The sequence below is a fragment of the Dendropsophus ebraccatus genome, chromosome 6 (assembly GCF_027789765.1).
Source record: "Dendropsophus ebraccatus isolate aDenEbr1 chromosome 6, aDenEbr1.pat, whole genome shotgun sequence".
NCBI classification, from domain to species: domain Eukaryota; kingdom Metazoa; phylum Chordata; class Amphibia; order Anura; family Hylidae; genus Dendropsophus; species Dendropsophus ebraccatus.
The window spans coordinates 117,097,582-117,241,760 of record NC_091459.1 but is presented as its reverse complement, the minus strand read 5'-3'; the positions used below and the strand labels follow the sequence as shown (position 1 = coordinate 117,241,760).

The window sequence follows — 144,179 nt, the reverse complement described above, 5'->3', positions numbered from 1 at the left end:
TCCCTGCTCGGTGCCTTCCACGTTTATGGTATACTGTGGGGAGCAAGGACACTTGCTCCCCAAAGTATTCCATAAACGTATTCAATCAATAAAGCATAGTGTACTGTAACCCCATCTAACACTCCATTAAATACAGCTTTATAGACAATACAGTTCCATAGGCTGTTACATATAGTGCGCCCCCTGCTAGACACTCCATAGGAATTACACCTGATTCGTGACGTCACGGTTTTTGAGAGAATTTAAAGACTCCTTGATCTACTAAATTAAGGGAAATAGCAGTATATGTGCATTTCCCATAATTAATGTACATTAGGAATTTGTCTAACTTTCCATAAGTAATAACATATTAAAAAATACTTTGGTCCGGACTTCTCCTTTAAAGAAGTTGTCACTTTCTTTACCCAGACAAATGTAGACCAGGGACCCCACTAACTAGGTGACATTTATAATACTGGTGTCTTCTCTTCATTAACTTTTTGCATTTTATATAGAAGAATACAAACAAAACAAGCTAAAATGGACAGGATACAGAAGAGTGGTATATTCTACACAGTTGGCAATATGGCGAAGAAAGTATTTAAAGGGTTAAATACTGAACGATGAGGGGCTCAGAAGAACGCACAGGAACAACATCGCAACAAGGCAAAATAAAAAGGATTCGGAGGCAAACCGAATTATGAGAAGAGGAAGAAGATATTGGAGTTAGTAAACTGAAGATTATATTGGAATATCTAGGAATATCTAGGTTATGAGGTTATGGTGGTGGTTCTTTCTGATTATGTCTTCCATGGTTGGCATATCCAGCATATTGGCGTATTTTAAGCAAAAGAGGACACTGCAACCCTAAGAGGTTTGGGAATTGTGTTTATTCCTATTTGTAGTAGATATAGCAGCAGAAAAGATAGTGTCTCCCTGCTACACATGTAAGGGGAAATTAATCAAGGGCTTTGCGCCATTTTTAGGTGAATAATTGGATTTTTGTAAACACAATGGCAAACAGCTCACCACAATGGCAAGATGTAGACCCACTACAGACATGAAAATAGTTAAAAGCAGCCCTCCCAACTGCTAAAAAAAAAAAACCTTCCCACAAAAATAATGAGGCTTTTGGTTACCAACCACCGCATCACGATAAGGTAGCCTCATGCTTGGGGCGGACCCTACACTGTACTATGGCCTCTCCATGGCGTACAAGATCCGTCTTACACCTGGATGGGATGGGTGGAGTGCACGACCAAGGAGAGGCAGTACTCCCCCATCTGGAGCACAAAAAAAAAAATACAAATTTGGTCAGCTCTCCTAGAACACCATTCACACTAGGCAGGAGCGCGTTGCTATGGCTGAAATTGTAAACACAAAAACACAGAACCAGATCTGTAGAATAAGTGCAGTGTAGGATATAGTCGTGTTGGTTGAGTTGTGCTGAGTAATACAAGAGGTAGTGTAGCTGAGAGGAGGATGCCGTGAGAGTCTCAACCCATGTAGTATTGTGCTCTGCCAGGATGTTGGAGGATGAGGTAGAATACTTGAAGAAGAATAAGAAGAACACCTGTCATTGATCTTTGACTTCAGTCTTTACACCACTTTATGCTCACTAGACTCGGCTGAACCTTCTTAATGGATGACACAGGCCCAAGACCTTGTTACCTGGAAAGAGCAGAATGCTGAGGGTTCCCTGCTGACACCCGCACTGCGAGATGGAGTTCATAAGCTACTGCAACTTTGCTCCACCCGGATCAGTTCCTGGCTCTGTAACTCTGTTATGGATACTGTCCTGCTCTGTGACTCCTCTTTGTCCACGGCGTGAGTTGAGGTTGTCTCTGGCTAGTCCTCTACTGAGGGGAGTTTAACAGTGCATAGTGCTTTGAAATGTTACAGGTAAAGAAGTTGGTGACAGTGTGCTGTCTTGCGTCCTTCCCATGTGGGGTACTGACTAAGAATGACTTATAGGTACGGGGACCTGGCAGAGGGCCAGGGCCCAAACAGGATCACTGTGGAAAGCTATCTGGCTTGTGCCCTTCCTCCACAACGTACAGAGCTAAAGACGTTCCTATGCTCCTCCTCCATCCATGTGACTAACCTCCTCTCTAGCGTGTGCGCTACGAGTGGGTGAAAGAGTGCAACAGGAGAAAAGAGAAGGGAGATGATAGGAGAGAATAAAGCAAAAATCCTACAGGTCTACAGATTCTGGTGACACATAAAAACAATAACCCTTTGCGATCCTTCAGCTGTGCAGCTTCCATATACACATACACAATACAGCGACATCTAGTGGCTAACTTTTAGTACTACTTTCATCATAATGATGATACAACACAGACAAGTACAGACTTTTGTGAAGGGTGTATGTAACTGTAACACCCCTAGTGGGACACCACATGTGACTTTTTAAAAAGTTGCAAAACAAGGCAGGCCTACGTCTGGGCAGTACCAGGTGAATATACTTGAATTTTTGTGACTTTTTGTGACTTTTTCTGCAACTTTTTTTTTACTTAGATGCCTTCTAGTGATGAGCAAATACTGTTCGATCGAATAGATATTTGATCGAATAGTAAGGTATTCGATAGTATTGAATATTATATTCAATATATAGAATATAGAAATATTCTATAAGCGTTCAAATACCCCTTCCCTTTTCCTGAGGTGTCATTGTGGACTTGGTGAACCTCCACGTGGTCGAATAGATGTTTTTCAATAATCAAATATTTGTTCCCATAGATTTTAATGGGATCGAATATTCGATCGAACGTTCGAATATCTGTGAGATATTTGTACGAATATCGAATATTCTAATATTACATTATTTGCTCATCACTAATGCCTTCACTATGGCAGTGCTACAGTCACAATATATTGGAATAAAATGTACACCAATCTTCACTAGAAGAGACACACAAATTAGACTTCTTAGTAAATGTACCCCATTGACTTTACTGACAAAATTGAACACATTTTCTAATGACCCAAGTCTTATCATGGGTAAGAGCATTCCCTCTGGAAATCAGGAATTGAATAGAAAGGAAAGAGTGGGTGGTGAAGTAGTGACCATCAACCAAATATGTTTAGTGACGGTAACAGGATCTATGAGAAAGTTGGTAATTTTTTCCATTTATTATATGCTCTATAAGTTGACTATAGGAAAACATGACGTAGATGAGTTTCTCAATAATATTTGGCTGGGTCAGGCGGTGCCAAGCCACCATAGGATTTGCCCAAGGGAATCCAATGGTGTTTCCTGTTCCAGAGTCAATAACAGATGATTGTAGGCACTTTAATACAGATATATGGAACCTCACAGGTAAGATCATAAACAATTTTGAGAGGAGCTACAGTTTTATCATCTCAATTCAGACAAAGAGGAAAATAGGGGAAAGTACACATTTGATCTAGTGGCAAAGATTTCTGAAGAGAGGGCTACATTCTTTGAGTACATGGTAGAATATCATGAAGTCAACTTTACCCTCTAGATTTTTTTTAAAGAGAAACTAACAATAGGTTAGAAGCATCTGATTTTCTTACCTTCACCCTCAATGATGTTTTCAGCAGGAAATCTTTACTTTATTCACTATGCAAATTAGGCAGTTTGGTGCACTGGGGCAGGACTACCACCCTCAGTGCACATTTTTGTGTATGCTAAAAAAAACGGAAGTGTTTTGATCTGTTTTTGATCTTTAAAAACATAAAATACATAATAAAAGCCAATGGAAAATTGAATCAAATTGGATGCACACAAATCCATCAGTTTTTTTCAACCGTTTTTACATAAAACGGATGAAAAAGAAAAACGGATTGCAAAAAAGTGTGAACCTAGCCTAAAGGCCCCATTCCACGGAACGATTATCGGCCGTATTCGACTGATATCGGCCGTTACAACTGATAATCGTCCCTTGAAATAGAAGGCAACGATCAGCCGACATCATTCATGTCGACTGATCGTTGCAGTTGTTTGTTTTTCAACACAGCGATCAGATGAAGCGCGCATGCGCACGAAATGGCCGTCATATCTAGTTTGTCTATGTGAAGTGGTCTGGCATCTGCCGAATAGCAATATGTACCACTGAAGCCTGTAACTCTATGTCGAAATAAAGATACATTGCAACTTTCCGGTGAGTGCCCTCAGCTTATAATTCATTTGCTGTCTATACTACACGACTATTGTGAGGTGCACCTCTGATATATGCATTTGTGGTCCCGAGTGCAGTATAGTCCGATAAGACACAACATCATAGACTGGTGTACGGAGCAGTGCCAGTGATTTTCTAAAGACTGTGTTATACTGTTCTCTCCTGTTACTTGTACCAGTTGTTCCTATTCATGTGAGCCGGGTTGTATCCAGAGCCAGAGGGTCGTCTTCCAGGGACCTGGCCGCTGGCCAGTGCCTACACCTGAGCTGCTATACCTCACATTTCCTGAGTTCCTGTAGCATGGATTGCTAAAACATCACAGGTGTGACTGCCACAAAGGAATCCAGTCTGTCCACACTGAGAGGGTCATTAAGTCTTCAGTCAAGTCCTACGTTACCCAGAGTTTCTTAAGTCCAGCCAGGGGCTGTTTTGTATGTGTGACTGTGATGAACATGTGTATTAAAGGAATATTCCCATTTCAGCTTGTTATCCCCTAAAAAAATTGAACAATGGAATTCCAAGAAAGGTGCAGTGTGTGGCAGTATTATATTTAGGAGGTACAATATTTGGTGATATTTACAGGGACCAGTGTGTGGCAGCATTACGTTTAGTAGGCATGGGGGGGGGGGGGGGGGGGCTCTGAATTGATCTTTTCCCCTAGAGCAGAAAAAGCTGGCTACACCTTTGTCACAGGAGTTGGTTGGACAGGATTAAGACAACATCACATGTGTCCATACACCATGTCCAGTACTTTGACTTGGTGCCATAATTGGACTGAAATGCGAAAACGCATCAAACCTGTAAACAGATATGAGGGAACATTTATTGCATTGTGTAAGGGGTGGGGGGGACATCATATTGAAATTTTGCCCCGGACACAGGAAAAGTCAAAGCCTTTTACTTGCCGGATAGACTGGTCAAAAGTTTTAGGTGTTCAGGCTGTGACCGATCAGGAGAAGGGGCTGGGATGTTTGAGTGCAAAACATTCACTTCCGACTCCATGTTGCGTGATACTTAAAATGATATAAAGATTATACTTACCTTTTCTCCCTGGTGTCTTGCAGCCTTTCCGTGCTCAGTGTGGACGCTTCTGCCCCAGTCTCTACAGTGACAGGCTGCTCAGCCAATCACTGGCCGAGACGAGACACCAACACACCACAGCCAGTGATTGGCTAAGCAGCCTGTCACTAAAATGACTGGGACAGAAGTATCAGTGGGTAAAGGCTGGAAGACACTAGAAGAGAATAGGGGAGAATAGGTAAGTATAATCTTTATTTTACACTGTCCTCCGCAATGCGGTAGCCGTCGCATGATTTTTAGGCAGGTTTAAATATTGATCTTTTCATTGGCTGACCATTGTCTTTATCGCGCAAAACGTTAACCTGTCGAATAATCTTGATACATCAGATTATCGCTCCTTGTAATAGGGGCCTAAGTCCTGTAACTTACCTGTAACCCTGTGCCATACGATACTACTATCCTAAACTGCCCTGGACTATTCCACCCACTTGCCTTGTAGGCAGCCCAGTAGCTATCGCAGTGTCCTAACGTAGCAAAGATAAAAAGCCACAAATGTTTAATATACAGGCTTCCCTACCAGGGGCCACATTTGCCTTACTACTAACATATTTGTATCTGTTCCTATCGTTCTGTTTTCTGCGGTGCTATTTTTACATTGTGATTTGCATTATTCCAAGAGATTAAAAGATCTCTCCCTATACCAGCTGTAACCTGTATCACCTTCCATCATAGCAGATCACTGGTACCCTAAACTGTTAACCTGTGACATGGAGATTGAAGGTGTTTATATATTACACTTAAGTCTTTTGGTTACAACAGAAATTTCCTTCATAGTAGGAGTAATAATACACGTGTACATCATAGCTGTCAATGTTATCGAGTGGAGGAGAGAAAGAGCCATGTCCATGTCTGACCAAGTCATCATCTCCATCATGGTTACAAGGATGATATTACAATCCGTTATCCAGTCGATACTATTTAGGGAATTATTCTGTGCAATGTGCCCTACTATCTATCGATTGTTTTTCCGAATTGTCTTCTTCTCCACCATGTATTCCTCCTTCTGGTTGTCCTCTCTACTCTGTGTTGTCTTCTATCTGAAGATCTCCAACTCTCACGGTGTCGTCTTTTTATGGATGAAGAGAATTGTATCACAGAGGATCTTGCACTTTATCATCGCTTCTCTTCTAGTTTCCATTGGTCAAACCTCAGCGATCTATTCTGTCCAGTATGGCACAAGGACGCTTTTTCTGAACTCAACACAAACATCTCAACCAATCACTGATGCAATATATGCTCTGTTCTATATTAATATGTTTAGCCCGTTGCTTATACTTATGTTCTCATCGCTGTTTCTTATCGCCTCTCTGTCCCTTCACATCAGACACATGAGATGTAACGGGACAGTGACCAGCTCTCTGGACGCCTATTATAGGATTATTAAATACACGACTGGTTCTATATTTACCTCTGTATTATCTGTCATTATCACTGTACTGGCAGATAAGTACTATGACATGTTCGGTTTTCTATTGCTTTCTTTCCCTTGGACTTTCTTTGGAACATTACATTCAATTTTACTGATCTACCCAACTCCCAAGCTGAAGAGTCCATTGTTCAGGATCCTTCAGTACTTATCAAACTGCTGGAGGAAGAGAGAAGAATTAAGAGACTTAATGATGACTGTAACTACCTGATTTGTAGATGGTGTCTCTAAGCTGTAGATATAATCCTTCATTTAACAGGATATTTTTGGTGTATATTCAGCTATGTTCTTGCCTAAATAGCACAATATACTAGTAGTCAGAGCTTCTCTAGTAAAGATATTTGAGTTGCATGCACACTAAGGAATCCGTGCGTATGAGCCACCGTGGTTTCCGTTGCTTGCTCCCGCTCTTGCCCGCGTGCATCTTCTCCTGTGCCATACACTCCATTCTATAGCTGGGCGGATTCTGCCATCCGCCGAAAGAATTGACTTGTCAATTCTTTCGTCTGACAGCAGAATTCGTCTGTGCATAAAATGGAGTCTATGGCACAATCTAAGGGGGAGATTTATCAAACTAGTGTAAATTAGAATTGGCTCAGTTGCCCCTAGCAACCAATCAGATTCCACCTTTCATTCCTCACAGATTCTTTAAAAAATGAAAAGTAGAATCTGATTGGTTTCTAGGGGCAACTGAGCCAGTTTTACTTCACTCCATGTTTGATAAATCTCCCCCTAAGTGTTCAGACCATGAGTGATCAAGAGAATGAGCTGAGAGAAGTCAGTGTGTAGGGCATTCACTCCCGACTATTTGTCATGTGACATAGACGGACTTTTAGGGGGAGATTTATCAAACATGGACTAAAGTGAAACTGGCTCAGTTGCCCCTAGCAACCAATCAGATTACACCTTTCATTGTGCAAAGCGTCTGTGAGGGATGAAAGGTGGAATCTGATTGGTTGCTAGGGGCAACTGAGACAGTTTCACTTTACACCATGTTTGATAAATCTCCCCCTTCATGTCTATAGGGTCCGTCTACGACCGAGGAGAGGAGGAGTGTCAGCGTGGCCATCTCCTCGCTCATTCTACTAATCAGTCAGGGTTTGAACACTCTGACCCTGAACTGATAAAAAAAAATTGTTAACATGTCTCTCTGACATGTGCAAAAGTTTTTTTTTTTTTTTTTTTTTTTTAACTCTGGACTCTTGCCCTGGACTATTCCATTCAAACCACAAATGTTTCATATACAGGCTCCTCTACCAGGGGACAAATTTACCTTACACCTGACTTATTTGTATCTTTTCCTATCCTTCTGTTTTCCATGGTGCTGTTTTTGCATTACGATTTGCATTACTCCAAGAAAATACAAGATCCCTCTTGATACCAGTCATAACCTGTATTATATTTCACCAGTGCAGACCACTGATATCCCTTAAAGGAGGATAACCTGCAACATGAAGATTGAATTTCTTTATATGCTTTTATACAGTCTTTTTAGTATAACAGAAATTTCCTTCATAGTAGGGGTAATAATACACGTGTACATCATAGCTGTCAATGTTATCGAGTGGAGGAGAGGAAGAGCCATGACCACGGCTGACCAAGTCATCATCTCCATCATGGTATCGAGGATGATGTTACAATCTGTTATCCAGCTTAAAATATTCTTGGAATCATTCTGTATAATGTGCCCTGCTATACATCACTTTGTCATCAGTATAATTTACGTCTCCTTCATGTACTCCTCCTTCTGGTTGTCCTCTCTGCTCTGTGTTGTCTTCTATCTGAAGATCTCCAACTCTCACGGTGTCATCTTTTTATGGATGAGGAGAAATGTATCACAGAGAATCTTGTACTTTATTGTTGCTTCTTTTCTGCTTTCTATTAGCATAGCCGCTGTGATTTTTTCAGTCCAGTTTGCTGTGCGTTTCAATTTTGTTTTCCTGAACTCAACACAAATAACGGGGCCAGATCCAATGTATGCTGTGTTCATTGTTAACATGTGTGTCCCATTGCTTATATATTTGTTGCCATCGCTGTTTCTTATCACCTCTCTGTACCTTCACATTAGACACATGAGACGTAACAGGACAGTGACCAGCTCTCTGGATCCCTATTATAGGATTATTAAGTATACAGCTGGTTCTATTGTTACCTTTGTATTAGGTGTCATCATCCAGGTATTGGGTGATTTATACTATTACATGTTTGGTCCTGTATTATTTAATTTTCCTTGGACCTTCTTTGGAACATTACATTCAATGTTACTGATCTACGCAACACCCAAGCTGAAGACTCCATTGTCCAGGATCCTTAGGTCTTTATCCAACTGCTGGAGGAAGAGAGAAGAGTCTAGAGACTTTGTGATGACTGTCACTACCTGATTTGTAGATGGTTTTTGTAAGACTTGGGTGGAATCTTTCTTTTATGTTGGTTTGCTGTGTATTTTCGTCCATGTCCTTGTCTGAATAGCACAATATACTAGCAGTCAGGGCTTTTCTTATAAGTCAGCAGCTGAATGCAATAATAGGTGACAACCACCTAGCGTGTGTTATAGAGAAGTTGTCACTTTTCCTAGACAGATGAATCAAAGTTCCTGGACCCAATGTAAAATTCATACCAAGGCCCCTACCTACCAGGTCATATTTATACTGGTGTTCTCTTATATGCAAATGGAACTATGGTTTGGGACTAATGTTTAGCAGACTTGCCAAACTGTTGAGGTTCTACAACACCCTCCAAACCCCAACACTTGGCATTTGACTTCCGGTGGCTGGAGAAGTTGGAGAAGTAGGGAGTCCTGGAAAACATGGCATCCACATTCTCCAGCCACTGGGAGAACGCTGCCGAACCCTAAGAGTTCAGCAAGTCCACTCAACACTATTCAGGAGCAACTCCTACCCCTTCACCCTCCATAGCTACGCTGATTTTGATGATTACATGTAGAATATTTGTCATTGTAGATTGTACAGATGGAATTTTAATAACTATATAGATGATTATTGTACAGCTGATTATATTAAATGATTTTACGTCACTTCTCTCATTTATTTCATACACCCCAAAATGCAAAAGTCCCACAGCAACATCAGAGAAAGAGAAAATAGTCATAGCTCAACAAAATGAAAAAATTGGATGCACCCCCAAAGCCAAAAAAGGTTCCTTTTACATGGCCCAATATGAGGCGATGCAGGGACGCTAATGAGTGCCAGTCAGTGAGATTGGGGCTCCTTTGTAGTGTCTTTATAAGGCACAATAAATTGCGTGGGTAATACAGTGATTGCTTATGCGGACATTAACATTTGTTCTTATGGGTCGTATGTCTCCTGTTTACACAGGGAGCTGTGCGGCTGATAAAACAATGGATTTAACCACCACACAAAAGATGTGATCAGCCTCGATTTTCTGTTCCTCAGCTGATAACACCTTTACATGGGCCGATTATCAGCCAAATTAACATTTCTAGGAACGATCGTTGCTGATTATCGACCCGTGTAAAAGGGTTTTTACCCTCATCCTCGAAGGTGCTGGCTGGGATTAGAGAGGACTACATCTGTCCATAGGCAGTGTCATGTACTGTGACTTGGCGCCATTGCACTTATTTGGCCTAAAATGCAATATTTTACCCAATCCATAGACCAATTTATTATCTCATAGTAAGATTATGTTTATTGCCCATAGCAACCAATCACAGCTCCTCACATTGCTCTGTTAAAATTAAAGCTGTAGTTGTTTGCTATAGGAACAAAGACAGTATTTTTATGAAACAATAAGTCTTACAGGAAGTCAATAAGTTTACATGAATCTCAAAATAGCCCCAATAAAAAAGTAAAATTTGTCCCACAAAAAACAAGCCCTCAGATAGTGTGTTCTGGATTTCGCAAAGCCAAACTTACTGTAAGTTTGCTCATTCATAATCATAACCCATAGAAAACAGACTACATTTTCTAATAAAACCTCTTAAAGTCAAATTCTTCAGTTTACCTGCTATCCGTAGTGACCAAATCTCCTTACTCGCAAGTGTATTAAGCTGCATCTACCATATGTTTAAGTTGTTTTACGAAATCCTAGAGTCTGAATTCATTCCCTGCATTATATAACTGAAATAGGCTCATTGGCAAGGGGGAACAAATGTTTCATATACAGGCTCCTCTACCAGGGGCCACATTTACCTTACACCTGACTTATTTGTATCTTTTCCTATCCTTCTGTTTTCCATGGTGCTGTTTTTGCATTATGATTTGCATTATTCCAAGAAAATACAAGATCTCTCTTGATACCAGACATAACGTGTATTATATTTCACCAGTGCAGATCACTTACTGTATATCCCTTAAAGGAGGATAACCTGCAACATGGAGATTGAATTTCTTTATATGCTTTTATACAGTCTTTTTAGTATAACAGAAATTTCCTTCATAGTAGGAGTGGTGGTACATGTGTACATCATAGCTGTCAATGTTATCGAGTGGAGGAGAGGAAGAGCCATGTCCACGTCTGACCAAGTCATCATCTCCATCATGATAACGAGGATGATGTTACAATCTTTTATCCAGCTTAAAATATTCTGGGAATCATTCTGTATAATGTGCCCTTCTATATATAACTTTATCATCAGTATAATTTACGTCTCCTTCATGTACTCCTCCTTCTGGTTGTCCTCTCTGCTCTGTGTTGTCTTCTATCTGAAGATCTCCAACTCTCACGGTGTCATCTTTTTATGGATGAGGAGAAATGTATCACAGAGAATCTTGTACTTTATTGTTGCTTCTTTTCTGCTTTCTATTGGCATAGCCCCGGTGATCTTTTCAGTCCATTTTGCTGCGCATTTCAATTTTGTTTTCCTGAACTCAACACAAATAACAGGGCCAGATCCAATGTATGCTGTGTTCATTGTTAACATTTTTGGGCCGTTGCTTATATATTTGTTGCCATCGCTGTTTCTTATCACCTCTCTGTACCTTCACATCAGACACATGAGACGTAACAGGACAGTGACCAGCTCTCTGGATCCCTATTATAGGATTATTAAGTACACGGCTGGTTCTATTGTTACCTGTGTATTATGTGTAATCATCCAGGTATTGGGTGATTTTTACTATTACAAGTTCGGTTTTGTATCATTTAATTTTCCTTGGACCTTCTTTGGAACATTACATTCAATGTTACTGATCTACGCAACACCCAAGCTGAAGACTCCATTGTCCAGGATCCTTAGGTCTTTATCCAACTGCTGGAGGAAGAGAGAGGAGTCTAGAGACTTTGTGATGACTGTCACTACCTGATTTGTAGATGGTTTTTGTAAGACTTGGGTGGAATCTTTCTTTTATGGTTTGCTGTGCATTTACATCCATGTTCTGAATAGCACAATATACTAGTAGTCAGGGCTTTTCTAATATAGATGGCTATACATGTTGCCTGAGTCAGAAGCTGAATGCAATAATAGGTGACCACCACCTAGTGTGTGTTATATTCATACCAAGGTCTCTACCTACCAGGGCACATTTATACTGGTGTCCTCTTATATGCAAATGGAACCATGGTTTAGGAGTAGTGTTGAGCAGACTTGCCAAACCCGAATGCTCGGCATTTGACTTCTGGCGGCTGGAGAAGTTGGATGCTACCATAGGGAGTCTTGGAAAACATGGCATCCACATTCTCCAGCCACTGAGAGTCAAATGCTAAGCGTTCAGGTTTGTAGAGCGCTGCCAAACCTTAAAAGTTCGGCAAGTCCACTCAAAACTATTCAGGAGCAACTTCTACCCCTTCACCCCCCCCCCCCCCCATAGCTACGCTGATTTTGATAATTACATGTAGAATATTTGTCATAGTAGATTGTACAGATGGAATTTTAATAACTATATAGATGATTATTGTACAGCTGATTATATTAAATGATTTTACATCACTATGAAAATAGTCATAGCTCAACAAAATGAAACAATTGGCTGCACCCCCAAAGCCAAAATAAGGGTCCTTTTACGTGGTCCAATATGAGGCCATACAAGGACATAACCGAGTGCCGATGTTAGGCAGGGGACAGGAAGACAAAGACAGGTGAAGCCCTGAAGCTGGCACCCGCCCCGCTGTCTCTGCCTATTTGCCTCACCTGCCCTAAGCGGCAGCGGATAACTGGTTGGCAGTCCCTCGGCTTGCTGAGTGAAACAAAAGACAATACACGACAGACAAAACACAAAGAGAAGTCAGAAGTCCAAGTCAAATACCAAATGGGCAGCACAGTACAAAATCGTATCCAAAGGGGTAGTCAAAGGTCAAAAGCTGAAGTCAAGTAACCAGATTATAAATGCAGGAAAAACACTGGGTCAAGATACACTAGTAAACTAGGCACTATCGCAGCCAAGGACTGGGAAACAGGGGAAGGTACTTATGGAACCTGGAGTGCAAGCCCCAGACGTCATTGGGGCTGAGGCTCAAGGTCCTGCTTAGATATCGACAGCTGAGTGGTGTGTCAGCTGTCAGTCAACAATCAGTGAACACACTACACCGTATGCTGATTGGCCAGGGCAGTGAAACCCTGGCCACTGCTACAACAAGGAATAGCAAAGCAGAGTAGAGCAAAACATGAGAAGCAGTCTGGCTTCTATGGACGCCGTCGTCGCGCCCCTAGCAACCGGCCTGAGCGGTTGTTATGTACGCTTTGGCCCCATGCATCAACCGCCAGGAACCGAACACACGGCCCGAGTCCTAATAGCCAGTCAGTGAGATTTGGGGCTCCTTTGTAGTGTCGTTATAAGGCACAATTAATTGCGCAGGTGATACAGTGATTGCTTACGTGGACATTAACATTTATTGTTATGGGCCGCATGTCTCCTGTTTACACAGAGAGATTTATATGACAGATTTTTGGTTCGTTAAGGGCCCTATTCCACCGGACGATTATCATTCGCATAATCGTTAACGATTAACAATCTCAAACGACCGCTAGTGCGAAAGACCTGAGAACGTTCACTCTTTTCCATGAAACGATAATCTTTACTTATGATCGTATTTGCGATCGTTTCTTCTTCGCTATTTCTTCGCTATTGCGTTCGTATCTACTGTGAACGACCAAACGACATCTTATTCAATGCGAACAATATGCGAACGTTTTGCGAACGAGCAACGATAAAAATAGGTCCAGGTCTTATAAAGCAATCAACGATTTCTCGTTCGGACGTTAATCGTAAAACTGCATTTCAACCGATTATCGTTTAGATTCGAACGATTGAATGATAATCGTCCGGTGGAATAGGGCCCTTACACAGAAAGATTTATCTAACAGATTTTTGAAGCCAAAGTCAGCAATGGATTTAAAAAGAGGAGAAATCTCAGTCTTTTCTTTATGACCTGATCCTGATTATGACCTGTTTATAGTCTGTTCCTGTCTTTGGCTTCAATGATCTGTCAGATAAATCTCTCTGTGTAAACACTCCCTTACACAGGCCGTTTATCAGCTAAATGAACATTTCTATGAACGCTCTTTGACGATATTCGTCTTTTGTAAAAGGGTCTTTAGCCGCAACCTTTAAGGTGCCAGCTGGGATTAAGAGAGAATCACATCTGTCTATAGGCAGTGGCCTATACTGTGACTTGGTGCCATTGCACTTAATAGGTCTAAAATGCAATATCTTACCCAATCCATAGAACAATTCATCATCTTATAGTAAGATTATCTTTCTTGCCCATAGCAACCAATCACAGCTCTTCACTTTGCCTTGTTAAAATGAAAGCTGTAAATTGGTCGCTATGGGAACAAAGACAATATTATTATAAAACAATAAGTCTTACATGAAATCAATAAGTTCACATGAATCCCAAAATGGCCCTAATAAAAAGTAACATTTGTCCCACAAAAAACAAGCCCTCATATAAAGTGTTCTGGAGCTCGTGAAGCCAAACTTACTGTAAGTTTGCTCATCTCTAATCGTAACCCATAGAAAACAGACTACCTTTTTTCTAATGAAACCTGAAGTCATTTTTCTAATGAAACCTAAAGTCAAATTCTTCCGTTTACCTGCTATCAGCAGTTACCAAATCTCCTTATTCTCAAGTGTATGAAGCCGTATCTAGCTTGTGTTTAGTAAAGTTTAAAGTTGTTTCACAGAATCCTAGAGTCTGAAGTCATCAGAAACAGCTTGTTGGAAAGGGGACTGAGGTACACAGAGGACTCTCCACCCTGCCATGTGACAGAGTGCGCTCTACTGCACCCAGATAGCTCTGCACTGCACCACTTGTTGCAGCCCCTCGTACTCACCACAACAGGGAGCTGGGTGGGCAGCAGTCAGACACTTAGCCATAAATAAACATATAATATACCGTAGCGGGCGTAATTGTCCGTTTTATTAAAATATAACAACACCATTGCGAACGGTGAACGACGTAGACAAAAAGAGTGCACGGTTTACCGATTTTGTTACATTATATATAAATTTTTTTTATAAAAAGTGATCAAAACATCTGATCTTCACAAATATGGTATTAATAAAAACTAGAGATCATGGCGGAAAAAATGACAGCCCATACAGCCCCATAGGTGAAAAAAATAAAACGCACAATAGGCCCATTTTATTAATATTTAATTGCCAAAAAAATGGATTTAATAAAAAAAAATATATATAACATTAGAGAATCTGTGTAAACCTGCATATGGTTGTGTTCGAACTGACCTATAGAATAATGGTATCATGTCGTTTTTACCATATAGTGCATTATGTAGACACAGGAACCCCCCAAACGTTACCATATTGCATTCTTTCTTACGATTTCACCTATTTATATCTTCATAAATAATATATTTGGGATTCCGTCATACATTTTATGGTAAAATGAAAGACACCATTACAAAGTACAACTATTCCTGTAACAAACAAGCCATTACATAGCCTTGTAGATAGAAAACTGAAAGTGCTAGAGCTCTTAGAAGGGGAGGAGGGAAAAACGAAAGCGCAAACGTCAAAATTTGTGCGGTCCACTGGGTCATTTTGGGCCTGGTCCTCAAAGGGTTAAGGTACAGGGCCCCTATGAAGCCATTCCGGGGGCCCCATACCTAACCCTGTGCTAGGTTCACCTTTTGCTCTCTGAATTCTTCTCTCCGCTTCTTCTGCTGTATATTTTTCTTTGTGCACCTGCAGTATTTCATCCTATCACACAGACTTGTGTTGGCCTCAGAATTTGCAAACTGTTCGTTTCCACCTGATCTTGTGACTTGGAGAGAGGTTTCCTCTGCAGACAAAGGGCCTTGTGTAGCGAGGGACGGAGCTCCGCCGTTTTCTGAGAAGATGTATTTTCCTACATAAGGCATAGTGCATGAGTGAGCACATGGCGTCTGCTGGCAGGACCTTACCCGACCACCTCAAAGTTACCAACACACCCGACCCGCCTCGCTCCTCTAGTCCATGGACAGGACTGTGGTCTACCCAAGTGGCCGGCCAAGCCAAACAGCTGCCTCTCAGATCCAGCTCTGGAAGAACTTTCTATTTTTTTCTGCCCATTAAACTGAAAAACACGGATTAGGTAGATGTTTATTTGTGGAGGCTGAGGGAACGTTCTGCTAGCGGAGAGCTCCTATGTACTATGGGTGTGCCCCCCCCTTAAGAAAGACTTAACCAAGCCACATAGTGAAGACATCTCTCAGAGGACTCTTACTAATAGCTGTCTGGAAAGCAGTGACAACAAACATGGTCACTATTTCAGCTCTTATAAAAGTTGTCACGCTGCTTTCCTAATACCCTGAGTTACTGGGAGTACTTAACATTTTGCTGCGCAGATAGAGAATAAACATATATGGTATGGTGGTGATAATCAGGCACTGTATACAGTACGGTGGTGGTGATCAGGCACTATATACTGTGTTGTGATGGTGATCAGGCACTGTATACTGTATGGTGGTGGTGATCAGGCAGTATATACTGTGTTGTGATGGTGATCAGGCACTGTATACTGTATGGTGGTGATAATCAGGCACTGTATACGGTACGGTGGTGGTGATCAGGCACTATATACTGTGTTGTGATGGTGATCAGGCACTGTATACTGTATGGTGGTGGTTATCAGGCACTGTATACTGAATGGTGGTGGTTATCACGCACTGTATACTGTATGGTGGTGGTTATCATTCACTGTATACTGTACGGTGGTGGTGATCAGGCCCCTATATACTATGTTGTGATGGTGATCAGGCATTGTAATAGTTGCCATTCGAAATTTCTCTGGGTGTGGGCTGCATTATACAGACCCCAGTATCAGACCCCCAGGATAATACAGATTTTAGTTTCAAGCCCCTGCATATTATATCTGCCAGTATAATACATACCGTATGATAAGACATCAGAGTAATACAGACTCCAGAATAAAAGCCTGCTGGCAACCTAATCACATATCTTCCATATACTGCTCCCATGCCCCCCATCTCCCATATACTGCTTCCATACCTCCCATCTCCCATTAAGTGCTCCTATGTCTCCCATCTCCTGTATACTGCTCCTATGCCTCCCATCTCCCATATACTGCTCTCATGTCCACTTATACTGCCCCCATGCCTCCCATCTTCTATATACTGCTCCCATGCATGCCCCCCATATCCCATATACTTCCCTGTCCCCCATCTCCCGCCCTCATGCCCCCATCTCCTATATCCTGCTCCCATGTCCCCCATGTCCCTTATACTGCTCCCGTGCCCCCATCTCCCATATACTGCTCCCATGCCCCCCATCTTCTATACACTCCTCATTTCCATTGCAAACCGCCCAAGGGTGTAAAAGTATGCTGCCATTAGGAACATGTTTCACTGGTAACCTTCTGCCTTGCTATTATTTGCTTCTCTATGATTTATACTTTAAAATAGAGTTATTAAGCAGAACATAGGCACCAAGTGCCTCATTGGACTTTTGTCCCAGTTTCCCCACTAATTCCTGTAATGATCTTATTTGACAGCTTTTGACACTTTTGCGCGTTTTCATATCGTCCACAATTCCTTATACTTGTCCCCTAAGTTACCCTATACTACAATGAATAATGAATATTACAGCCCAAATCACCATGGCTCAAAATACTATATATTAGAGCCTATCCCCATGACCACAGGAGATAATAACACGGGTGTTACCTGTCTTACAACTCTCGCAAAACCCTGTGCTTTAAAGTGTTAGTGGTGGCGAAGTATTGCTTAAGTTTTGCCACTAGATCGCTAGTATGTATACTGTATGCCTAAGTATTGCAAAGCTGGGTGTCTAAAGGGTTATTTGTCCTGTGATCTGTGACCAATGAGAGCTCTTTTTCTCTTCTGCCTATCTCTATCCTTCTCTTTTCCTTGCACTCTCTTCTCACCCGTTCACAGCACACGTTACAAGATGCTGTAGGAAGTTGTCACATGGGGAGAGGAAGTGTAGCCACACCTTAGGGAGTCTTACCTTGGATTCTGTAGAGGAAGGACGCAGACTAGAACGCTCGCTACAGTGGTCAAGCTGGGCCCTGGCCTATGCCAGGTCCCCTGTTACGGGACTCCCGCAGTCAGTCCAGTGTAGTGTAGTCTGAGGTGTGGTGGTGGACTCACGCACATGGGACCAGAGAGAACTCTTTTCTTAAAGGAGCACTTCTACACACTATGCAGTGCTGAATGCACACTTAGAGAGGACAAGTCAGGGATCATGCCAGCCCACACTGAGAACCAGTCTAACAGTGCAGGACAATATCCTGAAGAAGGAGGAACTGATCCGGATAGAAGCCTACGTACTCTATCTCGCAGCACGGGTGTCTTCAGAAAATTCTGACCACTCTGCTCATCGCAGGTAACAAGGTCGGGGGCTTGTGTCACCCTCTAGGACATGTCGCCCGACACTGGTGGGCAATAGGTGGTGCGAAGACCAAAAGAGTCAAAACACGGGCACAAGTATTCTCTCTACTCTCAAATATTCTACTTACTCTACTTCTCAAATTTCAGCAGAGCACAGTTCTACTTTGGGTTGGGACTCTCTCGACATCCTCTTCTCTACTCCTATGAACTACTTCTACCTCTCAGCACTCAACTCAGTCAGCACGACTGAGATCCTGTGTCCACACTCTAAAGTGACTTATCAAGCTGAACTCATTGTGTATCACTGTATCAAGTACTTTGGCAGTAAAGAGTTTATTTACTTTAAAAGGACTCTGTGATTCTTATCCAAGCACCTACACAGCCATTGCATCTTCCTTGGGTCATCTTCCTTTCTGTGGGTGGCGGTACCAATAGTCCGGTTGGGTCACAACTCCACTCCGGACCACCGTGATAAGTACCCAAGGCACATATTTAATGGGGTTATCCGGGATTTAAAAACAAACAAACATGACCGCTTTCCTCCAAAAACAGTAGTTAGGCAGTGTGGGGTTATGCAGCTTAGTTCCATTTGTTAGTTCCATTAATTCCAATTGTTATACCACACACAACCTGAGAACATGGGTGGCGCTTTTGTTTTTGCAAGAAACTAGCTGTTTTTTCAAATCCTGTATAACCCCTTTAACCCCTTAACGACATTGGGCGTAAATTTACGCCCCCGCAGAGTGGACTTTAACGCAAACGGGTGTAAATTTACGCCCGATGTTTCCCCAATCGCTGTGTGTTCACACACAGCGATCGGGGAAGATGGCCTGCTATAATGTATAGCAGGCCATCTCTGCTCGTCGGCACCTCCCCCTCCCATGCCGGCGATCACTGCTATAGGCTGATCAATTCAGATCAGCCGATAGCAGCTAAATTCAGCTTTCCGGGTCATCGGTGACCCGGAAAGCAATGGCAATTGTTGCTGTCTGAGACAGCACCAATCGCCATTAGTGTGCTACAGAAAGATGGCGCCGGTGCCACCCCTACGATGGCCGTGATAGGCCGGCCCATCACGGCGATCAAATAGTTAAAAAAACTGTGTTCCCATGTTCTGCACCCCTCAGGTGCACTATACTCACCTGATCCTGGCGTCTGGAACGAAGATCGGCGGTCCGCGCGTCCTCTTCTCTGCGTCGGCTCACTTCCGGGTTCCGTCGGGTCTTCATCGTCTAACTTCAAAAATCTTTGGAAATCTTGGGCTCTTCGGGCTTCGGCAGCTTCGCTATACTGCCCCCTAGCGGCTGATCAGTGTATATTATACACTGATCAGTGGCTTTTTTTCTTTTTATGTGCCCCAACGCCGCCGAGTGCTGATCAGCATCGCACGTAAGTGCGCCGCTGATCAGCAACTCCTCCTTTTTGGCGTAGGGGCGTTTTTCCCCCTTATATCCTACCGCCACTGTCTGCTGATAAGTACCGCGCATAAGTGCGGCATTTATCAGCAACTCCTTTCTTGGCGTAGGTATATTTTTTCTTACTGTCAAAAAAAACATAAAAAACACTACATTACACCACACTACATGAAATAAAGTTTTACACTACACTACATTACACATTTACAGACCCCATATACTAATCCCCGTATAAAGATGGCCCCCAGGGTGTTTTCGGTGGCGGAGGTATTCGCTATTATTGCCTCTGACACCGAAACAGCCAATGATCCTTTTTTCCTCTATTCATCCTCCTCCTCCTCATCATCATCCAGTGACGTGTCTGGGGGTAGCGTAGCGTACGCTGCCCCCCAGACATATCTTTTCTGCCAGTAACTTCCCAATAAGAGATCACGGTGTGGCGTGAAATTTTGAAAACTTTGTGAGAGTACCTCAGGGTACACTTACAGATTTAGGGTACGTGCACACTGCGGAATGGCGAAGGATAACCCTTTGTGCATTCCGCAGCTGGCACCCACCGGCGGACTGATGGAGGCGCGCATCTCCACCCGTGTCATAGACTCCATTCTATACACCGGCAGATTCCGTTGTCCGTCCAAAGAATGAACACGTTCATTCTTTGGACAGAGGGCGGAATCCGCTCGTGCATAGAATGGAGTGTGACACGAGCGGAGAGGCGTGCCCGCATCAGTCCGCCGGCAAGTGCCAGCTGCGGAATGCACAAAGGGTTATCCTTCGCCATTCCGAAGTGGGCACTTACCCTTAGAGTGTATGAAGGAAGGGACACCCGAATCCAGCCCCCAGATGCCCCCCATCCTCCGAGTTAGTGGGAAGATCGTTTGGGAACTGATCTCCCCACTGCTGGATAAAGGTTACCACCTGTACGGGGATAACTTTTATACCAGCACCCCCTCTTCCGGTCCCTCGCTGCCTGAGCTACTGTAGCTTGCGGCACGATCCGAAAATATCAGAAGCAGTAATAAAGCCCTAATATTTAGCAGCCATGGAGCGGACCCAGCGCTTCTGGATATGAAGGACCCCGTATCCTACAGGGACAACATTTTCCAGGTGACGTCCCACACACTGGAAAGCTGGAGACCCCAGAAGTGCAGAGTGTGGCGTAACAGGGGGATCAGGAAGGACACCATTTTCCAGTGTGACACCTGTCCTGATCACCCCGGCCTCTGCATACTGGATCGCTCCAAGGCGTACCACACGTCATTGGAGTTCTACATTTTCTAAATTCTGTTCCTTATTCCTATTTCAGGGGTCACGTTGATCCAGGGATTATTCTGATCGCCATTTTGGAGTTAGGAAGGAATTTTTTCCCTGTGATGAGGCTACTGTCGTCTGTGGAGGGTTTTTTGCCTTCCTCTGGATCAACACAGGTTGAATTTGATGGACTCCTCTCCTTTTCAACCTTATAAACTAATAATTGGCCCCAAATACCCCCAAATAAATTAAAACTGCCCCTTTTCCCCAACTAAATAGGCATGGCCGCAATTCCCATGAGAGACTTGCCATGATGCAATTACAAAGCCTCTGTGCGGCCAGGACAGTAGAATCTCCCCCCCCCCTCAAGTGACCCTATTCTGGAAACTACACCCCATAAGGAATCTAACGAGGGGGGCAGTGGGGATATGGCCCCCTGGTGATGGGCACATTTGTGCCGTGAAAATAAAAAGAAAGGTATTTTTTATTTTCACAGAACATGTTCTACATATGTGTCTGTCACCAGTGGGGTCCATATGCTCACTGCACCCCTTGTTAGATTCCTTGAGGGGTGTAGTTTCCAGAATGGGGTCACTTGTGGGGGGGGGGTTCTACTGTCCTGGCAGCACAGGAGCTTTGTAATAGCGACATGGCCTTCATTCTTTATTCCAGCCTCTAAATGGCACTTTTGGTGGCTTGCCCTGTGCCCATATGGCACATTATGTCGACATGTGGGGTACTTTCGTACTCAGGGGAAATTACCGGTCACGTTTTGCTTTGATTTTCTTTTTAACGACTTGTGGAAATAGAAAAAATCAAGGTTAGACCAACATTAAAATCAATATATTAGGGGTGTACACCTTTAAAACTTTACTTTTATTAAGCCTTTCTAAAAAAAAAAAACACAAAAGAACCCCACATACAAAACACAAGTCCAATTAGATCCGTAATAACACCAGTCCACTCATCAGCTCAATCTACACAGTCCCAGCCGGAATATATGAAAATAAAACCGGTTGTGTCTCACCAGTCTGTCGTCCTGTGGTCTTGCTGGTATCTCCTCTGTAGACAGTGCTGTTAACAGGTTGTGACCAATCGGGAGTTAATTTTATCGCTGATACGCCCTTTATGTGTATGCGTATTGGTCACTACCCCTTCTCGCACAGGAAACGGTCGGGGCACTAGCCCTAAAAAGGGCGACCCCTGCCCCGGTCTATCCCTTTGTACAGTCCCTGTTATACCCTTTATTTACTCCCAACGTGTCACGTTTCCTCTGGGTACCCAAATTCATCAGGGGAAAACATAAACTAGGGTATCAAGCACTAATGTAAGTTCAAAAGTCAAATCAAATACATAAGAAGTACATAAATATATTACAATAGTCCCTATGACATGCACAGTGGTGCTATACTGTCTTATTGCCTACATGGCCTGGCCTCACATAACGTGTCTAGTGCTCTGTGGCTGCTATCATGAAGTGCAAATGCATCTGACATCAGAGTCTCGGCCCTCCTGTGCAAATGGCAAACTAAAGTGTCTGGTGCAGTGGCATCTACAGACCTCGGTACATTTTTTACACTATAATATTGGTTTAGCCTTGAATTTTTCATTTTCACAAGGGGTTAAAAGAGAAAAAAACACACAAAATGTGTAGAGCAATTTCCGAAGGTAAGAAGCGTCATTGGGATTTTGGAGGCTGGATTTGGCCAGAATGGATGATGAACGCCATGTCGCATTTACAGAGCTGTCCTGCTGCCAAGACAGTGAAAAAAAAACACAAGTGACAACATTCTGGAAACTACACCCCTCAAGGAATCTAACAAGGGGTGCAGTGAGGATATGGACCCCTTTATGACGGGCAGATTTGTGCCGTGAAAGTGAAAAAATGAAATATTTTCCTTTCATATCACATTGTTCCACATTTGTGCCTGCCACCAGTGGGGTTCATATGCTCACTGCACCCCTTGTTAGATTCCTTAAGGGGTGTAGTTTCCAGAATGGGGTCACTTGGGGAGGAGGGGGGGAGTTCCAGTGTTTTGGCAGCACGAGGGCTCTGTAAATGCGACATGACCCTTGAAATTCCAGTGAAATCCAGCTTCCAAAGGTCAATTGGCGCTCCTTCTCTTTGGAGGCTTGTCCTGCGCCTGCTTGGCACTTCATGTCCACATGTGGGGTATTTCTGTACTCGGGAGAAACTGCGCAACACGTTTAGTGTTTTTTTTTCTTTATCCCCTTGTAAAAATGAAATATTGAAGGCTAGAACAGCGTTTTAGTGTAAAAAATAAAATTCTTCCTTTTTCACACCACATTGTTCTGAAAATCTGTGAAGCACAATTCTAGATTGTCTGTATCCCCCCCAGGTTGCCCGTAACCACTGCAGGTTGCGCATAACCACCCCAGGTTGCCCGTAATCATGCCAGATTACATGTAACCCCCCAGATTGAACATAACCACCGCAGGTTGCCTCTGACCACCGCACCTTGCCTCAGACCACCGCACGTCGCCTATGACCACCGCACGTCGCCTATGACCACCGCACCTTGCCTCTGACCACCGCACGTTGCCTCTGACCACTGCACCTTGCCTCTAACCACCCCAAATTGCCAGTGACCCCCTCCAGATTGCCCGTAACCACGCCAGATTACAGGTACCCACCTCAGATTACCTATTAGCATTTCAGTTTATCCGTAACCACAGCAGGTTGCCTGTAACCACCCCAGATTGTCTGTAACCACCCCAGATTGTCAGTTACCACCCCAGATTGTCCGATACCACCCCAGATTGTCTGTTACCACCCCAGATTGTCTGTTACCACCCCAGATTGTCCGTTACCACCCCAGATTGTCCGCCGTAACCACCCCAGATTGTCCGTAACCACCCCACATTGCCTCTAACCACAGCAGGCTGCCTGTAACCACACCAGATTGTCTGTAACCACAGCAGGTTGTCCGTATCCACCCCACGTTGCCCGTAACAACCCCAGGTTGCCTCTAACCACCCCAGGTTGCCTCTAACCACCCCAGGTTGCCGTAACCACAGCAGGTTGCCCGTGACCACCTCATGTTGACCGTATCCACCCCAGATTACCCGTAACCACCCCAGATTACCCGTAACCACCTCAGACTGCCCGTAACCACCTCTAGATTACCCGGAACCACCCCAGACTGTCCGTAACCACCCCACATTACCTGTAATCAAATTTTTTTATTTTATTTTAGTAACTGCACTATTCTAATAACTATTACTAGCTGCGGTTTTGCTCCAGCAAATTGGCGCTCCTTCCCTTCTGAGCCCTGCTGTGTGCCCATACAGTGGTTTATGCCCACATATGGGGTACCGTTGTACTCAGGAGAACCTGCGTTACAGATTTTGGGGTACATTTTTTCTCCTGTTCCTTGTGAAATTTAGAAATTTCAAACTAAACCAACATATTATTGGAAAAATTTAAGTTTTTCATTTTTACTGGCCAATTTTGAATACTTTCCTCTAATACCTGTGGGGCCAAAATGCTCATCCTACCCCAAGATGAATTCTTTGAGGGGTGTACTTTCCGAAATGGGGTAACTTTTGGGGGGGTTCTATTCTGTAGACATTACAGGGGCTCTGCAAACGCACCTGGTGCTCAGAAACTTCTTCATAAAAATCTGCACAGAAAATGCTAATTGACGCTCCTTCCCTTCTGAGCCCTGCTGTGTGCCCATACAGTGGTTTATGCCCACATATGGGGTACCATTGTACTCAGGAGAACCTGCATTACAGATTTTGGGGTACATTTTTTCTCCTGTTCCTTGTGAAATTTAGAAATTTCAAACTAAACCAACATATTATTGGAAAAATTTAAGTTTTTCATTTTTACTGGCCAATTTTGAATACTTTCCTCTAATACCTGTGGGGCCAAAATGCTCATCCTACCCCAAGATGAATTCTTTGAGGGGTGTACTTTCCGAAATGGGGTAACTTTTGGGGGGGTTCTATTCTGTAGACATTACAGGGGCTCTGCAAACGCACCTGGTGCTCAGAAACTTCTTCATAAAAATCTGCACAGAAAATGCTAATTGACGCTCCTTCCCTTCTGAGCCCGGCTGTGTGCCCATGCAGTGGTTTATACCAACATATGCGGTACCCTTCTACTCAGGAGAACCTGTGTTACAGATTTTCGGGTGAATTTTCTCTCCTGTTCCTCGTGAAATTGAGAAATTTCAAACTAAAGGAACATATTTTTGGAAAAATTCGAGTTTTTCATTTTTACTGTCTACTTTTGAATACTTTCCTCTAATACCTGTGGGGTCAAAATGCTCACCACACCCCAAAATGAATTCTTTGAGGGGTGCACTTTCCAAAATGGGGTGACTTATGGCGAGATTTTACTCCGCTGGCACTACAGGGGCACTGCAAACACACCTGGCGCTCAGAAACTTCTTCAGCAAAATCTGCATTGAAAAAGCTAATTGGCGCTCCTTCCCTTCTGAGCCCGGCTGTGTGCCCATACAGTGGTTTATGCCCACATATGAGGTACCTTTTTACTCAGGAGAACCTACGTTACAAATTTTGGGGTACTTTTTTTCTCTTTTTCCTCGTGAAATTGAGAAATGTCAAACTAAACGAACCTATTATTAGAAAAATTCGAGTTTTTCATTTCTACTGTCTAATTTTGAATACTTTCCTCTAATACCTGTGGGGTCAAAATGCTCATCCTACCCCAAGCTGAATTCTTTGAGGGGTGTACTTTCCAAAATGGGGTGACTTATGGGGGTTTTTCTCTCTGCTGACACTACAGGGGCTCTGCAAATGCACCTGGCGCTCGGAAACTTCTTCAGCAAAATCTGCAATGGAAAAGCTAATTGGCGCTCCCTTTCTTCTAAGGCCCGCTGTGTGCCCATACAGTGGTTTACGCCCACATATGGGGTACCGTAGTACTCAAGAGAAACTGCGTTACAAATTTTGGGGTGCTTTTTCTCTCATGTTCCTTTTGAAAATGAGAAACTTTAATCTAAACGTATATATTATTGGAAAATTTAAATTTTTCATTTTTTTACGGCCTAATGGTGAATACTTTCCTCCAGTCCCTGTAGGGTTAAAATGCTCATTATACCCCTAGATTAATTCTTTAAGGTGTCTAGTTTCCAAAATGGGGTCACTTATGGAGGTTTCCAGTATACAAACCTCCTAAATCAACTTAAAAAAAGAACTGGTCCCTAAAAAAATCAGTTTTGGAAACTTTCACGAAAATGTGGTAATTTGCTGATAAATTTCTAAGCCCCGTAACACCCTAAAAAAGTAAAATATGTTTATGAAATGAAGCCAGAATAAAGAGGACATATCGGTAATGTGACTTAGTAACTAATTTATGTGATACGACTTTCTTTTTTAGAAGCAGAGAATTTCAAAGTTCATAAAATGCAAATGTTTTAAATTTTTCATATTTTGATGTTTTTCACAAAAAACACACAAAGTAGTGACCAAATTTTGCCACTAACATAAAGTGCCATATGTGACGAAAAAACTATCTCAGAATCACTAGCATACGTTAAAGCATCACTGAGCTATAAGAGTATAAAGTGAGACAGGTCAGATTTTGAAAAATGAGCCTGGTCTTTTAGGTGCAAATAGGCTTGGTCTTGAAGGGGTTAATAGGTCACATAAAGATTAAAAAAATGATGAAATAATATAGTGCAGTAAAATGTTCTCAGCTACTGATCCATTGTCCGGAGACTCCCACACTCTGCCACACATGGATCTTCATGCAGCCAAGACTTTGGGTTATTCTTGGACCAGGGCCTCTTTGTATACTGGTTTTGAAAGAACTCTGGACCTCCAGGCTCCAGATTAATGATGGTTCACTTTATCCTTATTATGTCTTCCCTTTATCCCTCATTGTTGCTTATCTTGCAGAAACAGCAATAAGTAGTTATTGCCAGCATATACTTACAGATGCCTTTGTGGTCACCAGTAAGAGGAGATAAGTACCGATCTCCGCACTACAACTACTACTTACTGCTGGGTACAACTACTACTTACTGCTGGGTACAACTACTACTTACATCTCATTCTCACAGCCTAGGCCCCACTAGTATTTCCTTTTGCACTGAACACTATAATTACAGCTCTGGTCACTTCTCTTTTGTTTATGGGTGGTCATCAACCTCCGAGCATATCATAAGAATACCACAGAGACTTCCTACATATATGCTATAGGATATAGCCATGGAATTTGTGATCTGTGTCTTAACCAAAGTGCCTATTATGAATTTTCCATTTCCTTTTATAGTAACCACTGACTTTGCATTTAGTAAAATATGAATCACTGATTCATTCTGAAGATATAAGAATATAACTAGTGGCGTCCGCAGCTATATGCGTCTCCCTCCCTGCCCTGATGTTTGCCATTGTTTCATATGATCAATCTTCAATAAACAAAACATGATTTTTCGGCGAGTGCTGTCTCTGCGTCTATTTCCTAGGCTTGTGCTTTATCATTTTTGTTATTCCTTGTGTGATGAGCACCCCATGTATATTGTACCCGGTCAAAGACATTTACCAGACTTGTTACTGGAATCTCCTGCCTATTCATAACACTTAGTAACATGCTGGCATTCGCCTAACTATGGACTTATAACTACTATAATACTGCCCCCTATATACAAGAATATAACTACTATAATACTGCTCCCTATATACAAGAATATAACTACTATAATACTGCCCCCTATATACAGAAATATAACTACTATAATACTGCTCCCTATATACAAGAATATAATTACTATAATACTGCTCCTATATACAAGAATATAACTACTATAATACTGCCCCCTATATAAAAGAATATAACTACTATAATACTGTTCCCTATACACAGGAATATAACAACTATAATACTGCTCCTATATACAAGAATATAACTACTATAATATTGCTCTTATATACCAGAATATAACTACTATAATACTGCTCCTATATACAAGAATATAACTACTATAATACTGCCCCCTATATACAAAAATATAACTACCATAATACTGGTCCTATATACAAGAATATAACTACTATAATATACGACATGGAGAGAAGGGAGCGACTGCACATCCCACCTATGGCTGATACTAATGCCGCTAAGCCTATTTTGAAAACCATCGCCAGGATGTCGATATATAATTTGATCAAACTATATTGCCCCGTGTACCACGTGCAGGTCCCCTGGTTCACACGGGTCCCTACGCTAACTCCACATTGTGTCAGTCAGCGACCGCCAACCCCGCAAAGAGTGCACATGCAGGGAAGGAAGGCCATGGAATGGCCCTGCAACAACAATGTCACAGGACCAAACCCAAGATGCCCCACCAAAACCCAGTCGGCACCACCGGCGGGGAAGGCTGCCCCCAAACAACACAAGTATGAATATGGTATTGCACTCACCACTGCTGCTGCGTGTCCTATAACTACTATAATACTGCTCCCTATACACAGGAATATAACTACTATAATACTGCTCCTATATACAAGAATAAAACTACTATAATACTGCTCCTATATACAAGAATATAACTACTATAATACTGCTCCTATATACAAGAATATAACTACTATAATACACGAACCGGAGAGAATGAAACCGCTGCACATCCCATCTACGGCTGACACTAATGCCGCTAGGCCTATATTAAAAATCAACACCAGAGTGTCTGTATATGAATTGATCAAGCCATATTGCCCCGTGTACCACCGCGCAGGTCCTCTGGTCCACACGGGTCCCTACGCTAACTCCACACCGTGTCGGTCAGCGACCGCCAACCCCGCAAAGCGTGCACGTGCAGGGAAGGGAGGCCATGGAACAGCCCTGCAACCCCAATGTCACAGGACCAGACCCAAAAAGCCCCACCAGAACCCAGCCAGCACCACCGGCGGGAAAGGCTGCCCCCAAACGACACAAGTATGGATATGGTATTGCACTTACCATTGCTGCTCTCACAGAATGGGGAAGACATAGGGTCCAGACATGTGAGCACAGGCATATCCTGCTAATTTTGGTCATGTGGGTCTTATAAAGGAGTGCGAGCTGTTCATATGGCTTGATCAATTCATATACAGACACTCTGGTGTATATTTTTAATATAGGCCTAGCGGCATTAGTATCAGCCATAGATGGGATGTGCAGCCGTTCTATTCTCTTCAGTTCGTGTTTCACAGTTCTCCCTCTCTAAACAGCTCGCACTCCTTTATAAGACCCACATGAATAAAATTAGTAGGAGATGCCTGTGCTCACATGTCTGGACCTTATGTCTTCCCCATTCTGTGAGAGCAGCAATGGTAAGTGTAATACCATATCCATACTTGTGTCGTTTGGGGGCAGCCTTCCCCGCCGGTGGTGCTGGCTGGGTTCTGGTGGGGCTTTTTGGGTCTGGTCCTGTGACATTGGGGTTGCAGGGCCGTTCCATGGCCTCCCTTCTCTGCATGTGCACGCTTTGCGGGGTTGGCGGTCGCTGACCGACACGGTGTGGAGTTAGCGTAGGGACCCGTGTGGACCAGAGGACCTGCACGGTGGTACACGGGGCAATATGGCTTGATCAATTCATATACAGACACTTTGGTGTTGATTTTTAATATAGGCCTAGCGGCATTAGTATCAGCCATAGATGGGATGTGCAGCCGTTCCATTCTCTCCAGTTCGTATAACTACTATAATACTGCTCCTATATACAAGAATCTAACTACTATAATACTGTTCCCTATATACAAGAATCTAACTACTATAATACTGCTCCTATATACAAGAATCGAACTACTATAATACTGCTCCTATATACAAGAATCTAACTACTATAATACTGCTCCCTATATACAAGAATCTAACTACTATAATACTGCTCCTATATACAAGAATCTAACTACTATAATACTGCTCCTATATACAAGAATATAACTACTATAATACTGCCTCCTATATACAAGAACATAACTACTATAATACTGATCCTATATACAAGAATATAACTACTATAATACTGATCCTATATACAAGAATATAACTACTATAATACTGCTTCCATATACAAGAATATAACTACTATAATACTGATCCTATATACAAGAATATAACTACTATAAGGCTGGGTTCACACTACGTATATTTCAGTCAGTTTTGTGGTCCTCATATTCTGGGCTGTATTAACGGCTGCTGCTGCCCTAGGCACTAAACCTGAAGACGCCCCATCTTCACGCACCTATTGGCGATACCAGACCTGACCAATACCACCATACCCCCCTGGAAAAGACACCAAATTTACTGGAAAGTCTGAACGGGAGGAAGGAAACTAAAAAAATAAAAACAAAAAAATTCGTTTTTTCTGTCCCCCTGCTCCCTGGTGCTGCCCCCCTGCTAGGTGCTGCCCTAGGCACCACGGGTGCCTAGTGGTAAATACGGCCCTGCTCATATTGCAACCAAAACCAGGAGTGGATTAAAAACACAGAAAGGCTCTGTTTACACAGTGTTAAAATTGAGTGGATGGCCGCCATTTAATGGCAAATATGTGCTGTTATTTTAGAACAACGGCTGTTATATTGAAATAATGGCCGTTATTTACTGTTATATGGCGGCCATCCACTCAATTTCACCATTGTGTGAACAGATCCTTTCTGTGTTTTTAATCCACTCCTGGTTTTGGTTGCAATATGAGGACCACGATACTGACTGAAATATACGTAGTGTGAACCCAGCCTTATACTGCTCCCTATACACAGGAATAAAACTACTATAATATATTACAATACTTTCAGTGGGAAAAAAAATAGAATCTTGAGCACGTCTTTGGTGACTTGTATGGTGTTTATATAGTGAGGGTGTTAATATTTTTACAGGAACCAGTATTAGCATACTCTCTTCACTTATTTAGACTATTTTTCGCCTCCTTCCTCTCACTCAGCCGTCCGTCTCATGTGACTTACATTTTTATTAAGCCCATAAATAATAAAATAAAGGATGGAGAGGAAAAGGTGGGAGGAGGAATCTGCTTACAGATCACAATCAGGCTTCTTGGAGAGAACTGCAGCCCAAACATTTCTTAAAACTCCTTATACTCTCATATTTGGTGGAACTTTTCAAGGGTCTCTGACTCCCTATTCAGTCTCCAGCAGTTAAACATATCGTTGTCATTTCCCTTATTTTGACAAGTTATAACTAATAAAAATTAAAACTTGCTAGAATTTTTAGAGGAATTTTTTGGATTTTAGTAGAATGCGTTATACTGTATTTTGTCGCCCATCACTTCTCACTGTCTATAGACTTCTCAGTAATATATACCTCTGTGGTCTTTCTACCTTGTCCATAAAACCTGTTTTCTTCTCAAAGTTTTTCTAAACATCTGGGTAAAGCGATCAGCTGTAAATGTTTGATCCTGTGACCTTTCCATGTTCTCAAACCAAACTGAGTCTAATAAGAAACATGTGTCTGCGGGGCCGAGCCAAGGCCTCCCCAGCAAACCGTGATGAGGCCACCAAGCCGATCCTCGTGTCCAGAACAGGAGCAACCAGCAGAGATGTCTTGTCACATGGACTGGATTAGGAGGAGATCATCCTGCCAGGACACTGTGCACTCGGTTATATACAGGTCTTTTTATTTGCAGTTGCAATATATTCATATAGAGCAGCTTTATGATGATATCACAATGTGCTGTCTCACAGAATGGCAGGACAAGGCCCAGTGTTGGACCATTCATCTGCTCTAGGTCCCTCGTTGGGACTTGCAGAATCTTAGCAGAATAGTACCGTGAAGGAAAGGGGCCCTAGAGGAACATTATACCCAAACCATAAACGTATCATGGAGTATAAAGGTTGTAGAGAACTACGAGTTCTACGAGGAGAGGAATACTAAAAGAAAAGGGACAGAAAATCAGGACTATGGTGAAAAAAGGGCCAAATGGAACAAGGTCCTAGAGGAGAAGAACCATACAAGAACAGTACAAGAGATATGCAACCATACAATAAAAGTTCTAGAGATATGGAACCATACAATAAAAGTTCTAGAGATATGGAACCATACAATAAAAGTTCTAGAGATATGGAACCATACAATAAAAGTTCTAGAGATATGCAACCATACAATAAAAGTTCTAGAGATATGGAACCATACAATAAAAGTTCTAGAGATATGGAACCATACAAGAGCAGTACTAGAGATATGGAACAATACAAGAACAGTACAAGAGATATGCAACCATACAATAAAAGTACTAGAGATATGGAACCATACAAGAACAGTACTACAGATATGCAATCATACAAGAACAGTACAAGAGATATGCAACTATACACGTACAGTACTAGAGCTATGGAACCATACACGTACAGTACTAGAGCTATGGAACCATACACGTACAGTACTAGAGCTATGGAACCATACACGAACAGTACTAGAGCTATGGAACCATACAAGAGCAGTACTGGAGATATGGAACCATAAAAGAGCAGTACTGGAGATATGGAACCATAGAAGAACAGTACTAGAGCTATGGAACCATACAAGAGAAGTACTAGAGAAATGGAACCATACAAGAGCAGTACTGGAGATATGGAACCATACAAGAACAGTACTGGAAATATGGAACCATACAAGAACAGTACTGGAGATATGGAACCATAAAAGAGCAGTACTAGAGATATGGAACCATAGAAGAACAGTACTAGAGCTATGGAACCATACAAGAGAAGTACTAGAGAAATGGAACCATACAAGAGCAGTACTGGAGATATGGAACCATACAAGAAGAGTACTGGAAATATGGAACCATACAAGAACAGTACTGGAAATATGGAACCATACAAGAACAGTACTAGAGAAATGGAACCATACAAGAGCAGTACTAGATATGGAACTGTATAGACAGTAAAAGAAGCTTGTAGGAAAAATTTACAGAAAACAGTGGGGAATGGGCTGAATTGAATGTAAGTCTATGTTCATGACCATTTTTTGCGCCTTTATTACCCATAAACAGATGTCTTTGGCGCCAAAATGTAGGCAGTCCAGAAAGACGATTGTCATTTTTATGTAGTGGGAACATATCCTAAAGGAGCAAGTCTCTAGAGCAGGTGGATACAACCATGCTACCCACAATGCCTACTGTATGTATGCTCAACCAACTGGACATGTATGTGCTACCCTGAGTCCTGATAGTTTAGAAATAAGAATAGCTGCATTATCCAATGAAGAGAACTCAGCAGCATCACAGTATGGTCTATATGTGGCTGACACTACTGGTATATCTAGCTATAATAGAGGGGGCTGTGGCAGACGCTACTGGGAGCCTGGCATTGTTATGGGGGGCACGGGAGCCTGGCATCGTTATGGGGGCACCGGGAGCCTGGCATTGTTATGGGGGCACCGGGAGCCTGGCATTGTTATGGGGGCACCGGAAGCCTGGCATTGTTATCCATGTCCTTGAGGGACTAGAAGCCAGAGGAAATTATTCTTGAGTAACAGAAAATAATAGAAAGTAGCAACCAGATGAGGAAATGTAATGTAGATGACCAGTAGCTTATAGAAAGAAGGATCCTAGAGCAAGTTTGGATTTGTATTATGATTTACACCAGTGAGCGGGCATAAATCATGATAAATCTGACATTGGAACAGGGCACATCTCCTTCACACCTTGTTGTGCCCCCAAGCCCCCGCCCATCAGGCGAGTGAGGGGTACGGGAGGGGTACGCCACAAAAAAAGGGGGAAATATGCCCCTTTTCTGTGGCATATGCCAGGGACACATCTTGATAAATCTCCCCCAATATGTTGGTTGGCATTATTAGAGGAGACTATGTAACATTCACTACTGGGGGATATTGTGTGGCGGCCACTGTTGTGCGCATGCTCTGCATTGCTAACATTATTGGGGTTTACTGTGACTATACAGGGACAGTGACATGACTCATTGGTTAGTTGGAAGGGTGTAACTTATAAGATGCAGGAATGACTATAATGTAATTTCAGGAGTAACCAATCAGATGGCAGCATTACATATACTGATACAGTGCAGCCCTGGGTGTATACAGGTTACCAGAAGGGCAGAGAAAGGGGCAAAGGAACAAAATATTTGTGATGGGAGAAGCTGCACAAACATTTGGTTAGATGTCAGATGTTATATTTACAAGAATAAAACAAATATTTATAAAAGAAATGAGCATGGAATACTCCGGATCACTGCCCAGCCTGAACCGCAGGATCCGTGCTGAGGATTGGGATGTGTCCTGCTGAGCAAACACACTGCAGCCAGTGAGCGGGATCTGACATCCCATATCCAGTGTAACATGGACCAGGGCTGGATGGGACAATCACTACAATAATAAAAAGTACAAACAATGTAGTAGATGTTACCTGCAGTCCTATGTAACACCACAGATAACACAGTGATAACTCTCTTAATACAGACAAGGTAGTCAATGTGACCTGCAGTCCTATGTAACATCACATTAGAGCACTGTGTTGCACTATTACTTTGTCATTTGTTTCACATTTTCCACCGCTTCTCAGATCCCCTCCCTTTCCTATAGGGAATGTACAGTATGAGTTGATTAACATTCCTCTGGGCTTAGGCTATGTTATAATATATTATATAATGTTCCAGGATGTAATTTGGATGGGGGCGAAGATGTAGAGACAGAACCCACCCAGCTAAACTCTGTGCCCTCCAGAGAAATCTCAGAGTCAGGTCGGCTGAATGTGTCATCATCTCCACTACATCAGATGGAAAAGAACTGCAGCCCCAAATCCAAAGTAAATCTGGTTGTAGGGTCTGGTAAATGAGTCTGTCAGCCATTGCTTGTCACTGTCAGAGAACTCTGCTACATATAGGGATCGTCGTAAGAAAAGACCCCAATTGTACAATGTGATAGATCCGGCACATAAGACTTTCTATCCTGGACCGATCCTTGTATTATACTCCAGAGCTGCACTCACTATTCTGCTGGTGGGGTCACTGTATACATATATTAAAGTACTTATCCTGTACTGATACTGTGTTACATCCTGTATTAGGCTATGTTCAACGTACAAGACCGGCCGTTCCGTGACCGGTCTCTGAAAAGATCATCCCGGATGGTACTGCAGTACCGGCCGGATGATCTTTGCAGCTGCAGAGTTCTGATGCGGGCGCATCCGTGCGCGCCCGCATCAGAACTCTACACTGCATACAATGAATAGCGGCTGCAGAAAACTGACATGTCAGTTCCATAGGATTAGGATTCCATAGGCAGCAATTGCACGTATATTTTCGTATAAATGGTTTTACGAAAATATACGTTGTGTGAACATAGCCTTATACATCATTGCTGCAATCATTATTCTGCTGCTGGGGTCACTTTATATATACAGTACATTACACACAAAGCACTGAGGGTGAAGGCCTTTTTAGTCTAATCCATATGCTAATGAGGGTGTTTGGTGCACTGGGGGTGGGGCTACCAATCCGCCCCAGCTGGCCCATCCGTTATAGTGAATATCCATATAGCATTTTGCAGTGATGAGTACCAATGCGGCATCACTGCAGAATGTTGGATGAATATTCATTAGAAGGGGTGGGCCAGCCGGGGCAGATTGGTGCACCAGACTGCCTCACTAGCAGATGAATTACACTTAAAGGGAGAGATTTATCAAACATGGTGTAAAGTGAAACTGGCTCAGTTGCCCCTAGCAACCAATCAGATTCCACCTTTTATTTTCCAAAGAGTCTGTGAGGAATGAAAGGTGGAATCTGATTGGTTGCTAGGGGCAACTGAGCCAGTTTCACTTTACACCATGTTTGATAAATCTCCCCCAAAGTTCCTGAAAACTGCGCTGAGGATGAAGGTAAGAAACTTACCCTCATCCTCAGTGCCCCATGTGCTATAGGGAGATATTAGCAGGTTATATTTTTCTTGTCTGCCGATAGTTTCCCTTTAAACAAATAAGTGGTGATCACAGCTCACACATGGGAGGTTCAAGACATTGGGGGACACTGATCAAGAATAAGACAGAAATAAGTCCTTCCTCCACACCATGGGTATACTTGGCGCAGGTGCGAGGGTAATAAACCATGGAGAAGATGATGTCCGGTAAAAGATAATTTATTCAACCCAATGTGTTTCAAAACGGATCTGGCTTCTTTTTCAAGAGTCACATAACAAAGCTCAGACACAACATATAAAGCACAGAAACAACCTATGATGCCAATACGCTGGGCGGGAACGATAGCAACCACACACATTAACACTATAAAGCCCAGTGTTAAAAAGCCCAATCACAAAAACACATAAAAATATGTCAAAGCATATAAAAACTTGTATGCTAAACAGAAAATTACACACAAAAAAAAATGAATAGGTATAAATACAATAAAATAGGGCACAATAAATTATATCCTAGTATTTTCTAAAACCTCATTCAGGCCACCTGGGGACAGTGTAGAAAGCCTGAAGATCCAATAGGATTCTCGGTTAACCAACTGTTTAAACCTATTGGGCTTATCGACATCAATGTGTTCAAAAACTTTAAGTTTTAGGCTATGTTCACACTACGTATATGTCCGGCCGCGGCCGGACATATACGTGTGAAACTCCAGCCGGGGATTTGCGTAAGTTGCGGCCGGCTACGTACGGTCCTCGAACTTACGCCCGTAGTCTACTTACACTTCCCGAGCGCCGTACGTAGCGATCTGACAGCGGTCTTTTACTTGGAAATCTTCGGCTAGCCCCGGACACCCCACAGAACCTTTTGGATCGGCAAATCAAAGTGCAAAAAAGAAGAAATCACCACTCCGTACGGGGCCGCATGTTACGCTACGGGCGTAAGTTACAGCATTTCCGTCCTGAAACAATGGTCTGGTTAATTTTTTACGGCGCCGCATACGATCCGGGCGTAAGTTCTTACGCAGTGTGAACTGTGCAGCCGTAGATCGTATACTTTCCATTGTACGCAAACTACGAAAATCTCTGGCCGCTTATTCACGGAACGCGCTGCGGCCGGAAACTTACATAGTGTGAACATAGCCTTAAACTGCTAGGATGTGATTGGTGATACTGGGAATAGTGTCTGGACACACTGTGTAACAAGAGCGATTTCTTGATGTTAGCCCTGTGTTTGTTCATACGGGACCGCACCGGCATACGGGATCTATAGACATCTACTAATGTTGAAGATGTATTGCCCACAAATATAATTTGCTTATGTAGTTTACTGGGGGCAAGCTGACTACGCCGAGTTCTGGTTCTGGTTCTGGTTCTAAATGATAGACGGATGTTTTGGAAGAACTGATTTTAGTATAGGATCACTCAATATAATTCCCCAGTGTTTTTTTCAAAACATTCTTTATTTTTTGGGCTCCACAATTATATTCTGTGATAAATGACAACCAATAGTACTATTTTTCTTTATTGTTCCCATTTATCATGTTTATGATTCTAATGGAGCCGTGTCATAGAGGGGCGGGGGTTTCCCTGCCCTGGGGGTGGGTCGGCCCGCCTGATGGTACATTCACTTTAAGGCTATGTTCACACTACATAAGTTCCGCAGTAATCATGCCGTTGTTGCCAATTTGTCGGGATCCCTAGCGGCGCCACAAAAAAATGACGTCAGTTTTCTGCAGCCACTATTCACTGAATAGCGCACACAATGGAGCATTGAATTGGGATGCGCCTGCATCGCAATTCATCAAGAGTGAAGATCACCCGGCCGTTACTGCAGATCTTTTCTGACACCGGCTGTTCTGTGACCCGGCTGGGTCACAGAACGGCCCGTGTCTTACAGCATGTGAACATGGCCTAAAACGTATTCCTATTTCAACTGCCTCTTGAGGGGAACTCATTATAAAAGCTCCGCCCCTCTCTAGGAGGCAGTTGGTGTTGAGCTAATATGACCCATCTCCAGCAGACCTGCCATTTCTAACATCAAAAATATAAAAAAATTTATTAACCAATTTTTATTACTTTAAGATACATTCTCTGCCCAACCTTAGGGAAACCTCCAACCAGTATACTGCATATATACACTCAGGTGAACAGCTTGGAATTCTCCAGAAACTGTGGGCTGAGCTATAAATACAGTTGAACAGGCGCACGCCTGCCACCAGAGGGAGCCCAATCCTCCAGGAGGCCAGCTCAGAGCAGGAGAAGCTGCTGAAAGAAAGATAATAAGAAAAAGCAGATGAACACAAGAAAGAGCAACCTGCAGCAGGTAGTGGATAACAAACACGACCATGTGCCATTACACTCCTAATGTATACGCTATTTCTACTGTTGCCTTGCTCACTACTCCTGAGGATGTGAACATAGCGGAGCGCATGGAGTTCAGTTGTTTTACACACCAGGTTGAGCTCTATTGTATGTTGTTTGACTATTTGTCTTGGCTATTTTCTTTTGCTGGTATTATCATATGTTTTATATTGTGCTTTATGCACCTGTCGATATGGGAATGCTGGGAATTGTAGTGGCTTAACAGTCAAAATCATTAAGAAACCACCATACAAAAACACTTAGGGTGCTGTGTCTTGCAGGGGTTCGCTATCACCCATACAATTCCATAAAATTAGCAACACATCAAGGACACAAACATTTTTTTGTTCTAATGCTTGCAATATATTCACAGACTATGCAGAATTGTGCATATAGAACACTCATAAGTGCAGGACGGTCTTCGGTCTCAAACTTCACAGTTCACTCAGTTGATGAGTTGATGAGAGGAAATGCCTTACAGTGCGTCATTATGCAGTGTTTTCTTTTTTTTTTTCTTTTTTTTTGGGGGGGGGGGGGTTCACTGCTTGACAATGCACAATTCAGTAAGAAAACAATATTCTGTATACTTTGTTCTGTATACTGTGAATATATTGGAACAAAAGAAAAGTGTGTGTCCTGGATCTATATCTAATTGTAGGGGTTCCCTTGCTAACAGACTGTTTAGTTTTAAATGTGTCTGAGATTTGGTAACATAAGGAATATATATATATATATATATATATACAGTATATATATATACACTGTGTATATATATATATATATATATATATATATATATATATATATATATATTTGTGCAATACGTGTGCATTTTTCTCAATTGTGTTTTCACTATTTACTTCTATGTATACTATGTAGTAATGGACACATTGTAGACCCTTTTAGGACAATGTCCTCCATTGTGCGGCAATGACTGCTGCTTATTTGTATAATTTACGGGCAGGCTTCGCCCTCTTGGCCAGTTGTCCATACAGGTCACACCCCTGCAGTAATAAAGACCCGGGGAGGTGCCCTCCGGGTGAGGAGTATAATTCAGCAGAGAGTTCTGTCATGACACAAGTGAGGGTGACACATTATTTAGTAATCTGGCCGCAGCGCAGTAACAACACTTAGTTCTGGCACATTGTGATTTTCCAGTGTTACGGTCCAGGGGACGGACGGTTCCAGACCCCTGTGCCAGGATTATATTTCCACCATAAAAATGCATATTTATATTAATATTTACAGGTCTAATCACTCTACCCCATGAAGGCAAGAAACGAGAACCACATGTCCCAACCAAGTCAGAAATAGCCTGTAAACTGACCCCTGGACTCCCCCTTCCTCTTATTAAGGCTCCTACCCTCAAACCATTTGCCCTGGTACACATTGTGCACACTAGCTAGTGTATATAGTGGGTTTTTAATTCACCATTATATTATTTTTCCTTTGGAGCCAACAAAAGTAATATTTTATACAGAGATTGTACACTCAGGGTGAGCTTTTGGGCCTTTAGGTTGGATGGTATAAATCCTGTTGGATCAACATTTATTGGGAAGCAGGAAAAGGCTGAAAGGACTGGGCGACTGGGGGATCAGGGCAGGGAAGTATCATTTTTTATTTTTTTATAATTTATTTTCCAGAGCATTTTTTTAAAGCTTATGCTGGGACAACCCCTTTAACCCAAACCAAGGTTCAGTAATAGTAATGTAGCAGAGCCATGTATGTGGGATAGAGGCGCAAGGTGGAAAGTAGCTATGGTTCATACAGGAGTATAAGGAAATGTGTGTTTTCACTAGGTCTATGGGGTCTTTTCTTTAAGCATTAAATGGTCCCCAGAAGTGGTCAATCAGGGACACAGGCTTGTAAGTAGATACCATAGAAACCATACAGCTGCTCAGTTACTCTCCAAGTCTTTGTATCTGCAGAGCGGAGAGCAGAACAATGATGGACGATCCAAAACTGAAGTGTAACTAATATTAGACACACTGGCTTAAAGTGAGACATCTGTGGTTCCTAGTGTGAGGTACATGGGCTCACTATTAATGTAAGGTACATGGGGTCACTATTACTGTGAAGTACATGGGGTCACTATTACAGTGAGGTACATGGGGTCACTATTAATATAAGGTACATGGGGTCACTATTACTGTGAGGCACATGGGGTCACTATTATTACTGTGAGGCACATGGGGTCACTACTAATGTGATGTATGTGGGGTCACCTTTACTGTGAGGTATATGGGGTCACTATTACTATGAGGTACATGGGGTCACTATTAATGTAAGGTACATGGGGTCACTATTACTGAGAAGTACATCGGGTCACTATTACTGTAAGGTACATGGGGTCACTATTACTGAGAAGTACATCGGGTCACTATTACTGTAAGGTACATGGGGTCACTATTACTGTGATGTCCATGGGGTCACTATTACTGTAAGGTACATGGGGTCACTATTACTGTAAGGTACATGGGGTCACTATTACTGTGAGGCATATGGGGTCACTATTACTATGAGGTACATGGGGTCACTATTAATGTAAGGTACATGGGGTCACTATTACTGAGAAGTACATCGGGTCACTATTACTGTAAGGTACATGGGGTCACTATTACTGTGATGTCCATGGGGTCACTATTACTGTAAGGTACATGGGGTCACTATTACTGTAAGGTACATGGGGTCACTATTACTGTGAGGCACATGGGGTCACTACTAATGTGATGTATGTGGGGTCACCTTTACTGTGAGGTATATGGGGTCACTATTACTATGAGGTACATGGAGTCACTATTACTGTGAGGTACATGAGGTCAATAATAATGTGAGGTATACAATGTTCCCTCTAAGCTTCAGCCACAGCTGAGCAGAATGGAAAGAGAGCTGAGCAATGGTCAGCAAAGTTGGGCAAATCAAAAACTTGACACAGGAACATCGGTACCATAGGTTCTATACACCATATACATTACAGTGCAGTTATATCAGGTGACTCACAGGAGGCGTCTTCTCTGATCGGAGTTCTTCCCTTTTCATCTTCTTTTCCATCTGCCCTGGGCCGTTATGAGAACTTCTCCGAGCCACAAATCCACAGAATCTGCCAGAGAAACATATTAGGCTCCTCACACTGGCACCATCCTCATCTCAAACTTCACATACAGTATGTATTGGCCCCTTTACACCCTCATTTAGTGGGTGGGCTGACTCTATGTGACCCTCTTATAGTATATGCCCCCTCTGCCTCCTTATAGATGGTCCCTCTGTGTATTCCCTCTTATAGATGGTCCCTCTGTGTATGCTCTCTTATAGATGGCTCCTGTATTGTCGCCCTTATAGATGGACCCCTGTGTATTCTCCCTTATAGATGTTCCCTTATGTTGTTCCCCAGGGCCGTTTCTAAGTAATTTGAACTACAAGGCGAATTTTGCTAAAAGTGCCCCCCCCCCCTCAAGTGATGTCAGGGGGGGGGGGCGGCGGCGAGTGTTACTAGGAAGAAGCAGTGTGTGTATTATGGCATAGAGCGGTGATATTCAACCCTGTTCAACTTGGGGCAAAAAAAAGTAAATCAGTGACTCACAGGTGACGTCATTTTCCTTTTCCCCTCCATCTGGCCCAGACCACCATGATGATTTCTTGCAGCCGCAATTCTTCTCTTGTGAACCTGCCAGACATCTTAGGCTCCGCACTTTTACAACTTCCACTTTTTTGTGTCATGTGCAGTAAAGTCAGTAAGTATGTGGGTTGCCTCCTGTATGTAGGATCCCCTGCTGTGTCCCCATATAGTAATAATCCCCCCTGTGCTGCATCCGGCATAGTAATAATCCCCTCTGTTCTCTGCCCCTTAGTAATATCCCCCCTGTGCTTCCCCCCCCCCCAAAGTGCAGGTGCTGGAGGGGGGAGCTGCGGTCAGGGCCGATGATGGGGCGGTCAGGGCAGGTGATGAGGCGGGCGGGCGGCAGGCCCAAGCTGTCGGCGCCCCGTGTGGTCGCCCGGCCCGTCTGCCTCTAGAAACGGCCATGGAGATGGCTCTTGTATTGTCCCCCTTATAGACGCCCCCTTATATTGTCCCCTTTATAGATTGCACCCGTTATTGCCTTTATAAATGCCCCCTTATCTTGTCCCATGTATAGATGCCCCCCTTCCTGTGTTGTCCCCCTTATAGATGCCCTTATTGTGTTGGCCCCCCTTATGTCCCCCCTGTTATTCCCCTTATAGATTCCCCCCAATACCACTCTTATAGATGCCCCCCTAATATTCCCCCTTATACATGCCCCCCTAATATCCCCTTATAGATGGCCCCCCTAATATCCCCCTTATAGATGGCCCACCTAAAATCCCCCTTATACATGCCCCCCCTAATATCCCTCTTATAGCTGGTCCCCCTAATATCCCCCTTATACATGTCCCCCTGTTATCCCCCTTATAGATGGTCCCCCTTATACATGCCCCCGTTATCCCTCTTATAGATGATCCCCCCTAATACCCCCCTTATACATGCGCCCCTAATATCCCCCTTACAGATGGCCCCCTAATAATCCCCCTTACAGATGGCCCCCTAATAATCCCCCTTATAGAGGGCCCACTTATACATACCCCCCCGTTATCCCCCTTATAGATGGCCCCTTATACATGCCCCCCCGTTATCCCCCTTATAGATGGTCCCCCTAATAATCCCCCTATAGATGCCTCCCCGTTATCCCCCTTATAGATGGTCCCCCTAATATCCCCCTTATAGATGGTCCCCTGTTGTCCCTCTTATAGATGGTCCCTCTAATAATCCCCCTTATACATGCCCCCCAGTTATCCCCTTATAGATGGTCCCCCTAATAATCCCCCTTATACATGCCCCCCCCCCCCCCCGTTATCCCCCTTATAGATGGTCCCCACATGCAGATAAAAAGAAGAAGAAAAAAACAAATCACCTAACAAATCGTTCCCCCGTCGCTGCTCTCTTCTCCTCTTCTCCCCCGGCTGCTGTTCCGCTCCCTGGGGGTGTCCCAGGCGGCACACACATCAGGAAGCTCAGTGTACGCCGGGGCTGGTTCTTCCGGTACAGGGACCGTCTCTAACACCCGCTCCCTCTGCCGGAAGTCCCGCCCGACGCACACTTAGCTTCCTGATGTGTGCGCCGGCTGCGACACCCCCAGGGAGAGGAGCAGCAGCTTGGGACTGGATTGCCTCTTGTGACCGCAAGCAGAATACCGCTTGCGGTCACAAGAAAGATTGGGAAGGGGAATGTCATGCCCCCCCTCACATTCAGGAGCTGCCCAGAGATCTCAGGCTGAGCGGGCGGCTGGAGGCAGTAATCAGGGCCTCCCCTTCAGCTGAGCGGCCGCACACCACGCAGCTTAAAAGGAACGTTGAAGGTATGTGGGGTCACTATTACTGTGAGGTCCATGGGGTCACTATTACTGTGAGGTCCATGGGGTCACTATTAGGGGTCACTATTACTGTGAGGTACATGGGGTCACTATTACTGTGAGGTATACTGGGTCACTATTAATGTAAGAAACATAGGGTTACTACATTTGTAACCCCCACGTACCTCACATTAGTAACCTCAATGGATCTAATGCGAGGCACATGGCGTTTAATGTAAGGCATGTGGGGATAATGTGAAGCACATAGTGTGAGACGTAGCGGGATTCTTAATGGGAACCACTCAGCATAACTAATAACCCCACATGCCTCACATTTATAGTAAAGTAACCTCATGTACCTTACAGTAGTGACCTCATGTTCTTCATATTAGTGTTACTAATGCTAGGCACATGGGATTGGTAATGTATGACACATAGAGATAATAGGATAGTTACCCTGTGCTAATTCCTCTAAGGAAGGACAGTACTGTATGGCCTGCTAGATCTTGCCCAATGTACCTGTGCCCCTCTTTGCCCTCACCCCACCTTCTCTCCCCACCTGACTTTCTTCCTTCTGTCCCTGAGTTCTTCTCTCTGTAGGACAAACATTTCCTATTTGCTGAAGCCAAAGCACAACTACCTACTGCTGCAGAGGGGTAACATTCTTCACTCTATTATCGTAGAGATGAGATGACTGCAGGGAGGGGATAGAGGGGACTGTGCAGCTGTAGCTGTATTACCACACAGTTCTCTCTATGATTATAGAGATGAGTGCAGGGAGGGGATAGAGAGGACTGTGTAGCTGTAGTTGTATGGTCATACAGTTTGCTCTATGATCATAGAGATGGGTACAGGGAGCTGTAGCTGTATGGTCACACAGTTCTCTCTGTGATCATAGAGATGGGTTCAGGGATGGGATAGAGAGGACTGTGCAGCTGTAACAGATTATAGAAATGAGTGCAGGGAGGGGATAGAGGAGACTGTGCAGCTGTAACTGTATGGTCACACAGTTTCTCTATGAACATAGAGATGAGTGCAGGGATGGGATAGAGAGGACTGTGCAGCTGTAACAGATTATAGAAATGATTGCAGGGAGGGTATAGAGATGACTGTGCAGCTGTAACTGTATGACCACACAGTTCTTTCTGTGATTATAAAGATGAGTGCAGGGAGGGGATAGAGAGGACTGTGCAGCTGTAGCAGTTCTCTCTATGATCATAGAGATGGGTGCAGGGATGGGATAGAGAAGACTGTGCAGGTGTAACTTTATGACCACACAGTTTTCTTTATGATTATAGAGATGAGTGCAGGGAGGGGATTGAGGAGACTGTGCAGCTGTAACTGTATGGTCACACAGTTTCTACTTCAGCACAGAGATGAGTGCAGGGATGGGATAGAGAGGACTTGCAGCTGTTATTTCATGACCACACAGTTCTCTCTATGAACATAGAGATGACTGCAGGGAGGAGGTAGGGATAACTTTGCAGCTGTAACTGTATGACCACACAGTTCTCTCTATGATCATAGCTGCTAGTGCCTAAAGGTGCTTATTTTAATCTTTGTCTTAGACCCCCACAGCAATATGTACACTACTGGGTAGGGCAAAATGTATGGGATGCCACTGTGGACCATTGCTAAGCTCCCTCATGTATTCCATCTCAAGCTTGCCTGACTGTCCTTGCTGGAGGAGTCACAACCTCGCTTTGCACTCTCTGAATGTTTCCAGAGTTCCAGTAGCAGAAGATTTGTATCTGTTCCTCTCTGTGAGATGAGTTGGATAAGAAGAGCGAGCTCAGCCTCCTCTTGGCATCCTGCGGTGGAAGTTTTTCTTCTAACTTTTCACATCCTGTCCCAAAGATAAAAGGGAAAGTCTGCTTTTTGCCAATGAAATGTCAGAGGTTCTTCTTGTGGCCGTCATCCAGTCTTTACATGTGGTCATTCTAAGAACCCCAAGTACATTTTCTCAGGACATGGATGAGACCCTAAATGCCGACAAAGCTATAAAACCACTCTAATAATGAGTGGCACGTAATGGGACCAATATGATAGAGAGAAATTGAGTCAATGAGACCTCAGTTGCCTCAAACTTCAAAGAAATTCCCTGAATCTCCATGAGATGTGGACTTCATTACAGAGGGATCCCCAGTATAACCACAGTTGGTGGCTGTGCTGTCACACGTACAGTATAGCAAGTAGTAGAAGTAAACCAAATACAGTAAACAAGATGAGCGCGCGGCCTCGGGCGGGGATCTCTCGGCGGCGGAAACGGGTCCAGGAGCGGGACTTAGTGGAAGCGGTAAGTATAAGCGTTTGCACCGGGGAGTCCGCCAGGCTCTGCCCCCGCACGGGGAGTGACAGGTTCTCTTTAAGCCAGAGAAAACAGAATTTAAAGGGGTTATCCAGTGCCATAAAAACATGGCCAATTAAGCAATTAAGCTCCATTCACTTCAATGGAACTGAGCAGCAAAACCCAACCCAATCTGGAGACAAGAGGGGCTCTGGAAGAAAGAGGCCATGTTTTTGTAGCGCTGGATAACCTCTTTAAGTAGCAAGTAGAACCTAGGAAATACTGTAGCTCAATGACCAGATGGCAACCAGCTAAAGGACTCCTGATTCACATAAGCCTCCTAGCCTGAGGTCACCCAGCCACACCAGTCATTTTGGCAATGAGGATAGTGTAGGATAGATGAATTGTGATCTGGAACATCTGCCAAAGCCAAGGACTAGGAGAACTGGGTTCAGTATCAACCTTATGGAACTGAGAGCCATGATTCAGTAGAGCATTGTTCTGGTGGATAAATGGAGTCTGTCAGCCATCTTGACCAATCAAGAGACCTTCAATCTATTAAACAGCGACCTTCATCATATTATATCTATCTGAACTAGAAGTTTTGGTAAGACATTAGTTGTAAACAAAAAGAAGTCATTCAAATCCTAAAAGAAACACAGATTAAGGTAATCTAGAAATGTAAAGCCTTCAGAACACAATTAAATTCCAGAATCAATACGTTGATGAGTTGTGAGAGAGACTAAGGAATTGCCTGAAGTCAGGGGAACGTGACGCGGTGCTAGTAGACACACATCAGCAGAAGACGACCCCAACCAAGTAAGATTGATATTTTTTAATCCAGAGTCTCAAAACAACTTTTTTCTGGGTACCAGATCCCTTTCTCAAGTTGCTAAGACATAATGTTTATGTCTCTGTAACTTGAGAAAGGGGTCTGGTACCTCGAAACTCATTGGTTGGGATTGTCTTTCGCTCACGTGTGTTCGCTAGTGTGGTTTGATGTTCCCCTGACTTTGGGCGATTCCTTAGTCTCCCTCACCACTCTTAATTCTGCCTTCTCCCAGACCCTTTGGCTTAGGACCTCAACTCTGAGTGAAGCGACTTCACTTCTCCACTGATTGCGCTATTAGGCTGGGTTCACACTACGTATATTTCAGTCAGTATTGTGGTCCTCATATTGCAACCAAAACCAGGAGTGGATTAAGAACACAGAAAGGCTCTGTTCACACAATGTTGAAATTGAGTGGATGGCCGCCATTTAATAGCAAATATTTGCTGTTATTTTAAAACAACAGCTGTTGTATTGAAATAATGGCCGTTATTTACTGTTATATGGCGGCCATCCACTCAATTTCAACATTGTGTGAACAGATCCTTTCTGTGTTCTTAATCCACTCCTGGTTTTGGTTGCAATATGAGGACTACAATACTGACTGAAATATACGTAGTGTGAACCCAGCCCAAGATGGTGAGTGGATCCATCACCACCACCACCATCATTAATGGTTTCACCCAATAGTGCCTTGTTTATCTTTCTAGCCTTACATTAAATCAAAATGTTAGAAGAAAGGAAAAATAGATCATGGGACACAATGTGAGAAAAGCATAATGGTAGTAACAAAAGATCCAATTGGGACCTTAGAGTTGGGTGATGTAGTGGGACACCGAATGGGTGTTGCTGCTTCCAAAACGAGTTTTCTCTGCAGGTCTTGCCCACTAAGCTAATCTCTGACTGAAGCAAGACATTGCTGTGGCCTGTGAATGACTGAGCAGGCAGGACCTTCGGAGCAGAATTACCTCAGAAGTAGCAACGACAATTGATAAGTGAGGGACAACAGGAGTTGTGAGGAACCCGGGTTGGTGAGCATAATAAGTTGTTTGTTTTTTTACCACATTACCAAAAACGTGAAAAATCTTAGGATATGAGTGAGAAAATTCTAGAAAAGATGGAAAGTATAACACATTTTTTGAATCCTAAGTGAAATCTCAAACAACTATTTCTAGCAACAGTACACAGCAAGGTTTCCCCTAAATACGTCTTTTCCGATATAATTACTATTTTCACAATGAGATCAGCGATGGATCCGGGAAGCTTAACCAAAAAAGTTGTAAACCTTATAATCTTATGTTTTCAATTATATCTCTGAGTTATAAAACCCTCATGTAATATAGCAATGGGATAAGTCTCTCTCTCTATGTTTATTTTCATATATGAGCACAATGTCTGGCTAAAGAGACGTTACCTCACAAGCTGAGATCAGACAATGATGGAAACCGTACATTAAACTCCGGCCTCTACAAGTCATGGAAATGGACATTATGTTGGTTTTTAGGATGTGGTCTCTTATGCTTCATGATTAGGATGTAAGAGAAATACTTCAAAATTTAAAGGAGAAATCCAGTCTCCTAGTAGGTTATTGATGTGTAAGAAGATGATATGATCACAAATGATTTCTAGAATGGCGATGATCTATAAAGAACAGGGAATTTTATTGTTGCTGTCTTTGCAATTTGCTGCTATCCAGTGAATTTTATGCATTTGGCTCGTCTCTAATTTACATGAGTAGTTTTGGGCACTTGAGGGGTAAGGCTCCTATTACATGGCAACCCATTCAATACTGCTAGAAGATCAGCGCTCGTCTACTGAGCCTAGTACACAACCTGATAATTGTTTAGTGAGGGCTGCACGGACATCGTTAGCAATATCTGTGCAGCCCTTGCCCAAACAGTTTACATTACCTGTCCACGCTCAAAGTGTTCTCCTGCGCTCTGCTTCCTCCTTGGTCCTGGGTGCTGCAGCTTTAGAGCGGCCCATCAGAGCCGACAGGCCGCTCAGCCAATCACTGGCCGGGACCAGGAAATGTAAACCGTTTGTTGAATTGTCAGCCAATGGCCGCACAATGCTATTACACGTACTGATGCACAGTCGGCAGCTGATGATCTTATGTTGGTCCTAAAGAAACGATCATTCATCGGCTGATTATTTTCTCTATTACATGGAGCAATGATCTGCCGAATCGGGACCATTTGGCCAATTATTGTTCCGTGTAATAGAGCCCTTAGATGTAAGATCTTGGGGTTATAACTAGAGCTGGAATTGGAAGTGTGGCCTGGAAAACAAAGGGCGTGGCTTTCATGTGAAAGATTTTGCGAAGTGTGCCATCATACTGTGCGATCTCCCTCCTGGCCGTGCTGCCCGATGCCGCGCAGCATGGCCGTGAGGGGGATCACACAGCACGGAGAGGGAGGAGAGAGATCAGAAACACAGTGCAGAGGGGTGAGTGCTCCTTATCTGCCGCTCCCCCTGCTGCCGTGCACCAGGCAGCATGGCCAGGAGGGGGATCGGACATCACAAACACCGGGCAGTGGAACAGGAGAAAAGGAGGAATGGGGGACATTGGAAACACCGTGCAGCTACATAGAATGCGTCCCCTGCTGGACCCTATGGGTACCCGAGTCGTGACGGCACATTTTTTCAGAGAAATTAAAGCCTGCCTGATCTACTAAATTAAGGCATATAGCACTATATGTGCATTTCCCATAATTAATGTATATTAGGAATTTGTCATACTTTCCTTATGTAATAACATATTAAAAATATATTTTGCCTGCAGTTCTCCTTCAAGACTGCAGCTGCACAAGCAGGGAACACTCACTAAGCTCAGAGCCCGCAACTTCAGAAGCAGGGAACACTCACTGAGCTTAGAGCCTGCAGCTTCAGAAGCAGGGAACACTCACTAAGCTCAGAGCCCGCAGCTCTACAAACAGAAAACACTCAGCTCTAAACCTGTAGCTTTACAAGCCATTGAAGTATAGACACATTTCCTCATATTTTAAAGAATTTTTATTTTCCTTTGAATAAACATGTAGATAACATGTAGCTAACACATTGTAACCTACAGTAACACACAGACATCCAGTACATTGAGTGCAATCCAGTTGCAACTTTACATAGAGAAACATAAATGTATTGATTAACTATAAAAACCTCCTTGCTTTGGGATTACTTGCTTTAGGTTAAAATGTTACCATCACCCGCATTACCACATTTGGCCGTTACACGACGCCTTACAGGCACTCATCATATATTTTCCATACAATACTGATATAGCAAGGAGATTTTGATAAATAATCAATCCAACCTTATATATTACACTCTTAAAAACAAGAAAGTGACTACGAGGAGAAAATGCAGCATTTGTGTGTTGAGATGAATATGTATCTCTATAGTAGTTTTATATTGATGTGTCACTTTGTGATGCTTATAGTACAGTCTATTGATACACAGCAACATGCGGCTACCCGATATAAGATCACAACATGGCACTGCTACATCCCAATGCATAATAGTGATGGTGCCACGACCACCACAACCCAACAGCCAGAAGAAACCCAAACCTGCAGGACTTCTGTACAACCATAATCACTACTATTTTAGAAGTGCAAAACTGCGATCTAATACTGTGTGGCCACAAGGCGAGATACTCCTCTCACCCAATGTTCTTTATGAGGGCTTCCTTATAACTGACAGTAAACAATCAACCAAGAATTAGAATGGTTCCACAAAGATTTATGCTGATATCATGTAACCATGTACTTTGGTATCATACTTGTCTCTCATTCTTTCCTCTTCTCTGGAACCATATGTGTCTCTTACTACTATGCTTGTCTTTTATTTCTCTCATTTCATAAGTCTGTGATATCAGTATTGTCTCTGGTACATGCAGTATGTGCCTCTTCTCTGGTACTGTAATTGTCTCCCCTGACAACACATTTATTCGTATGATATTATACTTGCGTTCTCTGGTACCACATTTATCTATTCTAAGGCCCCGTCTTCTCTTTTCTCTGGTAGCATACTTGTATCTTCGCTGTACTATATTGTCTCTTCTCTGGTTTCATGCTTGTCTCCTGTCTGATACCATACTTGTCTCTTCTCTAGTACCATGCTTCTCCTTTCTCTGATACCATGGTTGTCTCTTCTCTGGTACCATAGGTGTCTCTTTTCCGATACCATACTTGTCTCTTCTTCGGTACCATACTTGTCTCTTCTTCGGTACCATACTTGTCTTTTCTTCGGTATCATACTTGTTTCTTCTCTGGTACCATACTTGTCTCTTCTCCTGCACCCTACTTGTCTCTACGTCCGTACCATACTTGTCTCATCGTCAGTACCATACTTGTCTCTTCTTCGGTACCATACTTGTCTCTTCTCCTGCACCCTACTTGTCTCTTCTTCGGTACCATACTTGTCTCTTCTCCTGCACCCTACTTGTCTCTTCTTCGGTACCATACTTGTCTCTTCGTCGGTACCATGCTTGTCTATTCTCTGGTGTCATATTTGTCTTCCAATACCATACTGTACTCGCCTTTTTCTTTGGTACTTTTCTTCTCCTATACCATTTGTGTCTTTTCTTTTGTATTAACATTTCTACCAATCTTTTTATTTGTAAAATACTTTTCTCTTCTCTAGTAATTCGTTTATGTCTTCTTTTGTGCCATACTTCTCTTTTCTCTCGTATAATAATTTTACTTGTCTTTTCACTGCTATGGTACTTTTTTTCTCTGTGCTTCTCTTCTCTGGTACCATACATGTTGTCTACCTTGTATTTTCTATGATACCATACATGTCTATCCTCATATTAGTGTTTTTTTTAAATCTGGTACAATATTTACTTTCTTCTTGAATTGTACATGAATAGCAGACTGGACCTTTCCTATATACCACTCTTGTCACTTCTTTGGTGTAACACTTGGATTACATTCATTACCATATTTTATCTTCGTTATCATTGATTGTTTTTTGATGCTATACATGCTTTCCCCTGTTTTTCTACACTTGGCTCACCTTGGTCCCTTGCTTTACCATTGGTACTACTGTTAACATTTGGTACTGTCAAAACACTTTTTATTTATTCTATAACACTTTGGTACTTTCTTCTTGTAAAATTGTTTTTGTATCATATCTGACTTTTCTTTCCGTAAAAACCCAACAAAGAAGTGCTGCCGAGGTCCTCCATCTACAGTAATGGACCTTCTTCAATGTATTAAGAAGAACTCTAAAGCACTTAGCCAGCAAGTGCAGCTAAACTAGTTAAGACTTTTCAAAGGTGCCTGGAATAGCAAAGTGAGGTTGTTTAAAACTTCTTAAAATTCTGGCAAAAAATCAACTGTAAACAGTGGGTGGAACTAATACAATGTTATATACCTAGCGCAGGTCCTCAGGGGTGGAGCCTGACAGGATATCTCTATGTGGTGTTGCTTAAATCTCTGTGTCATGCTCCACCTCCTTGGGACTTTTACAAGGCAGACTTACGATCCCCTTACACTTTCGGTAGCTTTTGGAGGAAGAACATCAGATATCTCTCCCGCCCTTCCTATACACAGGAATGTTCAGCACGGCCGAGTGTTCGGGTGTTTTCTGTGGGGAAGGGAGGGGTAAGTTGCAGCAAGAGAGCTGTGACTGCAGCTTATCTGAAACAAAGGTGGTCAGGCACTGGTTTTTCATTATGCCCGACCCCTATCACCACCAATTTTTAAGGGGAGCCCCATACACCTTGGGCTCGGCCGACTAAAGTCTAAGGTGTATGAGGACCTTTAGGCTACATTCACGTGTTCGTTATTGCAACCGGAATACATTAACCATTTATTTTAAATGGCCTCGTTCAAATGTTCTGTGCGTTTTACGGGGCCATGATCCATGCCGCAAAAATAACCTCAAGGTCCTAATACGGACCCGCAATTGTGTCACGGATCATTATTCTGTATTGAGTAAGTCTGTGCATTGCGGACATCCTACAACTACCTATTGATGCACTTTCTGTAGGCTGTCTATAGCTACAGGTCCACGGTTACAAACACGTGTGAATTTAGGAGGGTTTTTTTGTTGATTCTACAATACACCCAACTACACAATCTACAGATTTACCACCCAACAGAATATAACAAGCTTATTGACTTTGTTTTTTTTTAATCAAATTTTGGTCTATTAAAATATTGCCACTTAATTTTCCTAATGGATAGAATATGGGAAGATCATTGATTAATATTAGAGATGAGTGAACCTGGAGCATGCTCGAGTCCATCCGAACCCGAACTTTCAGCATTTGATTAGCGGTGGCTGTTGAACTTGGATAAAGCCCTAAGGCTATGTGGAAATCATGGATATAGTCATTGGACTATGGACATGGACTCGAACCCGAACCCGGTTCGCTCATCTTTAATTAATATACAAACCAGGTATTGAGATTATTTTTCATGTCTAATAGTTACAGTGTTTTCTTTTACAGTCACATTCAAACCCAAATTCATAATTCTGCTGGTCCCCTATATTACAGAGCAGTGCATTGTGGGAGTTCAGACGGCACATCAAGTTAAAGAGAAACTCTAGTAGGTATAGTAAATCATTCCCAATGGCTCCAAACCTCAACTATATTATAGCATCCCCTAAATTACTTTCCAGCAGAAAATCTTCTGGACGCCATTTTGAATGTAGAACTTTGCTAAACACATTTCCCATGATGCCTTTGGCCAGACATCACATAAAAAGGAGGGAGATAGTGCTCTTCTAACTTTTAAATTGTGAGCAGGGAACCACTTTTACAGGCCTACGGCATAGAGGAGTACGGGGACTGTGTCCTGGACATACAGCATGTTACAGGCAATGACCAAATTTAGCCTTCTGAGAGGGGTAGAGATGGTTGGAAGAATATCGTCTACAGGAATTAACATACAGTATGAAGACTGTTTGGGCCATGGACATTGAAAGTTGACAGCCATTATTCTTCTAGTTAATTCCCCTGTTATGGTCCAGCCAAATCATGCTTGAATATAGCATCCTACCCTATATAGCAGTGCCTTCAGAATTCACATGGCAAATTATAGAGTTTCCCTTTAAGTCACATGTCTGTCATTAAAGTGTTGTCTGTTTCCAAGGGTAAATGGCAGAAAATGGAAAATAGCTTTAAATACAGGACACCTTCTTGTACCTTGTACCTTCGGATAGCTGCTTTTAATCCAAGATCTGTCCTGGGTCCGCTCGGCAGGTGATGCAGTTATTGTCCAAAAAAAAAATGTTTAAACTTGTAGTCCTGTGTCAAATTGGCTCGGCCTAAAGTGTGTGCCCTAGGCCTGCACTGCCTCTCCATCCCTCCTCCCTGCCCACTTCATCATTAGGAATGCCCCGGCAGGATTTCTCCTAAACATCACTTGTCTGAACACTGCACATGAGCTGGATCGTTAAGGCACATGTGCAGTGTTAAGACAAGTGATGATTAGGAGAAATCCTGCCTAAAGCATTCCTAATGGTGAAGAGGGCGGGGAGGAGGAACAGAGAGGCGGTGTGCAGGTCTAGGGCACACACTCTAGGCCACGCCAATTTGACACAGGGCTGCAAGTTTAAAAGTTGTTTTTTAGGACAATAACTGCATTACCTGCCGAACGGCCCCAGGACAGATCCTGGATGAAAAGCATCGTACGACAGTACAACAGGTTGGGGGGGGGGGGCAGATTGTGGGTACAAAGTCGCTTTAACAAAAGTGCAAGGACCTTGATAGATATAATGATGATGAAGATGAAGAATGAGGATAATGCATCTCACAAAAATATTTCTACATTTTATATGATTCAGTAGAATTATGTGGAAGAATATTGATAATGCTCCGGGCAGCCTTCTGTCTCCACACCGTTGTGAGTCGAACTTATGGTGATCAACATAATCCGGTCAACACTTTACACCATTTATAGGTTATTCTGTATTAATCAAGTTTTTTTTGGAAATACATTCATTTTGATATAACAGATTTTCCTTTTGGTCCAGGAGGTCCAGGTAACCCAGGAGGTCCTGGTATGCCATCTTCTCCTTTCAACCCTATTGGTCCTTCTTTCCCTTGTGATCCAGGTAGTCCTGTAAGTCCTGGCACTCCTCGCAAACCTATAGGTCCAATGTCCCCAGGAGGGCCAACAGGTCCGGGCGGACTCGGTTCACCTTTAGCCCCTTTCTGACCTTTCGGCCCAGGTGGGCCCATACTGCCCTTCTCACCTTTAATCCCAGAGTTTCCTTTAATTCCAATAGATCCCTTTAAACCAATAGGCCCTGTTTCTCCAATGAGTCCCCTTGGTCCTTGAGGGCCTGGAGCACCTATTTCACCTGTGTCACCTTTATCTCCTTTCAAACCTATTGGTCCCTTTCCGCCCATATCGCCTTTAACCCCTCTTGGACCTGGAAGTCCTGGTGCACCTAAAAAAAAAAAAATTCAATAGTTATCAATTTTTTATTCTTACAAATTTTGAATCACTTTATGCAGTTGTATATAAAAGTATAAAAGAATATTTTTTGAGCAGTTGGCACTCCCCTTCATAAGACCCACATGACCCAAATTAGCAGGATACACCTGTGCTCGCATGTCAGTACCTCCTATCTTTCCCATTCTGTTTGCAGCAGTGATGGTGAGTGCAATACCATATTCATACTTGTGTTTGGGGGCAGCCTTCTCTGCCGGTGGTGACGGATGGGTTTTGGGGGAGCATTCTGGGTTTGGTCCTATGACGTTGGGGTTACAGGGCCATTCCATGGCCTCCCTTCCCTGCATGTGCACGCTTTGCGGGGTTGGCAGTCGCTGACTGACACAGTGGTGAGTTAGTGCAGGGACCCGTGTGAACCAGGAGACCGTCACGTGGTACATGGGGCAATATGGTTTGATCAGATTATATACCAACATCCTGGCGTTGATTTTTAAACATAGCCTAGCGGCATTAGTATCAGCCATGGATGTGATGTTCAGCAGCTCCTTTCTCTCCATGTCGTATAAAAGAATATTTATATCCCAGAGTTGACAAAAACTACAGTATATGAAAATCTACTTAAGTGCTTCTTATAAGCAGAGCTACAAAAGTATACATTCACATATGAGCAGTGTACATAGAGTAGGAACAGTATTAGGCTATGTTCACACAATGTATGTTTTCGTAAAAGTACGGCCGTTGTTGCAATTGGCAACAACGGCCATACTTTGTACAAGAACATACGTTGCCTTGCTTTGTATGGGAACCCAGCCAGAGCGTATACATTTGCATACGCTCCGGCTGGGATCCCTCGCAGCGTCACAAAGAACTGACATGTCAATTTTCTGCGGCCGCTATTCAGTGAATAGCGGCCGTAGAAAACCATGTCAATGCACACTATTGAGTGAGCGGCTGCGGCTGCAGTGGAGAGTTCTGATGCGGGCGCGCACGGATGCGTATCGGCAAGGATGATCTTTTCAGAGACCGTCCGTTCCATCACCCGACCAGGTCACGGAACGGCCGGTCTCTTACGCCATGTGAACATGGCCTAATAGTAGTTATATTCTTGTATATATGGAGCAGTATTATAGTAGTTCCATTCTTGTATGTAAGAGCAGTATTATAGTAGTAGCTAATTCTTGTATATAGGAGCAGTATTATAGTAGTTATATTCTTGTATATAGGAGCAGTATTATAGTAGTTATACGAACTGGAGAGAGTGGAACGGCTGCACATCCCATCTATGGCTGATACTAATGCCGCTAGGCCTATATTAAAAATCAACACCATGCCTAGCGGCATTAGTATCAGCCATAGATGGGATGTGCAGCCGTTCCACTCTCTCCAGTTCGTATTATAGTAGTTATATTCTTGTATATAGGAGCAGTATTATAGTAGTTATATTCTTGTATATAGGGGCAGTATTATAGTAGTTATATTCTTGTATATAGGGGCAGTATTATAGTAGTTATATTCCTGTATATAGGAGCAGTATTATAGTAGTTATATTCCTGTATATAGGGAGCAGTATTATAGTAGTTATATTCTTGTATATAGGAGCAGTATTATAGTAGTTATATTCCTGTATATAGGGGCAGTATTATAGTAGTTATATTCCTGTATATAGGGAGCAGTATTATAGTAGTTAGATTCTTGTATATAGGAGCAGTATTATAGTAGTTAGATTCTTGTATATAGGAGCAGTATTATAGTAGTTATACGAACTGGAGAGAATGGAACGGCTGCACATCCCATCTATGGCTGATACTAATGCCGCTAGGCCTATATTAAAAATCAACACCAGAGTGTCTGTATATGAATTGATCAAGCCATATTGCCCCGTGTACCACCGCGCAGGTCCTCTGGTCCTCACGGGTCCCTACGCTAGCTCCACACCGTGTCGGTCAGCGACCGCCAACCCCGCAAAGCGTGCACATGCAGGGAAGGGAGGCCATGGAACGGCCCTGCAACCCCAATGTCACAGGACCAGACCCAAAAAGCCCCACCAAAACCCAGCCAGCACCACCAGCGGGGAAGGCTGCCCCCAAACGACACCAGTATGGATATGGTATATATAGTAGTTATATTCCTGTATATAGGAACAGTATTATAGTAGTTATATTCTTGTACATAGGAGTTAGTATTATAGTAGTTATATTCTTGTATATAGGAGCAGTATTATAGTAGTTATATTCTTGTACATAGGAGGCAATATTATAGTAGTTATATTCTTGTATACAGGAGCAGTATTATAGTAGTTATATTCTTGTATATAGGAGCAGTATTATAGTAGTTATATTCTTGTATATAGTATATAGTAGTTATACTTTCCTGTATATGAGACTGTAATATAGCAGTTATATATCACAGGTAAAATAAGCTTATTGTATTGATATGTCAAAATAATTTAAATAAATTGTAGCGGTCAGTGCTGCTGTGCTGTTGTACTATTGTTGGACAAAATGTGATCTCTGATCTCTGGTGCCTCTCTTTGCTTTTTTACTTGTTACATTTCATGTATATTTTTGTTCTTGGCAATATGGAAATTCTCCCTCAGTGTTTCTGGGCTGTGTGCGGTGATGTCAGACTTGGAAGTCATGGATCCCACCAGCGGTGGACGTTAGTGGTGAATGCGTTAACAACTTGTGGAGTCTTGTTCTGAGTCACCCAGCGTGTTTTATGAGGGACCTGCTGAGCGTCTCACTGTTTTTCTCGGACATCTCTGCTCCTCTTTATGTTCTGCAGCTTTCTGCCGCACACAGTAATGTCAATGCTTGTTTCCTGTGTGTCGCAACTCCAGCACTTTTGCAATTGAAATCAGGAAAACATCATAAATCTTATTTATTTACAATAATCACAATCCAAAATGTAAAATACAAGAGATTTGAGCTTACATGAATGCTGTAGCTAAGGCCCTTTCTTTCACCTATGCAGAGTACATCATGATACTTACCACTGACTATATTTTCTTTAAATTCTATAAATAACCAGATGGCTCAGCCAAGACTACAGGTTAAGTATGGCACTCTGTGGGCACTGCTTGGTCCAGCATTGTCTCGGAGTATCTCAATAAAGAAGTAGAGCTCCCTGTTTTCCAGAAGGAAAGAATTGTCTCCTCTCAAAGTCTCAAATGCAATTCTGTACACAGACACGTTATACAGGGTACTCCATACTTTAAAGGGATAAGCCATTTGGGAATTTTTGGGAAGAAAGGACATGCAAAGTATCTCTTTAACACTTACTTAAAAAGATGGCTTTCCCTTCATGTCCATACCTCACTCCAACTAGGACTAGGCTTGGGATATATGCAAAGCCAAAAATCTCTTCAAAGGATAGACTGCCCACTTGCCAAAAGCTGTTTCGGAGTTATTGCTCCCTCGTACGGAGCATGGTGCTAGCTGGCTATTGAGAGGCCTATTGTTCTGGGACATAAGGGACACTAATTCTCCTTGAGGAGAGCATCATAAAGACGTATGAAGACTTAATGGCTCAGAATGCATCATCATTGTGCGATAACCCAGTTTTCACAGTCTCATCAGCTTTTATTCTTTACCCTCAGAAGGGCTTTCTTCCATATAAAGTACAGGCTCTGTCACTTCAGTCACTACCCCTAACTCCTCCCATGTCTGATGGTCTGACAGAGTGTTAAAAGGGTTATCTCTAGTGATTGAATGCTGCCACAAGGATGCCAGGAAAACATGGGTAAAGCCTATGGCCTATGGCTGTACTCATGTTTTACAGGACTCCCCTAGGGCGGTATCCAATTTCTCCTGACGCCAGGAGTTGAATGCCAAGTGTTTTGGCTCAGCCACGTGGCCCAGTGTGGACCTTTTTCTGAACCTACCTTGCACAATGGTGACTCCTTCGAGGATTTCGCCATGCTTGATGTCTACCAGTTTCATTTCTTCCATAATCATTGAAAGGTTCCTAACATCAAAGTCAAGGCGGGCGTTCATCAGACTGAACCTCTCTCTCAGCAGATCGGTGGCCCCTTGCATAAGGCTGACAGACTTGTTAAGGTAGTATAGCTCCTCGGCATGAGAATTGAACCCATGAGTACATGAGAGCCGCACATCATCCAGATACTTTAGCATGCTGTGCACGTGGTTGTCCGTGGCATTGATATTAGTAAATATAGTCCCGATTTCGGTTTCGTGAGAAAACATCCTGCCCTCCAAGCTCTCGAAGCGCTCGACAGTCCTGTTTTGTGTGTACTTGGAATGGTACTGGAGATCCTGCATGTTTTCTTCATGGTCATCTAGGAAAGACGTGATATTGTCCAACTGTAGCTGAAGACCCATCACTTGCAGCACCAGGTCATGCATGACCTCTGTGTTCATGGTGATACGTTGAGCAGTAGCTGTGATGCTGCTCTGGATGTTTCTTACCAGGTCGATGGTTTTGACAGACGTGGTTTTAAAACCACCAAAAATTTTGCTATAATTTTGCCAGTCGTTGACAATTTTTTGTAAGGTCAACGTTTCCTCATCAGTCTTCCTCTGGATCACTTGTATCCACTCAGAGGTTTGCCCAACCGTAAAATTTATCTGCTGGACAGCAGCTGTGATATCATATCTCTCTTGGACCAGATTTTTTACCGAGGCTTCCAGCTCAGCCGCTGCGGCTTGCCACCCTTTAACCTGAAACAAGAAAAGTCCTAAAGTCTGGTTGATCTGCCGAAGGGAGAAGTTACTCCTGTCTATCTGGTTGTCCATCTTGCTGTTGGCAGCCATGAGAAATTGATGATTTTCAGATGTTTTGTCCAACTGAATTTCCTGGGCCAGAAGCATCTTCTGTATCTCCTCCAGCTCCCCCTGAAGCTTGCTGATCTCTTGGCCCAAGTAAGTGGCGTCATGGCAGTAGGAGCAATTTCCAACAGATTTCATGTCTAATGATCCAAAAACATAATTATCAAAATGTGTTGCTATTATAGGAACCAATCATGATCTAATCAGCTAAATATCGCAAATTAATATGTAACACAATTTTTCCAGTCTCAGTGGATGTAACTAAAGCAACATATTAAACATGTAAGTAATGTATGAACTATATATATAGATACACGGAGGAGGAGCATTCCACAATTAGGTTTATTCTTGCTGTAACACTTCGGAGAAAGTCACCTGGGTCACAAAGATCCCCAATATGGTGGGTCCAGCACTATCTTTTCTAACAATTGTATGACTATGAAGATGGTAAAGGCAGGGGTGTAGCTGCATTGTATTAGTATTGAAAGATGGTCATTCAAGGGGTTTTCCAAAATGACTGTATGCGCAGGACCTGGGATCTCGAGAGTAGGGACCCCAAAATCCCCACTTAAAACGGGGCCGTGCTGGCCGTCTCCCCCTGCCTCCCATGCCGCCCCCTGCCCGCCTTTACAGATTTCCATGTAAATGCGCATGCAGCGTTTTTTGAGCTCCGGCGCCGCTGTAGTGACATAGCCCGGTCCGCACCGCCCCTTTGGCCGTCTTCCACGCCCTGTTTAGTGACGCTCTTGGCCCAGCCCCGGCTCGCATGCCTGTCAGCGGCCACCCCGCTCCATCACATAACATGTTGGTGCACACTGCCTACGTCATCTTGTAGAGTTCTTGGGATCGGATCGTGCGCAGGCGCACTGATGCGACCGGCTTTATCAAGCTAGTCTAGCCTAGTCTAGTCTTTGTTTACCTATTTTAATTAAGTAGTTTACATATATCTAGGTTTTTTTCTAAGCTCTTGGTCTCAAGTCAAATGTCAGAGTTGCTACTTGAGTTGGAGTCACAAAAACTAACTTCCTAAGACATATGGTGTATGGACGTAGCCCTGACTTGATCTGAAAGATTTTTTTTGAGGATAACAATTTCTAGGGCCTTTTAGCTACCTGTGCCTACGGTCGGGAGCCAACCAACTTTTTTAATATATAAAAAGGCAGTTTTATTGGCATTTTTATATAAATAAAAAGGCCAATCCTACTTTGTGTAACCATGACCTGATTCAAAGCAGGGTGGTTACAAAAAGCAGACCCCCCTTGTGGAGGCCATAAGTCTTGACCGTGTAATGCTTCATTCCCATTGAACATCAGGTTCTCCACTAATAACAGCTGTTTATTTAGGCCTCGAGCGGGATGTTCAAACCTGATAACCCCCTTTATGTCAACAGCTCCATGGTAGTTGTCTCGTCTTGGAGCCTTACCCTAACTAAAGGATAAACTAAACAACCTGGACTCTAAACTGATACACTGTAACAAATATGTCCTTAGATCACCGAGGATTGGCTACACTGGATGAAATTATGGCCACCACTTAGCCCTAAGCAAAGCTGTAACAAATAAAAAACATGAAATCGACGAGTATATGAGAAAGCCCTTGAGCTCCACATCCTTCCTGCACTGGCAGAAGTTCTGGTGCTCTCCCACCCTCCCCTGTAATGTTTCTCTATGATTGTAGCCATATTATTGGATATTTTCCTGTAATTGGTTAAGACTCTTATTATCTCCAGACTCTCTGCAGCCAATAATAGCTTCACTGGGTCACAGGATGTGGGATATGATGGGTGAATCCTGGAAGTAACAGATCGTCATCCCTGGAGAGAGTCCCACACACTGCGCTAGAACTGCCCTGTGACTCTTACAGGATCTGTCTCCCAGTTTCCTAGAGTTCTGTATAGTTAGGTACAATGGCTGCCGTATTGCCTGTCACTTTGGGATAGAATTGTTCACCATGTAATGAGGAGCTGACACCAGGCCTCGCACTTACACTGATCTCACTCTCACCGCCTGCGTTCTCTTAGGGATTAGGCTTCCGGAAATACTTTTGTACAATAAGTAGGAACAGATTTTGGAAAAACTTTCCAATCCCCATGAAAAGTGCAAAACAACCCACAGCTGATCCTGCCTGGGAACAGAGCGAGGGAAGGTCCAGGACACAGAGCGGGGATTACATGGCCGGTGATTTACTGCTCGCCACAGATAGTACTGAGTAAACCGGCAGACATCATGTGACCGGTGGAACACGCCAGATGTGCAAACTTGTGTTAGTTACACGAGAGATTTCATGTTGTTTATATCCTGTTGTTTTTAACTTTCTATAATAAAGGGGAAAGAGATGGGTTATACAGCAGGGCCCTTAACAGAAGACATCTCAAGGCCTCATTCTGTTCACAATATGATCTCCCTAATTCTAAATAGTTCTTACCATACAAGCCCCTATTACACAGGGCGATCAGCGGGAGCAAGCGAGCGCTTGCTTGCCCATCGTTCCCCTGCTTGGCTATTACATGGTCTGACAACGAGCTGGTAAGTGTGGGGCGGGGGTTGTTGGGGGGGTATAGTTCTGTGGCATTGCAACTTAGTTCCAATGAAATGAGTAAAGCCAAATTGTAATACCACACAATCTAAGAGCTGTGTTGTGTATTCTAATCCTGGACAACCCTTTGAAGCATACCCATCACCTCGGCCACTGCTGCATCAGCGGCGAGTTTCACTCTATGTATGGAAGTTTGGGTAGCTATGGCTACAAACATGTCATGATCATGACGTAAATGCATGTGACCCCCATTTTGATCCAATTGAGAATTGCACATTTCCATCACTGGATGTTCATAGTCATGGAAACCCAGATGTCTGTGGACAAAGTGAAATTCACTGATAAACCAGCAGAGGCTGTGTTGACAAGTATGCTTTAAAAGTGGACCTGTCGACAAGTTAACGGCTAACTAAAGTAAAGGCAGTGCACAATAAATCTTCCTACCCCGAATCAGAAGATATAACTCTTATTCCAATCTGTTGCTCCAGCGCTGAAATATAAGCTGTAGAAAGTGTATGCAAAAACCCAGCAATATTTAGCCTGTCAATGTAGTGGGCATTTACATGCAGACATAGAAGTGTTAGGAAAGAAGTGACTGAGCATTGCTGAGCGTTTGCAGCCCACGAACGCCTAATTCATATAAAATTTCTTAAGCTTATATCTCAGAGCTGAAGTGACGGATTAAAATAAGAGTAATACGATATCTCTTGATTCAGGGTGAAAAGTTCTACTGTTCACATTTCATTAATATGTATATTGATAGTTGGGTTTACAGGGGGTGGGACTTTTAGCTTCTATAACAGATTGTAATAAGACATATGATCTGTGCAGGAGCCCTGAACTCTTTGTGATCCTCCGAAATCAGTCAGGATCACATGACACATGACTCTTATGACACATGACTCATATCTGGCCAATGTGGTGGTCACCAGACAAAAGGCAATTGCTGTAGTTGCCAGTAGAGATGAGTGCAACTGGAGCTTGCCCGAGTCCGATTGTTTGGTGTTTCATTACTGGTGGCTGAAGAAGTTGGATACAGCCCTAAAGCTGCAGTCCTATGGCTTTATCTATGTTTTCCCGGATTCCCTAGGGCAGCATCCAACATTTTCAGCCTCCGGTAATCAAATGCCCAAAAATCAGATCCAGGCATGCTCTAGTTGCGCTCATCTCTAGTTCGGCTCATCCGAGGCAACCTGAATAGAGAAAGCAGTATAAGAAGCCAGCGGTCAGATGGGTGGAATTTACTGTTTTTGGAGAAGCCTATAGAAACCTGTGAGAAGAAAATAGTCATATTTACCGAGCTCCTGAAGATCCACCTGGACGGACACAATCTTCTTCTCATAGTGGGACTGTGCAGAGCTGAAGTCATCGTACAGGGAATTGACTTTCCTGAAAACTGTAAATAACAGGGAAATAAGGCGTCATCCTCCAACATTTACTCATCGCTTGACTTTCACATCCAATGCCGTCATCTTATTTACCCCAGCTAAAAATGTGTCCACAACCATTTGGATTTAAAGGGACAGTATGTATTTATGATCAAGTGTAGCCAACAGGGCAATACACCTTATGGCCATTCGAACTGTCTATGTCCTTCCTATCACTTACTGCAGAAGGTTAGCTAGTTCTGTTCAACCTGAACCTCCTGGTTTAAGAAAAGAATTCCAGGACTTCAGTGTAGACACTTCTATAGCAGAGCTAAGATTGTCATCTGGCACAACTTATGATAGGACCGCATTATGTAAGCCCGTTCACAGATCACAGTGCACAAAACAGGCAACTTCAAAAAGCGTTAAGTGACAAGTTCGGCTCTGCTACATTTTACTAGCACAATCTCTGCTCCAGAGCAAGCAGATATCTTGGACGTGCTCCATTGCTCCCCAGCCTGTGATGTGCCATATTTGCCATTTATGAGTTGTGAGCGGTTTGCTCCACGTGTTTGTCATTGTGACTGGCTTGGATGAAAGTAGGGATTACGTGGAGGTCATGTGCACCGGCACAGATTATGTTCATGCTGTAGTGTCGTGTTTTCCCTCCAGTAAATGAGATACAGATGACGTCCCTCCCATAACCTCACGTCTGGGCAGAAACTGCAAACATTTCAGTCTATTTAAAGAGGTTTTCTGGAGAGTCGATATTATTAGCCTGACTCCAGAAGCCTCTGCCGATCAACTGAATGAAGAGTCTGCAGTGCTCCAGAGTCCAACTTATTGTCTAGCAAGCACAGTGCTCCAGAGTCCAACTTATTGTTTAGCAAGTGTAGTGCTGCAGAGTCCTTCTTATTGTTTAACAAGTGTAGTGCTCCAGAGTCCTTCTTATTGTTTAGCAGGTACAGTGCTCCAGAGCCCCCCTTATTTTATTTTATTTTTTTTACAGACACAGTGCTCCAGAGTCCCCCTTAGTGTTCATCAGGCACTGTGCTCTAAAGGCCCCTTATTGTTTAGCAGGTGGAGTGCCCCAGAAACCCATTATTGTTTAGCAGGCGCAGTGCTCCAGAGTCCCACATATTGTTTAGCAGGGACAGTGCTCCAGAGTCCCCCTTATTCATTGCTTGGCATGGTGCTCCAGAGTCCCGCTTATTGTCAAGCAGGCACTCACAAAATTCACATTACATTTATCTGTCTTATGCCTCCATCTTTTCCCTCTTATTGGAAGTAAGTAAAACATGTCTGTTCTACATTGGAGAGAAGTCTCCTGTATAGTTTTTCATGAGAGAATTTTGGTACATGCCTATGGCCGTATGTAACATAGTAGGAGCATCCTTCGATCATTGATGTGGTTCATACAGTACATGACTGGTCAAGCCTTGTGAAGGCACTGTACATGAGGGTGGTCACCGAGATTGGCACTTTTACAGATGACCTTGAAACATCTAATAGGTTCCACAGACCTGTACAATCTATACCAGGGGTAGGGAACCTTGGCTCTCCTGAGCTAAAGCTTTGGTTGTTCAGGAATGGTGGGAGTTGTAGTTTTGTTATGGAAGCGAACATACACACTTCATTAGATAGCACCCATTAAATTCAATGGATGACCATGTAATGCATATGGCATGGACCATAGCTGGAGACCCTCATGTGGTGACTCTCCATTCTGGGTAAAGGGGGAACCCAATCAAGGGATTGCCCCTTACTGAAAATAGGCACTTGGAAAGTGGAGTGGAGAACCCCTTTAAGGGACAGATGTTCAGCAACTTACCCAACGATGCTAACACGACAACAGCGATGATGAGAATTACCACAAAGACGTAAAGAACCCTCACCGAGTTCTGGAGGGACAGGTTCTTCTGACACTTGGCACAGTTGGTCCTGGCCCTTCCTACAATGTATATAGACACATTTATTATCACTTCAAAAAGTAGAAGACGCAATCTGATTTCTAGAAATCTATTTTATTCTATAATCTGAGATGGAGAGAGATGACTGGCCAAGAGAGACTTTTCCCATCTCTAGCGTGAAGATCTAGATATCATCCAACATCCCAATAGAGAGAAATATACTATCACTGGTTGGATAAGAGGAAGAGCTTTACACCTATGGCCAGCTTCTTGTAGAAGGGGGGAGGGCTTCATTTCTGGTCGTCGTCTGAGAATTACTCACCATTCTGCCTGTGTCTAGATGAGGGCATGTCATCCTCTTCTTGTAGGAGCTCCTCGTCTGAAAGACAAAAGAAGTCTGTCTCCGTTTATAGCAAATTGATACAAAGCCGTGCAGGATACATCACGATAAGTTCATCCCGCCACTGGGAACCCTCACGATTGGCTGTAATCTGTGCTAGAAACCAGACGCTAGTGTTCTATTCTCTTACGGTGACCCCAAAGGTGAAATGAAGAATTACACAGCTCTTATCTAAACCAATGGACTGTCCATGTAACGCCTGGACGCACCAGTGCGTGACACTCTTTGTAGTCACTTTGGTTAATGGAGGAGGGTCCTTAATTTGGGGTGCCCCAAAATACATTCAAAGGGAAAAACAGGTGTACCTCTACTTTTAATGGCCAATTGTCACCAGGGCATCTATTAAATCCTGACATATACAAAGTAACCAGAGGAAGCAAAAAAGGGTTAGTTTGGCTCATTGGCTCATGAAATTTAGACCTTTAAGGGTGTTATCTAACATTAGAAAAATGAGGCCACTCTTGTCTCTACTCCACTCTTGTTTGGATGGAGTTTTGCAACTCCATTCCATTAAAGTTAATTGAACTTAAAGCGACTCTGTACCCACAATCTGACCCCTTCCAAACCTCTTGTACCTTCGAATAGCTGCTTTTTATCCAAGATCTGCCATGGGGTCTGTTCAGCAGGTGATGCAGTTTTTTTCCTAAAAAACAACTTTTAAACTTGCAGCCCTGTGTCCAACGGCTGGGGCTTAGAATGTCTATGCATTAGGCTGGCACAACCTCTCTGTTCCTCCTCCCCCCCCCTCCTCATCATTAGGAATGCTCCAGGCAGATTTTCTCCTATTCCCGACCTGTGTCAGCACGGCACATGGACTGGATCGTTAAGGCACCTGTGCAATGTTCAGACAGGAGAAAATGTTCCAGTGGCATTCCTAATGATGGAGAGGGTGGGGAGGAGGGACGGAGGGGTGGTGTAAAGTTAGGGCATAGGTATTCTAAGCCCCGGCAAGTTTAAAAGTTGTTTTTTAGGACAATAACCGCATCACCCCAGGACAGATCTTGGATTAAAAGCAGCTATCCAAAGGTACAAGTGATTTGGGGGGGTCAGATTGTGGGTACAGAGTCGCTTTAATTGCAAACCACACCTGAATTGGAGACAAGAGTGGTGTTGCCTCTGGAAGAAGGTGGCCATGTTTTTGTAACGCTGGATAACCCTTTTAAAGCTATGTTCCCACACAATATTTTTGCTCAGTATTTTGCCACCAAAACCAGGATTGGATTAAAAACTTAGAAAGGCTATGTTCACACACTGTTAAAATTTAGTGGATGGCCGCCATTTAATGGCAAATAAAGGTCATTATTATAAAATAACGGCCGTTGTTTTAAAAAAACGACAATCATTTGCCATTAAATGACGGCCACTAAATTTCAATAGTGTGTGAACATTGTCTTTCTGTGTTTTCAATCCACTCCTGGTTTTGGTTAAAAAATACTGACCAAAACACTGAGCAAAAATACTATGCGGGAACATAGCCTTATAGTACTGATATTTCTTTATAAGGAAGGAAGACTCAGTAGGCCCTTGACCCAGTACAATTGCCTAAATTACAGTAATTGCACCAATTATGGGGTCACATAGGGAGAACAATAGTAGTAGACCCAGCTCTGATCTATACATTTTACATGTATATATCTCTGGACAGTCTAACCAGATGACAATTGACAATTTCGCATGCATAGCACCATATGACACCATAATTTTAGGCTGTTATGTGTGATGACATCATCAGTTCCTACTCATAGGACTAATGTTTTCTGATTTAGTGGTTGGGTTTATGGCGGCTTAAGGGCAAGGTCCAGGATAAGGACTACAATGAGGCCTGACACTGGGTACTGACATGGGGCCCAGTAGTGGTGGTCACCCTCCATGAGTTACCAGTGTCAGAGACCACTTGTGGACATTGGCAATTTAATATTTTGACATGTGAAATTTCTAGAACTCTGACTAATGGTTAATTTTCGGGCCAATATTATTTTTTACTTTTCGACATCATTTTTCTGGCAGGCACGGGTAATAAGATCGGGACTGGAGGCCAGGAGTAACGGGATGACATCATTGGCTTTGCAGGGTGGGATTTTTTTCCACCAAGTGTGACAACTGGGAATTGCGGATTACATGTAACTGAGCTCCCTGTATTATTTAGTAATCTGATGTCCTTACTCTATACGAGGAGAAAAGCAGACCCTGATCCCCTTCGAGGGTATCGATGGGCTCCTCAACGCCTTTCAAAGATTCTTGGGGCATCCGGTCTTTGGCTAAAGGCCAATCACAAATGGACCCATAACTTTTGTGTATACCTATTACATAATGCCCAGATACCAGCCAACATTCTGTCACACACGGGCTAACATGGACAAGTCTGTCTTTCACCACGCGTTTCGTATTCATGTTTTGTGAAAATTCTGGGGAACTTACATAACATGGCGATACTAGCCAACAATCTGACAAACCGATGGGGCTAGAAGAACCCAAGAGAATACCAAGAGTCAGATATACAACATCTCTGCCAACCACATCAATATGTTTCAGTTTTTTTAAGCAATTCTTACGTTTGGGTCCCCAATGTGGGTTTTGACTTCTTTCTTTGACTTTTTGGCACTGTATCTCTATGATTATGAGACCACATGACCCATCATCTTCCCCCAAAAACTGGAGACTCCAGGGCTAAACGTTTTGCAATAGGTGAAATGCGTGGTACAGAACCAGGTGCACAACATAAGTCACTGATCTCATTTGAGGTAGTAGAAGCAGTTTACACACACAATGTTGTTTTCCCAACTTTATTTCTTAATTTGCATAAAACTTCTAAAGCTTATATCTCAGAGCTGGAGCGACGGATTGGAATAAGAGTCATGTCTCCTGATTTAGGGTAAGAAGCCCTTTACTTCAGTCAGCAAAAAAATACTAATAAGTCCCCAATAACCCCTTTACATCTCCACAACTTTTAAAACCGTCATTATTACTTTTAAACTTTATTAAATCATCAAACTTTCCACTAGGAATATTAACACTTTAACTCCCCCAGACAATCAGGGATATTAGACCCTTGTCCTCCCTAGACCATCAGGGATATTAGACCCTTGTCCTCCCTAGACCATCAGGGATATTAGATCCTTGTCCTCCCTAGATCATCAGGGATATTAGATCCTTGTTCTACCTAGACCATCAGGGATATAAGACACTTGTTCTCCCTAGACCAATAGGGACATTAAACTGTTTATTTTCCTAGACTACGGCTAGGTTCACACTGCGTTTTCAGCATCCGTTTAACGCATCCGTTTTTTGCAAAAAACGCATGAAAAACGGATTGCAAAAAACGGATTCATTTGTGTGCATCCGTTTTTCCATTGACTTCCATTATAAAAAAAAACGGATCCGTTTTTTTTGACGGACCAAAACGGACAAAAAAACGTTGCTGACCCTATTTTTCTGGACGTTAAAAAAAACGGATCCGTTAAACGGATGCTGAAAACGCAGTGTGAACCTAGCCTACCATGGATAATAAAACCTTAATCTCCATAGACCATCAGTAATATTAACACTTTCAACTTACTAAACCACAAGGGAAATTCAAACTTCCTTAGACCACCAGGGACATGAACCCACTTCTTTAGACAACTATTAAGACTCTAAACCTCAGGAAATATTTTCTGTTTTTATTAACTTCCTCACCTCCCACCCCCCACCCAACCACTGCTGATATTAACCGTTAAATCTTAATACTTATTATGTTATACACAAATTTATCAGTTAACCCTTTGTGCTGCTTTGTCCAGCCTGGCTCAAGGACCAGCTATGAGTGCAACAGGTAATCTCAATAATACAATTCCGTTCCGGCGCTTGGGCCGGTTTTAAAGCTTCTTTTATTCTATTCTTGTCAAACACGTACAGTATTCTATGCAGGCATGAAACGTGTCAGACCCACATCTGTTCTGTGTATGTATTGTGCACTTTACACTGTTTTACAAGAAGGGAATAAAGGAAGCTTTTATAGTTTGCCCCTAAACCACCAGGGACTATATAGCGGTGTTATTTACACACTATGGGGGAGATTTATCAAACATGGTGTGAAGTAAAACTGGCTCAGTCGCCCCTAGCAACCAATCAGATTCCACCTTTCATTTTCCAAAGAGTCTGTAAGGAATGAAAGGTGGAATCTGATTGGTTGCTAGGGGCAACTGAGCCAGTTTCACTTTACACCATGTTTGATAAATCTCCCCCTATATGTATGGGGCAGGGTCTGGCACTAAAGGCTATTGGTCACCGTGGGATCATTAGCACTGTATGACTGTATTATTTAGATATTATATATACAGTCTTCTTTATGCAACTGTATGGAGATTTAGCCAGTTTATATGGCACTGTTATTTGGGCTTTATGTATGGAGCTCCCCTAGCATTTTTCACCTGTAACAGTATAGTCATTACAGTTACCCAGCTTTCAATAGACGCTGAGTGGCTTAATTTTTTTTAACTTGTTTTCTGTCTCTATTAACCTGTCTGTGTTGGTGTCAGTTTTTACTGAAGCTTTGGCATTCTATTCATGAACCAGGTAGCTCAGGATGAACATGTTTCAGCAGCCACATGACTATTTTTCCACCATCTTTGAGTGTTTCATGGTCCTCTTTATCAGGTCATATGGACGTCAGGGCTTTCCAGACACGGGTTCCTGAGTTGGGCGGTGGCGGGGGCTGATGAGGTGCCGTGTTGCCTTTGTCTGGCCTCCAGCTGTTTGCTACGTCTTGTTTTCCTAAAACTCTGCGGTCACCAGCATCAAAAATAGACGATATTGGAGCATTCAGTAAAGGAAAGGCCGAGCCTCCCGCAATACTGAACCAACAGAGGATGAATGAGCCGGATTGTGGCCAGTCACTTTAAAGAGACGGTGTAACCGCTGGAAAAGTCTACACGGTGCTTCCTCTTGGGTGACAACAATTACACAGCCCATATGGGTTGTCACTCAGCTTTCCACTATACCTGACTAGTCCATTAACCTTCAGTTTTATTCCTCTCTGTTTTCTGATGTGTGTCGGTCTTCACTGCTCCGCTGGTCAGTATATACTGTATGCAGAGTTACAATTACTTACTATAGATCAGAAGTTAAATGTCTCTTAAAGGTGTACGTCAGCAGTTTTGTTTTCTTTGAAATCAACTGGTGTCAGAAAGTTATACAGATTGGTAAATTACATCTTTTTGAAAATCTTCAGTCTTCCAGTACTTATCAGCTGCTGTATGTCCTCCAGGAAGTGATGTATTCTTTCCTTTCTGACACAACGCTCTCTGCTGCCACCTCTGTCCATGTCAGGAACTGTCCAGAGCAGTAGCAAATCCTCACAGAAAACCTCGCTTTGTTAACCCATATGTTAGTTTGTTGTACAAACATGTTAACTTTACTGTTGGCACTAAAGCCAGTGCTTATAGACCCCTTTTATTCAATATGTTCTAAAAAAAAAAAACTAATAAAAACATTGAACCAGAAAACCTCTCCTGGTCATGCACAGAGGTGGCAACAAAGAACAATGTGTCAGACTGTAAAGTAAACAACATTTTCTGCATGACATACAGCAGCTGATAAGTACTGGAAGACTGGAGATTTTCAAATGTAGATGTAATTTACAAATCTGTATAACTTTGCGGTACCAGTTGATTTGAAAATTTGAAATAGCAAACTTTTTTTTTCAGGAGTACTCCTTAAGGCTGGGTTCACACACAGTATATTTCAGTCAGTATTGTGGTCCTCATATTGCAACCCAAACCAGGAGTGGATTGAAAACACAGAAAGGCTCTGTTCACACACTGTTGAAATTTAATGGATGGCCGTCATTTTATGACAAATAATGACTGTTGTTTCATAACAACGGCCAATGTTTTAAAATAGCGCCAATTATTTGCCATTAAATGACGGCCATCCACTAAATTTCAGCAGTGTGTTAGCATAGTCTTTCTGTGTTTTCAATCCACTCCCGGTTTTGGTTGCCATATGAGGACCAAAATACTGAGAAAAATACTGTGTGTGAACATAGCCTTAAAGTGCACCAGTCCCAATAAAAATAGTTTCCCCTAGTTAAAGGGCTATTCCACCTATGTGGTGAGGTCACACCCACCTCATTGCTCCAGCATTAGTTAATTTTGTACGTCCCTACAGCCACACATAATACCCCTACATATCCCCAGGACAAATTCAGCTCTGCTATATATGTAAGTGGAAAAAAATGTAGCAGTGCTGAGTTTGTTCCCTGAAATTACTCATGTCTATATGGAATCCAGGTAAACATATCGGGGGAGATTTATCAAACATGGTGTAAAGTGAAACTGGCTCAGTCGCCCCTAGCAACCAATCAGATTCCATCTTTAATTTTCCAAAGAGTCTGTGAGGAATGAAAGGTGGAATCTGATTGGTTGCTAGGGGCAACTGAGCCAGTTTCACTTTACACCATGTTTGATAGATCTCCCCCATCATGCGTTAGCGAGTTATTGTGTATGTAAGAAACAAGTGACACGTTGAGCTCTGCTACATCTGTGTTCCAGTGATGTTTCTTTTAACTAAAAAACATGTGGTCCAGGGGGGGTTAAATGGAGGTCAGAGGTCATTGTAGAGCTGCTCTCTACTCCTCATAGTAGACCCTGTCATCCCTGCGATACAGCTGCTGTTGTTTTCTGGTTTCTGACTAGAAGCCGAAAACCCATCCAGATCTGATGCTTCTCACAGCTGAGGGTTTGTTACAGTTTCAGACTGTAAGCTACAGGCCCCAGTATATTCGCTTGTTGTTGAGTCAACTTCTGAAATGGCTAATAACAGAGAGCAATAGCACTCACCAACACAAGAGACACCCTCCATGTAACGTGAAGTGGCTGATAACAGAGAGCAATACATGGCATTGATTTGTAATTTATTTCTGTTTAAAAACCTCAAGTCTTCCTATATGTATTAGCTGCTGTATGTCCTGCAGGAAGTAGTACATTCTTTCCAGTCTGACACAGTGCTCTCTGCTGCCACCTCTGTCCATGTCAGAAACTGTCCAGAGAGGGAGAGGTTTTCTGTTTTCTATGGGGATTTGCAGCTGCTCTGGACAGTTCCTGACATGGACAGAGGTGGCAGCAGAGAGCACTGTGTCAGACTGGAAAGAATATACTGCTTCCTGCAGGACATACAGCAGCTGATAAGTACGGGGAGACTTGAGATTTTTAAATAGAAGCAAATTACAAATCTATGTAACTTTCTGAAACCAGTTGATTTGAAAGAAACAGTACCCCTTTAAAGTGGATGATAGCAGAGAGCAACAAAAAGCATTCAACAGCACTAAAGACAGCCTTTATGTAATATGAAGTGGCTGATAGCAGAGAACAATAGATAGCATTGACTGGTACTACAGACAGGCTCCATGTAACATGGCTGATAATAGAGAGCAATAGATAGCATTCACCAGTACTACAGACAAACTCCACATAACCTAATAAGTGGCTGATAACAGGGAGCAATGGAGTGTGTACACCTGTGCTATAGGCAGGCTCTTCTTACCAGTGGCTAATAACAGAGAACAATGGCCTGCAGGTTTATTGCCCCTGGATAGGTTTCCTCCTTGGTGTACAGCGCCCCCTCTGGTGGTGCACACATTGTCACCTACCTCTCATTGTTCCCTGGAGGAGGATGCGTCTGTGAACTCGATAACGTCTCCTCCGATCGTTCCCCGTCTGGATCAATGGTCTTCAAGATGGAAAACGTCTCAATGTCTCTGGCTCATGTTCTTCCAGATCCCTCAGAAGACAATAGGGGCCCCGTACACGTCCCCCAGAACATCCTCCAAGCGTATCACAAGTTCAGCCCGTAAGGCGATGCCCCCCGGTCCGCAGCCCAGATAGACGTCCTCCTGGTGAGGAGCTGAGAAGAAGAACTCAGTGTTCGCATCCTCCTTGACTTCCCCGGCTCAGCCTGCAAAAAAAAAAAAAAAAACCTGGATGTTTTCCATCGCAGCCAAGAGAAATCTGACACAGCGAAGAGAACAGAGGAATGGCTGCCCCCACCCAGTCTAATGGCAAACAAATGTAGGGAGCGGGGGAAGGGAGAAACCATGGAGGGGCAATCCAGCATGGGGACAGGTACTTAAAGGGGTGGTCCCCTTCCCATTACTCCTAAGGGGGAAGGGTCTGCTTCTTTACTCAGGTATCATAGCTTTCAGAATTAGGGGAGATGGGGCCCCCTATATGCAATAGGTTTAAGTGCCACAGTGACTATGCTCCCACCAGTGAAGTTGATCCAATAGTTACTAAGAACCGCCTGGAATTTCCCAGGTCATGGTCCCTAGACTAGTCGCTGACTGATGGAGGGTAGGCTGGGAGCATTGTCTGGAATTAGAACGGAGCAGTGAGTTCTCACCGAGAGTTGGGTCAAGTTTAGTGGTGAGCAAACTTAACGCACCGTTCGGGCTCAGCAACGCTCTACGAACCTGAACATTCAACAAACTGATGCATTTGTAAACATCCATTTTGATCTGTCTTTCCATTGACTTCCATTATGAAAAATAAAAAAAACATCCGTTTTTTTTAACGGACACAAAAATAAGGTTGACAACGTTTTTGTGTATGTTAAAAAAAAAAAGTATCAGTTTTTTTTTTTATAATGGAAGTCAATGGAAAAACGGATCAAAATGGATGCACATAAATGCAACAGTTTTTTTTTCTTCTGTTTTTTTTTTGTAAAATTACAGATGACAGTCCTGTGCATTTACTGTATATAAAAATATATCAACTGTACTGTAAGGCTTTGTAGTTGTACAGTACACGTTTTCACAAATTATCTTGATACTTTAGCGCTAAACTTAGTGCTGGCTGTAGGTGCCTGAGAGGAGTAGAAGAAATAGTTGTAATAGTGCTTATAGAGAGTTGAGAGTAGAGAAGAGGAGTTTGCCAGAGGAGCCCCAACCCATGGTAGTCTTGTACTCTGCCGGAACCTTGATAGATATCTTGCAATAGTGAAGTGATCACCTTGTCCCCTGGTATCGTAGAACCCGTCCCAGAAGGGTAGCATGAGCCCCAGCCACGGTTTTCTGGGTGTAGCTAGGTGTCCGAGTCTTCCCAGTTACCTGCACCGCGCGGTAGAATACGTAGACCTCTATATACTGGAGGCTTTGTCTTACTGAGATCAGCTCCTATACTTTCAGGAGTCTGTCCTGCACTGTATTGACGTGTTCCTTGGTGGCTACTCTCCCTTGGTTGTGCTTAGCACTGCAAAGTGTAGATAGTAGTTGCTTTTAAAAAACTGTTGGTCTCTTGCTGCATCTGCTCACTCTGGTAGCTAGACCCAACTCAACTTAACTGGCATAATCCAGACCCTGGCTTAGCTTCTGCAGGAACAGTTTGCTTTTGTGTCCTTTCTCACTAAGAATCTGAGAAGAACTCAACTGTACTTCCTCCACCAGTAACTCCTCCTACAGTGGACTTTTGTGTACCTGCCTGTGAGTGGTGGGAATAAGTGTGTACAGAAGAAAGGCAAAAAAAGATAGGATGGAAGGAAGGAGCACCTCCTAGTGGTCAACACACAACACCTGGTATAAAGACATTAACCCCTAACTTCCTTCAGATGTGCAATACTAATACATAAGCATATAAAAACACTGACACCTAGTGGGGAAACTCAATACCTCATCCACCACTTTGTTTAACCTGAGAGAAAAGCTTAGTTACAGCAGGTGCACAAGAGGAAACACCAGCAGAGGGACACCACACTTCAGCTTTGTGCGTTTTGCTCCACTGCAGACTAATTCCTACTTTTGGAAAACTAGTCTTTACTAGTTTCTGCTATCCTTGGAGTAGGCAAGGTTGAAGCCCAGTGACAGTTACCCCCCTCTTTGGGTTTAGCAGTGCATAGTAGTTCTTTCACAGACTCTCACAGAAAACTTCTCTCAGAAATCAGGGAACTGTGGATGTAGTGCCACACAACAACTCCAAGTTGAGATACAGGTACCTGAACCCTTTATACTGCAGGAAGACTTAATACAGTGATATACAGTAGGATCTTGACTTGATAATATCCTTAAAGGGGTAGTCCACCCAAAAATTTTTTCTTTCAAATCAACTGGTGCCATAAAGTGCCAGAGATTTGTAATTCACTTCTATTAAAAAATCTTAAGTCTTCCAGTACTTATTAGCTGCTGTATGTCCAGCAGGAAGTAGTGTTTTCTTTCCTGTCTGACCCAGTGCTCTCTGTTGCCTCCTTTGTCCATGTCAGGAACTGTCCAAAGCAGGAGCAAATCCCCATAGAAAACCCCTCCTGCTCTCCAGACTGGAAATAATACAACTTCCTGTTGGGCATACAGCAGCTGATAAGTACTGGAAGGCTTGAGATTTTTTAATAGAAGTAAATTACAAATCTCTGTCACTTCATGGCAGCAGTTGATTTGAAAGAAAACATTTTTGGGTGGACTACCCCTTTAAATCTTTAGCAACCTGATCTGTGCTGGGAGTTTAGAGAGAGGTATAGTTATGCTGACTGAGTTGCGTACTAAGAGGTAGAAGAGGTTCAGAGGAGTAGAGAGAAGCTTGTCGAGAGAGTCCCAACCCAGGGTAGAAATGTGCTCTGCCGGAACTTAAGAAGGAGAATAAGTAGAGTACTTGAGAGTAGAGAGAATACTTGTGCCCGTGTTTTGACTCCTTGGTCTATGCACCACCTATTGCCCACCAGTGTCGGGCGACCCATCCTAGAAGGTGACACAAGCCCCAGACCTTGTTACCTGGGATGAGCAGAGTGGTAAGAGTTCTCTGATGACACCCGGGCTGCGCGATAGAGTACATAGGGTTCTAGCAACTTTGCTCTATCCGGATCAGTTCCTTTCTTCTGTTGGATACTTTCCTGCACTTTTAGACTGGTTCTCGGTGTGGGTTGGGGTGATCCCTGACTTGTCCTAAGTGTGTGTTCAACACTGCATAGTGTGTGGAAGTGCTGCTTTTAAGAAATTAGTGTGTCTGTTCACTACAGATACCAACCAACAATTCACTGTCTAAAGGTGTGGCTACACTTCCTCTCCCCATGTGACTTCCCTCTACAGCATTTGTAAGGTGTGCTGTGAGTGGGTGAGAAGAGAGTGCAAGAGAAAGAGAAGGGCAGAGATAGGTAGAAAAGAGAAAGAACTCCCATTAGTGCTTAGATCCTAAAACAATAACCATTTAGTTAAATCCAGCTGTGCAATACTTAGGTACACAATATACATACTAGCGACATCTAGTGGTAAAACTTAGGCACTACTTCATTACCACTTTTACTTTGAAGTACAGACTTTTGCGAGGGGTGTAAAGACTAGATACACCCATGGTGGGACACCACACGAATGTATAGCCAAACAACAACTCTAAGTTGGGTTACAGGTACAAGGACACTGCAAATGTTTAGCCACACAACTCTAAGCTGGGGTACAGGTACCTGAACGCTGTAGATGTCCTGCCACACAACATCTATAAGCTGGGATTCAGGTAACTGGACACTGCAAATGTACTGCCACACAACAACTCTTAAGCTGAGTTACAGGTTAAAGAACACTGCAAATGTATTGCCACACAACAAATGTACGCTTGGTTACAGGTACCAGAACACTGCAAATGTACTGCCACACAACAACTCCAATTGGGGATACAGGTACCAGGGCACTGTGCATATACTGCCACACAACAACTCCAAGCTGGGATACAGGTACCAGGGCACTGTGCATATACTGCCACACAACAACTCCAAGCTGGGATACAGGTACCAGGGCACTGTGCATGTACTGCCACACAACAACTGCAAGCTGGGATACAGGTACCAGGGCACTGTGCATGTACTGCCACACAACAACTCCAAGCTGGGATACAGGTACCAGGGCACTGTGCATGTACTGCCACACAACAACTCCAAGCTGGGATACAGGTACCAGGGCACTGTGCATATACTGCCACACAACAACTCCAAGCTGGGATACAGGTTTTAAGCTTTTACACTTTACTGGGTTCACACTATGTATATTTGAGGCTGTATTTGTGAGGCTGTATAGCAACCAAAACCAGGAGTGGATTGAAAACACAGAAAGGCTCTGTTCACATAATGTTGTAATTGAGTGGATGGCCGCCATTTAATGGTAAATATTTGCTGTTATTTTAAAACAACGGCTGTGGTATTGAAATAATGGCCGTTATTTACTGTTATATGGCCGCCATCCACTCAATTTCAACATTGTGTGAACAGATCCTTTCTGTGTTTTCAATCCACTCCTGGTTTTGGTTGCTATGAGGACCTGACATGAGGACCAAATACAGCCTCAAATATACATAGTGTGAACTTAGTAATGGTGCGTTCACACCTACAGGATCTGCAGCTGATTTTCTGCTGCAGATTTCATTTAAATAACTGAACACAGCATCAAATCTGCTGCAGATCTGCTGCAGATCCTGTAGGTGTGAACGCACCCTAAGGCTAGGTTCACACTACGTAAGTTTCCGGCCGTAGCGCGCTCCGTGAATAAGCGGCCGGAGATTTACGTAGTTTGCATACAATGGAAAGTATACGATCTACGGCTGCACAGTTCACACTACGTAAGAACTTACGCCCGGATTGTATGCGGCGCCGTAAAAAAAGGAACCAGACCATTGTTTCAGGACGGAAATGCTGTAACTTACGCCCGTAGCTTAAGATGCGGTCCTGTACGGAGTGGTGATTTTTTTACACTTTGATTTGCAGATCCAAAAGGTTCTGTGGGGTGTCCGGGGCTAGCCGAAGATATCCAAGTAAAAGACCGCTGTCAGATCGCTACGTATGCCCCCCGGGAAGCGTAGGTAGCTTACGGGCGTAAGTTCGCGGACCGTACGTAGCCGGCCGCAACTTGCGTAAATCCCGGCCGGAGTTTTACACGTATATGTCCGGCCGCGAAAAATATGCGTCCGGACATATACGTAGTGTGAACATAGCCTTAGTTACAACTGATCATCCGAATCTGTGAAATTGGAAACAATATAAAGTGTTTGCAGAGCACAAGACTAAGGGTATGTTCGCACTAAGCAGCTCAGCCACGGAATCTTGCCTGCCTCAGTGTCAAATAGCGTCTCTATAGGATGGCTTGTGCGATACCAGTCGGCCATTTACCTCTATGTAATGTGTTTTTAATCTTGTAATGTTCCTGTTTGTCACCCCCTAACTCATGTATTGCCCTCTAGAATTAAGGGCGCTTTAGAAAAACATGTCCGCTTTCTTTCAGTGAGAGCACGACTCCTGCCTGCAGTTTACATGTGGTTTGCAATTAAGCTCCATTACCTTCAATGAAACTGAGTTGCAATTCCCTTATTCAAACTGGAGATAAAAGTGGTGCTGTCTCTGGGAGAAAGTGGCCATGTTTTACTAATGCTGGATAACCCATGTAAGTGTCCCATTCAGCAGAGTATTGCACAATATTATCTGATTGCAGGGTATTGCACAATATTAAGTAAAATCTTCTGATTCTCCTTAAATCCAGCTGAATCCGCTCTCCTGCGCCGCCGTCATCTTCATTTATCACAGAAATTTGGAAATAAAGTTTTTCTTTTCTCCAAATCAAAACAACATTTTTCGAAGCATGGAGCTTCACCGTCTTTCCGTTTCCTGTCTTGAGACTTAAAAACAGCTTTGAACTGAGGTTCCCTTTGGCTCAGGCCCTCAGACGTTTGTTTGCGGAGAACACAGCACACTCACCATCAGCGGCGTCCTGCAACTTTTACATCTATCCCTAGAGCCCCATAGATCACAGATGCAGCACTGTTACTTCCTGGTGTGTAACATGTGGCCAGCACACCATTTACATTCATTCATAAGTCCATGCACTCTGTGTGTGATTGTAGTAGAAGATTGTTCATCTCAATCTTCCTGGGATTCCGATTTACAATGAAGACAGAGAGACACATAAGGGCTTCTTATCAGCTGCTGTATGTCCTGCAGGAAGTGGTGTATTCTTCTCAGTCTGACACAGTGCTCTCTGCTGCCACCTCTGTCAATGTGAGTAACTGTCCAGAACAGGAGAGGTTTTCTATGGGGATTTGTTACTGCTCTGGACAGTTCCTGACATGGACAGTGGTGGCCAGGGGCGTAGCTAATGTCTCTTGGGCCCTGGTGCAAGAGGTTATTTTGGGCCTCCCCTTCCTCGACCAAGCTATGCTATTGGTATATATACTGTATATCTCAAGACTGATATTACCAATAATACCAGTATATAGGAAATATAATCACCATACATATTACCGCCATAATGTTTCTAACCAAATTCTGTATACGGAGACCAATATTACCAATAATAACAGTATACAAGGGGCAAATATTACCGCCACACCATGACCACCATATTGTGACTGACCAAATCCAGTACACTAAATCCAATAAAACAAAGTACCAGATTACAAGTGACAAATACCACCACATACTGAAACCACTGCTGCTACTGACTTATACCACCATATACTAACTAACACCATCGCTGCTACTAATACCACCGCTGCTACTGACTAACATCACCACATACTGACTAATACAACTGCTGCAACTGAATAACATCCACTGTACAAAGACCAATATCACCTCATCCAGTCATATAGAGGTGGCCTCAGCTCTACACAGGTTCTTTACTCCATAAACATTAAAGTGCAGTTATATCCGGTGACTCACAGGGGACGTCTTCTCTGATCAGAGTTCTTCCCTTTTCATCTTCTTCTCCATCTGTCCTGGGCCGTTATGAGAACTTCTCCGAACCACGAATCCACAGAATCTGACAGACAGACATATTAGGCTCCTCACACTGACACCATCCTCATCACTATACACACTGCACATCTGTCTTGTCCCCTTTGTGCTCTCATTAGGTGGGTAGGCTGACTCTATGTGATCACCCTTATAGTTTATGCCCCCTCTGTGTAGTCCACTATAGTACATGCCCTATTGCATACACCCTCCATGGAGTCCCCCTTATAGATGCCCCCCATGTTATCTCCCTTATAGATGCCCCCCCATGTTATCTCCCTTATAGATGCTTCCCCTATGTTACCTCCCTTATAGATGGCCCCCCCTATGTTATCCCCCTTATAGATGCTCCCCCTATGTTATCCCCTTTATAGATGCCCCCTGGTTATCCCCCTTATAGATGCCCCCTGGTTATCCCCCTTATAGATGCCCCCCCCCCCGTTATCCCCCTTATAGATGCCCCCCCGTTATCCCCCTAATAGATGCCCCCTGGTTATCCCCCTAATAGATGCCCCCCCCGTTATCCCCCTAGTTATTCCCCTTATAGATGCCCCCCCGTTATCCCCCTAATAGATGCCCCCTGGTTATCCCCCTTATAGATGCCCCCCCCCCCGTTATCCCCCTAGTTATTCCCCTTATAGATGCCCCCCCGTTATCCCCCTAATAGATGCCCCCTAGTTATCCCCCTTATAGATGCCCCCCCGTTATCCCCCTTATAGATGCCCCCTAGTTATCCCCCTTATAGATGCCCCCCCATTATCCCCCTTATAGATGCCCCTATGTTATCCCCCTTATAGATGCTCCCCCTATGTTATCCCCTTTATAAATGGCCCCCCCTGTATCCCCCTTATAGATGCCCCCTGGTTATCCCCCTTATAGATGCCCCCTGGTTATCCCCCTTATAGATGCCCCCTGGTTATCCCCCTTATAGATGCCCTCCCCCCCGTTATCCCCCTTATAGATGCCCCCTGTTATCCCCCTTATAGATGCCCCCTAGTTATTCCCCTTATAAATGTGCCCCTGTTATCCCCCTTATAGATGCCCCCTAGTTATCCCCCTTATAGATGTGCCCCTGTTATCCCCCTTATAGATGCCCCCTAGTTATTCCCCTTATAGATGCCCCCTAGTTATCCCCCTTATAGATGCCCCCCCGTTATCCCCCTTATAGATGCCCCCCGTTATCCCCCTAATAGATGCCCCCTAGTTATCCCCCTTATAGATGCCCCCTAGTTATCCCCCTTATAGATGTGCCCCTGTTATCCCCCTTATAGATGCCCCCTAGTTATTCCCCTTATAGATGCCCCCTGGTTATCCCCCTTATAGATGCCCCCCCCCGTTATCCCCCTTATAGATGCCCCCCCCGTTATCCCCCTTATAGATGCCCCCCGTTATCCCCCTAATAGATGCCCCCTAGTTATTCCCCTTATAGATGCCCCATAGTTATCCCCCTTATAGATGTGCCCCTGTTATCCCCCTTATAGATGCCCCCTAGTTATTCCCCTTATAGATGCCCCCCCTCCCGTTATCCCCCTTATAGATGCCCCCTCCGTTATCCCCCTTATAGATGCCCCCTCCGTTATCCCTCTTATAGATACCCCCTTGTCTGTGCAACGCAGATAAAAAAATTAAAAACAACAACAACTCACCTGACAACTCGCTCCCCCATCGTGGCTCTTCTCTCTTGCAGGCTGGAACTGGCCCCCGGCTGAACCGCGGCTTCCCGGCTCCTTCCCGTCCCAGCCCCGGCAGCAACACGGAGCTCTGTGTGTGCCAGGGCTGTTACTTCCGACACAGGAGGCGCGTGTTAGTGACGTGCCTGTGCCGGAAGTACGGGAAGGAGCCGGGGAGCCGCGGGTAAGTTCCAGCCTCCCTCTTGTGACCGCAAGCAAAACACTGCTTACGGTCACAAGAGGGAATGGGAGGGGGGCAGTGTGGTGGCAAGGGGGGGCCCCCCCTTGTTAGCGGCCCGGTCGTGGTGGCGACCACTGGTGGTGGCAGCAGAGAGCAGTGTGCCAGACTTAAAGAATACACCATTTCCTGCAGGACATACAGCAGCTGATAAGTACTGGAAGACTGAAGTAATTTACAAATCTGTATAACTTTCTGACACCAGTAGATTTGGCAACATTTTTTTTTACTTTAAAGCGTATGTACCATCAGGTATATCGCTGTGGGTATAATAACACAATGGATGGGCGCTGGTGCGGGGATGTAGGCGGCATGGTCCTTTTTTGAACCGCTGTCCGTTTCCTGCGCATGGCTTGTGCCCAAGCCCCCTCCCCTCTGTTAGGTGGCTCACAGAGGAGAGGGAAGATCGTCACACCGGGGGCCCCAGTGCTCCGGGGTGGGCTGGTGCTCACAAAAGCAGGCGGTTCTGAAAAGGACCACGCCACCGGCTTCCCTGCACTGGCGCCTATACATTACAGTATAATACCCAACGCAATGTACCTGGTGGTACATTCGCTTTAACTGTCTATAATCTGAAGTTATAAGCCATGCAGGGTCCATGGAAAGCTGAGTGAAAACTGTGGACTTATATATAAAGATTATATATAAAGATGTGACAGTTCTGTCTTCGTGCTACACTCTAGCGCTCTGTAACTGCACATGTCTCACCGAGATCTCTCAATATGGTGCGCATGTCACGGGCAAATTCGGCTCCACCATTGCTTCCATCACACATTTCCTCTGCTACATCTGTATAAGACGTCTAGTAAAATCAGTGAAAATAATGTAGATCTTTATCGCCATCTAGTGGCACAATGCAGTCATTGTGGAAGAATTAAAAAAAAAAAAAAAAAAACATTGGAAAAATAAGAAATAGCAAAAATGCTAATAATGGGTTTTAGCATCTTCTTTGAGGACCATAATGGGTGCTATTTATTTCTCTAGGACTCTTTACCTGTCCTGTCCCGGCATGACAAGGGAGTGAAGAACAATCTAGGTTATCTCACCGGCACTACTGGTCCCAGGCGTTTGTGTTCTGTCTGATGTGCAGTCACATCTCATCAGTGCTGCAGGTGGTGCTTAGCTTAACACATAGGTCCAGATAAGTATATACAGGTAGATTAAATACCGCAGCACTTCACCTTTATTGTATCCAAAAACACATAACAGGGAGTGTGCGTTCCTCTTCATCCTCTTATGTGTAGTACTGGCGATTTTAAGAAACGTTATAATTAGGTTTATTAGGCAAATATGCCATTATCTCTCATTTACTGCTCATTATCAGGAAATCTCGACTCTTTTACATCAGACATGCCCTATGTAACCTATGGAGAGGGGAGGAGGGAGGAGGGAGATTTCAGAGAACAAAGGATTACACAGTGTGACCTGTGTGAAAGCCAGTACTCAGAGGTCAGAAAGGTCAGTGCTGACTTCAGAGGAGATAGCCCGATGATGTAGCTGTAAATTAATTCTGTGTTGTCCTGTTTTGGAGCCTCATCTCTCTCTACCCCTCCCCTTCTCCATAAGAGAAACATGAAGACAGGGGGGAGAGCTTCAAACTGCTTTTTCATGAGAAAAATGCATTTTGCATCTAATAAACCAAATTACAAAATTTCTTAAAATCGCTTATACTATTGATTTCTGCAAAAAAAAAAATAAAATTAAACGACAGTGACACTTTAAGTCTTCCAGTATTTATCAGCTGCTGTATGTCATGTCTGGAGAGCAGGAGAGGTTTTCTATGGGGATTTGCAACTGGTCTAGACAGCTGCTGTCACAGACAGAGGTGGCAGCAGAGAGCACTGTGTCAGGCTGGAGAGAATGCACCACTTCCTGCAGGACATACAGCAGCTAATAAGTACTGGAAGTAAATTACAAATCTCTGGCACCTGCTAGGACCGATTGATTTGGATGAATTTTTATTTTTTTTGTGAACTACCCCTTTAACCTTCTCTTACCTTCTAGGGATGAGGCCCAGCTAGCCATAGGGATAGATAGATAGATAGATAGATAGATAGATAGATAGATAGATAGATAGATAGATAGATAGATGTTATACAACATGCGTTGAGTTCAGAAGTTGGCGGAGGTCATTGTTATATATAAATGAGTGACTGTGTTCAGGCAGACAGCAGATTGCCAAATAGCAGCAGGGAAGCAAGTCAAACCACGTTACACAACAGCGGCTGGTGACTATTAAGCGCCCCGGGTTCCTCTATTTATTTTTGGCCTGGCCGAGCGCCAGAACCCGAGCTCATTATGCAGATGTTGGATGAGTTCTGGAAATGATGAAAAACTGCTGAGCCGCATTGTGACTGCACTTTCTCTTCTCTCATTGTTTTTGATGTGAAGAGCAGTTTAATAGCAGTGATGTAGCAGAGCTGAGTGTGTAGCCTAGTAACAGGCTGTTCAGGAGGGTAGCTGGATGAGCCAGGGCTCAGTAATGGTGATGTAGCAGAACCACACATGCAAGATAGTATCAGGTAGATTAGGAAGGTAGTTGATGATGGTGATGTAGCAGAGCCAAATATGTGACACAGTAGCAGGTAGATCAGGAGGGTAGTTGATGGTGATGTAGCAGAGCCATATATGTGACACAGTATCAGGTAGATCAGAAGGGTAGTTGATGATGTAGCAGAGCCATGTATGTGGTACAGTATACGGTAGATTAGGAGGGTAGTTGATGATGGAGATGTAGCAGAGCCATATATGGGGTACAGTATCAGGTAGATCAGAAGGGTAGTTGATGACAGTGATGTAGCAGAGCCGTAAATGTAGTAAAGTATCTGGTAGATCAGAAGGGTAGTTGATGATGGCGATGTAGCAGAGCTATATATTCTGTATAGTATCACATAGCTTCGAAGAATAGTTGAATGAGCCAGAGCTCAGTAATGGTGATGTAGCAGAGCCATATATGCTGTATAGTATCAGGTAGCTTGGAAGAATAGTTGGATGAGTCAGGACTCAGTAATGGTGAAAGAGAGAGAAAAAGACAAGAGAGGAAAACCGAGAGAATAGAGGCCCCATTACATGGAGTCCTGTGTCCTGTGTATTAGAAACAAATAAGAAAACATTCGCTCGCTGGCAGATTGTGTTAAAAAATCATCACCCGCTCATCGCTCAAGTCAAGGAGCAGGAACTATTGATGTTAATGAGGAGCCGGTAACTATTGATGTTAATGGCCACGTGAACGCACGCAGCAATCGTTTGTGCGGCGCGATTCATCGTAACTCGTTAACCCTTTAAGGACTAAGCAAATTTTCATTTTTGCACTTCTGTTTTTTTTCCTCCTCATTTAAAAAGGCCATAGCGCTTGCATTTTTTCACCTACAAACCCACATGAGCCCTTATTTTATGCGACACCAATTGTACTTTGTAAGACAGCCTTAATTCTCCATAAAATAAGCTGCAAAATAAAATAATAAATATATATATAAAGCTTTTTTTTTTTTCATGTTTACGCTGTTCGCCCTGTGGTAAAACTGACATGTTATCTCTGTTCCTTTAACGATAAGCAATGTATTTAACGTCTATTTTATTTGACTGCTTTTAAAAAGTTTAATTTTTTTTTTTTTTTTAACTAACGTGTTTAAAATCACCATCCTTTTATTTGTCGGTCTTTGGGGCTGTGTGAGGTGCCATTTTTGTGCCATCTTTCTATCGGTAGCTTGCTTGACTATATGCAACTTTTTGTTCACTTTTTATTCATGTTTTTCTGGATGTGATGTGACCAAAAATCAGCACATTATCAGGAATGTGATAATTTAATAGTTCGGGAGATTCCTCGTGCAGCTATAGCAAACATGTTTATTTTTATTTATAAAATGGAAAAAGAGGGTGATTTAAACTATTAATATGGAAAAGGATTTTTCTATTTCTATGAAAAATATATGTTTTTATGCTAACTTGTTGCCCTCCAGGGGACTCCTATTAGCAATGCACTGATTGCTCATAGGGATCACTGCAGTACATATGTGCTGCACTGATCCATTTTATCTATTAGAGATTAGTAAATTTACAGTAATAATGAAGTGCGGTGCTTCCTTATCTCTGCCATTCACTCATCAGCAGGCTGCTGTTTACTCATTGCTGCTCCTCCCCAGGTGCTGGGAAAAGCTGGATCCAGTCCTGGGAAACTGGGAGAAGTCATGTACAGGACACTACATTGAGAAGATTCTGTGATGTCCTGGGTGTGCTTTAACATGTACTGACAGATGACAATCTCAGGAGCCATGGGTGATATATATTAGCACACATTAGTTTCCTTTGAGGGAGGGCATGATGGACTGTGAGTGCAGTGAGACTCCCCGAGGGTCCGATTGCATCCCAGACTTTTGACTCTCATCTTGTGTGTTCATGGATCTCTGCCACAATCTGTCCCACCTACACTGTTGGCGTTACGAGCAGGACTGCACCAGCAACTTTTCAAGACCACCCAGGCTTCTCAGGAGTGCGAGTCCACTACCCTTCAAGGAAGAATTCCTGTATGACTACAGCTCCATACATACAGACATGCAAGCTACCCAAAACTTTGCACCCCCAGAGTATGGTCTGCGACCACTAGGTAGTCAACACAGTTCTGATGAAGGAATGGGGCACTGTTTCGGGGAGACCTGCTCATTTGCAACTGTGAAGGAAAGTGATACAGAAAGATCACTAATTACCATGAACAATGTTTTTCTCACAGTCCAGTTCTTGTAGTCTGTACTACTTGTACCTTCTGAGACTGCAGGAGAGGGTGCACTTCAAATGTCCGGGCCCTTCGGGGGGGAATCACAAAGCTGGATTATCACAGAAGTATTTACTGTTCTCACAGAGAAGCACAAGAAGTTTAGTGGTGACATCACTTTAAGTGGCACAACGCAATTTGTAGTTTTCCTCAGACTTGATGGGTAAATAGTGGGGCTCAGTGAAGTGCATTGGTTGTCCTCCATGGGGTGGTGCCAGCCTCCTGTATGAGATGGTCCATGCCTCTGAGGCTCTGTGCGATCACTAGGTCACTACCTGTAATAAGGAGTTCCTCTTATCCAACCTACACTGTGAGATGAAGGCTGCACCACCACTCCAGCAACACAGTGTTAGTCTGGGTCTATGCAGGGGACACCACAGTCTTTCTTTCAGACTCACAAGGTTCACAACTTCTTCCACTGGTTTCTGAGCTCTGCTCACCATGAGACCATGAAAGCAAATAACAGCCCTAGGCCAAACCAGGCTGCTCACAGCTTTATCCAGCATCTCCGTCATACTCTCTCAGGAAACCAGTATACTCCCCTGGTGGCTGGTGGTAGCCTAGATCCCTATATACCCTCACAGCCCCCTGACACTGTCCTTGATGCCTAGCTCTAGCATTGATCCCTGTACACCCTTGCAGCCCATCAGCATGTTCCTCAATAACTATTAGACTACTGCCCACCGTCTAGGTGCACCAGCATTCTACTCAGTGGCCATCTCTAGCCTAGATCCCTGCCCCCCTCATAGCCCACCAGTATGCTCCCAAGTGGCTGATTCTTATACACCCTCACAGCCCCCTGGCATGCCCCTTGGATGACGGGCTCTAGCCTAGATCCCTGCCTAGCTTACCAGAATGATCCTCTGTGGTTAGTTCTAGCCTAGTCACTTTCCTCACTCTTGTCTCCAGCTTGGGCGGGGTTTTGCTGCTCGGTTCCATTGAAGTGAATGGAGCTTAATTGCAAACCGCACCTGAACTGGAGACAAGAGTCGTGCTGTTTCTGAAAGAAAGTGGCCATGTTTTTGTAGCACTGGATAACCCTTTAATGGCTAGCTCAAGCCTGGGTCCCTGCACACCCTCACAGCCTCCTCATTGGCTAGCTCTGTAAAGGTTTTCTCCACCTGTCATACTCCTCTGTACACACTCCCTCACTGCCTGCAAAGTGGCATCACAGCCCTCACCTTGGGGTCAGCACAGACATCACAGTACAGTGCTGACATCTAGTAACACCTTATTCCTGGTGCAGCTATAGGACACCATCTGGAGACAGCACCAGGGTCAAAACAAAGACTTCTCAAAGCAAAACTTTCCAAAATAGTTACAGTAATTCAGAGAGACAAGTCATCATTGCTCAATCCAAACAAAAGTTTCTGGGATTTAGGAAGTTGGGTAATCGGTGACATTTACTGAGCCTCCTGTTTGTGGATCTTCTGTTCTTGCAGACAAGTCATGTGACCATAACACAAATAAAACGTTTCTACATTTTTTTTTCTTTTTCTGAGAAGCGATGCCTAGAAATTCCACCTCCTGTCTGCCACCTAGTGGCCAGCTGGTGGTACTGCAGCCATAGGATTTATTCTAAGGAGACAGTCTGGTGGTGTATTGCGGTACTGAAACTGTGAGCTCGGACTCTCTTCCAGAAAGCTCTGCAGACGCTTTGCTGCTGCTGGTACATTCCTTGTTGATGACTCAGGATCCTGTACATTGAGTAGAGGAGGCTGTATATATATATCTGACCATCTCAGGACTGGCTGCAGATCCTGCCCAGCAGACTGAGAGACATCTCCCAGGTAAGGAGCAGCCTCTGCCTTGTTGCCTATGGACATAGCTGCCTGACCACTATTAACCCTTCAGATTCAGATCACAATATGATAATATGTTATGTAATCCTGGAGCTCTGGATATTCTGCAGCTTTATGGTGATTTCTTATATATAATTTATATGGCACTGACATATACTGCAGCGATGTACACTGTCTCCAGTGCTGCTGCCTAACATGGTACATTGTATATATCTGTATTTATTATATGATGAGAGCTGGAGAGGAATTCATTCAAAGCCATTATTATTATTATTATTATTATTATTTTAGTTATTTTTATTGCTGTGGACAACATAGTAAACAGTGCTACAGATATAGCAGAGCTGACTTTACTAGACTCCTGTCTGCAGAGCTGTTTGAACTGTAGTAACTGATTATAGACAGGTAGCACCTGTAACCCACAGTACAGATAATGTAGAAGATGACACCTGCAGTCCTATGTAATATCCTGAATAACAGTGATAACTCTCGAGTACAGATAATGTAGTAGATGACACCTGCAGTCCTATGTAATATCACGAATAACAGTGATAACTCTCCGAGTACAGATAATGTAGTAGATGTCCCCTGCAGTCCTATGTAACATCACAGATAACACAGTGATAACTCTCCGAGTACAGATAATGGGGTAGATGACACCTGCAGTCCTATGTAACATCACAGATAACACAGTGATAACTCTCCGAGTACAGATAATGTAGTAGATGACACCACACATAACACAGTAATATCTGTCTGTGTACAGATAATGTAGCAGATGTGATCTGCAGTCCTATGTAACATCACATATACCACAGTGATAACTCTCTGAGTACAGATAATGGGGTAGATGTGACATGCAGTCCTATGTAACACCACACATAACACAGTGATATCTCTCTGAGTACAATTAGTGTGGGAGATGTCACCTACAATCCTATGTAACACCACAGATAACACAGTTATAACTCTGAGTACAGACAATGTAGTAGATGTTACCTGCAGTCCTGGATCTCTCAGTCCTGGACAGAGGTGGCAGCAGAGAGCACTGTGTCAGACTGGAAAGAATATTCCACTTCCTGCAGGACATACAGCAGCTGATAAGTACTTGAAGAATGGAAATTTTTAAATAGACGTAAATAACAAATCTATATAACACCTGTTTATTTTTCCCCTCTGGAGTACCCCTTTATTTAAGAGTTAAAAAAAAATAATTAGTCCCTCCCCCTCCTTGCCTTTTCCCCTGATGTCTACCCCCCCCTCCCCCCGCCCCCCTCTCTCTAGGGCATATCCAGCGCCCACTATCTCTCATCATAATCACCCCAACCTCACCCCCCCCTCTCTCCCCCCCCCCCTCTCATACATATACATGCAGTACGTATGTTATATAACTCCTGTAAGAAGCCCTGCAGTAAAGGCCTACAAGTTTTGATGGTTATGTTTTAAACCCATGTATCGGTTTATTGTGCTTTATGTATTTTATGTAAAACTGCACTGACTATGCCTTCTATTGTACTACTGCTAAAATTTTTTATAAATCTTGATTTGAAACAAAAAAAAAAAAAAAATAATAATTAGATTTTCCAACCTAGAACAGAATGACAACATAAAGTCCTTATACAGACACATAATAAGATTAAAAGATCCATCAACAGCTGCTTGCTGACAGTTTCCATGTAAGCTTTTTTACATTCTGAATAATCTTCCTGTCTCTATGTTTGTGGGGGACATAACTACAGCCAGTGTAGCCAGTATTACAGCCAGAACACCCAGCTTTCCAGGGATCCTGAATGGCAGGTATTACCCTCTATTACTGGTGCAGGTGACGGACACCAGGTCAGATTCACCATTCAGGAGGCTAGAAGATCTGACTAATAAACGTATAATATTTCTAGCAGGTTTACAATGTCCTTTATGGTTTTAATGTATCCCATATTGGTGATTCTATCGTTATTACGCCATCGTCATTATATCCTTATAGTCCATCAGCCTCCTCTGTTGGGCAGCCATTCTCTTCAGATTACTGGCTGAGGCAGAAAACTGTGCGTCACCGGCCAAGGTGACCCACAGCCGCCTGAGGGAGAACATCTGGGGAGGACAACAACCCCCACCGGCCCGGGATAGACAGTGTAACAATAATACACCCCCCTCCTCTGGCTGCTAACAATGGAGGGGGCTCATCCTTAAAGGGACAGTGACCCATAGGCTAGATTCCTGCCTGTAAGTAGCTGACACTAGAACAGTAGAGTACAACCGCCTAATATACAGTTAGCGTAATAGACTATAGTCAGCCTGGCTGATAACAGAGAATTATAGACTGTAGTGGGCTATCCTATAGTCAGCCTGGCTGATAACAGAGAATTATAGACTGTAGTGGGCTATCCTATAGTCAGCCTGGCTGATAACAGAGAATAATAGTATGTTTCATGCTGTGGGTTTCTTGTCCCTTTAAATAGACTGAGGGGTATAATATCCCTCTGCCGAGTTATAAAACCCATCTAGACCACAACTAGCGGCCGCAGCTCTCCAGCAGGTGCCGGTGATTGGACTTTTCCACACATTGTACCAGTAAGAACATTACATAAGCTTCTGGGAAGTTACACAATCCACATCTGTTTTCCCACATTGAGACACTATTTCCCCCAGGAGGTGCGACTGCTGCTGGACTGTATATAACGGGTGAGAGTATCTGCACCGAGGGGGTAAATAACTTCTATGGAATAATAGTGATGTATTCAGTAGAGTTTACCTCCGCCTGTTTGTCCTCCTCTGTTGCTCTGCCTGTGTAAGTGTCAGTCTTCACTGCAATCATCTTCATTTACCAGGACACCGTTACCTTTTCTCATTTTCAGAGCTGGACTCCAAAGATGAAGTTGTTTGCTCTCTACCTCCTCCCGGTGGTCATTCTCCTTAGTGCCACTGAGGCGCTGCTTCCCCCAGAGAGCTTGAAACGTGAGTATACTCCATCCAGCTTCACCACGCCACATAATACTCCCATAGTGTCCACATAATATAGTCTAACCTCCAACACACGGTACGTGATGGGAACCTGTAACAGTACAGACACCAGTGTGTTGGGGGTTGGTATATTGGGGGCCTTGCTTCTTTCTTTGCAGGACTGGACATTTGTCTAGGCCTTATACACACGTCCCGTAAAAATGTCCGTGGTAACAGATCCGCGACCACAGACAATTTTAGGGCTCATTAAATCCTATGTGTGCATTCACACCTTCCGTGCCATCATCCATGCCGTAGCATGGATGCCTCTCCCAGCTCCTGTCACCGCTGCCATCTCCCCAGGTCCCATCTCCCCCACTCCTGTCACCGCTCTTGTCTCCTTAGCTCCTGTCACCCGCTCCCATCTCTCCCCTGCTCCTGTCACCGTTGCCATCTCCCAACTCCTGTCACCCCCTCCCGTCTCTCCCCCGCTCCTGTCACTGCTCCTGTCTCCCCCGCTCCTGTCACCTGTTCCCGTCTCTCCCCCGCTCCTGTCACCTGCTCCCGTCTCTCCCCCGCTCCTGTCTCTCCCCAGCTCCTGTCACCGCCCTGTATATCTCCAGTTCTTGTGTCCGCTGCCATCTCCCGACTCCTGTCACCCGCTCCCGTCTCTCTCCCCGCTCCTGTGACTGCTCCTGTCTCCCCCACTCCTGTCACCCGCTCCTGTCTCTCCCCAGCTCCTGTCACCGCCCTGTATATTTCCAGCTCTTGTGTCCGCTGCCATCTCCCCGCTCCGGTCACCCGCTCCCGCCTCTACCCTGCTCCTGTCACTGCTTCCGTCTTTCCCCCCACTCCTGTCACCCGCTCCCGTCTCTCCCCTGCTCCTGTCACTGCTCCCGTTTCCCCCTCTCCTGTCACCTGCTCCCATCTCTCCCACGCTCCTGTCACCGCTCCCATCTCCCCCTCTCCTGTCACCTGCTCCCATCTCTCCCACGCTCCTGTCACCGCTCCCGTCTCTCCCTCTCCTGTCACTGCTCCCGTCTCTCCCTCTCCTTTCACCTGCTCCCGTCTCTCCCTCTCCTGTCACCTGCTCCCGTCTCTCCCCAGCTCCTGTCACTGCTCCCGTCTCCCCCTCTCCTGTCACCTGCTCCCATCTCTCCCACGCTCCTGTCACCGCTCCCGTCTCTCCCTCTCCTGTCACTGCTCCCGTCTCTCCCTCTCTTGTCACCTGCTCCCGTCTCTCCACCGCTCCTGTCACTGCTCCTGTCTCCCCCTCTCCTGTCACCTGCTCCCGTCTCTCCCCCGCTCCTGCCACCGCTCCCGTCTCTCCCTCTCCTGTCACCTGCTCCCGTCTCTCCCCCGCTCCTGTCACTGCTTCCGTCTCTCCCTCTCCTGTCACCGCTGCCGTCTCCCCAGCTCCTGTCACTGCTACCATCTCTCCCTGCTCCTGTCACCGCTGCCATCTCACCAGCTCCTGTCACCTGCTTCTGTCTCTCCCCCGCTTTTGTCACCCCCGCTCCCATCTCCCCTGCTCCTGTCCCCCCAACTCCTGTCACTGCTCCCATCTCTCCCCCGCTCCCATCTCCCCTGCTCCTGTCCCCCCAGCTCCTGTCACTGCTTCCGTCTCCCCAACTCCTGTCACCACTCCCCCGACCTCCAACCAACGCATCCAAATGGATGCAAGACTGTTTTTCAGTGGAGTGGATAAAATCACGCTGCGTGAAAAACTCTGGACATGTGAATGAAGCCTTAATTTTGTTGTACTATGTCTGCCTTGTATCCTGCTTAAGGCTATGTTCAGACAACGCATCTTTTCGTAAAACCACGGCCATTGTACAATGGCCGTGATTATTACAAAGAGATACGTTACCTTGCCGTGTATGGGATACGCTCTGGCCGGGACCCCTAGTGGCACTGCAAACAACTGACATGTCAGTTTTCTGATGCCGCTATTCAATGAAACCCTGTCAGTGCACACTACGGAGCGAGCGGCTGCGGCTGCAAGCTCCATAGTGTGCTGTGGGGAGTTCTGATGCGGGCGCGCACAGATGCGTCCGCATCAGACCTCTGCGGGGCTAAAGATCATTCGGCCGGTACTGCAGTACCGGCCAGGATGATCTTTTCAGGGACCAGCCATTCCGTGACCCGGCCGGTCTCAAACGTTGCGTGAACATAGTCTAAAGGTGCATTTACACATACAGGATCCGCAGCAAATCAAATCTGCTGTGGATCCTGCATGTGAGAACACACCCTTACAGGGATTTTTTTTTTAATAAAGGATTTTTTAATGTGCAACCATTTATATGTATGGTCCCCCCCAGTGGCGTAGCTACAATGAAGGCAGGGAAGGCGACTGCTATGGGGCCCCTGCATGAAGAGGGCCCGAGGAAGCCTGCCCTGCCTTCATGATAGGTACCCGCTCCCCCAGGGGTCCAGAGAGGAAGAGGGACCCCCACTGCACTGTTCAGCCCCCTCACTGTAGTGCCGGGTGAGCGGGCTGAACAGAGGAGCAGGACCTTCCAGACGGCACAGGAGAGGGATGAAGGACCTTTGGGTCACATGACCCAAAGGTCCTCAATACCTATGTGAAGATCAGCCCGGACTACAGGAGGAGGAGGGGGAAGCCTGGGAGCTGTAAGTGCTGTGTATGTGTGTCAGTGAGTGTATATATGTATCTGTGGGTATATGTATATGTCAGTGTGTGTATATATGTATCTGTGTATATATTTATATGTCAGTGTGTGTATATGTGTATCTGTGGGTATATGTATATGTCAGTGTGTGTGTATATATGTATCTGTGTATATATTTATATGTCAATATGTGTATGTATCTGTGGCTATATGTGTGTGTATGTCAGCAATGTCTGTAGCACTGGTGTATATATGTGTGTGTGTATGTCAGCAATGTCTGTAGCACTGGTGTATATATGTGTGTGTGTATGTCAGCAATGTCTGTAGCACTGGTGTATATGTGTGTCTTTGTGTATGTCAGTAGCGTCTCAAGTGATTGACAGGTTTGCTCCCAAAGATGTTCTGCAGCAGCTTCTATTAATTCTGGGCTCTAATAAAAGAACCCACCACTAATATCTGCTGCATTTTCTTTTATTTCTGGTTGAGTAATTCTTATTACACTGAGATGATTTCCCTGTATACAGTCTATTCATGGTGTATACATCAGCACTAGTGTAATCACATTACAGCGTATATATGTGTGTATGTCAGTGGCGTATCTGTATATATGTTAATGGTGCCTCTGTGTGTATATATATGTGCGTCATTGTCTGTGTTTGGCGGGGGGGGGGGGGGGGGGGGGGGGGGGGGCGTACAGGATTCATGGGGCCCCATACAGTTTTTTGCTATGGGGCCCCATGAATCCTAGCTACGCCCCTGGTCCCCCCCATAATAGAGACATCTCTGTGTTACATACCTGGTGAACAGTGGGTTATTACCACTCCAGGCTTCAGCATTGTCCAGTAATTTCTCTCTGTAGATGAGAAAAGGGCTGTGTCAATGCTTATTATTATTATTTATTACAAATTATTATTATTATTAGTAGTAGTATTGTTATTGTAATAAATAATAATAAAAAATAATAAATAGAAATAACAATAATAATAATAATAATAATAATAATAATAATAATAAATAGTAATAAAAATATTATTACCGATAATAAAGATGAAAAAAATATAATATGTCATGAGAAGTACAAGTTATATTATTACGTGTGTCGAGAAACAGAGGAAACCAATACAATTACTCCTCCTGTCTGGATGTGCGCAATGTCTGATTCTCCGTCTATACAGATATAGGAAGATACTGGTCACCAGCAGGCACTTCTCTCCCCATTGAGGTAGATGGATTATTGGTGTCTTAGGTGAATGTTTACTTTTACGAGTAAGAATCGGTGGTAGAGTGGTGAAGTGTTAGCTGACAAGCTCAGCTCTACTATATCTCCAGTGGCCAGTGATAGGTGAGACCCCCGATCCTTCTTGCCCCTGCAGAGATCTCAGAGGAGGGCAGTAAGTACATCACCGCCCAGTTTGAGAATGCCCTGAACGGGGTGAGACAGATGAGGATCCTGATGGACCAGACGGGACATGATCACCAGGAGATACTGCGCTCCCTGGAGGAGACCAAGAGGAACAAGGAGGTGAGTGCTTCACCATGTGACATCACATTCCTGGTCAGCACCGCAGCACAGAGGATTACAGGAGAGCAATGTACTGATGTGGGAGGTTTTAGGCTAAGGGTTACATATTGCTTATACTAGGTTCCCCAGCAGCACAGAGTATTTAAGGAGAGGAGCTTGTGGAAGTGGAAGAGGCAGTGTTCACAGCAGCACAGAGTATTTCAGGAAGTAGATGTGTTTTCCCTGTGGTATGATGTATATGGTGTCAGTATACTCTGTACTCACACTGAGTCGTTTCCAGGATGCCCTGAAGGCGGCGCTGGATTCTGAGCAGCAGCTTTCGGACACTCAAGATACCTGCAATGACACGGTCCTGGCGCTGTGGGAGGAGTGTAAGCCCTGTCTAAAGCAAACCTGCGTTCGCTTCTACTCCAAGACCTGCAGGAGCGGCGCTGGCCTGGTCGGGAGACAGGTGAGTTTGTGTCATGAAAGTGTGTTACCGTGACTGGCCACAAGGGGTGCTGTTACCATTACTCATGTCATTGAAGGACACAGCACAACTAGTGGTCCTAGAATGTACTGCATCTTTTTACATTTCCTGACCTGATGTGCAGGGACTATAACTAGACTGAAGACTAAATATACTAGGGAAGCTCCTCATCCACAGAAGTAGTCCTGGTAATAGTCCAGCATTTTATTCTCTCTATAGTTTGAAGACTTCCTGAACAGAACATCTCCGTTTTCCATTTACATCAATGGAGAGAAGATCGACACGCTGACCAAGCAGGACGAGCAGCAGCACATGAGGCTGGAGGACCTGGAGGATGGGTACAGCATCATGGAGGACAGTGTGGACGAGCTCTTCCAGGACAGCATTAAAGCCTTTGCCCACATGAGACCCCTGATTGCCAGCCCATTCCAGGGCTTGTTCAGTGACCCGCTGCGCAACCCCTTCCCCTTCCAGAGACCCAGCTTCCCCCTCCCCAAACACGTCCGCAGGGAGAGGTCCACGCTCTTTGACCCGTTCTTTCAAGGCAACTTTGAGTCTCTTTTTGAGGCTGCAAAAAAGATAATGGAGCGACACAACCAGCTGGCCCAACAAGCGGCCGAAGGAAGAGGCAAGTGCTGGCCCGCCATATAGTCCTCCGACCCCCTTACCTACATACAGGCCGCAGTTCTCAGGGGGACCTGTACTAACCTGCTAGTGATCAGCTAGCTCACAGAGCATTGTCTAGACTGGATACAAGTGTATCACTTCTCAGCTGAAAGCAGGACTAGCTATGTACAATGTATCAGTCTGGAGTCCAGGCTGGAGAGCTCACAGAGCATTGTCTAGACTGGATACAATCGCACGATACGATACGACTGGATACAATTGTATCACTTTCAGCTGAGAGCACTTGGTGACCCAGGTGACATTATTATCCCTATCCAGCTTGCTGCTACTTTTGTGTCCGGCCTGTTGGTGTTACGTCTCTTTTATATATTGTTATACACCTTTATCCATACTGGGTGACGTATGTAGGAATATCATCCTGACTACTGAGTTATTACAAGTTCCCACCTGGGTTTTGCCACCTACTATGTTCCTTATTGTTTTTGTTTCACATAATCAGGGAATTCATCAGATGATAAAATGGTCTGCCGGGAGCTGAGGAGGAACTCTGCCGGGTGCCTGAAGATGAAGGAGAAGTGTGAGAAGTGCAAGGAGATCCTGGCCATTGGTAAGACCCAAAGGGAAACAAAAAAGTAAGAAAAGGGATTTATGGAAGACATGATGAATGATGGTGGGAATGATGATGGTGATGATGATGATGATGGTGTTGCGGCAGTGATGGTGATGGCGCTGAAGATGGTGGTGATGATGATGATGGTGTTGCGGTGATGGTGATGGCTCTGATGGCGCTGATGATGGCAAATTATTAGGGCCAATAGCCCTTAAACACACCCTGGGTCACCCCCACTAGAGTAAAAAATATCTTTTATTGGTTTATTATATGATAGTGATAGTGATAATGTAGATGATGGTGATAATGGTGATGTAGATAAGCATGTGATAGTGATCATTATGTTGATTGTGATGATGATGATGATGATGATAATAATTATGACTAGCAGATGATGATGCTGATAGTGATATAGATGATGATGATGATAGTGATGTAGATGATGATGATGATGTAAGTGATGGTCCAGATGATGAAGATGGCGATGATATATATGTAGATGATGACGTACATGGTGATAATGCTGACGCAGATGACTATGATGGCAGTAATGATGATGGTGTACTGCAGATGATGAGGATATAGACTATGATGATGTAGATAATGATATACATGATGAGGATGCAGATGATGATAAGGATATAGATGATCATGTAAATGATGATACATGATGAGGATGTAGATGAGGAGGAGGTAGGTGAAGATGATATACTGTAGATGATGTGGATGTAGATGATGGAATACATGATGATACAGACTATGAAGGTGAAGATGATGATATACATGATGATGATGTGGATGTAGATGATGATATACATGATGAGGATGTAGATGAGGAGTGGGAGGATGATGAGGATATGGATGTAGATGATGATATACATGATGATGATGATATAGATTATGAGGGTATAGGGGAAGATGATGTAGATGATTACATGATGATGATGTGGATGTAGATGATGATATACATGATGAGGATGCAGATGAGGAGTGCGAGGATCAAGAAGATACGGATGTAGATGATGATATACATGATGATGATGATATAGATTATGAGGGTGTAGGGGAAGATGATGTAGATGATTACATGATGATGATGTGGATGTAGATGATGATATACATGATGAGGATGTAGATGAGGAGTGGGAGGGTGAAGAGGATATGGATGTAGATGATGATATACATGATGAGGATGTAGATGAGGAGTGGGAGGGTGAAGAGGATATGGATGTAGATGATGATATACATGATGATGATGATATAGATTATGAGGGTGTAGGGGAAGATGATGTAGATGATTACATGATGATGATGTGGATGTAGATGATATACGTGATGATGATGTAGATGATGAAGGTGTAGTTGAGGATGATGTAGATGATGGTATACATGATGATGATGATGATGTAGATGATGAAGGTGTAGTTGAAGATGATGTAGATGATTATATACATGATGATGATGTGGATGTAGATGATGAAAGTGTAGTTGAAGATGATAATCTACATGATGAGTATGTAGATAATGAAATACATCTTGTAGATAATGATGATGTACATGATGTGCATATAGATGATATAGATGTAGATGAGGATAATGATGATGTGGCTGTAGATGATGATGTGGATGTAATTGATGATGATGTATAAAATGATATGTGATAAGGATGTAGAGGATGACAAATCAGGAATATATTAAGGTTAATAAAGATAGTAATTGTGAAATGTCTCGTCCTGTCTCCAGACTGTACCAAGAACAATGAGATGCAGGGAAAACTAAAAGAGAAGTTTGAGGAATCTGTCCGTCTAGCGGAGAAGTTCACCCGGCAGTATGATGACTTATTACAGCGGTTTCGGGAGAGGATGCTGAATGCAACCAATGTGTTCGAAGAGTTAAGTCAGCAGTTCGGATGGGTATCCAAGCTCACCAACCTCACTGAGAAGGACCAGAATGGAATATTCCAAGTATCCACGGTGAGTGCAAGGGTTAATATAACAATATAAGCACCCAACTGTGTTTATATGTTTATATATGTATGTATGTATATATTCAGCTGAACAAAGAGCACCTTATTACTGGTAGGGACAGTATTATAATAGTTATATTCTTGTATATAGGAGCAGTATTATAGTAGTTATATTCTTGTATCCAGGGAGCAGTATTATAGTAGTTATATTCTTGTATATAGGGAGCAGTATTATAGTAGTTATATTCTTGTATATAGGAGCAGTATTATAGTAGTTATATTCTTGTATATAGGTGCAGTATTATAGTAGTTATATTCTTGTATATAGGAGGCAGTATTATAGTAGTTATATTCTTGTATATAGGAGCAGTATTATAGTAGTTATATTCTTGTATATAGGAGCAGTATTATAGTAGTTATATTCTTGTATCTAGGGAGCAGTATTATAGTAGTTATATTCTTGTATATAGGGAGCAGTATTATAGTAGTTATGCACGCAGGGTGAGAGTTCCAACCGGCACTAACAGCAAGGTACACCTGTAAATACGGAGCCTCGGGACTGGGGTCTAGAGCACGGTAGCTGTATCTATGCCACGGAGCGGCGGTGCCGAAACTGAATGGAGTGGGGTAAATACTATAGGATCAAGAAACAGAGTCTCGCACTCACCGGTCTGAAGATGCAAGTGGTTTATTGCCGATACATCAGAATCAACGCAGCGGGGAGAGGGGAGATGGCAAAGCAGGTGTGTTCAGCAGGAGCAACAAATGTTTCACGCCTACTACGGCGCTTCGTCGGGCTGGGAACTTATAGTAGTTATATTCTTGTATATAGGAGCAGTATTATAGTAGGTATATTCTTGTATCTAGGGATCAGTATTATAGTAGTTATATTCTTGTATATAGGATCAGTATTATAGTAGTTATATTCTTGTATATAGGAGGCAGGATTATAGTAGTTATATTCTTGTATATAGGAGCAGTATTATTGTAGTTATATTCTGTATTATATTGCTGTAAGGAGCACACCTGCGTAACACCTTCCCCCTCCCAGCCCTAGCCTCTGGTGTATGGATCAATAAACCTGTTTTCTCTGCTGACCGGTGAGTGCGGATTCCTCTCTCTCCATTGCATATCATAGTAGTTATATTCTTGTATATAGGAGCAGTATTATAGCTAAAATTTGTTTACGTACCTGAAATTTGGCTTTCCTCGAGTCGTTAGGCAGCACATATGGGTCTTCAGCCCCCGCTGATCCCCAACCTGAACCGCCCACCTAGAACTCATTAACATAAAAAAATGTTAGAGAGAACCCATAGGAAGACAGGCTGATCACCTATAAGTACACACAGCTGCAGTTCACCATTGCGTAATAAATAGACCAGACATAAATGCAAATAAAATTTATTGGGAGGGTTAGTGTGCTGCCTAACGACTCGAGGAAAGCCAAATTTCAGGTACGTAAACAAATTTTAGCTTTCCTCATCGTCTACGGTAGCACATATGGGATATGCCATAGATTTAGAAGGGAGGGACATTATTTTTCAACAGCAGACAAAACTCCTGTACTGAAGGCTGGGCCCTCCGCCTTTGTGTCAAGCCTGTAGTGTCTGCTGAATGTAGATGAAGACGACCAAGAGGCGGCATTACAGATGTCCATCAGTTGCACCTGCTGTCTTTCTGCCCAAGAGGCAGCCGTGGCTTGCGTAGAGTGGGCCTTTAGAGCAGTAGTGGATTATAATAGGGGCGTTTCGGGTGGCAGCCCGGGGCCCTGAGCTCCTGGGGGGCCCATGACCACCCAAAAAGACTTATACTTTCAGTGGTGTACTGCCTCCTGGCTACACTTCCGGCATGATTTGCAAAAAAAAAAAATCACTTTTTTTTATGGCAATTTTGCACAAATCAGGACATCATGACATTATCTGTCCTATACTATGCACGCCAGGCTAGTGCTGCCATAGTTACAGTGGGGTGGGGGGGCCCAGGCTTGGTGAACAGCCCGGGGCCTATGGTAAAGTTAATCCGCCCCTGCTTTAGAGGATGTGGAGGTTCTTTACCTTCAGCCATATACACCAGCCAGTGAATCTTTAGAAGCTTTAAAGCAATTCCATACCCACAATCTGATCCGCTTGTACCTTCAGATAGCTGCTTTTAATCCAAGATCTGTCCTGGGGTCCGTTCGGCAGGGGATGCAGTTATTGTTTTAAAACTGACTTTTAATCCGGCAGTGCTGTGTCTAACGGCCAGGGCTTACATTTGTATATGCATTAGGCTGGCACCACCTCTATGTCCCTTCTCCCCACCCTCCTCATTATTAGGAATGATCCAGGAACATTTACTGCTGTTTGAGCTTTGCACAGGTGTCTTAACGATCCAGCCCATGTTCATTATGCACATAGGTGGAGAATAGGAAGCTATCTGCCTGGAGCATTCCTAATGATGAGGAGGGTGGGGAGGAAGGACAGAGAGGGTGGGCCAGCCTAATGCATATACAAATGTAAGCCCCGGCCGTTAGACACAGCTCTGCCGGATTAAAAGTCGTTTTTAAAACAATAACTGCATCACCTGCCGAACGGACCCCAGGACAGATCTTGGATTAAAAGCAGCTATCAGAAGGTACAAGTGGTTTGGTGGGGACAGATTGTGGTAAAGAGTCACTTTAAGGCCCCTCCTGGGCCCGGCAAACAAGACAAATAGATTTTCCTCTTTGCGGAAGTCTTGCATTTTGAAAAAATAGCAGGACAGAGCTCTTTTTACATCCAACAAATGGAGACGATTCTCCTCTTCTGAAGAAGGATTTGGATGGAAGTCTGGCAGAAAGATTTTTTCTATTAATATTTGCCACAGATGGAACTTTAGGTAAGAAAGATGGTACAGTTCTCAATCGGACCCCATCTGGCATGTACTTGAGGAAGGGCTCTTTGCATGATAATGCCTGTAAGTCACCCAGACGCTTGGCAGATGTCACAGCCAGTAGGAAAAACACCTTGAAGGACAGCCATTTTAGTTCAGTGGACTCAAGAGGCTCAAACGGGTAATCAGTCAGTCTGTTGAGGACAATAGTCCCATGAAGCAACCGGATGACGAATAACAGGCCTTAAATTCTTCAGGGCCTTAAAAAAAACCTGGTAATCAAAGGATTATTAGCATACTTGCCGTCCGTGAGCGCATTGATGGCGGTCATGTGGACCCTTAAGGTGTTTGCCTTGAGACCTTTTTCATAGCCTTCCTGTAAGAACTGAAGAATAGAAGGTACTGATATTATTTGTTTAGAGTCTTTTCTCCACATTCTGGAGTAGACAAAATTGGTAGATTTTTTTCTGGAAGATAACAGAGTAGCCACAACTTTGTCAGAGAGACCCAATTGCCTCAATCTGACCCCCTCAGGTACCAGGCTGTCAGATGCAGTTTCTCTAGATGAGGATGTAGAAACCCGTTCTGTAGGAGGAGATTTGGGTATGTTGGCAACTTCCAGAATATTCCTTCTGAGAGGTAGTACAGTGTGGAGAACCAGGCCCTGCATTGCCAGAATGGCGTTATTACAATGGCTGCTGGTCTCTCTGCAAGCAACTTCATCAGGAACCTGGGGATGATGGGGACTGGAGGATATATGGATACAAATTTCTTCCTCCATGACACTGTGAAGGCGTCTAATATGTCTGGTAAGTCTTGTTTTGTTAGTGAAGCAAACTTGTTCACCTTCCGATTGCTTCTGGTGGACATGAGGTCCCATTGAGGACATCCCCACTTCTCTGTTGGGAGGTTGAAGTACTTGGGATTCAGTTCCCACTCGCCGGGATGGAGAACTTGATGGCTCAACAAGTCCGCTTGCTGATTTAGTGTTCCCTTTATATGGACTGCTGACAAGGACTGAACAATTGGTTCTGCCCAGGTCATGATTTCTGCACACAGTCTCTGCAGAGCTGGACTTCGAGTGCCGCCCTGCTTGTTCAAATAGTAGGTGGCTGTGAGATTGTCGGTTTGAACAAGGACTGCTTTGTTCAGCAGGAGAGGCTAGAAGTGACGTAGAGCCAACTGGATGGCCTTCAGCTCCCGATAATTGGATGACATTCTGGCTATGGTCTGAGGCCAGACTCCCTGAGTCCAATGATGATGCAGATGTGCTCCCCAACCTGTCTGTGAAGCGTCTGTGGTGAGAACTGTCTGAAGCTGAGGTAAGAAGTCTCTGCCCATCACCAAGTTCTTCTCCAAAGTCCACCACTGAAGATCCCTGCGAGTAGCAGATGAGATCGTTATCTTGCGATTTAGCGAATTGACGTCTCTGTTCCAGAATCGCAGGATCTCCCTCTGAAGGCTGCGTATGTGAGCCTTGGTCCAGGGTACCGCCTCTATAGCTGAAGTGAGGAGACCAAGGATACTCATTGCTGTTCTGATAGACAGGAGAGGAGTCAGGATAAGGTGTTGAACAGCTGATCGGATTTGAGAGACTTTGTCTTGAGGCAGATAAATTCTCATATTCATGAGATCTATTATCAGACCCAGGAACTGAATTCTGTTGGTTGGTTGTAACTTTGATTTTTGGAAATTGATGAGAAATCCTGCATTCTGTAGTAGAGTCATGGCTATTCTCAGATGATGTCTGAGAATGCAAGGAGATGGAGCAATCAACAGCCAATCGTCTAAGTACAGAACTAGTCTTATTCCCTGAAGCCTCAAGGCTGCCACCAGCACCACCGTCAGCTTGGTGAAGAGGATTGGCGAGGAGGATAGGCCAAATGGAAGTGCCTTGAATTGGAAATGAAGCATGCGACCTCCTACCTTCAATGCCAGTCTGAGATATTTCCGTGACTCTGCATGGATGGGTATATGAAGGTAGGCCATATATTCTCCCCTCTGCACCAGACTGTAGACTGATTTTATAGTGTCCATCTTGAACTTTATCTTTTGAAGATGCTTGTTTTAAAAAAACAAGATCGATTATAAGCCGCCATTTGTTCTCTGGGAAGACTCGAGAATATACCCTTCTGAACTGCTCTTCTGGTGGCACCGGCTCTATTGCTCCTTTTTGCAGAAATTCTTGTAACAGCAGAGAGATGCAACTGTTGGCTTGATTGAAGATGAACCTTTCCCTTGGCAGATGATGGAACTCCAGGGAGTACCCTTGGATGACGATATTCAGTGCCCAGGTATCTGCTGTAACATCTTCCCAAGCTTTGGAAAAACTGAGGAGCCTGGTGCCAACAGAGACAGGTGGCGTGGGGTCAGAATTCTGACTTACTGAAACCTGCATCGGGCTGCTTATTTGAGGGATGACATTTGTTCTAACAAATCCTGACGGTGGACGCTATCTTCAATATCCACAGAAAGGTGGCTCAACCACATCCTGAGAGCTCTGGCTACGGGTACAGAAGATAAAGAGGCTTTAGTTAGATTAGCAAGGTTAACATGAGATCTCTTCAAAAAGGTATCAGCCTTTCTGTCCATATTATCTTTAAGTGTTGCCGCATCATCACCTGGAAAGAAGTATTTCTTAGACAGTTTAGAAATGGCAGGGTCAACAGAACTGGGTCCTTCCCAGGCTTCAAATACTGTAGGGTCAAGTCTATACACTTCTTTAAACCTGGACCCTAGGTCAAGACGCTTATCAGGGTTTTTCCACTCTTTTTCCATAATGCTTTGCAAAATCTGGTGACCTGGCAACAAAGATGATTTTTTCTTAAGGAAATAGAATAAACTGTTTTTATCCTGTTCTTGACCCTCTGACTGTCTTGACTCCATACTCTTCTTAACCTGGCTAATAAGTTTTTCAGCTGATTCTTTTTTAAACAAATAATAATCTTCAGAAATCTTTTCTGCATCAGACTCATCTTGAGACACATCAGACACAGAACCACATGAAGCATAATCTGCAGTACCTTCACTGACAGGTAGGGGCTTAGGTATTTTGGCAGCGAACAGCCAAGCTGTCTTCATATGAGTCCTGAACCAGCTAAAAAACTTCTTAGCCTCCTGCACTAGGCCAGTAGCCTCCTCTTACGGCTAGAGTGGCTAGACATCTGAGATAATAAAGAAAGAAAAGAAGAAAAACTAAGGATCTAACAGCAGAAAAAACAACTAACAAACCTGCTGGAGAGAAAAACACACCTTAATGGCGAAGGAACCCGCCTGCCTAGTACATCAGAGGCAGCTATGCAGTGTTCTGCCACCATTAAAATGCCCTGAGCTCAAACAGGAAGTGCATCACAGGTAACCCCGAAGTAGAGCGGACGCCATCTTGGAGGAGGCAAAATTGAGAGAATCCAGCACAGAACCTGCAGCTCTCAGGTAAAACACTCTGGGCAATGGAAATGTAAACCGGATGCATAAAGAAACATCCTAAAAACACAACTGCCACAAAAAAAAAAAAGAATCACTGGACACTGTGACGGTCTCTGAGATGCACACTCATTACACACAGACTAGGCAGAGTGCAAGACTGGCACAGTAACCGAGACAACGCATCGGTAATACTAATGTGAATACAGTGCAGGCCAGTAATAAACCGTGACTTTGCACCGGTATAGCATAGGTCACATATAAACACCGGGACCCCGCACCGGCTGAATGTACCATAATAGCACTACTGGAAAAACCAGAATGTACTGCGACCGGGACATTTTTTTATGTTAATGAGTTCTAGGTGGGCGGTCCTGGTTGGGGATCAGCGGGGGCTGAAGACCCATATGTGCTGCCGTAGACGATGAGGAAAGCAGTTATATTTTTGTATATAGTAGAAGTATTATAGTAGTTATATTCTTGTATATGGGAGGCAGTATTATAGTAGTTATATTCTTGTATATAGGGGCAGTATTATAGTAGTTATATTCTTGTATATAGGAGCAGTATTGTAGTGGTTATATTCTTGTATATAGGAGCAGTATTGTAGTGGTTATATTCTTGTACATAGGAGCAGTATTATAGTAGTTAAATTTTTGTATATAAGAGCAGTATTATAGTAGTTATATTCTTGTATATAGGGGGAAGTACAGTATGATAGTAGTTATATTCTTGTATATAGGAGCAGTATTATAGTAGTTATATTCTTGTATATAGGAGCAGTATTGTAGTGGTTATATTCTTGTACATAGGTGCAGTATTATAGTTATATTCTTGTATATAGGAGCAGTATTGTAGTGGTTATATTCTTGTACATAGGAGCAGTATTATAGTAGTTAAATTTTTGTATTTAGGAGCAGTATTATAGTAGTTATGTGGTAATGTAGAGAAAGATGCCAGCATTCTCAAAACAGCACAATATAGCCACGTAGGAGCAGTGATATGTGATTTATTATAATTTCCTCTCTTCAGGCATACTCCAGTACTGGAGGGGAACCATCCGAGACAGCTGTAACAGTGAATCTGTTTGACTCTGAGCCTTTTACCTTTACTATACCTGGCAATATCCGTATGGAGGATCCAAAATTTGCAGAGCTTGTAGCTGAGGAAGCTTTGAAGAGATTCAAGAAAGACGTCATGTAAGATTTATCCCATTATTTCCATTACACAGTAATTGTCTTATGGGATACCAGAGCCCATCAAAGCAGTTATTGATTGTTCTTATGCTGCGTTTACATGGAACGATAATTCGCCCAATCGTACGATTAACGATGTCGGAGTAACAATTTTATTTTTCATAACGATCAGCGTTTAGACGGTACGATATAACGTACGGAAAATTTGTTTTGCGATCGCTTAAGCCTATCTCGTACATAGGAAAAAACAGTGAACGACTGTTTACATGGAACGATATGCGAATTTTTTGCGAACGACGATTTTAGAACATGTTGTAAGATCAAAATGAACGATTTCTCGTTCGTCGTTTGATCGTTCACAGCGTTTACACGTACGATTATCGTTCTAATCCGATCGTTATCGTGCGAATCCGCACGATAATCGTTCCGTGCATTACTCTCATGACTTTTGACCATGTCCTTGTTTCTCCCCGGCAGTGAGGCCGCCTGATTGGACAGTGAGCTGTATAGCCGCACGCTTCCTCCTGCAGCCACAGCCTCCACATCCCAGTAGAGCTCGGCCTTCGCTGTTCTGTGCCAGACCTCAGATGATTCCCGGACAGTCGGCTGTATAACGCTCCACGTCCAACGCTAATTCCCAGTCTTACTACTGTAACACTATTACTACTGGATCTAATGTCTGCTGCTTTTTTAAATGTAGGGCCCAAAAATGTAAAAAAAAAGTTAATAAAAGGACGTTTTGTGTTGGAGGCGTCTTATGTCATCCTCTACGGATAAAGTCACCTATTGCTGCCTCAGCACTAAGTTCCATATCTCCTATCTGTTGTAATGGAATCACTGACTGGCTGTCTGCTTTAGATCATCCCTTTGGCTATAGGATGTGTTAACATTATCCACAGAATGCCACCATATAGCACTGGCATAATAGTCCCACAATGTAAAAAAAAAACCAAAACACTATTAAATCTGTACCGTTTTGATTTGAGACTGTCAGTGCCCTAGGCCGAAAGTACGTTGACACGCCGCTGTGATATGTGAATGTGAATATTCTTGCCATTTCCCTTGATGGGCGGGCAGCGGGTGGGGGGGGTTGACAAGGTAGGGAGGAGGCGTGGCCTGCTCCTGCACCACATTTATCATGATTTACACCTGCATAAATCAGCTTAGTCTTGTGCTTATTCTTGATAAATGTCCCCCTATATGCTTACCTCTCCTCGCTCCCCTGTTACAGCCAGAGTCCCGCTGGCTGTAGCTGCTGTTACTTCCGAGACGAGCTTGTCTCTGGAAAAACAGCCCGCTCAGCCAATCACTGACTGCCATGAGACAGGGCCCCTTTAATGACACCGAGCTGCACTAGCAGACACAACTGAGAACAAGTGTGGTGCTGTTTCTGAAGGGAAGCAGCCACAGTTTCCTTAAAAAAAAAAAAAGCTATTTTAGGCAACAACAAAAAAAGGCTTAAGTTTTAGCTAGTTTTTACATATGGAGCGCTTTATGAAATATTTTTTAGACTTTTTCCAAGATTTTCGTCTTTTGAGTTACTTAATTTTGATGGGTTCACACATTGGAGTGAATCTATCATGCTGCACGTGTGCCACAGGCAGGAAAAAGTTGCTAACTTTTTCTGCAAACACCTTTTTTTTTGTACAAAAAAATTTAAATATTTTTACTGTCCATGACGCTCTTTCACCGCATAATGGTGGCCGCGGCTGTGCATGGTGGGGGCGTGGCCTCCTGCTTACTGCTCCAGAGTGATGGGATTTATGTAGAAATGTGCGCCTCGTCATAAATCCAGGATATTTTAAGACTGAGGTATAAGATAATACTATATATAAACCCAGACCTGCACAGATTACAAACTGTGAGACCTTGTGCAAAAACATGGACCGAAAACCTGAGAGGGAGCAAAACCTCAGATTCTGTTTATATGGGGGAGGTGATGGTGCTGTCTTATAGCTATATCACTTTGTTGCCCATAGCAACCAATCACAACTTTCATTTTCCCAGAGCAATGTGAGACTTGAAGGCTGAGCTGTGATTGGTTGCACTCGACAATAAAAACTGAGCAGTCATTGGTTGCTATAGAAAGTGAAAGCTGAGCTGTGATTGGTTGTTATAGACAATGAAAGCTGATCGGTGATTGGTTGTTATAGACAATGAAAGTTGAGCGGTGATTGGTTGCTATCGAGAGTAATTGCTGAGCTGTGATTGGTTGCTATGGCCACAAAGGACACTGTTACTAACACAGTGCCATAAATCTCTATAAAATTATCATTAAAGGGGTAGTGCGGCGCAAAAAAATTATTCACAGAATAACACACATTACAAAGTTATACAACTTTGTAATGTATGTTATGTCTGTGAATCGCCCCCTTCCCCATGTCCCACCACCCCCACCCGTGTACCCGGAAGTGTTGGTGCATTATACATTACCTGATCCGTGTCGAGGGCCGTCCGCCATTTTGTGCCAAACGTCATCTTCGGACGGAAGGCCGAGTTGCTGCCGCCCGCCCCCCCTCCGCCGTGTCACAACTGTGCTCAGCCACGATTGGCTGAGCACAGTTATGCTTAGCCAATCGCGGCTGAGCATCGGATGACGCTGCAGAGGGCGGCCGGCATTCGGGACAGTCGGAGCTGTTCGCCGGCCGGCCGAAGAAGACGTCACTGAATGAAGATCCGAGACAGGTGTCGGCACTTGACAGGTGAGTATAGCGCACCACACTTCCGGGTACATGGGTGGGGGTGGTGGGGCACGGGGAAGGGGGCCATTCACAGACATAACATACATTACAAAGTTGTATAACTTTGTAATGTGTGTTATTCTGTGAATAATTCTTTACCGCCGCACTACCCCTTTAAAACTCTTTTTTTGTGTGTTTTTCTTTGTGTGTGAAATGAAAGCTGAGCTGTGACTGGTTGATATGGAGAAAAAAGCTGAGCTCTAATAGGTTGCTATGGGCAACACAGAGGTTCTTATTATAATACTTTATTATAATACATTAATTACTGTGCATCCATTTTTTTTTCTTTAAACCCCTAAATTTAAATAGAATATAAAACGTTACAGATGATTCACAGACTCGCAGTCGCAGGCTGCTTTTGGAGTTTGGAGGCGTAAGGATTCTGCAGCCAGGGTGTGAAGATAACATCGGGTCTGAACAGGGCTGGAGACAGAGGTTTTAGTTGCAGCTTCGAGGTGCAAGAAAATCTTTTTGTTTTGACAAAAGGCACTTGGAAATTTCTAAGATCTCATTTCCATTTCCCGGCCAAAGATTCTGCGAGGAGGAAACTGGACACCTCGCGCCTCGTTCCGGGTTTCACACCATCGCCAGAGAACAGAGACGCTGTGGGAAAAAAGAGGAGGAGTTTGGCAAAGTCGAGTGATCATTTCTGCAGCCGAATTAGTGAAAAGGGCATCGGCTTCTCAAGTCTCTGTAGGATGAATAGAGACGAGGACACCGGAGATGGATAAGAATCTCAAACATTTAGACGAGAAGATCTCAGAAGAAACGGCAAACAAGCTCTTAAAGGGGAAGCTTTAATAGAAAACAGAGCACCGTAAGTTGCTGTTTAAACAGTTTTCAGCAAATCATGCCGCCATATAGTGCCAAGGTAATAAAGCTTCACTACAGTTTTCAAGCAAAGTTGGTCTAGTGTAGAAGTACCCCTTCTCTGAGGCCATAGAGAGACACCCCCAGTTAAGGCCCACCACCGTCTATGGCAGAGGACAACACTAAGCACTATCCGGTTTTCAGAGAATGTTGGTTTCCACAGATTTTTTGAGGTATGCGATGTTTCAATTTACCATTAAAGGACAACTCCAACAAAAATTTTTTTTTGCTCATTTAACACACATTACAAAGTTATATAACTTTGTAATGTGGTTAAATACCCGGCCTGGCCCCCTTCCCCCACTTTCGGACCCCCGACCCCCCACCCCGGAAGTTAAGGAATGTATACATTACCTATTACGATCGTCACGGTCCTCTTCTCCGGGGCGGCATCTGGTGACGACGACGTCAGAGCCGAGGGGCGGTCCGGGTCTTCTTCCTCCTCGGCGTCTTCATGCAAAGTGAATGGGGATGAAAAGGCTGCTGGTGCACATGCGCACCAGCAGCCTTTTCATTGGCTGGAGCGCATCACATGGCTTCCAGCTTGCTCAGCCCTGATTGGCTGAGCTTGCTGGAAGCCATGTGATGCGCTCCAGCCAATGAAAAGGCTGCCGGTGCGCAAGCGCACTGGCAGCCTTTTCCATCCCCTGGACCCGGAAGTGAGAGACATCGCTGGATGGCGGAAGGCGGCGACGGAGAGGCGGACGGCGGGCGAATCGAGTGGCGATCGTCACCGGAGAGATGGTGAGTATGGTGTCTGTGTGTGTCTGTGGTTTTTTTTTTGGGGGGGTCCCGCGGGAGTTGTCCTTTAACAATCAAATTATAAGGCTGAAGGCTTCAACAATCCCTTTAATAGCAACTAAGAAATGTATAACTATTTATAAAATACATTTTTATAGAATTTACATTAATTTCTACATTTATTATGGGATTTATTTAGTACTTTTTAAACACCCTCCCTCAAAGTGCCAGAAATAACCACCAGGATCGGTTGTAGTAAGGTTTTGAACATATCAGTAAAAGTTTTAGAAGATATTATATCTAGATTTGTAGACGACATGAGACACCAAGGCAGCAGAAGAGTAACAATATAACGCTTGTTATAATAATATATGTGAGAAGACAAAAGGTTTACATTAGAACCATGAAGAAGAAGTGTATTTGAGAAGGTGTGGACTGTGTGTGCAAAGACTTAGTGAAAACCTTAATGGACACTATTAGTGGTACCTATAGTTGTGAACTCACTGAGTAAAGGGGGAAGATTGAGTCTCATGTTATGGGAAAAGAACAGACACCATACCCTGTATCTACCCGTGATTTCTGGGTTCACTCTAAAGGTCTTCCAGTGAAGTTATTATGTCTTCCATTAAAAACATAGGGGAAACTTGGGAATTTTATACTTACCTATCCAGAAATTCCTGTTCCTGGAGTCTGAAGGCAGAACACAATGTGTACAGTCCAGGATCGCTAGTGCAAGGCAGAAGAGATATGATTAGCAGTAACAAATCAAAAAAGGTTACATGGTATATAAGGTAGGAAGAGTTCGTATGCAGCAAAAACAATTTATTTAGGGAGGGCATGTTGTGCTGCCTACGGACTCAAGGAACAGAAATTTTAGGTAAGTAAAAAATCCCCACGTTCCTGGACGTCCTATGGCGGCACACAATGAGACTGTGTAGCAGTGAAAATAAGGGGGGGGGTACTCAAGAGACCAGCACTTTTCTGCCAAGGGCTGCTCCACCAGTGATGTCCAGCATTAGCATTGGCATAGCATTCCGGATAGAAACAAGTGGATGCGTCAGTAGGTAGCAGACTTGCTTCTTCAATCTTCCAACATGGTTCTGAGAGAGAGAAAACTTCATCTCAAGGATATCGATTTTGAACCCCAGGAAAGTCAAAGACTGGGAAGGGTTCAAGTGAGACTTCTCGTAATTTATCAGGAAACCCTTCTGGAGAAGGTGGATAGTCTTCGCGATGTGAAAAGACAGAAAAGAAGCACAACTGGCTATCAGAAGCCAATCGTCCAGGTCCTGAGTACCGCTGAGAGTGACACTGAGACCTTGGTGAATACTCTCAGAGCCAACAACAGACCGACAGGAAAATTGAAGATGGCGAATCTTCCCGCCCATTACTAACGACACTCACAGATACTTGCAATGTGCAGGAGCCACTGGCCCAAGGAGATATGCGTCTGTGAGATCTAGTGAGGCAAGATCTAGTGAGGCAAGTTGTCCATCTTAAATGTAATCTGCTTCATGAATTTGCTCAGATAGGACAAGTCACTGACAAGCTGGAGCTTGCCGTTGGCCTTTGGCACAGTAAACAGTAAATTTACTCTCGAGTAAATCCCTATTTCTCTCTGCAGGAGAGGAACAAGCTCCAGAGCTTTCTTCATAATTATATCATTGACCAGAGGAAGGAGTCTGATTGACAAAAAATCTTTCTGGAGGCTGGGACTTGAGCTCAAGTACGTAACTTTTCTCGACTAAGGAGAGTACCCACCTGTCTAAGGTAGATTCTACCCAAGTCTAAAGAAAATGCCTGAGCCTCCTTCCTACACCCTAGGCTGGTAGATAGATGCCTATCTTCTTGAAGAGGTTGGCTCTGTAGTCTCTGTGAGATTTTGGAGGACTACTAGTCTTCGGGGCTTGAATGAATGCTTCTTAGGAGCAGAAAAGGTAGACCCCTTATCCTCATGGAGGTCCTTGAGGATTTCTGGCTGGGGACCGCACATAGATTCTGGCTGTGCACAATAATGGCTTTTTGAGGTAAGATCTCCACCCCACTGCTTTAACCAGAGACACCTTCTGGTGAAGGTGGAGGCTGTCAAGATCATAGCGCCACTGGGGCATTGCACAGGAATTCAGGAATTCTCAGTATTTTTTATTGTTAAACTTCCTGCCTGATTTTGACATATTTGTAATTTTATTTTCTATTAAAAGTATAGCTCCTCCCTAGGTTTTTCTGTGTTACTGGTGACATCACCAACCGGCCTGGGGAGCGAGATGTTTTGTCCATGTTGAGCTTTAGTAAGTGGGAGGAGAAGAAGAAAGATACAGCTGATAGACACTCTGTAATCCTGGATATACAGTCAATATGTTGTACTAAGAGTCATGAGAGCTCTCTATGTACCTAATACTGTCACTAGATGGCAGTATTGTCTTAGTGATGTGTAGTGTGACAGCAGTTTGCCCGATACTGTCACTAGATGGCAGTATTGTCTTATTGATGTGTAGTGTGACAGCAGTTTGCCCGATACTGTCACTAGATGGCAGTATTGTCTTAGCGATGTGTAGTGTGACAACAGTTTGCCTGATACTGTCACTAGATGGCAGTATTGTACTGGTGATGAGTAGTGCGACAGCAGTTAACCTAATACTGTCACTAGATGGCAGTATTGTACTAGTGATGTGTAGTGTGACAGAAATTTTCCTGATACTGTCACTAGATGGCAGTGTTGTACTGCTGATTTGTAGTGCGACAGCAATTTGCCTGATACTGTCCCTAGATGGCAGTATTGTACTGCTAATTCACAGTATACCTGTGAGGCTCTGTTGTATCAAATAAATTGTAACAATGTAACATTTGCATCCCGAGAAATCAGTTGCCACTATTCTCACTGTGTGGTGTGATTTCCGCAGGTAAGTCTGATGTACAGTATTAACATTCCAGTATAAGGGTAAATTCACACGGGCGTCTCGCATAAAAAAAACGCAGCTAATCCGCAATACATTTATTATTCTTATTATTATTATTAATACGTGTATTGCGGATTAGCTGCGGTTTTTTTATGCGAGACGCCCGTGTGAATTTACCCTTAGTTTGGTATGGAGAGTTGCGGCCCGACAAGCCTGTAGCACAGACAACACAAGACACTGCTCGCTATTCAAGCAGTATGGAGCTTTAGCATTTTGACTTTTAAATTCACTAACAGTCCCTGCCTAAAAACTAACACTGCTCAGTTCTCAAACTGCTTTCCTAAACCAATTAAGTTCCAGAACACTGCTGTATTACTTTGTAATTTCGTGACGGGACATAATAATTTGTGATTGGAGATTTATAATACATGTCATATATCATGTGATAAGCATCACGTGACTGATATTTTACACTGAATTGATGCAACCATTGTGCGTGCATGTGATCGTGCTGCCTGTGCTCCATATTGCAGCCGAGCATATTGGTTATCATGTGACCAGTATCACGTGACTTTCCAATACATTACATTAATCCGATCGTCATTTAGTGATGTAGCGCATGCGCGTGATTGTGCTCCTGTGTTATTGACCGCAGCCGAGCACATTACATTGAATAAGTGCGCCTCGTACTAGCCGCATGAGCTAGGTTGTGTTATCCTTGTCTCTTGCCGTAGCTGTACATATCACTTGACTTACTTTATGACATTTCCGGCCACTATGCGCTCCAGTGCGGCATGCGTGTCAGCTGCCATCGGGACTCCAAACAGGTATACATCCTTAAATAATTAGGATTAGGTGTGAATATGACCAGCATCATGATACTCATATACTGACTCCTCATGAAGTTATGGGGACAAAAGGGAACACATGGGGTTTAGGTGGCATCATACCAAGATTTGAGAAATTCTTTGTGTTATATTGCTTTTCTTTTTTGTATGCCCTTTGTGTAGCAACTTTTGAAGGCATAGAGGACAGCTCTTCTTGGTGTTGGTGTGTCATCCCAATTTTAAATGTTTTTTATTGTGTTCTGATATTTTGGATTTTGTACTATAGGGGTTGTCCAGTGAAAATCTTTTTCTTTCAAATCAACTGGTGTCAAAAAGTTATATAGAATTGTAATTTACTTCTATTTAAAAATCTCAAGTCTTCCCATACTTATCAGCTGCTGTATGTCCTGCAGGAAATTTTGTGTTCTTTTTAGTCTGACACAGTGCTCTCTGCTGCCACCTCTGTCCCTGACAGATACTGTCCAGAGCAGCAGCAAATTCCCATAGAAAACCTTTCCTGCTCTGGACAATTCCTGTCTTGGTCAGAGGTGGCAGCAGAGAGCACTGTGTCACAACTGAACTCTGTGAACAAGGAACTGTGTGAAGGGTTGGATTATCTGCATATTAGACTGTTCAGTAAACTGTTGTTTTAAGAAACAAACACAAGAGTCCATCAAGTTCAATGTAAAAATTCTACTGTGTTGATCCAGAGGAAGGCAAAAACTGTATGTGACAAATGACAATTGCCCCATCACAGGGAGAAAAATACCTTCTCTGAGAAGCTAGAGAAAAGCTAGAGCACTGCTCTGGCCTGTGACAAAGCTGTGACACTACTCCACCCAGCTGAACCGCAGAGGGTCTCAGGAGTGAGACCCAGTGTGATCAGTAAGTTTGATATACCTGATATGTCTAAAGTTACTAGAAAAGACAGTAACACTTTACTTTTAGAGTATCTGTGAGCTGGTCGATACTATACTTTTTGTAAAATAAAATATCTTTATTAAACAATAGATCTGGATGTAAACGAGAATAGCATTGACACATATACAAAAACAAATGTTATTCACAATTTTGAGGTAATAACATCCCAGTGGTGAACGGATTCCATGTTTCTTACCAAAGAACATCAAATTCTCCAAGATTTAGAAATATATTATAAAATTGTTCTTCTATCCAACCTCATCAAAAATGCTAAGGTTTTTTCCAGTCCATCCATCCTACATGTCTGGCGCACTGGTGATCAGCAGGGCTGAAGTTCAGATCCGAGTTTCTTCTTCTGGTTTCCGCTGGTTAGAAGAAAATCCATGTAGATCAGCGTTTTACCCAGATCTGAGTTGATCCTTGCTCCAATATTTTGGTTGGAGGTATTGGGGACTTGTTCAGAAAAGACTGGCACCTTGTCAGGTAACTGCTCCACTTCTTTCTCATTGCCCTGAAACAGATGAGACATATACGTGACCAGGGCACCCCATTACTGTATATTTCATTTTCAATACAATTCAGGTCTATCTCATCTACTAGGGAACCACTTTTTTAAGGTGCCCCAATATAGTGATGGCAGTCACAGCTAGATCATTGCATATACCCCCAACAGTCATGCTTTATACATGACTAGGGTATAGCTGAGTCCTTGTCCCCCACCCATAACCCCTCAATAATTTGAGACGGACACCGAGGTGGATTAATTGGCCACAGCAGCTATTTATTTTACAACAAACATGAACAGTATATATACAGGGCCGATTCTGGGGTTTCTGCCGCCTGAGGCAAACCTCAGGCGGCCGCCCCGAGTGATGGCCGGCATCCCCCCCACAACCCCCCCCGCAGCCAGCCGCTCACCTGTCCCACGCCACAGCCGGCCCGCGCTCTCCGCTGTCTCCACATCCCGTCAGGTCCCGCGATGTCACCCTGCAGCTGTCACGGACCTTAAGGCTGTGGTGAGTGAGTGGGGTGATCGTGCGACCCGATCACCCCAGCGCGTCCCCCACCGACCCCGGGCACTCACCACAGCCTGGAGGTCCGTGACAGCTGCAGGGTGACATCGCGGGACCTGACGGGATGTGGAGAGCGCAGGCGACGGGACAGGTGAGCGGCCGCTGTCATTTTTGTTAAGTGATACCTAACAAAAATGACAACAGTTGGGACATAATGCCGCCCCCTGCCGGACCGCAAAATCTGCCGCCTGAGGCGAAAGGCTCATTCCGCCTCATGGCAGAAGCGGGCCTGTATATATAACATGTCACCCCACAACCCCTAATCTGGGCTTCCCCAAACTCAGATCCATATCCCAGGCAGTCCTCGGAGCCCCAATGCCGACGGTCCCCTAGTACAGGCATCCCCACACGGGATTTGCCGGCAGCCGCCTATCGGGCTTGCTGGCAGCAATGTTGACCCCCGTGTGTCCAGGATGACCTGCTCCAACTGGGGCAGGAGCCCCTCTCCACAGGTAAATCCCGGACCGTCAACCCATGCCACACTATACAGGAAGTCCAGAGACAACCTTGTCTCCCCCCCAGTACATAACCCATCACTAAGCCTATTGTCCACCGACTCCGAGGACCCCCTCCTCCCTCCAAGTCAACTGGCCACTGCGACAAAATTAGGCCGCCAACCAATCACACCACCTCCCCCAACCCTGCAACCCGGCAATCCCCCTCCCCTCCCTACAGTCCCCCCCCCCCCCAAAAAAAAAAGGGGAAAGGGAGGGTGGAAGATTGTCCTGTCGATCTACTAGAGCTGGAATGTACTAACTTATTTCTGTTGCCCCCTATATACCCTATGACACCCCTATCCCTCACTTAGTCTGACCCAACCAATCCCCTTTCACTAGCCCCCCCACCTGACAAAAATTGCTACACCTTCTCTCCAAATACTCCCCCTCCCATCTGCCCTCTGAATCACCCTGACTCCAGTCCCAACTAACCCAGTCATGTAGGCCTCCCTCCTAGGTTCCCTCTAGTAACTTGATCATGCTACCCCTCTCCTTTGGCCTCCTGTATGCTATATGTTTATGTATTTTCATCCCATTGGTCTCAGTGAGTATTGTTCAATTCTCCATTTCCCTGTGGAAGCACTGCAGGGAAATTTAACACTTGTTGCCAGACTTAACCACAGGTCAAATCTCACAACCTGATTTTCCTAGGGAGCCCCTTCTAACAAAATGGAATAATTCAAATCAGGGGTATTCCCATTTTGTACAGATGGCCCCTAGCCCCCTCCAGCCTGTTTGTAGCAGCTAATTTCCATTAATGCCATTAACTAAAATAGGAAACAGTACAACCCAGTAAGTTACGCTTACTTTATGGACATGAGTCTTTTTTTTAACCTTATTAACTATGTAACTATGTAAACAGCGTAGCTCATAGAACTACACCAGTTCCTTAATTCCCATTAAAATCAATGGAAGATACCCAAATTGTGTAACTCCTGATCTGGGAACACGGCCCCATACACACGTACGGATGTGTGAACAGGGACATTGAAAAACATTGGTCCTATATTCTGTCCACAATTGCATGTCTGCAACTGTGGACAGAACTACAGACGTGAATACAATCTTACTTTTGTCATCAGGCTCATCATGTTTTCAAGCTGCTTCTATTTAGGCAGGAATGAGGCTCTAATGGAATATATTGGAAATAATGAATACTGCCTGCAGTCCGAACAGTAAGGCCTGAAAATGTCCCATTGTTAACCTAAGAAAGTGGAACTTTATCTTCCAAATTAACTTATTAACTTATTTTTTTAATTGATCATGGCCGTGATTAATTCAAAAGATACTTTGCATTGAAAATGAATGGAATCGCGTCCAGAGTGTATACACATAGGGGGACATTTATTAAGCACAGCGTTTTTTGCGCCAGGGTTAAAAATGTCCCTGCAGCTCTGGCAGTACGCAGATTTATGTAGAGGTGCCCCCCCCCCCCCCCCTCTTTCGCAAGTGGCATAAACTGGGCTGATGCAAAAATTTTTTTTTGCAAAACAGGCTCTTGCGAATAAATTCATTCGCATCTGCCCTCTTTACGCCAATAAATATAACTTTTTACATTGATAAATCCCCCCTATACACTCCGGACGGGATTGCAAGCGGCTACACGGAAAACTGACATGTCAGTTTTGTGCGGCCGCTATTCATTGAATAGCGGCCGCACAGAACTGTCAGTTCACACAATGGAAAGTGCGGCTCTGGTTGCACTCTCCATTGTCGGCTACTGTATGGTGAATTTGGATGTGGACACACACGGATGCGCTCACATCCCAATTCAACATAAATGAAGTTCATCCGGCCGATACTGCAGTACCAGCTGGGATGATTTTCACTGGCACCGGCTGTTTTCTGACATGGCCGGGTCACAGAATGGCTGGTGTCTTACCCAGTGTGAACGTTCTGCAGAAAGAAAGTTCTGCACAGAAGGTCCCCGTTGTTCGCACAACACCAGCCGCTAAAAATTGACATGAACATTTTTTGTATGGCTGTAAAGATCACAGATAGGAAAGAACGGACATTCTTTTAAATAAAAAGAATGGCCGTTGTTTTCCGAAAAAAGTATGTTGTATGAACATGTCCTAAGATGATACTATGACATCAGCATTTTCTTACCAGAGAATCATATTCCTTCAAGAAACTCCAGTTTTCATGCCTGCAAGAAGAGAACAAGAGCATTACAGTTGTGATTGATCTATCTGTGAGTGTTTTGTTAGGTTTGTGACTTCAGATATTGCACGTCTATGGTTCATATATATTTATTTGCCCCTATGTTAAAGGTAAAAATCTGAATTAAAGACTTAAGTGTGAACAGAGCTTTACATGTCTTTAAATGTCTTAGAAAACGAATGGTTCTCCCATGTTTTCATCTGACATTAGTGTTGTAGTGTTGAGACAAGAAGCTTCGTTCATCTATTCTTGGGGCAGAATATAAATCTGTGCCACATATTTCTTGCATGAAAGGATTTTTTTTCGTATTCATCAGCAGAGCTCGGCTCCATCCCTTTCAAGTCTTCATTCAGCACTCTGCCATACTGTAAGACACTTGCAGAAGCTTTTTATCCACTTATGTTGCGGAGAACAGAGGAAATTTTTCTGTGAATTAGTTTTGAAAGCTAAAAACTAAAAGAGGCTCCAAAATTCAATTAAAATTAGATGACTTTCTGAAACATTGGATCATGGTGGCCTTAGCTTTGTGCAACCAGTGTGGCAGTGCAGGGCGCCAGCCACCGGACTGCTTACACTGTGTGTGTGGGGTGGGGTTGACATTGACAACACTTTAAAGGAGAAAATTATTAAAGTATTGTATTGCCCCCTAAAAGTTATACAAATCACTTATATACACTGTTTACGGGAAATGCTTAGAAAGTGTGTTTTTTTTTCCTGCACTTACTACTGCATCAAGGCTTCACTTCCTGGATAACATGGTGATGTCACTTCCTGGATAACATGGTGATGTCACTTCCTGGATAAAATGGTGATGTCACTTCCTGGATAACATGGTGATGTCACGACCCGACACCCAGAGCTGTGTAGGCTGTGGCTGCTGGAGAGGATGATGGCAGGAGGACACTGAGGGACACAGGGCACTGGAGGGACATTGAGCATCCCTCTGCCATCATCTTCTCCAGCAGCCACAGCCCACACAGCTCTGGGAGTCGGGTGGTGACATCACTATTTTATCCAGGAAGTGACATCACCATATAATCCAGGAAGGGAAGCCTTGATGCAGTAGTAAGTGCAGGGAAAAAACACTTTAAAAGAATTTCCCGTAATAAGTGTATATTGGTGATTTGTATAACTTTTAGGGGTCAATACAATACTTTAATAAAAACTTTCTCCTTTAACTGTAAGCGCTTGTGATAAGCAATATAGTATATCTATTTATCCGCCTATAGAGCAGCAAAGTGGCCATGTTTAGTTGTAGCATCTATATAACAACCACTGGTGTGTCAATAAATCCCACTTATTGCTTTGGAAGTGCTGTCTCTCAACATTCTTTTTTATATAACAACCACAGACGCCGTATGCAGTGCAGTCAATGACAGTTACAGAGCCGTTGTCGGATGTGTGCAGGTTGGGTTAGCGCAGTGTAGGGACCATGGGGTCGATTTATCAAACATGGTGTAAAGTGAAACTGGCTCAGTTGCCCCTAGAAACCAATCAGATTCCTCCTTTCATTCCCCACAGACTCTTTAGAAAATGAAAGGTGGAATCTGATTGGTTGCTAGGGGCAACTGAGCCAGTTTCACTTTACACCATGTTCGATGAATCCCCCCCGATATGTGTCCCTCTTTGGGCGGTATGTGCTGGTTATAGGGCCAGTCTACATATCACATCTACAACTACCTGTGTAATCTCTGAGCTTTTTATTTAGTGTCCTTAGTGCTCGAACCATAAGCTTCTTCCTTGGTCACAAGTCTGTTTAATGACCTGTGTAGTAGAAAGTCAGTCACTAAAGGGTTAATTCGTCAGATCACTGTGGGCACCTGTAGTCACCATGGCAACTGCGAACTGTGGGGACAATCGCCTATGAAACTGCTGACGCGGTTATATGGCACTAGCAGCAATGGCAGTAATGATACCTGTAGTTAGCTCGTCTGTGGCTGCAATAATGTAAAAAATGCTTTTGTTTGCCTGGATAAAATGTCGTCAGCTTAGTGACTGCGTGCGTGACGGAGGGCGGGAAAAGCATGTGGAGCCCAGGGCACTTCAGTGCCCCAGCCACGCCTCTTTGACCCATCAATCTGCCTAACAAAAGCCATTTGTACATTATTGCTGATAGTACATTATGTTGTTAGGACATGCTCTTGTTAAAGGCCATACTAAGGCAGGCCGAGCTAATAGAGGGGTCTTCCTTAATTTTTATAGGGGTATTTCCACCTGGGCATCAATCCTGGGACCTGCACCCATTTCAAGATTGGAGATCCCCTTAAAAGATTATGGCCCCCGCAGGTGTTTGGGAAGCTGGAAACTCCCATTGATATTAATAGAGGCTGCATAAACAGCGTAGCACTTTCAGGCCTACAAACCATAATCACGGCCTCCTACCACAATAATGTATACAGATGGGATGCTAACCCCTTATAACTGTGGTATAATGGGCCTTGAAGGGCTCAGTATTAGCCGCCATGTGGAATAGCACATGACCATCTAGGCCAGTGATTGGCTGTAGTGATCATGTGTTAGTGGTTCGCAAACAGAGACCAAGAAGACCACTGTATATGGAGGGGTACTGAAGGCGTAAGTAGTTGTTTTTGTATTTTATAACATTTGGTATTGTTTATACTTTTCTAGAAACTGGTGGACACCTCTCTAAGGGTACTATTACACGGAGTGATAATCGGCCGAATCGGCCCGATTCGGCCGATTATCGCTCCATGTAATAAACACAACAATCAGCCGATGACAACAATCATCGGCTGATTGTTGATATAGGTTCTGAGCTATTTTTGTCAGGCGCTGACCGCGCACTGCTACGTGTAATAGCAGTGCGCGGCCGGCGACTGACAATATACATTACCTATCCACGCTCCAGGGCTGCTTCTGCGGTCTTCTCTCTGGGTCCCGCTCGCTCTAGCTTTAGAGCGGCCTGTCAGCTGACAGGCTGCCCTGCCAATCACAGGCCGCGGCGGTCCCGGCCTGTGATTGGCTGAGCAGCCTGTCAGCTGACAGGCCACTCTGAGGCTAGAGCCCTTGGGACCTGTGGAGAAGCGGACCGCAGAAGCAGCCCTGGAGCGTGGATAGGTAATGTATGTAGTTTAAACAAGGGCTGCAAGGACTTCGGAAATGATGTCCTTGCAGCTCTTGTTAAACGATTATCGGGCCGTGGAATAGGCCCAGTAAACGAGCAACGATCTATCGGGCCCCCATCAGCTCATGTAATACCACCCTAAGACAGTCTGTTTTATAAGACTTTCCCTTTTCCTGTATACAAGCATAAGTAAATCCCACCCCTATGAGTAGGAACCCATGGCTTCTATTTACACATGAATTAAAAAAAAAAAGAGGCAAAGACAGTTTCTTAAAACGGTCTAACCCCCCCCCCCCATCCTTGTTGCCCATAGCAACGAATCACAGCTCAGCTTTCACTTTACGAGTTCAGTTTAAATAATGAAAGCCGTAATTCATTGCTTTGTGTGTTGGGGTGGGGGGGGGAGGTTGTGCATTATGTGTTCTTTTTTGTGCAGTCTGTGCACTTTTTTGTCACATCATGTGACTAAAAAATTGCTAATGAAAAATGTGAAAAAGAAATGTTACAAAAACATCTAAATTTTCAAGGCATAAAACTGGAAAATGTCACACAAAAAAAACAGCATAGTATATATAGCTTGTAGTATTACGTTTTATATTCCCCTATTGAGTCATGTGTGAAAACTATACCTGATTATCAGGAAAAGCTGTGCGCTTGTCACTATCACATATCCACCCAGCGTTTTATCCCCTTTGCTACGTATCTAGGCAGATTTGTCATTCAGGGCTTTAGAAAAGCTGGGTGGTCATCCTTGTAATCGGGGCCATATTGTCACCCAGCTTTTCCAGGAAAAGATAACACTTATAAATGACTGTATAGAATTTAAAGAAGAATTATGTACTCACCAAACTTTTTCACCTCTCCTTTCGGCTTCCACAAACTCCCTCCAGACGTGGTCCTTCCTGACAGCGTCACCCCAGCTCTGCTTTTCCTTTTCCCTATCAGAAATCGACGCTATTTGTCGCGTCCCTGGGTGCGTTTTACTTAAATTGGTGGAGGACATGGACGTAATTTTGGTTGCGCTTTTCTCCGGCATCCTGTACCCTGCAGAGGTCGCTCTCCTGATAGAAATCTGTCTGCTGCCCATCTTCACTACGATGCTCAGATATTACCGTATAGGAGAAAATTCCTTGCAAAGTTCTTAAAAAGTTCTTTAAGGACGCCGGGCGGACTGTGTGCGTGGGAGGCAGCGAGGTGGAGAAGAGAAGTTTCTGTTGTGTTGCTGAGGATGAAGTAAATAGCGAGGAGAGGTGCACACACATCTCCGCTCTGTTTACTGTAGCCATGGGTAACCGGATCTACTGCAGGGATCATGAATAGCAGAACAAAGGAAGCGAGCAGCCAAGACCAACCACAGTGACTTCAAAGGAATCTCCAATGAACAAAACAACACAGGAACAAATAAGACGACATGCATTATACATCTATACAAATACACGTTTAGGGGGTGGTCAAACAATCAGGCAGATTTATGGCCGATTTTTCGAATTCAAAATCTGCAGCGTCATTTTGTAATTTTTATATATTGTTCTGCTGGTGAAAATGTTCTGCAGTTTCTGAGAAAATGGAGGTAAAGGGGTTATCCAGGATTAGGAAAAACACAGCTGCTTTCTTACACAAACTCTATGGGGAAAAGAAACAGACATGGCTGCACATCCATAAACTTATCACTGATCCATCTGCTTCTCAGCACTATATACTACTAACGTCAAAGTGCATAGGTCCACACACCACTTTAAGGTTCCTGATTTCATACAGACACAGCGCCACCTCTGGTTGTACGTGGTATTACAAATCAGCTCCATTCACTTCAATAGAACTAAGTTGCAAAACCCACACCCAAACTGAGGACAAGGATGAGGGTAGTAGTCCTTAGTAGTTGTCACAGTCTAGTCACACTTTATTTCACAGGGGTCACAGTGCCTCTATGGACTACAGCCACCATCATCTTAGTACAACTTTCTCAGCCCTGTGAAAGCCCAAGCAGTGTGGGAGGTCTGGAGGAAGTACTCACTGTGTTTGTGTTCCTGGCTGATAGAGGTTGGGGCTCTTGATGGTAATAAGCAATAAAAGAAGTAACAATAAAAGAATAACTCACAGTTCATTTAAAGGGAATTTTTTTATTAAAGTATTGTATTGCCCCCCAAAAGGTATACAAATCACCAATATACACTTATTATGGGAAATGCTGGATAACATGGTGATTCCTGGATAACATGGTGATGTCACGAACCGACTCCCAGAGCTGTTCGGGCTGTGGCTGCTGGAGAGGATGATGGCAGGGGGACACTAAGGGACACAGGGCACTGGAGGGACACTGAGCATCCCTCTGCCATCATCCTCTCCAGCAGCCACAGCCCGCACAGCTCTGGGAGTCGGGTGGTGACATCACCATGTTATCCAGGAAGTGACATCACCATGTTATCCGGAAAGTGACATCACCATGTTATCCAGAAAGTGACATCACCATTTTATCCAGAAAGTGACATCACCATGTTATCCAGGAAGTGACATCACCATTTTATCCAGAAAGTGACATTACCATGTTATCCAGAAAGTGACATCACCATTTTATCTAGGAAGTGACATCACCATTTTATCCAGAAAGTGACATCACTATGTTATCCAGGAAGTGACATCCCCATGTTATCCAGGAAGTGACATCCCCATGTTATCCAGGAAGTGACATCACCATGTTATCCAGGAAGTGACATCACCATGTTATCCAGGAAGTGACATCCCCATGTTATCCAGGAAGTGAAGCCTTGATGCAGTAGTAAGTACAGGGAAAAAAGCATTTCATAAGCATTTCCCGTAATAAGTGTATATTGATGATTTGTATAACTTTTATACTTTAATAAAATTTTTACTGGACTTCTCCTTTAACTTGTAAAAATACACTTCCAAGATGGTGGCATAAATAAGTGTTTTATAAATGGTAACTGCTTATTAGCAATGTATTAGCAAAAAAGAAATTCAGTCTGGTGAGGGATAAAAACCCCAAGTGTATTAGAAATGTATATACCGTGTCATTATACAATGATTCATCTTTATTTATATAAATGTAGAATAACCCTTTCATTCTCTATTTATCCATTATCACAGTCTAACATATGCTATGTGTGACACTAACAGCAGCAATGGCAGTGTTCTTATCTGAGGATAGGTGCTGGCTGACAAGCCTGGGAGTATGAGAATATGAAGATATGACGTATGTGATTCCACAGGGTTCCTAATCCTTAACCCCTCGAGGACACTTGTTTTCATGCCTCCTCAGAATATATATTAATATATACACATCACTTCTTGCAGTTAACAATTATTTGTTTGTATATTCTGCATATAGATATTGTTCGGACTTTGTGGCAAGCTTTTGGACTAAATGGTCCTTTTTCAACTCACTAAGCACAAAACAGCAGGCATACACAGATCAGCCATAACTTTAAAACCATAATCACATAAATGTGATCATACCGTGGTAATGGCACATCTAGGCAAGGTCAAGGCTTATAGTTAAAAGCAAACTGCTCTGCCAGTCAGTGTTTGGACTGCAGGCAGTATTCTTCCTCCAGCCACTAGAGGCCCCTCTCTCCTCCCAGTTGTCACTCTACAGTACATCTGGCTAGAGGAGCCTGAAGACAGAGAAGATTGTGTTCTGCAAGGAGCCAGGTAATAAGGAGACCTATACAGGACTACAGAAGGATACACAGGAGAAGACATATATACAGCAGTACGTAGAGGATACATATATACACGAGTACATAGAGGATACATATAAGTATGTGTGTTTGTTGTTTTATTATTAAGTTTCCCAGAATTTTGTATTGTAGTCAGTATGATGGAGGTCACCCAGCTTTTCCAAGATCTTGTACTCAGTATGATGGAGGTCACCCAGCTTTCCCAGGATCTTGTACTCAGTATGATGGAGGTCACCCAGCTTTCCCAGGATCTTGTACTCAGTATGATGGAGGTCACCCAGCTTTCCCAGGATCTTGTACTCAGTATGATGGAGGTCACCCAGCTTTCCCAGCATCTTATACTCAGTATGATGGAGGTTACCCAGCTTTCCAGCATCTTATACTCAGTATGACGGAGGTCACCCAGCTTTCCCAGCATCTTATACTCAGTATGATGTGGTCACTTAGCTTTCCCACCATCTTATACTTAGTATGATGTGGTCATACAGCTTTACCAGCATCTTATACTCAGTTTGATGTGGTCACTCAGTTTTCCCACCATCTTGTACTCAGTATGATGGAGGTCACACAGCTTTCCCAGAATCTTGTATACAGTATGATGGAGGTCACCCAGCTTTCCCAGCATCTTGTACTGAGTATAATGTGGTCACCCAGCTTTTTCACCATCTTGTACTCAGTATGATGTGGTCACCCAGCTTTTTCACCATCTTGTACTTAGTATGATGTGGTCACCCAGCTTTCCCAGAATCTTGTACACAGTATGATGGAGGTCAATCAGCTTTCCCAGCATCATGTACTCAGTATGATGTGCTAATTGGTTCCCTTTAAGGGACCACTCAGTGCAGGGACGGTAAATGGCAACCCGGACCTGTTCTTCTTCTAGTGGCACTGTTCCGACAGTTTTACCAGTGACTCTGCCATCTCTTCCGCACAACATCTGCACAATGTTCAACACTCAGTACTCCACCTAACTGCATCTACTACAACTCCAAGTAAGGGGCAGTGCCAAGCCAGGTTGCCTAATCCACAAGCAAGACTTGCTGACTAGAAGTACATCAAACACACATTACTTGCCCAGAACACCCTCAAGGCTACTCTAAAATGGCAGCACCCGTGAGGGGAGACACATCAGCAAACCATCCTGGAACAAAACAGGGCTAATCACAGGAACATGTAACAGAGCCTGAGGCTCCACTGGGCAACAGAGCACGCTGAAACCCTGCGATCGGGCCTCTAATAGCCAGCTAATCTTCCCTGGCTACAATGACCATAAGAACAGCAGGAACAGTTGAGGCTTGCTGCAATCAGTTCTCCTGAAAAGTAAGCACAAACAATAGTTAGAGGAGGGAGTACGCTCCGCGGGCTAAAAGACAAATGAAAAAACTCATTATGTTGGAGGGATACCTCTATACCTCTATAGGGATACCTCTGTATACCTCTAAGGGACGACCTATGCAAATTTTTTATATGTTCGCTAAAATATTCCCTCGTCCTGCGGGCTCATAGGGACATTAAAACCCCATGTGTTGTGCTGCCAATGGGACGTGGGGGAAATGGATTTATTGCTGTGGCTGATCAGTACAGTGTGTTATACCCGTCACAGGCATCATTTTTTTTATTCACAAAGGGTCCTGTTTTATTTACTGCAATGCTTTCTCCTATGTGGTCAGCAGATGGCGACCTTCTCCTATTACAACATTATGCCTGATTCTGAATTGAAGCATATGAATTGTAGTGGTGCACCACTATACAAATGATCAGATTACTTTTCCTTTATCATGACTATACCCAAAGGGATTTGTTACATATAAAACTGTGATTAGAACTGTTAAATAATAAAAAAAAAAATCAAATAAAAAAAATCTACTACTCGATAGGTTTCTGGTGGTGGTGGTGGGGTGCTGTACAGAGAAATGTCTGTGAGAAGACCACCTACAGTTGAAAAGTGGTTTTCTGAATGAGTGGGCTTCTTAAAGAAAATAGCAACTGTGCATAATATATGGTGGATTGGAAATTTGTTACATTAAATATGGTCTGGGTGGTCTTTTTAGAGGGGGTCTTCTGGTGCATTTTAACTGTATTATTAATGTTGGCTCAATACTGTTATGCTAAGTTTACATGAGGCGATTATTGGCCCGATCGTACGATTAACGATTTTTTTTTATAACGATCAGCGTTTAGACGGTACAATATATCATATGGAAAAATCGTTTTGCGATCGCGCGCCCGCAGCCCGGCCCGCAGCTGGCCCCCCCCCGCTCAACCGCAGCCCCCTGCGCCGCCCCCGATCGTCGGAGTGGCGGCGGGGAGGGCGATCGGAGCGGCAGCGGGGGAGGCGATTGGGGCGGCGGGGGTGGCGATCAGAGCGCCGGGGGTGACGATCAAGCCGGCGCAGGGGGCTGCGGATGAGCGGGGGGTCGGGCTGCGAGCGGGGGGCCGGGCGGGGGGCCGGGCGGCGGGCAGGGCTGCGGGCGGCCGGACTATCGCGCCACGACTGTTTACACGGAACGATCGGGGAATTTTTTGTCATCGGCGAACGACGATTAATGAACATGTTAAAAGATCAAAATGAACGATTTTTCAAATGTTCGCCGCGTTTACACGTACGATTATCGTTCGAATTTGATCGTTATCGCGAAAATTCGCCCGATAATCGTTTCGTGTAAACGTAGCATTACTCTCTTGAATCCATTGGACACACTAATACCACCTGTTATGCATATATAGGACTTGTAGTAGGGGCATAAAATAATAATGGTCCACTAGGGGGAGCTAACTGCACATCCAGTTATATACAGTACAGTGAAATCTTGAATTACGACCATAATTTGTTCTGGGAACGTGCTTGTAATCCAAATCACTTGTATACTAAGGCAAGAAATAATCAAAACGCAGACAATTTGTTCCACAACCCAAAAATAAGGTAGGTAAGGTCAGTGGCGGATTAAATGTACCCTGGGCCCCGGGCTGTCCACCCAACCTGGCCCCCCCCCCAGTCAATTCGCCCACATTATAATCTGCTACTGCGTCCCCCCCCACTGTCCCCAATAAACACTGCCTGCCTGCCTCCCCTCCCTGCTGGCCCCAATAAACATAATGTTTGGTCCCTTGCTGCTACCCCCAGTAAGCATTGCCCACCCCACCTCCACTGCCCCCAATAAACATATCGCCACCTCACCTGGTCCCCTAATGTTGCCCCTCCCCCCCAAGGTCACAGCAGCACAGAGGATGTCAGGAGAGGAGGGTGCTGATCTTATAGGAGAGGTCCAAGCAGCACAGAGGATGTCAGGAGAAGAGGGTGCTGATCTTATAGGAGAGGTCCGAGCAGCACAGAGGATGTCAGGAGAGGAGGGTGCTAATCCTATAGGAGATAGTCCCCCTTTATAGATGGTCCCCCTCTTTCCCCCCTTATAGATGGTCCCCCTCTTTCCCCCCTTATAGATGGTCCCCCTCTTCCCCCCTTATAGATGGTCCCCCTCTTTCCCTCTTTCTAGCTGGTCCCCCTCTTTCCCCCTTATAGCTGGTCCCCCTCTTCCCTCTCCCCCCTTATAGCTGGTCCTCCTTTCCCCCCTTATAGCTGGTCCCCCTCTTCCCTCTCCCCCCTTATAGCTGGTCCCCCTCTTCCCTCTCCCCCCTTATAGCTGGTCCTCCTTTTCCCCCTTATAGATGGTCCCCCTCTCCCCCCCTCCCTCATAGATGGTCCCCCTCCCTTTATAGATGGTCCCCCTCTCCCCCCTCCCTTTATAGATGGTCCCCCTCTTTCCCCCCTTATAGCTGGTCCTCCTTTCCCCCCTTATAGATGGTCCCCCCCCCTTATAGATGGTCCCCCTCTCCCCCCCTCCCTTATAGATGGTCCCCCTCTCCCCCCTCCCTTTATAGATGGTCCCCCTTTTCCCCCTCCCTTATAGATGGTCCCCCTCTCCCCCCTCCCTTTATAGATGGTCCCCCTCTTTCCCCCCCTTATAGATGGTCCCCCTCTCCCCCCTCCCTTTATAGATGGTCCCCCTCTTTCCCCCCCTTATAGATGGTCCTCCTTTTCCCCCTTATAGATGGTCCCCCTCTCCCCCCCTCCCTTATAGATGGTCCCCCTCTCCCCCCTCCCTTATAGATGGTCCCCCCCCCCCTTATAGATGGTCCCCCCCCCCCTTATAGATGCCCCCCAGTGAGTAAATAACACAAAAATAACAAAATACAACTCACCTACCCAGCGTTCCCCCGTCGATCCTCTCTCCGTCTGATGCGCGGCTGCGGGGGGTGTCCGGTCCTCTCCCCGGCAGCGCGCGCATCACACAGCTCCTAGTGCCGCCTGGGCCCTGACTTTCGGTACGTGCGCTCCAGTACCGGAAGTCAGGGCCCCAGGTGGCACTAGGAGCTGTGTCATGCGCGCGCTGCCGGGGAGAGGACCGGACACCCCCCGCAGCCGCGCATCAGACGGAGGCAGCCGGAGACTCTTGTGACCGCAAGCGAAACAATGCTTGCGGTCACAAGAGTGCAGTGGCGAGGGGTCCTCCCGGGCAGCATTATAATGTGGGCGGCAAGGCATGGGCCCCTCCGGAGCCTCTGGGCCCCGGGCGGCCGACCAAACCACCTACATTATAATCCGCCATTGGGTAAGGTGTTATGAATCAGTAAAGAAGACTGTATCAGTAAATAAGGGGTTAATCAGTTAACTCTCCCTACACACAAAGCTCCCCAGGTGGCTGCATACCTCCTGGTGCTGGTACTAGTGCTAGCTGCCTGGAGCAGCTATTGGTGAAGGGGTTAATTGAGTGGTCAGAGGGAAGCAGCTATCATATATTATCCAGTGTAGGCAATATGGCAGCAACATGTGCACGGCAGCGGTGGGAAATGTCTGGACGAGGCCCTGGGGAGTTGACCACTTGGATTACATTGGTGCACACAGGATCTAAGCTGTCTGAACACCGGAGTAGGAGGGTGCCGCAGCCTCACCTACACGAAGTCCTCCGGCAGCAGGGAGAGGAAATAAAGCTGAGCTGCTCGCTTCCACAGGAGGATCTCCGAGGTTCTACAGGGTCCCAGATGTGTACAGGCACCAGAGGAGAGCCGAAGGTGTCTGATCAGAGGCAGAGTTGATCAGGTAGCAGTGGGTCAAAATGAGAGGGTTTTCTAATCAGTCCAGTATCAGGCTATGTTCACACTACGTAAATCTACGGCTGAAGTTCTACTGAACTACAGCCGTAGATTTGCGGGGTGGAACATAACAATATTTGCTATGGGATCCCGGCCGGAGCGTACACACATCGTATACGCGCCGGCCGGTTCTCACACAGCGCCGCAAACAACTGACAGGTCCATTATTTGCGGATGGAATTCAATGAATTCCGCCCGCAGAAGGACCTGTCAGTTCACACAGTGAAGCGAGCGGCTACAGCCGTTTGCTTCACTCTGTGCTATGGGAAGCTCTGATGCGGGCGCGCGCTGATGCGCCCGCATCAGAGCTCCACGGAGGAAAGATCATCCGGCCGGTGATGATCCAGGCTGAGACCGGCCGTTCCGTGACCCGTCTGGTCAAATACGTAGTGTGAACATAGCCTCAGGATAGAGACACAGGAGTTCGTATTACCAAATCTTGCTGGTTTACAATTTGTTTTTTTAAACTGTTACTTTGTCTTGCAAAACTCTCTCAGACTTAGTTACTTATAATCCATAAAATCGTTCTCAACCAGGTTCTATGTGTACTTATGTTAATGCAACCATCAAGCTTGAAGCACCTCTATTAAGTAAGCTTGCTATTTGCAAGGCCTGTATTTATCAAATTATTGTTGTGTCACCTCCTACACCAATAGGCCACATAGGTTAGCCATAAGGGTAAAGTTTGGGAGCACTGTGGCTTTTTGTTACCTGAGAAAGTTTGTAGAAATTAATCTGGCCTGCTGCAATATATTCATCAGATGTATATATAGTATGTATGTACCCATATGTATACAATGGGTAATAAATTACCTATATCATGCTTCCAACTGCTTCACTTTTATACTATAACATGTATGTATTTTTATATTTTATATATAGATCTTTTATGTTGTAATGTATCCACACATGGCAGCACTGTCACATCATACTGAGGACTACAGAAGGAAGAAGTTACTAAGGAAGATCCTGATTTAGCATCAGGTTGTAAGTTGTCATTTTGGAGACTGATCTCTTATGGCACAATACAAAACAGATCTCCCACAAGGAAGGGGAATTAATGGAAAAGACATGCCACTTGTCCGGATAAGGACACTATTACTTTGCATGAGCATTGATTGTCTATTCAGACTCCTATTAGAATGCAGTATATAGCTCAGTAAGAATGACTCTGAATACATTACAATAGGAAAAGTGTTTCTCAGCGACTAATTCCTGACAAAACGCCCATGTTCTCCGGCGCGCGTCTATTGTCCCTGCGGATTGGAGATCTCATCATGTCAGGAACACTCACCAACCTCTTCTTACAGGTCTTAATCACAGAGATGAAATCTTCATTGTTGGAAATTAAATTGGAAAAAAATATTTTAAAATCCTGAACGAATGTAATTTTATAGAAAAACAGATAAAAATAACTAAAGAAGACATCTTTACCATCTACATCTGAGCTATGTCCTGGAATATGGGAAGATCATCCGTGTATATGGTTTCTGGTGACTTATAGCCGCCACATCAAATCTCTACATACTGTTCATACTCAGTGCCTGGTAAAGGACATTATAACTGGAACAGGTTATCAAGTCTAATCCCTGATGTCCCAGTTGCAGTTTTGAGTCCCTGGTAACCGGTTACCTATTGTCATTGTTTCTATCATTTCTTAGCATCAGATTAGCAATGAGTGAGCAATGAGATGAGTGAATTTACCAAACTCAAAACCAAATGCTCAGAATTTGACTCCTGGTTAGAGATGAGTGAACCGGGTTCGGTTAGCCAATGACTATATCCATGTTTTCCACATAGCCTTAGAGCTTTATCCAAGTTCAGCAGCCACCGCTAATCAAATGCCGAAAGTTCGGGTTCAGATGGACTCGAGCATGCTCCAGGTTCGCTCATCTCTACTCCTGGTGGCTACTCTTGGACTACTCCTGGTGGCTGAAATATTTTCCAGGACTCTCTAGGGCAGCATCCAACTTCTCCAGCCACTGGGAGTCAAATGCAGAGTGTTCAGCTTCGGCTTCCCTTAGGGTGCCTGTTTGCTCCCTCTCTGCTTCTTGCCAGAATGTGCACCCAAACCTGTCCCTAGTCACTGATATTCTGTCAACCAAGTATAAGACGAGGCTCTGTCCTCTTTGAGCAATAGTTTCCTAGTGTTTCTAAAAATGTGCTTCTGACTACTACTGGTGGCTTAAAAGGGTTAAAGGGTAAAAACTTGGGGGACAACTCTGGCAATGGTCTCAGGAGCGGCACAAAGTCTAACTGGTTAGGTGGCACTGTGTTGTGTCTCCTGCTGGCTGTTACATTTAAGAACTACATCAACTACTCTTCTGCCAGCTGAAAGGAAGCTTGCTTTAGCAGAAAGCTTCTCCCAATGCCTTGTCTGACGTCAGTTCATCTGCCAACTCAGTTTTTTTCTCATCAGCTTGCAGATTGACATTTAGGCAGGATTTCCTTTTATCTTAACGGAGAAGTCCAGTGATATTTTTATTAAAGTATTGTATTGCCCCCCAAAAGTTTCACAAATCACCAATATACACTTATTACAGGCAGGGGTGTAGCTAAAGGCTGATGGGCCCTGGTGCAAAATTTTAGCTTGGGGCCCCCCATCTCACCCGATCAGGCAAAGTCCTATCTAACGTTATATCCAATTACTCTAATGTGCCACCATGTTCTAATGCACTGTCACTGCCTCCACCTCATATAGGTACCCCCATGAGCTAATAATGCCCCCAGAGGTTCCCCCATGAGCTAATAATGCCCCCAGAGGTGCTGACAGCATGTGCCAGCGGGCGCAGCAGGACAGATTAGTGCAGTGCTTCCCAACCTTTTCCACCTCGGGGCACCCCTACTAAATACTACAATATAGGAAAACCGTCATACAGGGACTCACAGGTGACGTCTTCTTTGATCTGAGGCGTCACTTTCCCTTTTCCTCTCCATCCGGCCCAGTCCTCCATGATGATTTCTTCCAGATACGTTTCATCTCTTCAGAACCTGCGAGACAAACAATTTAGGCTCTGCACATTTCTAGCAACTTCCTTCCCCTTCTCCCTCCTGTCGGCTCCCATAGTAACTGCGCTGTTTGGTGTTATGTGCAGTAAAGCGAGTAGGAATGTGGGATGCCCCCTGTATGTAGGATCCCCTGCTGTGCCCCCATGAACTAATAATGCCCCCAGAGGTGTCCCCATACAATAATAATGCCCCCAGAGGTGCCCCCATGAACTAATAATGCCCCCAGAGGTGCCCCCATGAACTAATAATGCCCCCAGAGGTGCCCCCATGAACTAAAAATGCCATCAGAGGTGCCCCTATGAGCTAATAATGCCACCAGAGGTGGCCCCCATGAGCTAAAAATGTCCCAGAGGTGCCCCCATGAGCTAATAATGCCCCCTGAGGTGCCCCCATATACTATAATGCCCCCAGAGGTGCCCCCATATACTAAAAATGCCCCCAGAGGTGCCTCCATGAACTAATAATGCCCCCAGAGGTTCCCCCATGAATTAATAATGCCCCCAGAGGTGCCCCCCATGAAATAATAATGCCCCCATGAAATAATAATGCCCCCAGAGGTACCCCCCAGGAAATAATAATGCCCCCAAAGGTGCCCCCATGAAGTAATAATGCCCCCAGGAAATAATAATACCCCTAGAGGTGCCCCCCAGGAAATAATAATGCCCCCAGAGGTGCCCCCCATGAAATAATAATGCCCCCAGGAAATAATAATGCCCCCAGAGGTGGCCCCCATGAAATAATAATGCCCCCAGGAAATAATAATGCCCCCAGAGGTGCCCCCCAGGAAATAATAATGCCCCCAGAGGTGCCCCCCAGGAAATAATAATGCCCCCAGAGGTGCCCCCATGAAATAATAATGCCCCCAGGAAATACTAATGCCCCCAGAGGTGGACCCCATGAAATAATAATGCCCCCAGAGGTGCCCCCATGAACTAATAATGCCCCCAGAGGTGCCCCTAAAAAAACAAACCTCCTACTCACCTAATCCGCACTGTGTGGCTGCAGGCAGCAGCTCTCCTCCTCTTCGGGCTCCATCTTGCGAGCTGCAGGGACGGGACCTCTGGCAGGCGTGATGACGTCACATCATCACGCCTGCCGGAGAGGTCACGTCCCGGCGTCCCATAGGCTGCCAGTATGAAGTGACGGCAGCCTATGGGAGGGAATGCGGGAGGAGAACGCTGACAGGTCCTGCTCCTGCATTCTACTCGCTTTAATGTTCCGCTGGCTCACTGTGCGGGCAGAACATGAAAGCGATTTGTGCATCCCGAGAAGCTGCGCGGCCGCAGCTTCTCGGGATGCTTAGAGACAAGTGGCAAGGGGGGCCGTGCGGGCCCCCCTGGCGTAGGGGCCCAGTCGCCATGGCGACCGCTGCGACCCCTATAGCTACGCCACTGATTACAGGAAATGCTTATAAATTGCTTTGTTCCCTGCACTTAGTACTGCATCAAGGCTTCACTTCCTAGATAAAATGGTGATGTCACTTTCTGGATAACATGGTGATGTCACTTCCTGGATAATATGGTGACGTCACTTCCTGGATAAAATGGTAATGTCACTTCCTGGATAACATGGTGATGTTACTTCCTGGATAACATGGTGATGTCACTTCCTTGATAAAATGGTGATGTCACTTCCTGGATAACATGGTGATGTTACTTCCTGGATAACATGGTGATGTCACTTCCTGGATAACATGGTGATGTCACTTCCTGGATAAAATGGTGATGTCACGCCCTGACTCCCAGAGCTGTGCGGGCTGCTGGAGAGGATGATGGCAGGGGAACACTGAGGGACAAAGGGCAGTGAATATTGGGGATTTGTAAAACTTTAAGGGGGGTAATACAATACTTAAATAAAAATTTTTGCCAGACTTCTCCTTTAAAGTGTAACTATCATTTAGAGATATTTCTGGCATGTCATAGCTAGTGATAAGTAGAGTTCGGGTTCGGCAATGTTCTTCTAAGGAGTCCTGGAAAATATGGATATAGCCACAGGCTGTATCTATGTTTTCCTGGCAGCCCTAGAGTGGTATCCAGACGTTGGGGGTCAAATGATGAGTGCTTGTGTTCGGAGAACACATGACAGAACCCCTGATGATTGCTAGAATGAAGGAGCAGACATTCTCAGCAGCGCATGCTCTGTCCCTTTATCTCTGCTCTAAACTGCTATAGCGAGTAGTTGACTGAATTATAATGGAAGCCTATGAAACTTTCGTAAATTTTTCTGCCATTTTTGTCACCTTTTGTCGTCCAGCAGCTAAGTCATGTGATGGCAGAGGGGAAAGGCACACAAAAACACCTAAACCACAAAAAAGATAATTCACACAGTCAAAATGCTAGAAATTATTTTTTTAATGGCGTTTTTTTTTGGGGGGGGGGCTGAAAAACGCTAGACAAAAAGGGTGTGTGAGGGCATTCTAAGGTCCACATAAACCTTATACTAAAGTGTCTGTCAGCAGGTTTGCCAACGGTATAAAGTGCATATGTGGCCTACAGAGTCAAATGGTGATAGGGGTTTGGTGAGATGTTTTTTCACTGCCCACTTCCTTTGTTCTCCGATGCATAAGCCATTGCCAGAGCAGTCTCACAGCCAGGGCTGTGGAGTTGGAGTTGGAGCTAGTTTTGGCTGTAGTCGGAGTCTGAGCTATTTTTGGCCGGAGTCGGAGTTGGAGTCGGAAAAAAATGTACCGACTCCTGCTTTAAAAAAATCTTTAAAAAATGTAGAATTGAGTTGAGCTCCCTGCAGTTGTGTCTCTATATAACATGTGACGGGCGGATTGTGCCTGGTTTTGTTTCTGTTTGTCTTTTCGTCATGGGAAAAAAAAAAGAAAATGTTTAAATAAATTCTTTAAAAAAAAAAATGTAGAATTGAATATTAATATGAATTTTACAGGTTTTGCTCATGAATATATATTATGAGCAACATTCTAATAGGACACTGGCCCTATTACATAAGGGTGGTCGAGGAATATATCAGTAATAGGACACTGGCCCTATTACATAAGGGTGGTCAGGGAAAAGTTGTCGGTCACTATTTGGCAGTTTGTTTCTGAGCTGGAAGAGTCCATTGTGTGGGGGGAGATCTGTGCTGTTCTCTTCCTGGATGCTGGATGACTGTATATGAGCAGCAGTGTAACATGAAGATATCCTGTGTAATATAGAGGAGGAGGAGAAGACATAAGTAGTGTAGCTGTAACCTCTGTCCTCAGTGTGGTGTTTTCTCTCTGGGAGATTGTGTGTTTTTCTTCAGTGTTCTATGGTTGCAGCTGTGTGTGTGTGTGTGCAGGCTATGGCTGCAGCTGTGTGTGTGTGTGTGTGTGTGCAGGCTATGGCTGCAGTAGGTTGTGTGTGTGCGATGACTGCAGCAGGTTGTGTGTGTATGCTATGGCTGCAGCAGGCTGTGTGTGGGTGCACTATGGCTGCAGCAGGCTGTGTATGTGTGCTATGGCCAGAGCAAGCCGTGTGTGTGTGTGTGTGTGTGGTGTGCGCTATGGCTGCAGCAAGCTGTGTGTGTGCTATGGCTACAGCAGGAAAAGGCCACCTGCTCCATCTAGTCTAGTTGTGAGTAGTTCAGGACATGGAGGCTGGAGACTGGCTGCATCCACTGCACACACAGGAGAAGCTGCTTTATATACAGTATTCCTTTATTCACTCAGAAGTTGCCCCAGGATCATGTAGGACATTAGGGAGAAGCTGCTGAGCCAGTGTGATAAATAACTCCCCTGGTATATGACCGGCCATTTATGAAGGAGCAGGAGTCGGAGTTGGTCCTGATAAAATTTAGGAGTCGGAGTCGCAGCTGCGGCTTGCCAACTCCACAGCCCTGCTCACAGCAACTTATCTCTTCCCTCTCCATAGGAAACACATGAATATTTGGCCATACCGAAGGCTTGTGTGTATGGGTAAGATGGAAGAGATAGCTCACTTGTATGACAGTTATTAAAGGTGTATGGTACCTTTATTCTCTTTTTATATTTTGTTTGTTTTTACTCTAATTAAAATGGCGCCCCCACCTCCCCCAATACTAGTATAATTTGTGTAGGAACTTTTCTCACGTATTCTCACGTCGATACCTCAGCTATTAGTGAACTAATTATTTTCTCATTATGTATTATGATGTTCTGCAGAATCTCATCATAAACCTCAGCTGCTGCAGAACCTCATCATACACCTCAGGTGCTGCAGAACATCACACTACACCTCAGCTGCTGCAGAACCTCATCATACACCTCAGCTGCTGCAGAACCTCATCATACACCTCAGCTGCTGCAGAACCTCTTCATACACCTCAGCTGCTGCAGAACCTCTATATACACCTCAGCTGCTGCAGAACATCACACTATACCTCAGCTGCTGCAGAACCTCATCATACACCTCAGCTGCTGCAGAACTTCATGATACACCTCAGCTGCTGCAGAACCTCTATATACACCTCAGCTGCTGCAGAACATCACACTATACCTCAGCTGCTGCAGAACCTCATCATACACCTCAGCTGCTGCAGAACCTCATGATACACCTCAGCTGCTGCAGAACCTCACACTACACCTCAGCTGCTGCAGAACCTCTTCATACACCTCAGCTGCTGCAGAACATCACACTACACCTCAGCTGCTGCAGAACATCACACTACACCTCAGCTGCTGCAGAACCTCATCCTACATCTCAGCTGCTGCAGAACATCACACTACACCTCAGCTGCTGAACATCACACTACACCTCAGCTGCTGCAGAACCTCATCCTACACCTCAGCTGCTGCAGAACCTCACACTACACCTCAACTGCTGCAGAACCTCATCCTACACCTCAGCTGCTGCAGAACCTCTTCATACACCTCAGCTGCTGCAGAACATCACACTACACCTCAGCTGCTGCAGAACCTCATCCTACACCTCAGCTGCTGCAGAACCTCTTCATACACCTCAGCTTCTGCAGAACATCACACTACACCTCACCTGCTGCAGAACATCACACTACCCCTCATATCAGTGATAGTGTGCTGTATACTTACAGAGGTGGTGCAGTTACAGCGATCCCGGCAGGAGAGGGAGGTCAGAGGTCATCCAGATAAGGGAGCAGCTTCTCCTCACAGTGACAGGAGAGAGGGAGGGGGGGGGAGCGCAGGGGCTTTCTCTCCCTCTCTCTCTCTCTACATACTCTGCAGATAACTGTCATTCAGCAGGTGGTCTGCTGAATCCTCCGTCACCCCCCCCCCCCCCTCTGAATAGACTGGAGGGAGCTGAGCACAGGACCCGGTGGCCGGATGCACCAAGCCCCAGAGTTCAGTGTGCAGTACAGTGATTCCCTAGGCAAAAGATTCGGGGCAGTGAACTTCCTGTTCAGGGCACTGGCACCGAATCTTAATGCCTAGCGGCGCCACTGCACTCAGCGCTGTTAGGAGATCGGGGCTGCTGTCATTTTAGCGAAGTTAAACTTCACTAAAATGACAGTGGCAGAGAAGATTGTGCCGCCCCTGCAGGACGACAAGAGCTGCCGCCTGAGGCGGTAGCCTCACTCTGCCTCATGGCAGAAGCGGGCCTGTGTATAACTTGTATTTTCTTTCATTCAAGTTTCTCTGTTGGATCAGCACTAACATCCTTCAAGGCTCTAGTGCAACATGTAAATTTACCATTCCAATTCCGAGAAGAGTTTCAGGGGTTCCTTACCTTCTCTCCATCAAGCACTTTGCTGGAAACATATGGTAATCTATAACCCGACACCTGACAGAGTTTCACAAAGACAGCTTTCCTGTGGGAGAGGCGAGCAATTATACGCCTCTGTCATAGCATAGTGCGTGATCTGACTACAATTTTGACTGTTTTCATTGAACTGGTAACCAGAGAAACAGCGCACAGCAAATGCAGCCGGCTTTTGTTCTCATTGATTTATCTAGGAAACTTCTACAAACCACATTGGATGTTATAATTATTTGTTGTTCACTGAGTCGGTGCCTGGGTCCTGCTGACTTGTGTCAATAAAAACTTTGCAAGCAAACGATACCCTGTGTTTTTGGGGCCAACATGTTTACTTAGGTCGGGCCTTGCCATTTTCCTTAATTTGTCTCTAATTGGTGATAAAATGCAAAACAGAGGTGGTTTTGGACATCACTCAGTGTTTGCAATGACATTTGAAATACCATAATACAGTGGAAAAAAAATTACATATATATGCAGTGTCCTGATACCCATTTCCCAGCTACTTTACATATAAGGTTGTTGTGTGGCTCAGGAATATCTTGCTTAGAACTTCAAACTGTGTTTAATATTGTATATTATTTGTATGTACCGATGTTACTTCTCACACTGTTTAAAGGAGAAGTCCGTTGAAAATTTCTACTAAAGTATTGTATTGCCCCCCAAAAGTTATACAAATCACCAATATACACTTATTACGCAAAATGCTTTTTTCCCTGCACTTACTACTGCATCAAGGCTTCACTTCCGGGATAACATGGTGATGTCACGACCCGACTCCCAGAGCTGTGTGGGCTGTGGCTGCTGGAGAAGATGATGGCGGAGGGATGCTCAATGTCCCTCCATGCCCTGTGTCCCTCAGTGTCCCTCTGCCATCATCCTCTCCAGCAGCCACAGCCCACACAGCTCTGGGAGTCGGGTCGTGACATCACCATGTTATCCAGGAAGTGACATCACCATGTTATCCAGGAAGTGACATTACCATGTTATCCAGGAAGTGACATCACCATTTTATCCAGGAAGTGAAGCCTTGATGCAGTAGTAAGTGCAGGAAAAAAGGCACTTTTTAAGAATTTCTCGTAATATGTGTATATTGGTGATCTGCATATCTTTTTGGGGGCAATACAATACAATTTTTCACCAGACCTCTTCTTTAACAAGATGTACTGAAGGATATTGTCTGTGCAAGGGTTACAATATTGCTGTAAAGTGCTCTCTGCTGCCACCTCTGTCCATGTCAGGAACTGTCTAGAGGAGTAGTAAATTGCCATAGAAAACCTCTTCTGCTATAAACAGTTCCTGACATGGGCAGAGATGGCAGCAGAGAGCACTGTGTCAGACTGGAAAGAATATACCACTTCCTGCAGGACATACAGCAGCTAATAAGTACTGTAACACTTTATGTGGGAGATTTATCAAACTGGTGTAAAGTGGAAGTGGCTCAGTTGCCCCTAGCAACCAATCAGATTCCACCTTTCATTCCTCACAGACTCTTTGGAAAATGAAAGATGGAATCTGATTGGTTGCTAGGGGCCACTGAGACAGTTTCACTTTACACCATGTTTGATAAATCTCCCCCTGTGTGTTTAAATAGAAGTAATTTACAAATGTATATAACTTTCTGGCATCGGTTGATTTAAATACATTTTACCCCTTTACCATGTTACTTTTATTGTACATTAATTAACTGCTAAATTTTACAATTTACTTTTTATTAGTAATTTCGTCTCCACTCATTATTTTATACATTTTGAAGCTCCTTTCGATAGGTCTAGAAACCTGTAATTCATTCAATGACATGTTCATATGGCCAAATGTCCATGTTTTTCTCTAGAGGCAGGCGATGAGGAACAGGTGTCAGACCCCTCTGATACCGCTGATTTTGGGTGAGAAAAGAATAGAATTGGAGAGGAAAATTCCAACCAGTCCAATTTAATTTTCACTGAGAACTGGCAGCCAAAGAAGTCTAATAGCTTGCTGCAAATTCTGCTGAAAATAGCTAAGTCTAAGCAGGTTACATAACAGGGAATTCAGCTCTCTTTGTTCTCTAGGGTTCAGCCTACAGGTTGAAATTCTTATATAAAGTCACACAATGCCAAATGTTACATCTATACAATGGTGATAAATTTTCCACAAAATTCCCAAAGAAGTACATTCAGTGTCATACAAAAAAAACCACCATGCCCGTACAGGCTGCCCAGGCATGATGGGAATTGTAGTTTTGCAACAGCTGAAGGGCCAAAGGTTCCCCATACCTGTTGTTGTGTTAAAATTATACTTCCGTAGGTTTTCCTCTGACTGCCGATCCTGTATTGCCTGCCCAGACCTGTTGTCAGACTTCCGGCTACAAACAAGCTTTGCTTTTTCTGATCATAACCTGGCCAGAATTCCTGTGTTTAGTCTGTTTTTTTTCAACCAACACATGTAAGAAAATCTGCCTTCAGGAGACTTGACCTGGATTTCTGGTAAGTTCAGCTTTGTTTTACAGCATGATAACAACAACAAAAAAATATTAAATGTAAATTGCAAACTTGCTTTATATAACATCTACTGTTGATTTAGATTTTGAAAGTTATAACGACAGTGACAATTTAAAGGGGAACTCCACACATGGAAAACTTGTTTTCTATTAAAAGTACATTAACAGTTATATGTATGTGTCTATAAAATGTATTACCATATCTGTAAGGTTCTGCCACACTGGTAGCTGATTGAAATCCAGGAAGTGAAGAAAAAATGGCCTTTATGCCAATCCACATTGTCTCCTGTTCCCGCTGCTCTCCCACCTTAGGAGACAAATATTCCATGCCTCTGTCTCACATTGTGTGTGTTTGCTGAGCACAGGTTGATGATGCAGACAGGGAGCAGTCATGTGATGTCACAGGAGGATTGGCTGGATCCCCCAATCCCCTGAGTGATTCACCATCTCTGACCAGCCAGAAACAGGTGCTGCACCTTCACAAAACTCTGCAGTGAAATTAGGGCTATGTTCACACTTGTTATGGTGTCATTGCAGTACTGCAGCGTCTTCACAAAACACAAGTAACACAAGTAAATGATGCTAAATGGCAGAGAACATCAGAGCTGACACTGCCAATCCCACCTGGAGGAAAAAAGAGGCATAAACAGTATATCCCATGGAAGATAATAGCGGATAAACTCCTTATTGTGG

At 44.1% G+C, this 144,179-nt stretch overlaps 3 protein-coding genes across 7 annotated transcripts; 1 reads left to right on the top strand and 2 right to left on the bottom strand.

The window, feature by feature from the left end:
* Nucleotides 1–54,172: 54,172 nt before the first annotated feature.
* On the bottom strand, nt 54,173–92,256 carry SCARA3 (scavenger receptor class A member 3). Of its 2 annotated transcripts, none has more exons than XM_069975730.1 (8): nt 92,158–92,256; nt 90,408–90,487; nt 73,834–74,138; nt 66,129–66,185; nt 65,728–65,847; nt 63,827–63,925; nt 59,091–60,134; nt 54,173–55,202 (listed from the first exon to the last, which is right to left on the bottom strand). In XM_069975730.1, exons 3-8 carry the CDS (start codon nt 73,838–73,840, stop codon nt 54,748–54,750), a joined length of 1,782 nt encoding a protein of 593 aa, XP_069831831.1. In that variant the 5' UTR covers nt 73,841–74,138; nt 90,408–90,487; nt 92,158–92,256; the 3' UTR covers nt 54,173–54,747. The 2 variants fall into 2 exon arrangements, with proteins under 2 accessions (XP_069831831.1, XP_069831830.1); XM_069975729.1 differs by having other exon boundaries at nt 66,129–66,203; nt 92,158–92,255.
* Nucleotides 89,211–133,218, top strand: CLU (clusterin). 4 transcript variants are annotated; one of them, XM_069975731.1, is made up of 9 exons: nt 89,211–89,396; nt 92,261–92,360; nt 96,352–96,500; nt 96,781–96,951; nt 97,189–97,597; nt 98,096–98,203; nt 99,950–100,179; nt 107,478–107,644; nt 133,188–133,218. In XM_069975731.1, the coding sequence occupies exons 2-9, from the start codon at nt 92,276–92,278 to the stop codon at nt 133,201–133,203; spliced, it is 1,335 nt and encodes a 444-aa protein (XP_069831832.1). In that variant the 5' UTR covers nt 89,211–89,396; nt 92,261–92,275; the 3' UTR covers nt 133,204–133,218. The 4 variants fall into 4 exon arrangements, with proteins under 4 accessions (XP_069831832.1, XP_069831835.1, XP_069831833.1 ...); XM_069975734.1 differs by lacking the exon at nt 133,188–133,218 and adding an exon at nt 108,119–108,390 and having other exon boundaries at nt 89,212–89,396; XM_069975732.1 differs by lacking the exon at nt 89,211–89,396 and adding an exon at nt 92,022–92,110.
* On the bottom strand, nt 116,704–124,638 carry CIMIP5 (ciliary microtubule inner protein 5). The gene is made up of 3 exons (XM_069973977.1): nt 124,302–124,638; nt 120,318–120,357; nt 116,704–117,149 (listed from the first exon to the last, which is right to left on the bottom strand). The coding sequence occupies exons 1-3, from the start codon at nt 124,541–124,543 to the stop codon at nt 116,958–116,960; spliced, it is 474 nt and encodes a 157-aa protein (XP_069830078.1). The 5' UTR covers nt 124,544–124,638; the 3' UTR covers nt 116,704–116,957.
* Nucleotides 133,219–144,179: the final 10,961 nt, after the last annotated feature.

Coding starts and splice junctions, on each gene's coding strand:
- SCARA3 (XM_069975729.1), bottom strand. Junction 60,135..63,826: donor GGTGGATCTTCAGGAGCTCG/GTAAATATGACT, acceptor TTGGATCATTAG/ACATGAAATCTGTTGGAAAT. Junction 55,203..59,090: donor AGGAGTCACCATTGTGCAAG/GTAGGTTCAGAA, acceptor TTTTTTTTTTAG/GTGCACCAGGACTTCCAGGT.
- CLU (XM_069975731.1), top strand. CDS start 92,276: ATGAAGTTGTTTGCTCTCTACCTCCTCCCGGTGGTCATTCTCCTTAGT. Junction 98,204..99,949: donor CAAGGAGATCCTGGCCATTG/GTAAGACCCAAA, acceptor TCCTGTCTCCAG/ACTGTACCAAGAACAATGAG. Junction 100,180..107,477: donor GAATATTCCAAGTATCCACG/GTGAGTGCAAGG, acceptor TCCTCTCTTCAG/GCATACTCCAGTACTGGAGG.
- CIMIP5 (XM_069973977.1), bottom strand. CDS start 124,543: ATGGGCAGCAGACAGATTTCTATCAGGAGAGCGACCTCTGCAGGGTAC. Junction 120,358..124,301: donor AGGAGAGGTGAAAAAGTTTG/GTGAGTACATAA, acceptor CTCTTCTTGCAG/GCATGAAAACTGGAGTTTCT. Junction 117,150..120,317: donor TGAAGGAATATGATTCTCTG/GTAAGAAAATGC, acceptor CATCTGTTTCAG/GGCAATGAGAAAGAAGTGGA.